General features: G+C 42.4%; 1 long non-coding RNA gene across 1 annotated transcript; it reads left to right on the top strand.

Annotated features, from left to right (window-relative positions):
- Positions 1 to 387: 387 nt before the first annotated feature.
- On the top strand, positions 388 to 92,981 carry LOC137342365 (uncharacterized). Its single transcript, XR_010967239.1, has 4 exons — positions 388 to 551; positions 49,354 to 49,475; positions 51,250 to 51,313; positions 92,899 to 92,981. It is a non-coding gene; the product is annotated as an uncharacterized lncRNA (long non-coding RNA).
- Positions 92,982 to 141,283: the final 48,302 nt, after the last annotated feature.

The raw sequence follows: 141,283 nt of genomic DNA on the forward strand, positions 1-141,283 counted from the left end.
CTTAGCTGCAAGCAGAAAAGGACGTGACTGGAAGGGAAGTATCCGTTCTGGGCTGATGCTTCTTGACGAAAGCTGCTGGTACAGATTGTGACCTGCAATGTCGGGGGGAGGAGGGAAACAGGAGGGTGCGATATTCTCTTGACCCTATTTTTTATTTGTGATCTGCGAATAAATATTGGTAAAGCACAGGCAATTCACTTCGTATCATGGTGAAGGGTGTAATTGCATTTTTTTTTGTTTCGAGCAGATGGATGCAGGATTTGTTAAAACGTGAGCTGCTAGAGAACAAATCACCACCAGATGCAGCGCAGAACATGCCTCACTGACCTTGTGTGCATGACACAGAAATGAAAGCATATGTTTCTGAGCTCGGTCGTGCATTTTTTTTTTGCTCAAGTTGCCCAGCAGCTGGGTCAACAATCACAACACAGTCAGTGTTCCGCTCCAGGTTATCGTCTCTAACGTGCTCCAGTTAAAAAATGGAAAGTAAAGAAAACTAATCAAGACGTGAAGAAATGCTGCAGGAAGTGTGTGGACACTTTTGATTTTCTGTGAGCGACCCTTAATGACATTTCAGTAGACTCTTTACACTTTGCTTATCAATGGCAGATTATCATCTTTTTCTCGTATCTTATGTGATTACTAACAGAGGTGCAGTTATGTATTTTACGTTGATTTACCTTAATTCTGGTCATTAATTCGATTGTCTACATTCATGAAAAAGAATACATATTGATATTTGTCAGCAGCAACAAAATTTATATACTTATACAGAGCAGTTATTCGACTTTGGTTTCACGTTCATAGTTATGTCACGTAAATTCAGGTGCTAAGCCACCTAAGGCGTGCTTAGGCCAGAAGCGAGAGACCAGAAGATAGTCTCACAGTACTTTGGACCAGCTGAAGTATAACAGTAGCCAGGTAACATTAAAGTATAATTAGCATTTGGAGGCCAGTGAGCAGAGATCTGTACATTTGTGCGAGCGCAGTTACAACAGGGCAGAGGAATCCTGTTGAGTGAGGGTCATAGTCTTCACTTTCCTTAAGAGAAATAATGGGTTAAATTCGATAACCCCCGAATCCGGGCGCGGGGGTCGCGGTGCGCAATTAACCCCCGCCCGGTCGTTCTGATGCATGCAGCATGTTAGATTTGTGCTGCCTGGTCATTTACCCGATTCTGGCACGAGCAGCCAGGCCTAGCTGCGCTGTTGCATGACTTCTCACCAGCAGGGAGGCTCAATAGCGCGTGAATGCCTCGCACCTCTTAAAGGCAGCCTGTACCTCTTAAAGGCAGCCTGCACCTCTTATGTGCAAAATATAAGATACAGGTCGGCGTAGTGTCTGAACGGAGATCAGACATCGCACATGTAAAACACAGATGTAGGTCCTATCCCTATGTTTACAAACTGAATTTAAAAAAACATTGAATAAAGGTTGTGCATTACTAAATCCCACATCCTCCAATCTGCGTGCCAGACCTCACCAATCTGCCGATCCGAGTTTGCACCAGGCCTGCGAGAGACCGTGCACCAAGGTTCTCTGATGATGCAGTAGAGGCCTTGGTGCAAGAGGTGGATAGAAGGAGGGGCATCCTATATCCGCAGGGGTGCAAGAGGCCCTCCAGACATATGCTTAAGAGGCAGTGGGAGGCAGCAGGGGACAAAGTCAGTGCCAGGCGCATAGCACCATGAACATGGATGCAGTGTTCAATGCTTTGACACAAGTGGTCAAGGTGAGTGAGGTCAACTGTCAAGTGACATCTCCTACCAACTGCACCACGAGCCGCATCCACTGCTCCACGCAATACACCCCCCATCACCCACGTACCAATAAACTCTTTCAATCAGTACTCAACTCTTCCAATCAGATGCTTCCTCTCACCCTCACACGTTGCAAGCCGCACACCCATAACTCACAGGTTACACATACTGGCAGCTATTCAACTATAACAGGCACATCACCCAAACATCCCGCATGACACTCACCGACACACATTGCACTTTCTCGCAGGGGAAGGTGGCGCATATCAGGAGGCAGCAAGTGGCATTTAGCCCCTTGAGCCTGTTCCACCATTCAATGAGATCATGGTTAATCTGTGACCCAACTCCATATACCTGCCTTAGCCCCATATCCCTTAATATCCTTGGTTAGCAAAAATCTATCAATCTCAGATTTAAAATTAACAATTGAGCTAGCATTAACTGCCTTTGCAGAACAGCGTTCCAAACTTCTCCCACCCTTTGCATGTAGAAGCGTTTCCTAACTTCACTCCTGTAAGTCCTGGCTCTAATTTTTAGGCTATGTCCCCTGGTGCTAATATTCAAGTCAAGGAGACCTCCATAAACAGGTACAAATGCATCAGCAACCAGAAGCAATAATCCAGCAACTAACTTGTAAATCCTGCATGGTCCCTTTAAATAGCGCTGGTGGGGGGGTACAACACGTTCAGCTGTTCATGGTTAAGACAGTGCGTTAGCTGAATCGTTGAGTGCCAAAATGGTATCTATTCTGTTAAATCAGCGTTGCACACTGATCTAACGCATATTCTTTTTACTTTACATGGTGCCGGGGTTTGATATCTGCGCGTGTGCAAACGCCTTTACCAAGATGGCATCTGGCACATGTCACGCAAGAAGCATGCGCGTGCATTCCGGACGCCATTTTGGGAACTTAGGAGGCCGCATGCGCTACGTGACCGAATTTATTACCCATTGCGTCAATTACTGATGTCTTCATTCCTCAAAGGTTCTTAGCACCTAAAATCAGTTTGAATATCACTGTTCCCTCAGTAAGGACTCGTGTCACTGCTCCCCCAGTCGGGACTCGTGTCACTGCTCCCCCAGTGGAGATTCGTGTCACTGTTCCCTCAGTAGGGACTCGTGTCACTGTTCCCTCAGTAGGGACTCGTGTCACTGTTCCCTCAGTGGAGACTCGTGTCACTGCTCCCCAGTAGAGACTCGTGTCACTGCTCCATCAGTAGGGACTTGTGTCACTGCTCCTCCAGTGGAGACTCGAGTCACTGCACCCCCAGTGGAGACTCGTGTCACTGCTCCCCCAGTGGAGACTCGAGTCACTGCACCCCCAGTGGAGACTCGTGTCACTGCTCCCTCAGTAGGGACTAGTGTCACTGCTCCTCAGTAGGGACTCGTGTCACTTCTCCCCCAGTAGGGACTCGTGTCACTGCTCCCCCAGTGGAGACTCATGTCACTGCACCCCCAGTAGGGACTCGTGTCACTGCACCCCCCAGTAGGGACTCGTGTCACTGCTCCCCCAGTAGGGACTCGTGTCACTGCTCCCCCAGTAGGGACTCGTGTCACTGCTCCCTCAGTAGGGACTCGTGTCACTGCACCCCCAGTAGGGACTCGTGTCACTGCACACTCAGTAGAGGCTCGTGTCACTGCACCCCCAGTAGTGACTCGTGTCACTGCTCCTCCAGTGGAGACTCGAGTCACTGCACCCCCAGTGGAGACTCGTGTCACTGCTCCCCCAGTGGAGACTCGAGTCACTGCACCCCCAGTGGAGACTCGTGTCACTGCTCCCTCAGTAGGGACTAGTGTCACTGCTCCCCCAGTAGGGACTCGTGTCACTGCTCCCCCAGTGGAGACTCGTGTCACTGCTCCCCCAGTAGAGACTCGTGTCACTGCTCCCCCAGTGGAGACTCGAGTCACTGCACCCCCAGTGGAGACTCGTGTCACTGCTCCCTCAGTAGGGACTAGTGTCACTGCTCCTCAGTAGGGACTCGTGTCACTGCTCCCCCAGTAGGGACTCGTGTCACTGCTCCCCCAGTGGAGACTCGTGTCACTGCACCCCCAGTAGGGACTCGTGTCACTGCTCCCCCAGTAGGGACTCGTGTCACTGCTCCCCCAGTAGTGACTCGTGTCACTGCTCCCCCAGTGGAGACTCGTGTCACTGCTCCCCCAGTAGAGAATCGTGTCACTGCACCCCCAGTAGGGACTCGTGTCACTGCTCCCTCAGTGGAGACTCGTGTCACTGCTCCCTCAGTGGAGACTCGTGTCACTGCTCCCCCAGTAGGGACTCGTGTCACTATTCCCCCAGTAGAGACTCGTGTCACTGCTCCCTCAGTAGGGACTCGTGTCACTGTTCCCTCGGTGGAGACTCGTGTCACTGTTCCCTCAGTAGGGACTCGTGTCACTGCTCCTCCAGTGGAGACTCGTGTCACTGCACCCCCAGTGGAGACTCGTGTCACTGCTCCCCCAGTGGAGACTCGTGTCACTGTTCCCCCAGTAGGGACTCGTGTCACTGTTCCCTCAGTGGAGACTCGTGTCACTGTTCCCCCAGTAGGGACTCGTGTCACTGTTCCCTCGGCGGAGACTCGTGACACTGCTCCCTCGACAGGGAGTTGTGCCACTGCTCCTTTAGTGGAGACTCAGTTATATCTAGATTTGCATAAACTCATGTATTTGTCTGCTAAGAACATAAAAAAATAGGAGCAGGAGTAGGCCATATGGCCCCTCGAGCCTGCTCCGACATTCAATAAGATCATGGCTGATCTTCAACCTCAACTCCACTTTCCCGCCCAATCCCCATATCCCTTGATTCCCCGAGAGTCCAAAAATCTATCTATCTCAACCTTGAATATACTCAACGACTCAGCATCCACAGTCCTTTCGAGTAGAGAATTCCAAAGATTCACAACCCTCTGAGTGAAGAAATTCCTCCTCATCTCAGTCTTAAATGTCCGACCCCTTATCCTGTGACTATGCCCCCTAGTTCTACACTCTCCAGCCAGGGGAAACAACCTCTCAACATCTACCCTGTCAAGCCCCCTCAGAATCTTATATGTTTCAATGAGATCTCCTCTCATTCTTCTAAACTCCAGAGAATATAGGCCCATTCTACTCTACGAAGATTACAGTAGCTTCTAATTTCAAGTTTGTATTCTGATGCTAAACGGCAAATAATATCTGGTGATTTTAAAATACAACTTACTTTGAATATATCTTACTCTGGTAACAACTTTAATTAGGAGCTGGCTGCGTCTAGAATAAACTTGTAAAAGATCCTTAGCCTTTTAAAAACTGCCAGACACACACCCTGTTTCTGTGCAACACCAATTATTGGGTAACTGACTTGACTTAGAAGCAAATAGAAATAAAGTATCACACTGCAATGTATGAGATGATCTCCACAGTTCTGAATTCTTCATGAGGCCACAATGTGACAGTGGTATGCCCAGCATCTTGGAATATTAGATACCTGTTTAATTTGTCAAAGTTTTTTTTGGATTGCTGTTAGCTTTCTCTTTCGCCCACGTCTCCCGAGAACAACCAAGAACTTTTTTTTTGGAACGAGACAACGCAAAAGGATAGAGGGAACTTGCTCACAAAAAGTATGCTGCAGCTTATCTTTAAGATCAGTTCTGTCATTAACATATCGTTAGAACAAACATCTTATGGCTGAAATGATCAAGATGAGGTGGAAGTCAATAGAAACATGTTAAAAAGGTCTGGTTGAATTGCTGACAACGGAATGGAGACTCATGCACAGTATATCTGCCAACCAACGAACCTGGAGATTCCATTTAATCTAATTGAGTGTGAAGGGTAGCACAACAAACAAAGTCTCGTATTGACTGCTAATTGGCGCCATTTTGACTGTTGTCAATTTTCTTGGTCGAAATCATACTAATGCATTTTATTTCTTCAAGTACTGACAAAGAAGTCGTAGAGTGGATAATTTGATTTGAGTTTGCCTATTTTCAAGGTGGCCATATATATTGCATGGTTTGCCACGAAGACAGTCATTCTAAATTTCAGTCCAAAGGAATTTTAAATTGTCAATAATTTGAAGTATACTGTATAGAATGATTGCCATCTGGCAGATCCCCAGCCATGCTGCCGTCTATACTCACGCTGAGCTCGGCAACCAGTGGATTTCTGGCCAGATGTGCTTGGGGTGCCTGCACAAACCTCTATGCCATGGGTGGCTGATTTGTAATGATGTGAGAGTGTGGACAGGTTAGTTGCTTCTCATGTAGCATTAAAAGGAGTTCAAAGTAAGTTTATAATATTCCAATGAGGTCCAAAGGAAGGCCTGGCCACTTTTAAAATGTAATGTTGCCCTGGGCTGGAGTCATGCTGCAACTGGTGGGAAGCCCAATGAGAATAAATCTATCGACTGGAGGTGATGTCTCAACTCTTGCACTGAGTCTGATTCAATCTGACTCCTGAGTTATTCTAGCACTTGTGTATTGATGAGCACTCAAAATCTCCATACACTGACATGAATTTCATGGTATAACTGTGGCCTTAGCTTTTGCTAACTGTAGGACCATTGACAATGCAATTTATAATTGCATTGCTCTCAATTATATTTGAGAATAAAAAAGAAAGACTTGCACATATATAACGGCTTTTGCAACTTCAGAACGTCCCAAAGTGCTTTACAACCAATGAAGTACTTTTGAAGTGTAGTCACTTATGTAATGTAGAAAACATGACAGCCAATTTGTGCACAGCAAGATCACACAAACAGCAATGTGATAATGACCAGATAATCTGTTTTTTAGTTATGTTGGTTGAGGGATAAATATTGGCCAGGACACCGGGGAGAATTCGCCTGCTCTTCTTCAAAAATTATTCCATGGGATCTTTTACGTCCACCTGAGAGGGCAGGGGGGCCTCTATTTCTATTTAAGGTCTTACCCGAAAGATGGCACCTCTCCCTTAGTACTGTGCTGTCAGCCTAGATTTTGTGCTCTGGAGTGGGACTTGAGCCCACAACCTTCTGACTTAGAGGCCAGAGTGCTAACGCTGATTCACTGCTGACACCGTTTAGGAGAAGCTATGCTCCACCGTCCACAGACCATTTGTTAAATTTTGATAATTGTGCTATTTCCTGTTTCAACGTATTTTCATTGTATTACACACTAACATATTAATGTTAATTTTTAAAAAGTGCAAAGTAATTTGGATTACTGATTTCAGCCTTTAAAGATAAGATAAAGCTTTTAAAGATTTAAACGATCAGTTAAATACAAAACTATTAACTTCATTGGGGATTAGATCTGAACAATTGAATCAAACGTGTGCCCAGGACGAGATCATGCTCAAAACGACTGCATTATTGGCAGGACAATTTATTCATTTTTTTGACTTAGATGTTAATTACTTTCATTCTTTTTACAGAATCCTAACAAAATGAAAATATATTGCTGAATAAGCATTTATTTAAAAAAAAATTACCCATCTTATTATGAAATACCAAGAAAATATTATAAACCAAGTAATTGAATATTGAACGATATTAGAAAAATGACAGAATCCTGCTAGTTTGGATGTATTTGAAGATACAGTTCACTCCATTTTATGAAAGATTTAATCCAGTTCAAAACTGTTGCCTTGTGTTAAATGAATTCTGTATTTTCACTTCGACATTTTCCTCAGTTGGTCAGGCACACAGGGAGATTTTCTCTGAGCAACATAAGTGTAACAAAATCACCGTGTTGTATTCTTTAGACAGATTTACAATTTCACTACAGATAGCGCACCAAGGAAATATTTGCCCATAATCTGTCGAATAATTTTTAGAATTTGAATTTAGAGAAAAATGAAGTCCATTATGTAGATATCATCTTCAAATATTGGAAACTTTACAATGCTTGTTCACCTGTTTGATTTTCTGTCATCTTAAGTATGTTTATTCCAGTGTATAACTGTTTTAAATGAACTGAACTGGCTCCAATTTTAACTTCAATTGACTAGAATCATTAGTAAACAGATCTGTATAATAAACCTCCAAATAAAGCGAGTGTCTGATATAATTTAGTCTCGTTTTTTTCTCACATGGAGGCTTTCTTTCGTTATTGTGATAGTTCTATGTGTATCATTAATTCCAGTATACCAGCATCAAACTTAATGAAGATGGAAGGATGAAATTCCCCCTTTAATGAAAAATGGGAAGATGCCCATTTCTCTTCTTAATTAATGAGTTACTAATAAAACCGCACATTTCAAAGACACGTGTTCCTGTGAGTTCATCATTGGCTCGTTAATTAAAAGAATCTTCCACATTCAAAAATAAAAATGTTAAATACACCACACAGTGTCTCACTGTCCTGTACAAATCCAAAAAGGCACAGGTCTGTTTCCTAGTCTGTCATAAATTAACTGATCTCAGATCGGGCAACTGTGAGGTTGTTATAATTGGCTTCACTCATGTCAGTTTAGGAAAGAAAAAGAACTAAAGTTTCTACTCCTGATCACTATACAGTAACCCCTACTGTATGCGTATGGACCATGTCCAGGACACGGTCAATCTTGATTGTGATGGCCTCGCCCTCCCCATAGCCAGAAAGTTTACCAACACATTGCCCTGGTTCATGCATGAAGAATGGGTATGTGGTTGGTTGCCACCCATAGAATTTTTAAAAATTCATTCTTGGGATATGGGCATCGCTTGCAGTGCTGATATTTATTGCTGATCCCTAGTTGCCCTTGAGAAGGTGGTGGTGGTGGGCCTTCTTCTTGAACCACTGCAGTCCATGTGATGAAGGTTGCTTTTAGGTAGGGTGTCCTACGATTTTGACCTAGTGACAATGAAGGAACAGCGATATATGTCCAAGTCGGGATGGTATGTGACTTGGAGGGAAACTTGGAGGTAATGGTGTTTTCATGCAGCTACTGCTCTTGTCCTTCTAGATTATGGAGGTCATGGGTTTATGAGGTGCTGCTGAAGAAGCCTTGGCAACTTGCTGCAGTACATCCTGTAGATAGTACACACTGCAGCCAGTGGTGAAGAGAGTATTGTATACCATGTGATTCAGTAAAGGAAGGGAAGAGCATTAAATAGTGAACCATAGATACACGAAAGTGATTTTTAGGCTATAATGTAGATCAGGGGTTAATGTTTCCATCCAAACCCTAAAATTAAATTACTGGTCTTGAAATCATTTGCTGGTATCTATATTTTTAATCCTACATAGTGATTCTGTTATACCAGCAATAGCTATCAGTGCAGACAGAGTGACTGTCTGCAGCATAACCTTGATGTAATAATCTGTCAGTTTGAGTGTATAATTTAGAGGCAAACCCTTAACACCAGTAAGTGCTGAATCAATGTTGCAATTATGCAATCAGCTAGGTCCAGACTGCGCAAGTCAGTCAACCTATAAGATGGAGTCTGTAAGCTTGTTCGCATCGCTGAACACTGCTGTATGCAAAGTTTTAAATCTTAATAAATTCATCCCTTTATCATTTAACCTTAAATTATATGAACCCCGGAATAAGTTGAACATAAGAACAGATTTGATGTGTGCGGCATCATTTTCCAAACTTCATGCTCTAGGGAGATGGAGGCGTGACAATCGAGAGTGCAAACTCGGGTGCACGCTGTGCAACTTTCCAACCATTAATTTAAATGGTCAGAAATTTGTGGGCGGTTTGTACCTGAATTTTCGACATGGCCTCTCGGAGCATAAGGTTCCCCATCAGAAATATGAAGGTGGAAAATTACACAAGAGAATAAACAACTGATGTCATCGTTGCAGGTTTATTGCAAAACAATCTGCTGCTAATTATCAGCAAATTCTTCATCTGGTGTGTGTGTGTTATTGGGGTTTGCACAATGCTAAGAATTTTAGTTTCTAAAAAGATGTATGTATGAAGCCAGTAGCTTGAGCTTTAGAGTATCCATTTTATACAAATATGTTAGTGCCATTTAAAAGAAATGTTATCTAATTGCCTGAAATATGTTTTTTGACTGTTGGTATGATTTGGAGAAGGATGACCTAGCCTATTATAGTTGAGTGTGCAGTGATATATAGGACTCCAACTGATTTATAGCTAAACCTGCTCAATACATTTGAGAACCTGCCAAGCCAGATCCAGGCCTGGAGTCTGTCAATCATTTGTTGCACATTGTTCAAAAACTGGGATGATGTTGCTAATAATTCAGTTGGTTAGCTAATTAAAATATCAACTGTTGCACTAATGATCTTTAGTAGTATGTGTTACAGCCATGTTGTACAAAGCAATTTAGTTTATTTTTGTATTGGGTGGCAGCAGGCAGAGCGGGTACATATTTACGCAACAAAAAAAGGGCTCCCGGCTACTCCCGACCACTGTGCTCCATTTAATGAGAGGAGAGAAGAAATGGCCTTGTAACTTCGCAGTGCTTTGATTGATTGTCTTTTTCTCTGCATTACATCAGGTAAAACTATGATCTTAACATATATCAGTGGTAAAAGTCATAATTTGCACCAAATCTTTATTAGCCGCTCATCGATCAACCAATGGGCCTTACTTTATCTTTTTAAAGACAGCAATAAATTCAATTCACATCATATATAATTTTGGACCTGTGCTGGTTTGTTGGTGGTAATTTGACTGTAAATGTGCCTAGTTGCTGCAATGCATTGATGTGTAATTTGGTAAAGTTGAAAATGAGATTCAACGAACTTAAGGACCCTGAAATTAGGCCTTTAACCTTTATAAATGAGGTCAGTGGAGAGCACTGAGGGAAAGGCAGCAGTGGTTACTTCTAGGAACTGCGTTTGATTCCTGTAGTTCATTTTACCACATGGGTAAGGAAGCGTTTTCCATGGCTTAGATTTAACTATGAATGGGGGTTAGGGTATTATCATTGCCAGTTGATCTATGTATGTCTGTTTGCATTTTTGGTGGTGATTACAGATAAGAGTACTTAAATGTGCACCTGGCAGAATGGTGTTGTGGCCATTTTACCATTTTCACTGTGCACCACACACCAGTGGTAGTTTAAACCATCAGTTTGATGATGGGCCAGTTCAGATGCTAATGAGCTGGTGTCATGGTAGATGAGACTCGCCCCGCAGTTTTCCTTGACAATTTGTAGCATTGGTCTATATGGAGATTCTCAGACCAAAATTTATGATGGAGAGGCAGAAACTCTGCTAAAGTGATAAGTGGTGGAGGGAAATATATTTTTGTGGTCCCATTGAACACCATTTGAACGCACAACTGGAGTCCATCTCTTTGGGGGGGGGGGGGGGCGGTGGGAAGGAACTTAAAGGAGGAGTAAGACTGTTCTGTAAGTAGCCCTCCATCCACTGCCATATGAAGAATAAAAAATTGGGTGATAGTTAATTTAGCTGATACTATTGAGACATTGTAGTACTAATTCCCTACCACTGATATCACAGGTTGGGGGAAATCTTGTCAAGATTGTAAGTTTTTAAAAAAAAAACGAGAACAAACCCAAAGTTCTATAGTTTTGAAGTTGCAGTTCTTTGAGTGGGACAGACTTCAATGGCCATTCTTAGTGTTCCGTCATTATAAAATCCCCATATTTACTGATGCCAGAAGTTGTCAAGGAAAATCAACTGGCTGATAATTAAACTGATGGTTTAAATTACCAATGGAGTGTGGTACGCAGTGAAAGTGGAAAGTCCGGTAAATATATCACGTACAAAATCACTGCTAAATTGCAGAGTGGAGAAAAAAAAACACTGTACAGCTGGAGGTAATGCTGCAAAGTTCTTAACAGAAGGATCATTTTGTATTGGCAAAGAGCAGGACAATCCATTGTTTTTTGCAACTCTTGGCAAGGATGAGGACAAAGAGAAGCTGGTCTTATCTCAGCTACTACCACAACATTTTCTTCTTGAGCCCCAGCAGCTGTTATTATGATACGGGGTCTTTTCTGAAGCAGGCCAGGACTCCAGCTTTTTTTGTATGTTAAAAGCTTAATAAGGAAACTCCTGCTTTTGCAGTCTTGGTGAAGCAAACCCCCAACGATACAACGCATGGCTGCTCCACCATTTCTGTTTCTGGCTTTGTGCTTACAGTCATGGAGGTACACGGAGTCAGCGTTCAGTGAACTCAAAAGCACCAGTTCATTGTAATATAGCTCGTGATGGTTTATAGTTAATTGTTTCAAAGGACTTTGTGATATAGTTCAATGTTTCTCTCCCATCTGTAAACAAAAGTGGGAAGCTGAATCAGACTGGTAGAAATACAAAATAGACAATTGATTATCTTAAAACACCTTTGGCCACCTTAGCGGTTTAGATAAATTATTGTGTGATGTGCTTTGAAAAGTTTTGATGTGACATTAACACACATATTATTAGTGATGATTTTGGCTGAGTGGGCTGTGGGGCTTTGTGTATGTTGAGTGTTTGAGAGATCGGGAAGAATGTGTGAGCATGTAAGATTATATTTCCGTAGTGATTAGCAACAAAATAAGGGCACTTTCGGTTTTCAGTCTGTCCGATGAGGTTACTTGCCGCATATGCATGGCGCCCACTGATGAGGTCACTTCCTCTTGCTGCTCTTCCTGCTGGATGAAGTTCTTGCTGTATCTGTTAAATTCATGAAAGTCGTGCTATGCCAGTTGTTTTTCTCCTGAGTCCTGTATCAGTAAATTCCATGAAGATCTTTCTGTGCCATGTGTTTGTTTCGGGGCTCCTGTATCAGCGGAATCCATGTAATTCACGCTGTGTCAGTTGTCTGTTTTGTGAATCCTGCAACAATACAATATTTGAATTTCAGCCTGTTTTGCATTTCAGCTTGTTGCTGGTGCAGTGACGGTCGAGTCTGCAGATCGGTGGCGTGAATGTTCAGCTGAAGCTCGACACTGAGTCTAGGCACAGGTGCATCCCAGGTGATCTTCTTTTCCCTTCCTTTCATTTCTGGCCTACCTTTAAAGTGCTGTCCTGAAGATATGGGGTCTCTTGGTCACCCGAGAGAGCTTCCGGGACTGCCCAGGCGGAAGACACATCCCTCCTCAATATCCATGAAAGTGTTAGTGGATGGCACCTCTCTCTTCCACTTATCTGCTACTTTACCCTACTGGTCCTCTCGCATGCCTGTCCGATACCTGCTATAAGGTCAAACTGCAGCACACACTGGCAATTGCCTGTTAGCAATGTGTAGAATAAACAGGGCTTGAGCTGGGTGTGGGCTGTGATCCTGATTACCGGGGGGGGGGGGGGGATTTAGAGTCTGTGCTGGCAATACATGCTTCGAGTCGAGGGCAGGGAAGGCAAGAGAACTCTGAGGAGAAACAGCTGTGGCGCCTCACGTGTGCGAGCAGCCCTTGTGCATAGGGTCATTTATTTGAGAGGGGCCCATGAGTCAATTGCTGGGTTGGCCTAGCAATGGTGAATAGGCTGGCAGTGTGCAGGTGTGGCTTGATGGCATTCTTGCTGATTCCTACTGATGATTGGGAGAAGGCTAACAGGGCAGTACGTGGCCGGGTTAGAGTTATCCATTTTTTTCTGGGTCACCCTCCACATTAACAGTTAAATGCCATTGTCGTAGCTGCAGTGGAGCAGCTTAGCTGAGGGAGTGGCAAGCTCTGGTGCACGGGTCTTCTGCACCTCAACTGGGATGTTCTCACGGCCCACGGCCTTTGCTGCGCCCAGTGCACTGCATCTCAACATCATGTGGAATGAACCGAATGGGCTATATTGACAATCTGTGTTAACTCGGCTCTTTTGGTCGCAATTTCACCTTTGAGTCAGAAGGTTAGGGTAAATTCAACCTTCCCGTGTTTTCAGCGGTAAACCTCATTCAAAGGGTCATGGGTTGGAAAATTGGGGTCCGTAGTGTTGCAGCCCTGTGTTCACTTTGAGTGTGGTTTCCCCGCTGAACGTGCAACATTGCTGAATTTACCCTGTTGTGAGTTCAAGCCCCGTACTTGGGTTTGAGCTCATGATCTTGGCTGAAACTCCAGTGCAGTTTTGAGCGAGCGGTGCATCAGCGGAGCTGCTGCCCTTTGAATGAGACATTAACCTGAAGCCCACAGTTACGTGTGCTCCAAGTGGACATTAAAGATCACATGGCAGTATCTGAAGAAGAGCAGAGACTTCTGGCCAAAGTTCTTCCCTCAGCTAATATCACCAAAAAATACATTAACTCATCATTAATCTTATTATTGCTCGTGGGATGTTTGTGGTGTAGAATGGCTGCTGCATTTGTTTGTAATAAGTGACTGCATTTCAAAAACTTCATTATGTGCAATGCTTTGAGATGTTTCTACATGTTAAGATGCAATGGGTAGATTTTAACTTGCAGTGGGGGCAGAAAACAAGCGGGAGCAGATTTTCCTTTCATTGATCTGCAAAGGCTCGTTTTCCACCCCTGCCAGAATTTAAAATCTACCCCCATATAAATAAGTCTGAACACAGCTAATAAAATATTGTACTAATTTCATTAATTGATACTAATTGAGCCAGGGATATAAAAGAGAAGAAACTCTAGTGGTTTTAGTTGCTGAAGGGTAATGTAATAAATGACATATATAGAATTTGTGAATGACCATGTATGATATTCCCAAATTGCAGTAGTTTTGTTTGTATTGCTCAGTACACACGGAATATTGCCTGACAAGCACATCAATCACCATTCTCACACTAATGACTTAGGAAAGATTATAGTTTACATTAACAAAATAATTTTAATTTGAATTCGGTTACAGGAGTAGTGATTAAAGGGAATGACGTACAAATTTGAGAAATTTGAGACTTATTAAGAAAACTGCAGAAGTTCTGATCGAGATACCTATTGAGATGGTTTGGATCTGTGGGGACGTGCTTTGGTTGTGTGAGCTTCCAGATTGCCTGGTAAAGAAGAAGAAAGAAAGACCTGCATTTCTATAGTGCTTTTCATAACCTCAGGACGTCCCAAAGCGCTTCACAGCCAATGAAGTACTTTTGAAGTGTAGTCTCTCTTGTAATGTAGGAAACGCGGCAGCCAATTTACGCACAGCATGACCAGATAATCTGTTTTTGTAATATTGGTTGATGGATAAATATTGGCCAGGACTCTGGGGAGAACTCCCCTGCTCTTCTTCAAAATAGTGCCATGGGATCTTTTACGTCCACCTGAGAGAGCTGACGTTGCCTCGGTTTAACGTCTCGTCTGAAGGACAGCACCTCCAACTGTCAGCCGAGATTTTGTGCTCAAGTCTCTGGAGTGGGACTTGAGCCCACGACCTTCTGACTCAGAGGTGAGAGTAGTACTCACAGAGCCACGGCTGACATCTCAGTTAATAAGGATTGACCATATATGACCTAATGCTATATACTGACTATACCTCATTTGCAGTTGGCAGGAATGCATTTTACTATATTGATCATTATTTAGTAGAAATAAATAAAGCGATGCATATTGTCAAGTAACTGCTGGTTTAACTCCATGTGTATGATACATTCTTATCTGGTCCATATTCATTCAAGTTGAATCTTACTTGGCATTCAAGAAAAACCTGGAAAAATGGGGTGCATTTGGTAGTCCAATGCCCCATTCTAATTGGAAACATTTGCCTGAGGAAGGAGGAAATCTCCGAAAGCTTGTGAATTTAAAATAAAATTGCTGGACTATAACTTGGTGTTGTAAAATTGTTTACAATTGTCAACCCCAGTCCATCACCGGCATCTCCACATCATTATAATTATCTTGTTCTACCCTTTGTACAGTGGGAAAATGGTTTTACCTGGCATAACTAACACCAACTAACACTGAGCCATCCATGGGAAAATTCAGGCTTTATCTGAGTGAGAGTGCGTTATGAATGTTACATCCTCGGATTTAAGTCAGTTGCCGAGTGTTTTTTGTATACTTTTTCTGGCGATTCCTGTGGCACTATCCCATTGCTCTCACTGGAAGAACCTGCTACTCATCCAGAAGTTTCTAACTTCAAGAGGGGGAAAATAATTAACTTGGGTACATTACTGTCAAAGTATATGGGATCTGATCCAAACTTTCCACTAGTGGGTTGAGGTAAAAGACAGAAAATTTCAAACCAAAGTTTACAACTTGTGAATATACTCAAGGGGCATTTAAAAAGTGATTAGAAACCACTAGCTTTTTCTTTTTAAACTCTCATGACATGAACTGTACGTACAACAAAAAGCCACAAATAATTCAGGGAATTTCAGTGAAGTATTCTAATAGCAGTAATAGATATTGTATTTTTTTAAGCCTTATCAGGACAACAGAATGTTGTTACACAAGTTTATTTTTTATTTTCCAGTTGTTCGTTATAAGTTATTACAAATTTCAGGTCTACACTAGATATTCTGTTGGGCTCAGTGTCACATGTCTCTCTTGTAAGTGGACCCTATGTGCTTTATGGCCAGGAGCTCATTTTTACTGCCTAATATCTAATCATATGATAGCAAGTCCCAAGAGTTATACATATGAACATACAAAAATGAGGGGCCGGAATAAAACAGTTGGCCCATCGAGCCTGTCCCGCACAGTCATGATGCCTTAAGCATTATGATTCACAAGACCAGGTGACGAAGGAGGTAAGCTCTGAAAGCTTGTGATTTTCAAATAAAACTGTTGGACTATAACCTGGTGTTGTAAGATTCCTTACATTTGTCCACCCCAGTCCATCACCGGCATCTCCACATCATGATTTATATCACATAGTATTCCACCTACCTTTTGTGATATCTCCCTTAGCAGGAATTGGTTCAGCTCTCTTTTGAAGGCATGCAGCGAATCTGCACTCACTGCCTGAACCGGTAACTCATTCCATGAGACCACTATCCCCTGGGAAAAGAAGAACCTGCTGGCATCTAACCTAGTTCATTCCTTGCATAACTTGTATGTAGGACGCCTGGTCTTCTCTAGCCTATCTAATTGAAATAATCTATCAATATGACCACAGTCTAGTCCCTTCATTATTTTAAACACCTCTATCAGATCCCCTGGAGTATCTAAATAAGCGGACCTAGCTTTTTAAGCCTATCTGGGTAACTAAGATATTTTAAGCTGGGTATCATTCGTGTGGCCCTCCTGTAAACCTACTGCAAAGTCTGTACATCACCTACCATGTGAAGCAGAGAATTGGGCAGAGGATTCTAAGTGAGACCTAACCAAAATCTTAGGTAAGGACAAAATAATGTGTTTTGTTTTATATTAAATCATCGTGACAATGCAACCTAATATGAGGAAGATGAATGTAGTGAGATTTTTATCATATGATATTGTAGAGTTGTCACACCACAAAATGGATAATTTTATTTTCTATCATATTTTGTTCTGCGAGAGAACAATGATTTAAACCTGTCCTGGACTAATGAAACTTAAACAGACTTTTCAAAAGGGGAAAATTTGGAACAGTCTACCCACTATCGTTCATATATTGTTCCATAGATGTTACTTCCATCTAACCTAGAGGCAGGCAAATGTCCAAGAAACATTGATACTGAAATTATGTCCTGGGATACTAATATATGAACCCATAACACATTTAGTTGAAGCCTCTGCCTCCACTATTCTGACAGAGATGTTAGCCTATTTATTTTTAACTGATTAATGCCTCTGCCAAAAAAAAGGAAGGAATTTCCGACAAACCTGTTAAGAGCTCGTATGGTAGTTTTCCACCACGTAATTCCAAGGCCAAGATATCGAACACTAATGTAATATCCATAATTGGCAGATTGTTTGGAAATAGATATTTGTTAGGTTAGAGGTAGCTTGTTAGTTAAAAGTTCATTTCATGTTATGTGAGTGTCTAATCAGTCACAAATGCTGTCTCAGCCTTCAGTATTTTGTTTGAGAACTGCAAAGCAATGGGTTCCCCTCCCCCCAAACAAAATCCGAATTAGTTTTATTTAGTATGTTTTGTTTCAGCCTTTGTTAAAACTAGAATCACCACTTCACCTTATTCTATGCACAAACCCCTGCAATGTTCCTTTAATGAACCGTTTGAATAAAGTTGAGTTCCTGTGACCTTGAAGAGGTTCTCGCTTGAATCATTCTTCCCTCCTTCAACTCCATCCTCGCTGGAGAGTTAATTGTAGGGCAGCTCTGAAATAAGAAATGACAAAGAGTTAAATAATCAATGCCAGTTGTGTGCAGATTCACTTCTCTGTGTGGTAAATGATTGACAGACAGCTTCTTCTGCCTTCTAAAGCTGGCTGTTTCTTTGATCTTTGTCTGAAAACAGACAGAGATTCAGTATTTCTGCAGGTTTGTTTGAACCATTGATCTAATGTTCATATGCTGGATAGCAATGACCATCAATCACTGTACAGCTTATCTTGCTGGGCTTGGCAGCTTTGCTTATTAATAGCCTAATTGAAGGTTAATGCCTTACGCGAAGGCCAGCTGGAAATGAACTTGTACCGGTAAACCAACTTTGGCAGAGAGAAAAGGTCCATGTTTTCAAATGTGTCTGTATTAGGCAACAAAATTAAAACCAAATTATCACAAAAAGTTCTAGTTTCTTTTAAATAAGTGCCTGTTTACCTAAAAGTTGATAATGACATTATTTAACAATAAGGTGGCTAGCTCTAGCTCCATATAACAAGTATGATGATTTAGCATTTAAATGTTGGTTTGACACCTTTTCTCTTAATTTCCTTCGTTTAAAAATCTAGATTGCCTGCATTTAATAAAGGCTGTGCTGGTGACTCTCTTCTCTCTCCCCACCCCCTCACTTCACCCCCTTATTGGAGCAACAGTAGAATCAATAACACCAAAGTGGCATTCTGTAAACTTGAGATGCAAACCTATTTCATGCAAACCCTAATCAAAAACAAATCAAGATTTAGTAACATCACTGAAGTTATTCCAGGTGTTGGGGTAAACTCAAACAGGCGAACTCCGGTGATCTTGATGGAGTCAGTCACCAGCTCCTAGCAGATGCCAACCTGATTCATCTGAGGGTAACAGAAAGGAAGGGGAGGGAAAGTAATATTGGATTAGCACTTGGATAGGAAAAGCACTGGCCTCAAAAGCCAACATGATGCATATTGCCACTAATCTGTGCCAAGCTTCAGTCAATAACTGCCATGCCAAGATGCCAAATTTCCTAAAGGCAGAATTAAACAATTGCTCTTGAGAGGAGTGAAGGTCTTGAGTGGCCTACAAGTCATTGTTAAATGGATTGTAGCCCTCCCAGTTTCTTTCTTCTCCCTATCACCCCCATTCCCTGTGGTCTTGATTGGTGTGTGATTTTTAATTGCTTTCTTGTTACAGGGTTTTGTTGTCACATGGGGGTAATTTTTACTTTCACCGCCTGGGTGGTAAACCAGCAGAGCGTATTGTCTGCCTTAGGATCTGCCTGGTTTTCATCTCATTGAAATCAATGGAAACGAAAATTGGGCAGTTTCGATCGTGGGCCGCCAATCTTACGCTGAGGTAGCAAGTTGAAAATCTACCCCATAATTTTTCATTTGGCAAAAGCCCACCTCTCATTTACAGATAGAGGAAATGGGACTCTGGGGATGTATCACTGTGCACTATACAAGGGATGACAGTTCCAACGAAATGTTACTCTGTCCTAACATAAATGATTGCAGCCTAAAACAGAATTGAAAGTCAGGTGCAATTTTGCTAAATACTCCATTTCATATCTAGCTATTATTCACAGTTAATTTAGATCAAAAATCATTATCCTTCCACATTACATGCAGTCGATTCTTCCCAAAGGTGGGCTACTTGCATTTGATGAGAAAGGACTAATCCATACGATAAGGGGGAGGAGAGGGCGAGATAGTCCTTGTGCAGTGAAAGTTTTAAGTGGGGATTTTCTGTGAGCACAGGATTTCCTGTAGTATCGGGAGTCTTGATACATTGACGGCCTTCTCTAATCAAAAAAAAGTGAAGATGTCCATATATGGGACAGCCTTTCCTGAAAGGGAAGTCGAATGGTTCCAGCTGAGAAAGAAGCTTCTCTAAAGCTATTAATGTAGCTTTACTGAAGACTGAGCACTATCGGATGTGCCATCTTTTGGTTGAGATGTTAAACCGAGGCCTGGTTTGCTCTTTGAGGTGGAAGTAAAAGATTTCATTGCATTATTCAAAGAACAGCAGTATAGTTCTCCCAGTGTACTGGCCAACATATTTTTCAATCAACACCAACTAGAAAACAGATTATTTGGCTATTTATCTCATTGCTGTTTGTGGGACCTTGATGTGTGCAAATTGGCTGTCACACTTCCCTACATTACAACAGTAACTACACTTCAAAAAAAAAACTTTATTGGCTGTGAGGCACTTTGGGACATCCTGAGGTTGTGAAGGTGCTATATAAATGCAAGTTCTTTCTTTACTAAGCCACACAGACCAAAAAGTTCCAATTTTCAATCCAAATCTGTGCTGAATGAACTGATTCCATATGTGCATTTACCCACTGGGTTGTTACAATTGGCCTTAGTGCCTTTGGACTAAGGTAGGAAAAATTAGCTGGGGTTTCTGCTCCTGATTGTTTTCAAGTGACTCCTGCTAAAAGTGTAAATCTTGGGCGAGAATAGGATCAGGATCAGCTATGATGCTGTCCACCGACCAGTTCCTTGCTCACGCATAAAGCATAGCCACTTGATGAAGTACTGAAGGGCTGCCATTGCCTGTGGAACCAATACCCCAGCGAGAATCAGGCCTTCAGGAGAGCAGGGGAGGATAGGGCAGCAAACTGTCAGGATGAATTGTAAACTGTCTCCATCATTTTTAAAGAATGGATATGTGTTGAGCTTATCTCTGAAGTATCGTAAAGGAATTAGTTTTAGCTTTTACAATTTTATCAATGCTACTAAGGTGAGTGGTCCTCTGAACTTTCCTTCTTGTTCCTTCCAAGATTCAATCATACTGCCTTACATGCTCTTCCGCCTCCTTACATCAGTACTATGTGGGAATCGAGGTCCATTGCACAGCCTCTTGTTGAACTCATTCTTTCCCAGGACCTCGCAACTGTGGAACTCCTTACCTTCCTCTCAAATTTCAAGTGCATCAACATTTATATCACTGTCTAGCAGTGTTATGTTAGTAGTGTGAAAAGCCCTGGTGTCCCTCTGATTTCATGGTTAAATGGGATGGATTATCCTATTCTATGTGTAGTATTACGCCAATCTGATTTATATGAGGATATCAGAAAATTATGTAGTATTATGTAATGTGAGGAAAGTGCATTATTACACCACGAGAGGTGACTAAACTTCATCTTTTCAGGCATTATCACAGGTTTCCTCTGCATTATACTGGCTGTATTTACAATACCAAGGATGGTGATTGAAAAGAAGATTATGGTATCTGTCTTTCATTGAATCCTGATGGGAAGAGATGATAGATCTTTGATCTCCAGTGTTATTAGTTTGTCCAGTGGGAGGAGGACCCTGATCTTTAAAAATTCATCACTTTCTTAAAGCCATTCTTAAATCCCCATTTGAGTACTTCATCTACATTTCTTGTCAATGTTGTCCTCACATTGTTTATAGCACACTATTGTTTCCCAGGTAGGTCTTGGCTGGTTGGCAGCTCCTCTTGTTGGCTACATTCCCACTGCTGAGAGGAGACAAGGGCCTCTATTAGCCCAGTTTGCATGCACATCTTTAGTGTCATAGTTGAGTGGATGTATACTCACTGGAACTGTCGTTACAAAGCTACGGATTGATCAAAGACGTCTGGTTGTGGGTACATAACTAAAAAGAGGGTGACCAGGTTCTTGTAGTTGTTTTTAAGCATTTGCCTTGGCAGGCTGATTCTCTTCAAATTGCTCCTCTGATCTCTGATTTGGTGGGATTGTGAGTGGAGTGCAATGAGAGCAGGAAGGAGATTTGTCCATGCCCCTTGGTAATCTAGAAAACTTTGTGCATGCACCTGGTCATATTCTGACTCTCAAAGCTGAACCATACCATACAAAAAAAATGGGTTTTAGGTTGGTTGATTAAGCCTGAGGTTAGCTGGAAATCTCGTGTCAGTGGTACATGTGTTGATGCCTGTGGGTTAGATTGCAGATAAATATGTTACATAATTCTACCAATATTGTGCTAACAAGATGTAGGACATAATTTTACAGTAATGCATTTTCCTGATTTACTGACCCTTTATGCCACATGACATGGTGCCTCATGAGGTAACAAACTTTGCCGTAGCCGCTCTTGTGTTATAAGCAACCCCAAAACACTGTGGGTAAATCTGCTCTATGCATTTGACTTAACATTTGTACTAATTGAATGCTAGGGCATAATAATTTTGTACATGAGCATCAGTGGAACAGTTTCATATTTTTACCTATGCCTCTCAAATTGCTCCTGGGCATTAATTGGTATGATGCACATTAAAGGACCAACCTTAAGTTAACCTTTTTTATTGGCTTGTTAAGCAGTGATTAATGGAGAACATGCAAGCTTTCTTGTACTTGCCTTCAAGTGATTATCTTGTTAATGATGCCCACATAAAAAAGCCATGATTTGTTCTCTGGGCTGCTGCCTGCTACACATACATGCTGGAGCGTTTCAATGATTTAGAAGAGGAAACAAATGGTGGGAGTGTCTTTTCTCATCGGTGTCAAAGAGACAAAGGCGATAGCTGAAGTAAGGCCAGGCTGAAGCAGAGCATGGATGCATCAGTGTGTATCATTTTAACTGAATCTGTTGTTGAAGGAAGAGGGTTAAAAATGTCCGAGGCCATAAGGAAGAGAACCACTTTTACCTCCTGCAGCATGTCTATTGCAGGCAACAGAACTACTTCCACCTCATGAGAAACACTATATGGGGAGGTTACACCTCACCAAAGAAGCAATACATGAATTGTAGTTTGTAAGGAGGCAAGTGACTGATACATTTGTTCATCCTCACAAAGTATCCTCTGTTTCACAATTGGTCTCGTGAGGTTGCTATCATGCTACAACACAGCAGGGCCTGTGGTGATACCCATCAGTCTTTCTTCAGCTACTACCTTTGTCCCTTAGATACCTATAAGAACAGATGACAATAATTCGCATTTATATAGCACCTTTAACATAGAAGAACACGTCAAGGTGCTTTTATAGAGGTATAAGAAAAAATGGAAAGAAGGAATAATTAGGGAGGAGTGACTAAAAGCTCTATCAAAGCTTTAATGAGAGTTTTAAAGGAGGACAAAGAGGTGGAGGGGTTTAGCAAAGGAATTTCAAAACATGAGGCTGAAAGCACAGCTGCCAACGGTGGGATGAAGGGACGGGTGAAATGAACAAGAGGAGAGTTTGGTGGGTTATAGGGTTGGAGAAGGTGCAAGGGATTTAAACAAAAGGATGAGAATTTTAATTTTGAGATGTTGGGGTATTAGGAGCCAACATAGGTCAGTGAGGACATGGGTGTTGGGCGACCGGGCTTGATTCAGGATAGGATATGGGGATCACAATTTTGTATGAGCTGAAGTTTGGAGTGGAGGTTGGGAGGCTTGTCTGGAGAACATTGAAGTAATTGAGTCTGGTGACAATGAGAGTCTCAGCAACAGATGGGCTGTGGTACGGTTGGAGGCAGGCGATGTTATATAGATGGAAGCAGGCGGTCTTGATAATGGAGAAGATATGGAGTTGGAAGCTCAGCTCAGGATTGAACAGGAAACAGAGGTTGCAAATATTCTGGTTCAGCCCGAAACAGCGGCAGGGGAGAGGGACAGACTTTCCCTGTGTTTTCACCTCTGAATCAGTAAAACCCTCTGGAACATGTGTATATCTGGGCTGCTGCCTGATCCAAGTTGTCACAATGATGATAAATCTTATGACGAGGGACTGGATTGCTGCTCCTGAGGTTCAGGCAAATGTATGTTTTTTTTACAAAAAGAAAAGAAGAAATATAAATGCATGTGTATAGATAAGTGCAATATTGCTGCACATGTAAAATATTTTGTGGTGCACAAGTCACTACACCTGCTGATTGTTATTGTACAAACAAAGAGTACTCTTCCTGATTAAAGTCACCCATGCTGTGTACAGTATCCCACCTTATGATCTCCATCCTTGAAAGCAGTAAGATGTTTGACTTGTGTCACTTCCCATTTGGCCTTGGTGGTTAAAAACAGCATTGATAACAACAATAGACAGAATGTTGTGGATTTAAGTCTCACTCCAGAGATTTGAACATATAATCTAGGCTGATATTTCAGCTCAGTCTGCCCTCTCAGGTGGACATAAAAGATCCCATTGCTCTATTTCAAAGAAGAGCAGGGGAGTTCTCCCCAGTGTTCTGGCTAATATTTATCCCTCAACCAAAATGATAAAAAAAACAGATTATCTGTTCATTATCTCATTGCTGTTTGTGGGACATAGGAACATAGGAACAGGAGTAGGCCATTTAGTCCCTTGAGTTTGTTCCACCATTCAATGAGATCATGGTTGATCTGTGACCTAACTCCATATACCCCCTTCGCCCTTAATACCTTTGGTTAACAAAAATCTATCAATCTCAGATTTAAAATTAACAATTGAGCTAGCATCAACTGCCTTTTACAAAAGAGAGTTCTAAACTTCTATCACCCTTTGTGTGTAGAAATGTTTCCTAACTTCACTCCTGAAAGTCCTGGCTCTGATTTTTAGGTTATGTCCCCTAGTCCTAGACTCCCCAACCAGCGGAAGGTTTTTCTCTATTTACCCTATCAGTTCCCCTTAATATCTTGCAAACTTCGATCAAATCACCCCTTAATCTCCTAAATTCCAGGGAATACAACCCTAGTTTGTGTAATCTCTCCTTGTAATTTAACCCTTGGAGTCCAGGTATCATTCTAGTAAATCTACGCTGCACTCTCTCCAAGGCCAATACATCCTTCCTGAGGTGCGGTGCCCAGAACTAAACAGTTAGGGCATCTGTAATGCTCTCACCAACTTACTTTAAAACCCTAGGATGGAAACTATTCAGTCCTGGGGATTTGTCACTCTTTAGTGCCATTATTTTCTTCATTACTGTTAATTTGCTTACACTAATTATGATGAGTCCCCATCCCTGATTCAAAATTAGTTTCCTTGGCATGTCTGACATGCTCTTCCTTTACTGTAAATACTGACACAAAGTAATTATTTAACAATATCACCATTATCAGTTTTTAAGGAGCCCACATTGCTGTGTGTAAATTTTCGGCCACATTTCCCTACATTACAACAGTGACGATACTTCAAAAGTACTTAATTGGCTGCAAAGCACTTTGGGATGTCCTGAAGTCATGAAAGGTGCTATATAAATGCAATTTTGTTCTTTCTTTTGTTTCTTTCTCTCTTTCTCTCCTGCCAGTTTCTCGCTGGGCAGGTAAGGTTAAAATTAGCCCCCTTATTTCATGTAAACAGGTTGATGACTGTTTCCATAAGGCGATCCCCGATGAATAGAAACCTGTGTCTTTACTTTCTGCCTATTTGAGTAAGTATTGCCTAGGTCTAGCAATTAGCAGGAATCACAGTAAATTTCTTTTTGGAGTATATATAGGGTGCTCATTGTGTCTTCTATTCATCCAACTGTGGATAATAGCACACTGTTGGACCACTTTATACAGGCTAAACTACCGCTATGGATTTATTTACAATTAAATTGACATATGGAAGCAAAAAAGCACAGGTAAAAGTACTAAACAACACAATACTTCTGAGTGAACTGGAATCAATTCACTAAAAGTGGCATTTATACAGTTTTTTTTTACTATAACAGTTCCTTTGGGCTAATCACCTGAGCCTACTCTCTCCATGGTACACAGTCTGCAGTCCTAAGGTAAATCTTTCAGGGTAAGATATTACATGTTCAATATATGAGCTTCTCATACTCATACTCATATGTCCCCAGCAGATTGGTGACAATGGAAAAATTATGTCTTAATCTTTTTCCTCTTTGAAGACAATACTTCAATTAATCATGATCAAAGGAACAATGCCATTACGATTACAAGATGATCACATGCAAAGTCAAACGTACATCATCTGAGACTTGAGCACTTGCTATCACCCTTACAATATGCAATTCAATTTGACCTAGGTCATAGCGCCTTCACCTTAACTGATTCCTGATCAAATGGAATTACCCTTTTATCGCAGTCTGCCCATCTCCTGTCTTCCATTTTGTATCTAATGAAGGGAGTAGCCTCCATTTTAACACCATATCTGCTTGAAACTCCATAAAAGTGCAGACCTAAATTTCTATTTTTGGCACAGGAAATACTTTCCAGTTGTTGATGGGGGTGGTGGGGAGAGCACTCAGATTAAAGATTGTTCTGTTTCATCTGAAAAGAGAGGCTCTGATGTACATTAACCATCTGCACTAGTTACTAATGTAATCTTTACTGAGTATAAAGGTACTATGTATAATTAGTTCAAGTGCAGTGAATGAGGTGTTTACGGCTAATGTGTAATATTTGGACAAACCTCTTCAGCTAATGAAAGACTCTGCTTTTAGATGGCAATAAATTCCAGAAAGACAAATTAGTAACCTGAACTCAATTAATTTTCATGAATCACTAATTGCCTAATTACATTATTTACTTATTTAACTTTGCTTTGAATTATTTATGCATTGAAGAGCCTTATCCCTTATCAGTGAATATCTTTATTAGGATCATTAATGAACATTGCAAATCTTACAAATAAATGCCAAAAGCAGATGACGGAAGCCATGTTAGAATGTGCTTGATACGTGGCTATTTGAGCACAAAAGAACGAACTATGGTATTAATGGGTTTCCAAACCTGGTGAGCAGGATGGCACGAGATTGAAAAGTGACATTGGTGATGGGCGCTGTGCCATGCTGAGTGGTTTTTGCTCCTCTTTGGCCTTCTCTTTATATAGTCACTATAGTCTAGAAATTACTGTTGATGACACCAACGGAAAAACACCCGCATGACATTTCTTTGCCTGCAGGTGTTAACCTATTTATTTTAAATGGATCATCATTTGCTAAGATAACTGCTAGAACAATGTTATACAAGTGCATTAAGCATTGGTCTGCTGGTATTGCCAACAGTAATTTTGAGGCTTATATGCTATAGTAACATGACTAAATTTTCATCACTACTATTAGTATCAGTATCGTACTGAGAAAATTCTGCTTTGTTTAAAATTTATAAATGGATTCAAGAGATAACAGAGCTGATTTTAATCCCAGGCAGATATTGGGCTGCACATTGCATGTCCTTAGTCTGAGGCCTGAGCCATATTCAGGGCCTGGCCTAATAAACATTTGATTGGCGAGCTGCAAGCACTAAACCAGTGTTCACAGGTAGCTTGGGATGGGCGGAGATACTGAGCGCCTTATCTCAGCTCAGTGTCTCCCCTGAGACTCCAGCCATGGAAAAGATAACCATGTCAGAGCTGCCAGATACAAGGATGTTGAATTCAAAAATGGCATTGGTAATGGTTGCCGTACCACATTGAGGTATCTGGCCTCACGAGATACGTACCAGATAAAAGTATTATTTCTCTAATAGCTGCTAGTCCGTCTTAAAGTGAAGCATTACTCAGCGAAGTGTTTTCAATCTAAAGTACTCTTGCACTTCCAAATGTAGTTTTGAAGAAGTTTGAGTCTCCTCCTACCTGTGATGAAATTGCTAATACTATTCACTCACCAGCAGCTTACTGGAGACCCGCAATGTTTGGTTTCTGAGTTGGGAGTGAGTTGCTTACAACAATAGCAACTTGCATTTATATAGCGCCTCTAAAGTAATAAAGTGTCTCAAGGCACTTCACAGGAGCGTTATCAGACAAAATTTGACACCGAGCCACATAAAGAGATATTAGGATAAGTCACCAAAAGCTTGGTCAAAGAGGTAGGTTTTAAGGGGCAACTTAAAGGAGGAGGTAGAGAGGTGGAAAGGTTTAGGGAGGGAATCCCAGAGCTTGAGGCTGAGGCAGCTGACAGCACGGCCGCCAATAGTGGGGCGAAGGAAATTGGGGATGCGCAAGAGGCCAGAATTGGAGGAGCATAGAGATCTCGGGGGTTGTAGGGCTAGAGATGGTTACAGAGAGGCCATTTGAACGCACGGATGAGAATTTTTAATTTGAGGTGTTACTGGACCGAATAACCAATTTTATTCAACCAATCCTTCAATTGAGCAGCTTCTGTTGCGGTAATGTGGACCAACACCCACTCCAGTCCCTGAATGCTGATTGTGGAGCTGCAAACCAAATCTAAAACTTTGCACTGGCTGGGACTCAAGACAGCCGGGCCCACTGAATTTTAAAATTGCTGATGGCACTATTGTTAATACTGCCTCATACTGATTACGGCTGAAGAAGTATTACCAGAAAGCTCAGTATTTCAGTGTCCCACAGCTGCTCCAAATTGTATCTTTTTCCACTGAAGAAGTGTATAGAGGTGACAAAGGTCATAATCCTCACACCATTCGTTTTTAACTCGCTGCGAAAACCTAGTGCATATGTTGTACCACCATACAGGTTTTTAAAGGCCTGGAAACTCTGGTGTATAACTTATTTAACAATGCAAGTAATCTTTTTCCAGTCAATACTTGCTTCAGTGAGTGCCAGAGGTATTTAAGTCCGTGCCAACTAATGAGGCAGAACCTCATGACATCGTGGTATAATTTGCGATCACACCTGAGATTCTCTACGTGATGAATTTGTGACCTTGGCTGGAGTCTCGGAGGAGGTATCGAGCCAAGTTAAGGTACTTTCAAGGAGGGCGAGAATGAAAATCAGTGAGCCAGTTGGTCAGAATGCTGATTGTTCATCCTGTAATGACCAACTGAACAGTGATAGAGATCTGGAACATTTGCCTGCTGTCTCCGTTAAAACTGGCGCATGATGTGGAGGCATTAATGGGAAGATAAAGTAACAAATAGGTTGCGGAGGATAATTTTTTTACTGGGGAGAAAAGGGAATAGATAGTGGTATCATTGATGTGTAAACTATCCGTTACTCCAATCAGTCTCTATTGTATAAGTGCAAATAACTAACTGTTTTCAGAAGTGCCTGTTTTGTTCCTGTATCTGGGAACAATTTCATTATGGGGTGACTTGTGAGGCAGGGCAGCTTTGATAGTTTGTTTAGCAGACATTATAGCATGTTTATTCATTAGGTTCTCCTTTTTCTATATTCATGAATAATCCAGTGAGTCATCTTAGAATTACAAAATGTGTGAAAAAAAAATGAAAAATCAATGCTGGAATATAAATGCAGTACTTTCAATCTGTATTAAAAGCTTATTTCAGAACATTAGAGTGACATCTTTATGGGTTAGGGGAAGATGAAGATTAACTGCATGTGTGACTTCTTTGATAACCCCAGAAGTAAACTCGATATCATTTGCTCAACTCACTTTGTAGATATAAGTTTAAAATTTCAAAAACATACTCAGGACGTTACAATATTTCAGTGCAATATTAAATTTACAGTCACTGTGAATCCGATTCCTTGGGATAAGCACAAATGAAACATGATGCACAAATTAGTTTGGATGGTCTTGTTTCCTGTAGTAAGTACGTGGTAATTGGAAGATGTACCTGATTCACGTACTCGGGTTTTTAAATGTGCATAAAGCATTAACACAAAGATGGATTCCAACTAAGTGTGTGAGCTGCAGCCGTCGGCTACATGCCTTCTTCAAGAAGAATCTGTGGCGGGGGGGATAACACTTTGAACCGCCAATTGTATTGTGCAATGGGATGGTTTGTTGAGCAGTGGAAGGTGTTAGAATCTGTAACTAACCATATGGTAAAGGTCCTGATCCCAAAAGGGAAGTCAGGGGAGGTGGTGAGCAGAGTGCAGGCACCTTCTCACAGTGAGGGAAGGGAAATTAGTAGCAAAATCACCTCAGCTTGCTTGGGTATTCTTCCAGAGGTCGATTTAGGGGCAGCACTGGGTAAATTCTGGAAACCAGATGATTTCTTAAATGACTGTTAATTGTGTATGTCATGGAACAGCTCAACAGAGAGGAGAAAATAACATAAATGATGAAAGAAAAGAAAAAAAGACTTGTATTTCTTTCTTTACAAAAGATGAGGAAAATATTAATGAATTGTAACCATGTCAGTCAAGTAATAAGTACCAACGAGCTGTCATTCTTTATCCTTCAACTTCCACTTGACGGGAGTGCGGGTCACAGATAAATCACTTGAACTATTGGGCAGATTCTGCGATCCGTGCTCCCGTCAAGCGAGGCTCCATGCCGGGAGACCAAACATTTCAAAATTTACAGTCTTTTTTAGATGAACCATATGAGGTTCTGCCTTCTCACCGGGGTAGTCTTGGGCTTGAGCTCAAAGCTAGCTGTCACTCCCCTTCAGCCTATCAGCTGCCATTGATAGGGAATTTCAGCAGCTCTTAAGTCTGGCTGCTGGATGGGGACCTCGTGATAATGGGATTCCTGATCTCTTGGGGAGGGAAAACTGCCACTGCCTATTTTGCTACAAGTGCATCTCCTGTCAACTGGTCACAGAACAACATTGAATGATGGCTGTGCAGACCACTGCCTAGAATTTCTAAAGGGAGCTGTGTTGTGGGCAAGAGGCTCCTGGGGGAGGGAAGAGAAAGACTAAAAATAAAGTTTCTTTAAAAATGCATGTTATGTTATATATGAGAGAAATAGTTTAGCAATAGTCATTTTCCTGCTTTCTTTGTGTTTTTTCTCTCATACGTGTGTGTATGTATGTATGGATAGATGCGTCTAAAATTATATGATTCAGGCTTGACACAAAGCAAATATCTAATCTGCCACTCAAAGCGTTGAAATAATTACTTAAATTCAATTGGCAGATAATTCAAAGGGAGAATGTGAAAACAAATACGGAATGATTTTATTATTTTCTTTCCACATTCGTCCAAATGAAGAGCATTTTGTCTGTGTTGTTTCAGAGTAGATTTATCTCTGATGTGACTTTGTAAATGTTTCATTTCAACAATGTTGACTATGAATGACTGTATTGTGTACCTAACAAAATGCCCAGGAGTAGTGGATTTTGAATAGAGGCAACAGTGATGTCTATTCAGCTGCTTGCCCTCCTGCCCTTCACCTTCTGTGAGAGTTTTATGCTATTTCCTTTTTGCATTCATCCACAAGAGATCAGCAGATCCGTGAATAGTAAAGATGTTTAGCCGTAAAGATAAAGACCTAATATGCTCTTGACTAGGCTTTGTGGATTTTACTGGGGGATTTGTCTGAAACAAACGGAACAAAAATGATGCCTATAAAAGCTAAGCCTTTTTGAAATGCGCGATGAAGCTGGGAGTAAAATGATTTACCACCAACCTTAGAATTTAATTTGGAACATTTGACTGTCTGAAAGCCTGTGAACGTCTCCCTTTTGATTCCCTGTAATTTGCTTAATGCTGATTACTTCCTATGGAAAAATGCCAAAAGAAATAAGAAGTCAATGTTTTGAAAATAAAACACGGAAAATCTGTGGCACTTTAATTAATTAGTGCTGCCATATATGTATTTCCTTGTTGCGAAATATTTTATTTTTTTCTCTGATTTTGCAGTTCACAATGATTTTTTTTAATGGCATCTTTTCATTGATTTTCCTGTTGAGACTTAAAAAGCACTTGGTTGTGGGAGCTGAAAGAGGACAAAATGCTAACTGCTGTAAAGAATAAATATTTGATGAATAATGTAATTGCTACCGAGGATTTCAGTGAGTTATTTATTATAAATGCATGCACTGTTGAGGTTTTTGCGGGCAGGGGGTTTGATTTCGCTATCTTCTTTGGTTGTGTTCTTGCTGAAGGTGACTCTTCTCACTAAACCAGAGGAAAGTAATGCGATCTCTTTGCTGCTGTTTCAATAGTCCTAAGCAGAGCTTTCAGTAACCTTACTAATCTCTCCCAACATCCATTCAGCTGTTCTATTTAGACCACAAAATCGCAATGTTTGAATAAAACTGGTGTTCATTGTAGGCCCATCATCCCAACCATCAGAAGGCTGTATCAATGGTTAACTAAATTCACCTCTCCTGTTGCACCATTTTGAAAATCCTGTTGCATGGTTTACATAAGAATGAATTTCATTTCTGGTTCTAGAAGGTATTACTACTTTGAGCTGTCTGCCACGTGTATGAAGTGTTTCACCAGTTTGTAGATGCATCCACAGAAGAGGACTTCCACCTGAGCAACTATTTAAATATACAATTTGGCCACTGTCATTGAATTCTTCTAGTACCTCTCGTGAAGTGAATCGATGCAAAAAGCAAGACTGATGCCTCCCACCTGGGTCACAACAGTAACCTCCTCCAGCCCTATAACCCTCCGAGATCTCTGTGCTTCTCCAATTCTGGCCTCTCGCTCGTTCTGATTTCCTTCGCTCCGCCATTGGCGGCTGTGCCTTCAGCTGCCTAGGCCCTAAGCCCTGGAATTCCCTCCCTAAACCTCTCCACTTCTCTACCTCTCTCAACTCCTTCAAGTCGTTCCTTAAAACCGATCACTTTGACCAAGCTTTTGGTCACCTGTCCCAATAGCTCTTTATGTGGCTCAGTGTCAAATTTTGTCTGATAACGCTCCTGTGAAGCAACGTGGGATATTTTACTTCATTAAAGGCGCTATATAAATGCAAGTTGTTGTTGTTGATAGAGTAAATTATAACAGTGAATTACTTTTCACTGGTTTATGAATGCTGCTTGAAACTGTGTATAATGAATAAATAACCAAATTATGCTTTACTTACAATACAATAGGATGCACCATTTGATGTTTCACTTTAGAAGTTCCCACCTTTGTATGAGCAATTCATGATTGAGATTTAGCCAGGTACCACATTTACTGGTTGGTGTTTGTTTGACTGTTCGGGGATATGTATTACTTGCACAATGGATTAACCAGTGTATACATAGGACAGCAAATTCAATCAAATATTAACATGGCTTGGAGACAGACAGACAAACATACACATCACTCCATTAATGAGACAGATCTATATTTCCCAGTAAATCACAGTGGAAAGATCATTAAGTCTGTTTTGTTCAAGGCAACGTTTTAGAAATTCTCTCTCCAACCAAGAATTGGCTACATAAATAAGTTTTCTTGTAAAGGTTACAGTGTGTAGAATGTGAATCATCACTTGATTTCATTTGCCATTTAAACATGATAGATTGTAACAGTAATTTTTCAGAATTACACCAGCAAAACTGTTCCTGTCTGTCGCCTCTTCCTGTCATGTGATGTGACAACTACTGGAATCGGAGGAACAGTGTACACTAGCAACATCATAATCACTCTGAGCATAACAATCACTTAAACACTGCACATTATCTACAGTGACTGTTATCTGAGAAAATACAGGCTTCCGAGGGTTTCACATGCCCACACATTGCTCCAGTTTCTCTTGCCTTGTTGATCTTCAGTCGTGAACCAGACATATAAATTGCTCTAACCACACACGTGCACATGCACATGTATGTACACATAGACACACATATAGACACGGAAAGGCTTATATACACACACACAATATTTGCTGCCCCCTTCTTAAACGTATCAAATTCATAAAATATACATTTTGCATTACAACAGTGTCTACACTTCAAAAAATACTTCATTTGCTGTAAGGGGCTTTGGGAAGTCCTGAGGCTGTGAAAGATGCTATATAAATGCATGTCTTTTTTCTTTCTAGAAATATAATGGTTTTAGGATATATAAATTCAGTTCATTTCTTAATCTTTGATGCTTATTTTTCAGTTTGTCGTGTGAGCATTCATAATGTCCATAGGGATAGTTAGCTCCTAATAGTATTCCATGTTAAGTCTAATAGAAAATGAGATAGCATGGTGATGCAGCAAGTTGCTATGCCAATTTATGCAATGGAATATTTGGATGCAGATCACATCTGCAAGTTCTCTGTTTTGGTTGAGCTACTGAGGAAGGGGAGTGAAGTAGAGGGTCAAGTAATCAGTGGAAGCAAGCTAGTTCCTCAAGAAGGGAGGGTGGGTTACTTTGGGTACTCTTATATCCCTTCTAAAAGCTGCTTACTAAGGAGTGTTGGCACAGATTTACGAGATCAGCTGCTTCTCAACTGCAGAGTGGTTCATATTGTCTTCAGACCTAAAGAAGGAATGATGATTTAAATTTAACTCCTAAACAGAGGGCTAGAACAGTGTCCGTTGCTCTGCTGCGCTGGCTTCTCCTTGCTCTATTAGTTATACATCAAGCATCTGCTGGCAGAAAATGTGTTTTGTAAACCTTTACATTAAAAATGCACCAGACGCTGAATGACAGGAAACTGGGAGGGCAATATGAACTGTTTATTGTCTGGTGCCTTAAAGACCCAACGCAAGCATTTAATCGTTTTCAGATGGAATTATTGTGGACAATTAACAATTGTAACTGAGAATATGGCTATTACCCTGTGTGCTTCAAAAGAAAACATTTTAATATGTGATACTGAATGAAAGAGTTTTAACATGGTGCAGGGGGAAAGGTCCATTAGAGTAGGTAGGAGAGTTTCATGTCTTTAGATGTTGGTTGATGCAATTTCCTGCAATCTTAAGGGTATTTCTGAAGGCTTTCCTGATTTGTTAACAGGAACAAATGGAATTAAAACAAGCAGCAGACAAATTGTTGCTTTATTGACAAAAACTGGCAGTGAAAATTGTGTACGTAACAGAGTGCCTAGTCTTAATTATGGATGAAGAATACTTGCTTACTGTTACTACTTAAGTTCTGGCCAAGCCACCAAATTATACTTCAAGGGCTGGAATTCAAATGATGTAAAATTTTTGTGGCCTGGCTGATTAAACTTGGAGCGATGCCCTGGGTGAATAATGGGGGTGCTACATAGTCGAATGACAAAGAGCAAAGAGGTACTTAAATCTTCATGCAGATCCAAGTCATTTTCTACAAAATCAGAAGAAATGCTCTTATTTTAATTAAAGGTAAAGAATGTACCGCAAATAATTTTTTGCATAATTTAATACTTGTTAGTCACTATTTAAATGCATTTGATATTATGTTTGATCCACTTTCTACGTGAATTGTTCAGTGTTTCTGACTGCTGTTCGGGTGCGGAGGAGGGAGGGTTCGAAGCAGGGGGGAGGGAGAAATATTTCTAAAAGGGAGGGAGAAGGCTCACGTGGAGCATAAACGACAGCATGGACTAGTTGGGCCGAATGGTCTGTTTCTGTTCTGTAGACTCGATGTAACTCGATATAAAGTGGTGCTGTTGTTTGATACATTGTTTTCTCAAGTGTGGAACTAAGCCATTCATAATAGGAAGGTCCCAGCTTTGCACCCCAGTCTATGCTGAATTATTTGTTCTCAACCAGGATGACAGCAGAGGTGTTTTAATTGCCCATTTCACCCCTGAGCTAGGAAGGAGATAAACCAGTGGAGGGGTTCTGCTCATGATCTCTATCCAGTGACCCTGGAAAGTGACTGTGCAACTTAGAAAAGTGCAGTGTTATGCATGTGGGCAGATCAAGTGCTGAATATACTTGCACCCTACAGAAGTAAAGCCAGAGGTGAAAGCAAGAGATCTGGGTGTTTTAATGCATCACTCTCTAAAGGTTCATGACCACTGCCATGAAACTATGGCTAAAGCAAACAAGGTTCTAGGTTGTCTGCACAGGACAATTCACTACAAAATAAAGCATACCATTTTGTCCTTGTACAAGACCTTGGTTAGGCCTCAGTTAGAATACGGAATCCAATTTTGGTCTCCTCACATGGTGGGGATATTGAGGATCTGGAAAGGGTGCAGAGGAGGGCCACAAGATTCCCAGTTTAAAACACCTTAGTTACCCAGATAGGCTCAAAAAGCTGGCTCTGTATACTTTAGAAAAGCATAAATTCAGGGGAGATTTGATAGAGGTCTAGAAACTAATGAAGCGTCTAGATTGTGTTTATGTCGACCAATATATCAACTGAATCCATTGGGGAGGACCAGGGATCACACTTGCACGTTATGTAAGGATGGAACTAGGTTGGATGTTAGGCCGTTCCTCTTTTCCCAGAAAATCGTGGACCTTTGGAACAGGTTCCCAGTATACGTGCAGTGAACGCAGATTCATTGTATTCCTTCAAGAGAGATCTGGACCTCATCCAAGATGTATGTACCCTGTAATATAAATCAGGGTCTATGTGATCTGTCTTGTAGTTTCAATCACCTAAAGGGGTCAGAGAGGTATTTTCTAGATTTTTTTCCCCTAATTGGCCTGGGGTTTTATCTGTTTTTTTCACCTCTCCCAGGGGATTACATGGCTCCGGGCAGGTGGGAAGTGTTTGTATTGTGATGCCTCAGGCATCGCGCCTACATGGGACAGGGTGGATGGACCAGTAGATCTTTTCCTGTCCTTCATTTTCGTAAGTTTGTATGGGTATTGAGTGAGGACAGGACTTGGCTTGACTGTGATGCCGCTGTGATAAATTATCCTGCCCAGAGAACCACAGCTCAGCATTTTTGAAGTACAAACACCATATCGAGGGCCAGGCTGGATGTATATAACTTAGATTGGATGGAATTGGATGCCCAGAGCTCACAGCTGTCGATAGGGGTCCAGAAATTAGGACAATGATAATGCCTATAAATTATGAGGATTAGCCATGTAGATACATGTTCACTCTGCATTAAATACTATTGTGTGTGGCTGTGATACATGGATAAGAATAACAATTAAAATCCAGAATAGGCAACATTGGCGGTATACCAAAACTTATTCCATCTTAATATTAATCAGGAGGACAAGTTAAGAAGAAAGTGGACATTTCTCTGAGAAAGAGACATCAAGGTGACTTCTTTGAAATTTAAGTGATTATAAAGAGAATTGACGAAGCTGTTCCAGGCAAATTATTTATACAGAAATAGGTTTAAATACAAACTAAAAGTTGGACAGTTGGGAATAAGAAGGTAATTCAGGAGTTTCACTCAAAAGGCAATAGATATAGAATGTGTGATGAGGAAGGCCATTGAAGTAAATGGGTTCAAAGGGCAATTGGATGTATTTCTAGAGGGAGATGAGAACGAGGGGTATGGAGACAAGCTAGGTAAGGGAGCTTTTTGGGTCTGTGATCTTTTCCTGTTCCTTAAAATTCTTATGTCTGCAATTGACTCCCTGTGATTCAGTAGCTTTAGGGTCTGATTTCCAAAAAGCCTTGCATGTGTCTAACTTCAATATATTTTCTAGATTTTGAAAGCTGTTTTTTTCTACACATGAGATGAAAATGATGTATTCCAATGAAATTATAACTTACCAACTGCAAATATATCAAAAGTACAAGACAGCCTCAGGCCACCGTCATGGAAGTACCTCTGTACTACCAGGGAGGCCTCTTGGGTGATGTGGTGGCCCAGGTAGACACGTCAGCCACATGTATGATGGAGTGAAGCTGTCATGTGGGATTGTCCCTGAATTAGGCCACAGTTGAGTCAGAGGGCTTAAAATGGAGCCATCTATTGCAGCTTCTGCATTAAAAATCGGCCTCTGACAGAAAAGCTGCTGACGGGCTTATTTCTGATATATTTGTGAATCTCAAAAGGCTTTTGGATATTGCAATTTTTTTATGTTGTACTTTTAAAAGAATATGGCAGTGTCAATTTTATAATTGAATGTGCAGCATGTGCCTTTTACTTACTTAAATGATGTGTGAAATGTTATTGATATGCACAGCTTAAAAGAATGGACATGTAGGTTAACGTGGTCTGAAGCCCACTATCTTTTGAACCAAAGTATTGGAAAGGGTTCATTGACGACTCATCCAAGTGAAGGGTATACCTGGTGGGAGTTACTAATGTTCATGATACCGATTTACATGAAATTGATATTCTATTCTTCTTCAGTATTGACACAGTTGTACTTACGTTTGTTTGAAACCTGTGCCATGGGCGGACTGCCCTACTTAAAGAGGCAGTCCTCCAATGACTGATCCTGCAGCAAAATACCACACAGCACCATGGAGCAGCCCAGGGGAAAGGCTGCCCCCAGGTTTAATGATGCCTCACTCCAGGTCTTACTGGATGGGGTGAGGAGGAGGAGAGAGATCTTCTACCCGGCGGATGGGAGGATGTGACCTGCCTCTGCCACCAAGAAGGCCTGGCTTGAGGTGGCAGAGGAGGTCAGCAGCAGCAGCAACGTCTCCCGCACCTGGATCCAGTGCAGGAAGCGCTTCAATGTCCTAACAAGGTCAGCCAAAGTGAGTACGCTTACTCATTCTCCTACACTCCGTCTTCCACATCACTACCCCCATCCCCCAACTCCTTCTGCACTGCCAACACTACTCTATCACATCACTCCTCACACCCACTCAAAGCTCATCCTCAACTTACCTGCATTTACTCACCTCCCCAGTACTGATCCCAATGTCATGGCTCTGACTCATACTCACCCTCTGATGCATCTCTTTCACGGTCAGCCTCACTCAAACCAATGCATTCAGCGATCGGCCACGTCACCATCCCTCACTCACGCCTCTCCACTTTCTCCTCTTACAGGAGAAGAGAGGCCAGAATGCACGGGAGAGGGCGAAGACTGGAGGGGGGCCGTAACATCAGCACTCACAATAGCAAATGATGTTAACACGTCTGGCCATCTTCAGCACCTCAACATCTGTCATCATGCTTAACATTGCCTTCTGTTCTCTTACAGAGCCTTCAGCAACTGCTGCAATGGCGGAGGGCAAATCCTCAGAGGACCTGCCGGCCTCTGAGGGGGCACTGTCATATCTGAGTGAGCCATCCACCAGCACAGATACACACACCTCAGTGAGTCCCCGTCCTCACTTAGTTGGGGTTGCACATGGTGAGTCACCACATACATGTGAGCACGAGCAGACACTGGTGGCAGAGGCAGTTGTGGAGAGTCCGCCTCGGTGGGAGCATTCCTCTCCAGGCTCTGCTCAGCTGGACACAGATGCTGAACCCTGGGGGTCATCCATGAAAAGGAGAATGATCGAGGGGCAGCAGCACATTTGTGAGGTGCTGGAACAGGTGCCACGCGCGTTCTCCACAATTGCGCAGAGTACGGAGGAGTCCAACTCCTGCATGAGTGGAATAGCGGCACAGGTACAGGAGGGGATTTCCGAGATACTGTCACAGGGACATGAGGGCATCTCTGAGATAGTGTCGCAGGTAAGTGCAGGAATGTCTGCGATGGTGGGAAGGCTAGCCTCCATCGAGCTTCAAGCACTGCTCAACAATGAGTCCATTGAGGCCCTGACAATAGCCCTTCGGGTGAGCAACATTCTGCTGCCTTAAACAGGCTGGCAGATACACTAGCACTGGCCTTACAAGGCTTCACACATTTCCTCCAAACTGTCGTCCAGCAGGGTGGTAGGAGTGATGTGGGCCTGGCCCAGGAGAGGGATGATGGCGAAAGGGGACATGGAAGTGGGGACGCCACTCAAAATGCTTACACATCTCGCCCGTTGCCCCCCTCTCAGCCAGTACCCACAATGCTGCCTCCTCTCCAGGTGATCGAGTCTGCTCCTGCACAGGTGCAGGTAGAGCAGTCTTTGGATGGGCCCTCACGGGCACCGAAAACCAGAGGGCATTGGCCTAAAGCATCTAATCGGTCAGGGCATGAACAAAAGCAACCTGCCACTAGCTCTGCTGCAGCCACAGGGGAAGCACCACGTATGAGTAATAGGAAGCGTATGGCAAAGGTTTTGTGAGCACAAAGGGGATGCACAAGAGTGTTTGACAGTTTATCATGTTTTTTATTTATATTTTGATTTTGGTTCAACTCACATTAAATATTATATTGTCACCACTATTGCCACATCTTGGCCATTCTTGATTGGCTTGTGCAATAAGTCCCTTTCATGAGGTTCTCCATGAACACGCACACTTGATGCCACCCATTGTGTCACTCTACAGTGGGTGTATGTGTAGTTGCACAACTATTTTGTGCAGGTGCCTGTGGCGCAGCACTGTGTTGTGGAGCTCCACGTGGCGGAGGTGGACGGCGTGCCTGGTGAGGCTGGTGATGTTGCTCATCCTCTGATGAAGTGATGAATGCAGCCATGGTGCCCCCCCATCCTGACGGTATGAGTTTGAGGGGGTCCGCAAAGTAGGTAAATGTGTTTGCACAGCAGAGTTTAGGGTATAAATGAATAATTTTGAGTGGAAAGACAAAGGTGTTACAGCCAAAACTTTGTCTGAAGTGACAGAGTGCCCTGCTGCAATAAATGAGGTTTTCCCCCCAACTGTCAAAAAATCCTTTGCATCTCCCACTGGCTGCTGACTGAAACACGTCTGCTCCAACAGGGAGTGTTTCCCACAGCACGGGAAACACGCTGAGAATACTTGAAAATTGCACCCCTGCCAAAATCTCCAGTCAATGAGGTCTGTCAAGGACCTCAACGAGGTAAGTAAGTATTTAAATTGTCATCCCGCCGGCTTTAATTGCCGGTGGGAGTCCCACATTTGGGCACCCGAACGCGTCATTGGGGAACCCGGAAGTGGGCGGGTTGGAGACGGGCTCCAAATCCGCTCCGGCATCCCCCCATTTTAGGAGCCCCTCTGCCCCCAACACACCCACTCGGCCATCCTAAAATCGGCCCTTTAGTTCTGGGGCAAATGGTGAATCTACTTGAAACTTTTTCTCACTGATCGATGTTAAATGAGTTCATGTGAACCCGGAACAGGATTCAGTAGTCATTAGACCACAGCACAAAACAGCTCCTGAGTTCTCACTAATTAGCACTTCATTCACACGACTAATCCAGAGGTTGGACAGTATCTCTCAAATGGCTCAACTATCAAAATTTAAAGTCTATAAAATAAAAACAGAAAGACAGTGGTCAGTTGAGGTAACTCATCATGGATGAGAGAGCATTATAAATTAATTTTTTTTCTCTCTAAATTTTGTGAACTTTGCTGATGGTGGGAAATGGAACTTTTTCCATTTTGAACACTCTGGGGTAAATTTTAAATGCGAGACGGGAAGGGAGCAGGGGGGTGGGGGAAGATCTCTGGATGCGAAACCCGGAAGGTAAGTGGGCATCGCGACCTTAATGAAGCCCATCAATTGCACTTTCCGGTTTCATGCCCAGCAACCAGCCTGAATGACAGGCTGTCGGGCAGGAAGGCCTGCTTCAGCAGGCTGCACGCCAGGGATCGGAGGGAGGAAGGGAGGGATCATGGCCTGGGGAGAAGATTGGGAGCCAAGGAAGAGATGGGGTGGGGGGAGGGGTGGGCGGGTGGCCAAGGAATATATTTGGGGGGGGGCAAGGAAAAGATCGGGGGGGGGGAAGAATATATTGGGGGGGCGGCTGAGGAATATATCGGGGGGGCGAAGAATATATTGGGGGGGCCAGAGGAAGAGATCGGGGGGAGCCGGGAAGAGGACCTGGGGGCCGAGGAACAGATTGGAAGGGGGAGTGAAGAAGAAGATCGGGGGAGCCAGGAAGAGGATCGTAGGGACCAAGGAAGAGATTGGGGAGTGGGGGGTTGCTGAGGAAGAGATTGGGGGGGCCAGGAAGAAGATTGGGTGGCCGGGAAGAAGATCGTGGGGCCAGGGAGTATATCGGGGGTCCGGGAAGAAGATCGGAGGTTGCTTGTGGTCGGGTGAAGCATTGGAGGTAGGTGGGGGAGGGTAAGTCAATCGCGGGGGTCCTGATGGCCAGGTGAGCTTGTTGGGCCTGGATGAAGCACTTCTGCTCCTCCAGGCTCACAAGCAATTCAATAAAGACATTCACCTCATGGATCCGGCCCTTCCCGCCTGCTTTCACCTAACATGAATGGGAAGTGATGGGAAGCCCAAACAGGTAAATTTGTTTTAAGTGTCCAATGCACAAAATATCAAGTACCTCAAGTATCTCAATAAGGTACGTTGCCCTTTTAAGTATTGGGCCGCTGGCTTTAAGTGGGGGCGTGGCTTTCTGGTGTCTGCTTCCACACCCATACAAACCTGCCTGGGTTATACCTAGAAGTAGGGGTCTTGAAGCTGAGATGCCGTTCTGCTGTGAAAACGGAAGATTTTCCTCCCCACCTGCCCCCATCCCATGGGGATTAAAATTTACCTCTCTGTGTCAATCAATTCCATGTCAGGAATAACCTGGTTAGATTGGAGTGAAGCTCACTCTTTTCTGCCCCAATAGTGCCAACCTTAGAAGAACACGCCCTACTGAGCGAGTACGACAGTTTTTGGTTTCCTACATCAACCATCCCATGGTCTCTCTAAGTAAGACTGTAATTTGTGCCAAATTGGTGGCAGATTGTGCTGTGGGCCCATGCCCACTAGTAACAGGATTGAGACTTTCTGAACTTGAGTGGGAAATTGGTTTAGTTATAAAATGAAATGGGATTGGGTAAAGCTGCTTCTATGAATATTAACACTATCTCCAGTTCATGCTCAATATCCAGTGGGAGAAGTGAGCAAGAGTTATCCAGAATACTATCCTACTCCATGCCTTTGTGCAATTTGTAAACAATTTTACAACACCAAGTTATAGTCCAACGATTTTTATTTGAAATCTACAAGCTTTTGGAGGCTTCCTCCTTCCTCAGGTAAACCTGAGGAAGGAGGAAGCCTCCGAAAGCTTGTGCATTTCAAATAAAAATCGTTGGACTATAACTTGGTGTTGTAAAATTGTTTACAATTGTCAACCCCAGTCCATCACCGGCATCTCCACATTTGTGCAATTTGACTGATACTTTTCAATCCTATGAGGGAGTCTTGAATGCACTGAACACCAGCAGAACTCATACTTACTCCTGTTATAAACTGTAAAAGACAATCCATTTCAAAGTGTTGGGGGCAAATTTACCTGGTTGAAATGTCCATATTCAGGCTTCGTGCATTGATCGATGCTAATTTTTTTCTTGTAGCTCGCAACTGAAATATTCAATAGCCATAAAATTTCTCTTCACTCAATTCCTCTTTTATATCTTTAAATCAATATTTTAATGGAGGAAAGTCTAGGAAAGAATAGTTTTTGTTTTAAGTACACTCCCGTGTGTGTGTGTGTGTATTTTTTTTAACATAAACATTTTGGAAGTTGTTTGAGTAGAAAATACTATCCCTAGACTTCCTTGCCCTTTTTAATTTATGATTTCACCACTGAGGTGATTAAAAAGCTCAGTTTAAAAGTATGCTTTAAGGATGAATGTAGTGAAGCAAACTAAAGATGAACTTTAATAATTGACTGTGATATTTTACGTTGTAGTAAATGGAAATGGTTTTGCACGTGGAGCATGTTCGTAAAGGTCAGTTTTATATAACCGAAACTTCCAGATCAAAGCTTTATTCCATGTCTTTGACCCTCTTTTCCTTCCAGGTTCATCCAGGCTTTCAGTTATTTTACATGGGGATTGATTAGTTTATTTTTTTGGAGCAGGGAAGTGAGGTTAAGAACTAACTTCCTAAAGCAGGCAGCTTTAAAAAAATGTCATTAGTACTACATCTGTAGTTCTGTTTATACACAGTCATGCTTTATTGAGCTTAAAAAGTAATTAACAAAGCTGAGAGGTGGCCATTGCTATTTATCAGATTGCAACCGAAAAGAGTTTGTTACAGCATCATTTTATTCTTGCTTGAAACTGTACAAATGTTCCTCAGCAGCTGATCAGGGTGCCTAGATCTGAAGATAACATGCAAGAAATAGGAACTATTTCATTGGAAAGCAATCTGATCCACACACGATTGTTCCATGTACAGGAACCCCACCCACCAGATTACACTATACCGCAGGCTACACTGTCATTATTGTCAGGGCGCAAGAAGAGCAGGAATAGTTGGAGATCATTTTCATTGCGATGTCATCATGCACATGCCATGTCACGGTTCTGTGATGTGAGCTGCTATTTTGTTACAACTTACGTCATCATCGTGATCGATAAAACAGATTCGCAGAATTTTTTTGAATAACAACCGTGCTCCTTTAGGAGCAAGCTGTGCTTACAAAGAAAGAACTTGCATTTATATAGCGCCTTTCACGGCCTCAGATTGTCCCAAAACGCTTTACAGCCAATGAAATCGTTTTTTGAAGTACAGTCACTGTTGTAATGTAGGAAATGCGGCAACCAATTTGCGCACAGCAAGATCCCACAAACAGCAATGTGATAATGACCAGATCATTTGTTTTTAGGTGTTGGTTGAGTATGAACAAATTACCTTCTTCCGCAGCAGTATATGAAGCTGGTCGAAGGTGTTATTCTCGCCTTTAGATCACAGGTTATTATCAAGGTTACTGGTTTATGGAAAATGGATTGAATTGCAGAATGTGCTCCCCAAAAAACAACAGTAAAAATCCTGCAATCCCACTTAATAAAAATAAAATCTGACTTATTCAATCACCATAATTCAGTGGCCCTGATCATACATGGTTGGAATCACGCAATATGATCCCTGAAATGCTGGTTAAAAATTCCAGAATTCATGTAATAACAAGATTGACTTCTTTGGTCAGTGTAAACCAATGGCCCTGCTCATTATTCTCAAAATGAAATGGCTAAGAGCAATGTAACACCATGAACAATGTTTTCTGGAAAATATGTATTGCTGACAAAAGCAATCCCTGTTAAATACAAGCTTTTTTTACTGGAGGGTGAGTTATACAAATTAGCATGTGATTATGAGCTTCCCCAGCTCAATCCTTCCAAAAGATGGGAATGTTACAACTAACAGAATCATAAAAAGAATTCACCGAAAACAAAAGGCTGTGTTTTTAGAGGGGAGAGATACAAAAGGGTCTGGAGGGGCAATTTTTTCACTCAAAGGGTGGTGAGTGTCTGGAACGAGCTGCCAGAGGCAGTAGTAGAGGCGGGTACGATTTTGTCTTTTAAAAAGCATTTGGACAGTTACATGGGTAAGATGGGTATAGAGGGATATGGGCCAAGTGCAGGCAATTGGGACTAGCTTATTGGTATAAACTGGGCGACATGGACATGTTGGGCCGAAGGGCCTGTTTCCATGTTGTAAACTTCTATGATTCTATCTATAATTCTTACCAACCCTGAACACACACAATTTCACTGAAGTTACAGAGACTAAAATGGCTTCACCCCAGACCGAAACATTGTAATTTTTTGTTAATCATTTTTTTCACAATCTATAATGCTGAAAACTTTACTGTTCCAAAGATAAAGAGCTGCCCTGGCTAACATAATGGCAGAGGAGGCTTAATTGGCTGAATGATTGGCCTCATTACCATAGGCTGAATATCTGGCTCCATTGCTATATTGATGGGCTGAATGGTTGGCTCTGTTACCATAGGCTGAATGGCTGACTCCATTATGATAATTGCAATTTGATTTTGATTTCTTTTCTCTCACTCTCGGGATGTGGGCATTGCTGGCAAAGCTGGCATTTATTGCCATTCCTAGTTGCCCTTGAGAAGGTAATGGTGAGCCGTCTTCTTGAACCGTTGCAGTCCATGTGGTGAAGGTACTCCCACATTTCTGTTAGGTAGAGAGTGCCAGGATTTTCACCCAATGTTGAAGAAGGAATGGTGATATATGTCCAAGCCAGGATGGTGTGTGGCTTGAAGGGAAACTTGGAGGTGGTGGTGTTCCCATGCGCCTGCTGCCCTTGTCCTTCTAGGCGGTGAAGGTCACGGATTTGGGAGGTGTTGCCGAAGAGGCCTTGGTGAATTGCTGCAATGGATCCTGTAGATAGAACATGTTGCAACCATGGTATGCCGGTGGTGGATGTTTAAGCTAGTGGATGAGATGCTGATTAAGCAAATTGCTTTGTCCTGGATGGTGTCAAGCTTAAGTGTTGTTGCAATTGCACCCATCCAGGCAAGTGCAGAATATTCCAATACACTCCTGACTTGTGCCTTATAGGTGGGGGAGAGGCTGTGGGGAGTCAGGAGGTGAGCCACTCGCCACACAATCCCCCAGCTTCTGACCTGCTCTAGTAGCCATGGCATTTATGTGGCTGATCCAGTTGATTTTCTGGTCAATGGTGACCCCCACGATGTTGATGGTGGGGCACTCAGCAATAGTAATGCCATTGAATGTCAAGGGAAGGTGGTAAGGCTCTCTCTTGTTGGAGATGGTCATTCCCTGGCACTTGTGTGGCGTGAATGTTATTTGCCACTTATTAGCCCAAGCCTGATTCATAAAATATGGGAAATAATGGGAAAATTTCAGTCACCTCACTGATGAGCATACACAGCTCCTTAAGGGCAGAGCAGTGACCATCTTTCAGCTTCTCTGTTAAGGTATCATTCTGAGGAAATCCCCGAAAGACATGTCACACATTGATTGTTTCCACACAACATTCAAATGTAATTAAAATGACAAATTTTATGCAAGGAAAAACGCTGCTTTCTTTTTCTTTCTTTTTTTTTAAAAAAAAGGTTCCAGTTGAAAGGACACAATGAACCCAAAACATTGCCTGCTGCTAAGAGTGAAACATAACATGCAAAACCTGAGCTTGTGTGTTAACTAAATGGGAAACAGATGGTTTTTTGATCAGCCCTTTTAAAAGTCTGATGCTGCAGCTAAGGATAGAATTTCACAATGTTTAAGGCTTGTTCTGGCCTTGGGTTAAGCGTGTTCAGGTTATTACTGACAGTACCAGTATGGATACCTCAGGAAGGGCAGTTAAATATCTAAGTTACAATATTTTTCACCTTGCACTGTTAATTTGGTTGACTTGAACACAGGCACCTGTCTTATTAAGCAATTTACTGAAAAAGCAACTTAAGGAGCCACAATTACCTACTGTACCATAGCTCATGCCTTTAGATTTCCTAGATAATGTGGTTTGTCTGCATTACAGTACTTTGAAACTATATATGGTAATTCTACCACCAAACTATTTTAAATGAGCTGTTAAAGTTCCTAACCACCTCCATCAGGCACACAGTGCAATGTACTCATCCAAAATTATCTCTCCAGCATTTTCATTGCAACACAGTAAGAGCCAATGAGCATGACACATTAGACCCAAAGCACTGCCTGCTGCTAAGATTGAAACATAACATGAAAAACCCAAGTACAGCATGTCACTCGGGCTACTTTATCCGAGGACCATATCTTCTCCATCACAAAGACCAATTACTTCCACCCCCCCCCCACCCCCCCCCCGATACGTAGCCTGCCTCCATCCCTGCCTCAGCGATTGTGCTGCTGAATCTCTCATCCATGCCAATATCATCTCCAGACTCAATTATTCCAGTGCTCTCCTGTCCTGGCCGGCCTTCCGTCTTCCACGCTCTGAGAATTTCAGCTCTCCCAAAATTCTTCTATCCGTATCCTAACCTGCCCGCGAATTTCCTGCAATTGTACTGCTTCAAAATGGGTGTAAAATTACGCTCAGAGTTTTAGATGCAGCAGGAAACAAAGTCAATTTTCTGGTGTTTTATTGGAATTTCTTTTTAAACGAATTTGTTTATTTCTCCTCACTGAGACCTGTAGTGTATTTTCTGTTACTTTGAATGCAGTTCACAATAGCATGTTCTTAAACATGCTGGGGGTTAATTGCGATTCACCTGCGCCCAGTCGATGCGATGCAGGCAGCACGTAACATTCGTGCTGCCTGATGATTTCAGTGATTGCTGTGTGCAGCCTGCGCTTTTGAGTGGCTGCACACATATCCCGATATGGCCCCGATATCAGGAGTGGCTAGCACCACTTAAAGGCAGGATGCACTTCTTAAAGGGGAGGTACACTGTGGCTGCAGGAAGTGGTGGAAGTCAATGGGGAAGTGAATCTGTGTTGCAATACAGTGAAGCACGGTGATGATGGAACTCTGGAATTTTTAATGAGCAACAACTTAGCTTCTCAAAGTTTGCAGGACTCTTATATTTTAAAATATTGAATAAAGATTGCTCAAAACTACATCCCACAACCCCTCAATCTGCACACCAGACCCCACCAACCAGCCGATCTAAGTTTGTACCGGGCCTGTGAGAGAGTGTGCACCAAGGTTCTCTGATGATGTGCTCGGGGCCTTGGTGCAAGAGGTGGACAGAAAGAGGGGCATCCTCAGGGGAGCAAGAGGACCTCCACACATATGCTCCCGAGGCAGTAGGGGATAAGGTCAATGCCAGGCACATAGCACCACGAGCATGGATGCAGTGCAGGAAGAAGTGCAATGATTTGACGTGAGTGGTCAAGGTGCGTGAGTTCAACTGTCAAGTGGCATCTCCTACTAACTACACCACTCGCCTCATCCACTGCTCCATGCACTACATCCCCCATCACCCACCTACCAACAAACTCTTTCAATCAGATGCTTCATCTCACCCTCACACATTACCACTGTTACAAGCTGCACACCCATAACTCACAGGTCACACACACTAGCAGCTATTCAACCATGACAGCCGCATCACCCAAACATCCTGCAGGACACTCACTGACACACTTCCCGCTTTCTTGCAGGATAAGGTGCCGCATAACAGGAGGCAGCAAGTGGCAGTGGCCCCGTGGAACGTGAACCCGCTGTCCTCTCTCAGGATGAAAGCATTCCTGTCCCACCCCTGCCACTCCGCCAGTGCTCTTGCTGTTGCCAGGCAGTTGGCCAACCCACTCCCTGTAGAGTATTGAAACTTTATTATCGGAAGATAGGAACAGGAGTAGGCCGTTTACCACTTCGAGCCTGTTCCGCCATTCATTGAGATCATGGTTGATCTGTGGCCTAACTCCACATACCCATAGCCCCATATCCCTTAATACCATTGGTTAACAAAAATCTATCAATCTCAGATTTAAAATTAACAATTGAGCTAGTATCAACTGCTGTTTGCAGAAGAGAGTTCCAAACTTCTACCACCCTCTGCGTGTAGAAGTGTTTCCGAACTTCACTCCTGAATGTCCTGGCTCTAATCTTTAGGCTATGTCTCCTGGTCCTAGTATTGAAGTACAGGAGACCTCCAAAAACAGGTATAAATGCATCAGCAGCCAAAAGCAATAATCCAGCAACCAACCTGTAACTCCTGCATAATACCTTTAAATAGCGCTGGTGGGAGGGGTCCTCCATACTGTTTATGACCTATTCAGCTGTGCGTTGGCTGGAGGGTGGAGTTCCAAAATAGCAGTGCTCCCTTTAAATCAGCGTTGCACATTGATTTACATCATAATCTCCCTACTCGACATGCTGCTGGCGTTTGTTGGGTGCGCACCCACCTTTACCAAGATGGCGCCCTGCGCGCGTCACGCTGGAAGTGTGCGCGCGCGCATTTCAGCCGCCATTACCGGGGCTTAGGTGTCCATGTAGTGCCTACAGAACGGGCGTCACGTGGTGCAATTTAGCCCCTGCTGTACCTTACGTGCATGAATGGTGGTTAAATTAGTTTACTTCTACTTAAAGAATATATGATGTAAGTTCCACGCTTTCTTTGGGCCCCAATTGTTAACGCTGATTTCCACTTGTTTACGACAATTTTTACCTTCTGGCGTATGCTAATGAAATTGGCAGGTAATTTAAGTGTAAAATGACATCGACAAAATGGACGCATGAATGGGCATAATTTCAGGCGTAACTTCCCGATTACGTATCGAACCAGGGAACTTAACATCATGAAACACTTAAGGCACTGTCTCTTGTGTGTTATTCAGCTAAGTTTTCTACTTTAATAAATAGCACAGACAACAGAACCCTGGTATGTATACTCGGTACAGACCTTGTCTCAAGCATTTATCCATCGGTACACATTCTGTGCTGTGTTTTCCTTCCATTTCCACTCTCGTCCATCAGCACCTGACGATTCTAACCTGTTGCACCTTTGCCACGCGTGAGATGAGAAGCTCTCCTCAACATGTAATTTGCATTGGAACTCCTTTCACTTCCTCATTAACTAACTATTCTTCTCTTTCTGCCATTCACTCAGATCATTGTTGGATTGGGTTAGTTGCGACCATGGCCTATGATAAATGGAGCAGATCAGGGCCACCCTTGGCTTTCTGAGCTGAAAAGGATTTCCTCCTGTGACTTCACCTCTTTTAGTTCGAGGTTTGTGACTCTTTACTGTGAGACTTAAGCTGGAGTTCCAGCCCACACTATCAGTTCCTTTTGGGCAGTTTCCTGAAGCTCCCCCATCGCTGAAGTTAGTACAAGGCTAACAGTGCAATCTGGTGGTGACAATTCCTGCTTGGCTTGCCCTAACTATACGCGTGTGTTTGCCTATCTAATTCACTAAACTTTGTCCATTAAGTATTTGTTCAGTTTCTAGGATTGATCGATTGAAATTTGAGTACATTTTGCTGCAGAGATTCCACCACATTCAAAGTAGCTGATTCAGGTTTTTGCAAAAATTGCAGTGGTGATGCTGCAAATATTGTTTAAAAAAAATGACACTCGTTCAGAAAGCTCCTCTGCTGTAATAAGTTGCGCTGTTTTGATGTCTTTAATCTGTCAAGATTCTATTTCACAAATAAAGAGGAGAAAAAAAATACTGTACTGCCTCCTTAAAATATTTAGGGTTGGACTTTCATGTGGCTCCCAGTGCTCGCTAACTGCCGCAGGTACTTGACGTCTCTTAAACTTTTTAACTAGCAGTGTTCAAGCATTTAGCAGTGGACAAAAGGAATCATACCGGTGGAAAGGAGAGGGCTCATTGGCTCTGCAGTGAAATGTGAGCTAGATGCGACATACGTTGCACTTTCCTTCTTTTTTATAAAATCTCTGCCACCCCCACAGATGCTGTATAAACCTACGGTTGGCGTCCTTCCCTGCTGAGGCTTTAACTCCAGCCATATATTGGAGGAAAAAGGCAATAAAAATATGTATTATATATATATATATATAGCTGTTGTAATAAAAGCTGTTTTTACCGGAGTACATCAATACTGATTCAAAAACCAAATAAGCACATGAGGGAAAAGGGAATAGAAGGTTATACTGATAGGGTTAGACAAAGAGGGGTAGGAGGAGGCTCGTGTGGAGCATAAACGCCGGCATAGACCAGTTGGGCCGAATGGCCTGTTTCTGTGCTGTAGACTCTATTTAATTCTATGTAAAAAAGATGGCCGACTGGTGCCAGGATGGTAATGCCACTACCCTGTCCCACCTAAAGTACTGTGTTAAGCTCACTTGAGTGTCATCCCAGCTGCCAGTTTAAATGGCGCTGAAAAAAATGGCTTTACCTGGCATGTTACTTTAACTGTCGGGTAAGGCCCTTGTAAATGTCAGTTATATCGATGCCCACTGGAAAACCTATGACTTTAATTGGCTTAGTGCAAAGACGTGCAGACCCTGCTATTATGCCGTGGCATAATTTTAAGGTCCTAAAATCTGAGTTGATTTGAGGGGTTTTTTTGAGCGTGGGAAGAAATTTTTAAATCTCAATATTTTTGCATAAAATTTAATTGGCGCAGCTCTTGAAATTAAAGTAGATCATTTGTGTCGTTTTTGAAAAAAATTGTTTGTTTTTACATACTGAAGACGTCACTTAAAGCTTGTAGATTTTGCAAGAAAGGGGGTCGGGGAGAAAATGTTAAGAAAAACAAAGAGAACAGATGAAAGAAGGAATAAAAACGTCCAGTGATTTTTCTTTTTGTTAAACTGTTTCAGAAAGACACATTGTTTGCTGATGAAGGGTTAAATCTGTTAATCCGTCGTTTCTCTTTACAAATGCTGACTGTACATTGCCAACATTTTCTGTTTTGTTTAGCATTATTCCCTTTTGAAATGTTGATTTTGTGATAAAATTCTTAATATTAAAAAGACTGTGCCATTCAACACTCTTAACCTGATTAGATTAATGTCTTCCTGCTCCTTTCTTCAGATCCCTGTTAAAAGCTATTAATTCTGGAAGTGATCAAAGACCATTCGGAAGCAGGTTCAAGATGGTAAGTGTTTGATAAGTTGTGCTGCATTCTTCATCTTATTTTTAGTTTACCTGTAGATATACAGTTACAGTGTGGTTAATGGCTTGTGTTGGGACAGATACTCAGCTGCATTCAACTAGTTACATGCAAATACTTTATTGCTCTTAAAATATCTTTTTGTTCATCATATCAGAAGAAGCTGGAAATACAAAGCAAGTCTGTCAGCATCTGAAGAGAGAACTCAAGGGCTAATAGTTCAGGTGGAGACTTTTCATCAGAATTGACTGTATCGAGATATTAAACCGTCTTTTCGCTTTACAGGTGCTGGCAGAGTTGCTGTGTATTTGCAACATTTTCTGTTTCCGATTTTAAATATTTGCGAGTTTCTTTTCTTCACAACTCCTGAAAAGCAACACAAATTGTTTCTTGCGTGTGACTCGATAAATACAAGTGCTATAAAATTTCAGTGCATCAACAACTTTCATTTATATAGCGCCTTTAACATAGTGAAAGGTCCCAAGGCGCTTCACAGGAGCGTGATCAGACAAAAATTGACGCTGAGCCAAAGAAGGAGACATTAGGATAGGTGACCATAAGCTTGGTCAAAGAGGTAGTTTTTAAGGAGCGTCTTAATGAGGAGAGGTAGAGACAGAGAGGTTTAGGGAGGGAATTCCAGAGTTTGGGGCCTAGACGTTGAAGGCACAGCTGCCAATGGTGAGGTGAAGGAAATTGGGGATGCATCATACATTTTGGTACAGCTGGCAACTGTGATTATTTTATCCCCCTCCCATTTAATCAATTCAAAGATTGCATTGAAGATTTTTAATTTACGGAAGAGAACAGTAAATGCTACAAATTCTAAATGGAAAATGTTGGAAATGCACAACAGGTCTGCCAGCATCTGAAGTGAGAGATAACACAGGCTAGAGTTTCGGGTTGAGACACTTCACCTGACATGCAGCTCTAACTGGTTAAGATGCTGACAGAGGTGTATCAATTTCCAACATTTTCTGCTTTTATTTTTAATTTACAAGTAATCGTGCCCAAAATATCATTATTATTTCAATATCACTCACTCCCCATATTTTGTGCAGCTCTATGGAGGAGGCCATTCAGCCCATTGTGCCTGTGCCGGCTCTTTGAAAGAACTATCCAATTAGTCCTATTCCCCAACTCTTTCCCCATAGCCTTGTAAATTTATTCCCTTCAAGTATTTATCCAATTCCCTTTTGAAAGTTACTATTGAATCTGCTTCCACCACCCTTTCAGACAGCGCATTCCAGATCATTATAACAGTGACTTGGCTTTATTTCGAGAATATCCAGATGATACACTTATACTTCTTGTTTTCCCATGCACCTCTTCTTGATGGTGACAACAACAACAACTTACATTTATATGGGGCGTTTAACGTAGTAAAACATCCCAAAGCACTTCACAGGAATGTTGTCAAACAAAATTTGACACCAAGCCATAGGAGATGTTAGGACAGGTGACCAAAAGCTTGGTCAAAGAGGTAGGTTTTAAGGAGTGTCTTAAAGGAGGAGAGAGAGGTAGCAAGGCAGAGATTCCAGAACTAAGAGCCTAGGCAGATGAAAGCACGGCTGCCAATGGTGGAGCGAAGAAAATCGGGGATGCGCAAGAGGCCAGATCTCAGTGTTGACATACTTGAATACAAATTTGGTAAATGTAATAATCAAAAAACTCTATTAATATTTAAATAGAATAATGATTGAACCCTCTATTAATGTTGCATCAGTTTTCATAAATCTTGATTGACATTATGAAAGATTTAAAGGTTTGTAGTTTATCAATTTTTCATAATTGTTCCTGGCAAACAAAATAATAATCCTACCCTAAATAAAATGGGATTACTGACTGAATGCGATCTTGGTAGTTCCTCCAGGGTTAGAATGGAATGATTTCTCAGCTCATGGTTTACATTCTTTTTGCTTCCGTGCTATGCATTTCAGGAGTAAATTCTGTAATGATCCTTTGAACTGAGTACTGCTCTCCAGTACTTCGGACTTCTTTCTTGTGCATTAGACCATTATTTCTAAATAAGTCAGTACATTGAACACCAACTAACAAAGTAAAGATAAAAAAAGAAAATCTAGGAATGTTGGGAACAACACAGAAAATGGAGACAACACCCAACAGTTCCATCTTGTTTGCCAATATTCTGTTTCTTTAACTTAAATCCTAAAACACTTTTGATGACTTTTTTTCAGTTCTTTCCTCAAACCTTCAATGCACTCATTTATTAGTTTCCAACTTAAAACTAGTGACTAATGGAAATCCCGGAATTTATGGCTTGTGCAGCATATTAATCAAAGTTTTTTCCAGCGAGTTTCCCTGTGCAGCCACACACATGTGAGCACGTGCTAATTAACTATATTCAAGATCTTGAACAGCAACAAAGCTCCTGGTGCAAATCTATGGCATGCTTTTGACAGAAAAATGCACCGCTTTGAAAAAGGGGTAATTGGAAGCCAGTATTATACAAGAACCTAAGAAAAGAATCACTGAATCATAGAATTGAGTAGAATGTACAGCACAGAAACAGGCCATTTGGCCCAACTGGTCTATGCCGGTATTAATGCTCCACACGAGCCTCCTCCCACCCCTCTTCATCTAACCCTATCAGCGTAATCTTCTATTCCTTTCTCCCTCATGTGTTTATCTAGCTTCCTCTTAAATACATTAATGAATTAAATGAATCCTTCAAAGCTTATCCCACTGGTACCTTAACTCTCACATGATGGTGTTTAAGCTAATTTTGAACATACTTTTGACTTTTCTACCCCATCTGGCAAATTGTCCCTAATGTTTATCATTGATAAACGTCAGGAACAATTTGGGGCAATGAGAACTAAGATAAAGTGCACTGAGGGATTTCATTCAAAATGGAGGGAAGGAGCTTGTTACTTATTTCATTAGATCTGTAGTTCAGCTTCGGTCAAAAAGTCACCTTAACCCCTGGAGTGCCAGGAGTTTTAGGGAAACTTTTGTCTACCTGGGCCAATTGGTTATATTTGCTTTCAGCTTATGCAACACTGAAACTCCACACACTGGTATTAGAATACTAAAGCTGCCCAGTAATAAGCCTAACCTACTAAATTAACAAGAATATAATCAGACAGACACCATATGGACTGCAGCGGTTCAAAATGAAGGCCCAACACCACCTTCTTGGGGCAACTAGGGATGGGCATTAAATGTCGGCCTTGCCCGCGATGCCCACATCCCAAGAAGGAGTCAAAAAAACGACTAAATTAAATCATCTAAAACACAATTTTACATAAAATCTATGTTATTTTTATCTGTGCTCTTACCTAGTGTGACTTTTTTCCTCTCTCATCTTCTCAATGCTCATTGTTCTCTATTTTTTTCTATTCTACATATTCTAATTTTTTTAAAGTTTAACAGTTGCCATTTATTTTGTTCCTCCACCTCCTTGTTCCTGCTGTCCATTTTGGATGCGAGCCCAGGCTGCCTTTCTTAAAAAAAAGATTTTGCTTGGTTTAAAACCTGATTTTAAAGGCTAATTTTCTAATTTTCCAGTCAATCAAAGGCCTAGAACCTGAAGATTAATAAGGTAACATTGTAGATGCAAGAAGGTCAACACTTGACATGCGTCGAAGACTAGAAGGTGACAAAATGACATTCACCTTCTTCTATCTTTCTCTCCCAAAGCTTGATGGCATCTAGATGAGTACATTGCCATTGCTCGCTCAGAGGGTTAAATTCAAAAAGCTACCTTAAAAATATTCTGAAATATTTCAGAATCAACTGAAGGCAAAAGTTGAAATGTGAATATTTTTTTTGGAAGTACAAGCAACTTTTTTTATCTGGATTGGTTTCCTAACTGAAAAGCTGAGCATGAATTCTCTCAACAGGGAACATTGTTTGTGGGGTGACAAAGAGTACCAGCCCATATAGGAGTTGGTGCTTGAGCCTGGGTCTTGGCTCAGAAATCTGTGAATCGTGTCCCAGTTCCTGTTAGTCCAATTAATTATTTAGATGGTTCAGGCTGAATAACATTAAAAAAATACATGCCCCAAACAGATTCTATCAGAATCGAATTTATTGACAGGTTAGTTGTCACTGCACGTTAGTTATATTATTTATATGTTTCTCTTTTATTTTGCTCCTGTTCCCCCAACCTTTTTACCTTTTAGTGATTACGTTGTGAGCAATAACTAATCTAGGCTGTAAATCATGATGTAATCTTACTGCCATGATGTGGAGATGCCGGTGATGGACTGGGGTGGACAAATGTAAGGAATCTTACAACACCAAGTTATAGTCCAACAAATTTATTTTAAAATCACAAGCTTTCGGAGATTATCCCCTTCGTCACCTGACGAAGGGGATAATCTCCGAAAGCTTGTGATTTTAAAATAAATTTGTTGGACTGTAACCTGGTGTTGTAAGATTCCTTACATTAATCTTACTGCAGTCTTGAGTACCGTTTTATTCATCTATATGTGTGTGTTATACACACACATATATATATATATATATATATATATATATATATAAATAAATAACTCAATGCAATTTTCCCCTCTAATTTATTTTGTCCACTCCCCTTCCGCCCCACTTCCATTCTGTTCCTCTGTACTGAGTACTATTCCCTGACTGAGATCCTAGCCCAGCAGATGGCTTGATGACTTGCGGCCAGGGCTTCTGTTTGTGGCATTCAGATGTGCTTAAGTGCTGTGGGCTGACCTCTGATTTTATTTCTCCCTCTGAGCAGAACCCACCTCACCTGTGTTTTTCCTCTCTGCTACAAAAGACTGCTCTGATGAAATCATGAGCTCACCCTCTGAGAATAGCTGTAAGTCCTACAACACTCCAGAGCGGAGCCTCCGTGAACTAAGGCAATGTACAGCCATCACAGGGAGGGCCTTTGTCCTGTCATCACATCGATGAGTGTCTCAATGCACAACTGCACTTTGTCACCGTTGTAGGCGAGTCCGCCACATCTTGCCGCTCTATTGCATGGTGCATCATTGCACAAATGTGCTATGCCAGAAGTCTGTCTGCAAACACACTTTCAAAAGCATGCTTCAGAACAATGACATGGTGTTGTTAAACCGGGATTTCGAATTGGAACTAGTTACCAGCTTCACAACACTCAGAGCAATTGTTCTTCCAAGTATTTATACTGGCAGTTATATAAAAGAAAGATGAACTTGCATTTATTTAGCGCCTTTCACGACCACAGGATGTCTCAAAGCGCATTACAACTGATGAAGTACTTTTGAAGTGTAGTCATTGTTGTGGTGGTGGAAATGCAGCAGTCAATTTGTTTACAGCAGGGTCCCACAAACAGCAATGACCAGATAACCTCTTTTAAGGGTTTTGATTGAGGGATAAATGTTGGCCAGGGAACAATTCCCCTGCCCTTCTTCGAAATAGTGCCATGGGATCTTTTACGTCCACCTGAGAGGGTAGATGGGGCTGTGGTTTTAGGTCTTATCTGAAAGACGGCATTTCCGACAGTGCAGCATTCCCTCAGTACTGCACTGGAATGTCATCCTAGATTATATATTCAAGTCTCTGAAGTGGGGCTTGAACCCACAACCTTCTGACTTAGAGATGAGTGTGCTACCATTGATCCACAGCTAATGCACTTACAGGAGGCTAGGTCCAGAGTAAAGATATTACAGGAGTGAGTCATAGAACTGACGAGAGGTTTTACCTCTGAGACTCAAAGTGTAATCAGAGTTCAGTCGGCATTCAGTTTTAACATAGTAATAGTTCTGTTAATTTTAAATAATGGCCAAACTCAGATTTTAAAAGTATTATTTCCTTGTCTTCCAATCAAGTCACAGATGTAAATTCATATCCAAGTTCTGGCACTCACTGCCTCAAAATGTCTTGGCTTGGAACAAGATGGCACCGTAAGTGGAATTCTTCGTCCCTAAGGAAATTTTCAAGTTGGCAGCCACATGTATCTGACGGGATGAGAGAAGCCATCACATAACCTTAGATGGGAAGTTACTGTGATCACACTTTGTGTTGATGATAGCCATTACTGAAAGTAATAAAAAAATTGATTTAAAGGTGATATTTTTGTAATCTGCTGCAGACGTAAGAGAAAGAGTATCAACATGTAAATGGCGCGAAAAATTGTACATTGCATGTGAGGATGAGAATAGCTCACTTTGGACTTTGTCCCTGTGAATTATTAAATTGTCTTTCATAGAATTTATACAGTATCACATCACTTCACATGCTCCACAACTCACACTAGCTCTTCTGTACATTCTACAAGGCTGGCAGGAAGGCTTCTGTACGTCCTTATTGAAAAGATAAAGCGGGAAAGAGGTTTGGAGAAAATGGATTTGTTGCAAAGAGTCAGATTTTTTTTTAAGTTGTTGTGGTGATGTGGTAACACATATATGTAGCAACAAAAGAAGCTAACTGGGTCCCAGTTGCCTCTGCCCTCAAATCTCTTTTGAGTCTTCCAGATTTCCGAGTTCACTGGGACTGCGGAATATAAGTACTTCGACAAAACACGGCACTAACTGTTAGCAACAGCACATATATCACACAAATCTAAATGAATCTGTGCCTATTCCTCCCCAGATGTAATGGACCCGAGATAATCAGGAGTATCTAGGTGGCCTTGTATTTGACCTACTGTAGCTTGAGGTTCATCTCTTTTTCGTTAACTACCTCAGACCAATCATAGAATTACAATGTCTTCAACAGTAAGTGCCCAACTTCTAATTTAAGTTTCAATCAATTTCTTTTATTTTTCAAGTTGTTTGGTTATTAGCTAAATTCCCCAGCTGGTAATTTGTTTAAGTGGTTCCAAAAAGCATTTGACTGGAAGCATGACTCAGTCTTTTCTGGGTCTTTTAGGTTTGTTTTAGCCTCTGAATAAAACTCAGTAGACCTTGTGCAAATGCAACATTCTGAACTAATGCTAATACTATAAATAAGCATGAATTCTATGAGCAGATTAAAGACATTTTAGGAAGATATGAAGAAATCAAAGACCCCGAATGCAGTTAACTATTAATTATTGTTCTGAGACCTAGTTGAAGGGCCATGACCGTAGTATAGGACCACCAACAAGGATGAATGAGTGAAAGGGAAGATGAAGTCAATCAGGAAATCATGATGAGGGGATGCCAAGTTTGGATTTTAGAAGCCTGAAGATTATGGGTGGAAGGAAAGACTGAGGGAGGTAGGGAGTTCCACAGTTTTGAGGAATTAATTAGAGTTGAAGGATTATAAATTTTGTGGACCCACAGCTACAGCATATTATATGTCATATTACCTGGCATTCAGTAGGAATGAAGAATAATAATGCTGCAAATTGTTTTTCTGTAATAAAGCAACGTAGTCCTCAGAAAACTTCTGAAGATGAGAATCAACAATTTAATAAGGAATTAAAACTATTTGTAATTTTAAGATACAATTTAAAGAAAGACTTGCATTTTTCAAATCATAGAAAGGTTACAGCATGGAAGGAGGCCATTCGGCCCACCGAGTCCGTGCCGGCTCTATGTAAGAGCAATCTAGTTAGTTCCACTCCCCTGGCCTATCCCCATTGCCCTGAAATATTTTTCCTTTCAAGTACTTATCCAGTTCCCTTTTGGAAGCCATGATTGAATCTGCCTCCACCAATCCCTCGGGCAGTGCATTCCAGATCCTAACCACTCGCTGTGTAAAAAAGTTTTCCTCATGTCACCTTTGGTTCTTTTGCCAATCACCTTTTATGACCTCAGGGGACACCCCAAAGCAAATTACAGCCAATTAGATAATTTTATTTGAAGTGCAGTCACTGTTGTAATGTAGGGAAATGCGGCAGCAAGGTCCTACAAGTAGCAATGAGGTAGTGAGATTGGTTGAGGGATAGTGCAACACTCTCTCAGTACTGCACTGAAGTACCAGTCTAGATTATGTGCTCAAGTCTCTGGAGTGGGACTTGAGCTGTCGACCTTCTGACTCAGAGGTGAGAGTGCTACTCCTGAGCCAAGGCTGTAATTGACTATTAATGGCTGGCCTGTTTTGCTACATGTTGTTATATTGTAGTCAATCAAAAACAGCAGTACATGTTCACATTGTTTTTATATTTATCAATGCAAAAGATTGCAAGGTGGCAGTGTCAAATGTGGTTTGAATGGCAAGGCACTAGTTCCAGTAATATTTGAATTGTTTTCCTACTCCACACTTACAATAAATCCTTTTATTTGTGGCAATATCAATAGTAGCGAGAGGTGACTTGGACAGGCAACAGTATTTTACTCACAAAGAACTGTTTACTGTATCAAGAAATCTATACAATTAATTTGAAGTGTCATGACTTGTTTGTCATTAATAATTAGTAGAAACATGTCTGTAGTTAGACCTGCCCCTGTACATTCTGTTTACCCCTTCTTTTGACATTCCCATTCTAAGTTAATTTTTGTATGAGTTTATGATAAATTCAGGTCTGCTGTAGATACCGTTTGGTTTCAGTGGTGTCGGTTACTCCTGTTAGCGGTCTTAATTTTTTGAGGAGTTGACTCACACTGCCCTGTATCTCACTGTATAATAGCACAGCTCAGGGTCCAATGATAATACTCTCCATCTGGCCTGAACTAAGTATTTGTGTCTTTTGCATATGTAATTCTTCATCAAACTCTCCGAAGGTGGACTGAGTTAATACTAGGTGAACGAAGGCTTGATAAAAATCATTAAGCTGCTTTATTTCACAGTAAGGTGAGTATGCAGATAGAGAGTTATGGTCTGATTCACTTTGTTCAATCGGTACAATTTATCTTTGCATATTGATACAAAATAAAGAACGTGCCATGCTTCTCCACAGCAGTGGGTCACCTTTCTTGATTTAAACAAGATGTTTTCGAACTGTCCTCCAGCATTTCTAACATCTTTGCCTCAACAAAGGCCCTCATAGCTTTTTCCCTTTAACAAACCCTGACTGCCCATATGCAGGTGTTTGTTCAGCTCTTTCCTGTCCCCAACTGGGACATGGTTCCTGACCTGTCCCTGTCCGGGGTTGGATCACAAGAGCTGATAATCAAACTTGCTACCATGCCTCCTACCTTTAAAACTAGCTTCATTGAAAGTTCAACAGTAAGGGACTTTCCACCCCCTTACAGTGTGGATGTTTGTTGGTTGACCCTGGGATGAGATGATGGCTCGCCCATTGTTTCCAGTTGTCCTGAGTAACAGTATGTGACTGGCTTTAGTACAAATTCTTCAAATACAAGCAGTCTGCAGCTTTCCATTTGAAACCTATGCAAATCCACTGAAGTAGAAATTTATCTTGGGCAGTATTGCATCTGCCACCCATTATACTCCACTAGTCAGCTCTATTACCCTCAATAGAACTGAATATCTAGCGAGGCTTAGAACAGGTGGCCTATGTGACACTGCCCCTTTAGTGTTACCGTCCAAGAAGGATTTCTACCCCAATTTGTTTTAAAACCCAACATTAAAAGTTACCGGGGGAGAAACTTGAATGGTGCTGGTTTCCAGTGCCAAATGGGCTGCACGATTGCATTGCACGCCCGAAGACGTCGACTCGAGGCCTGATCGCAATCGAGCCTTCATCCTCCTCTGCATGACACCGGCGAGCTGCGGACGCCAAGTGCCGATGCAGCTCGCTGGAGGGGGCCTTTGTACCTTCGGCCTGGTCCGACACCGAGCTGGCCCTGCGAGTACACCGTGGAATGTGAAGCTGGTCAATTTCCCCCGGCTGCTGGATGTTACGGATCAGATTCACCGGATACGGCAGTCACCAGGCAAGCTTTTCTTCGCAGATTTTACTCCCGGGTTCCTCGATTCCAGATGGTCCGGGAAGTTTTGAGGACCCTATCCCTGGGGGTATGGTTTGGCGACCCAGAGAAGAGGCACGCCCGGGCCGGGAGGAGCTGGGTGGAGCACTGCACTGAAATGAAACTGCAAGAAACCTTTTCTTCGCCAGCCTTCACTTGGTTAGGCTGCTGAAGACACGGAACAACTGTGCAGTGCATGCGTAGTGCAAGCTCCTCTCAGTTGATGATCAATTTCTCGGGGTCCTACAGCCAGTGTCAGGACCCCAACTTGCATATGCATGGTGCCTAACGCCTGCATCAGACAGGTGCCCTGCATGCCAGGAAGTCGACGGTGTCCAATTTAGCCCGAAATTCGTCCCTCCAACCTCAATTTTTCACCCAAAAAAATGGGCAAAACGAGGCTGAATTTCCCCCTTGCTCTTTTTTCCCCCCACAAACCCATTCTAAGAACATAAGAAATGGGAGCAGGAGTAGGCCATACGGCCCCTCGAGCCTGCTCCGCCATTCAATAAGATCATGGCTGATCTTTGACCTCAATTCCACTTTCTTGCCCGATCCCCATATCCCTTGATTTCCCTAGAGTCCAAAAATCTAATAAGATTCTGTGGAAAGTGGTCCAAATATGATAATTAAATTTTAATTTTGTACTTAAATGCTGAAGTAATTTTTAAGTTAAACAAAACTGAGTTAAATGCACTGTGTTTGTCAACTGATTGTGCCAGCACCAACAGGAAATTAAGTAACTCAACACAATGCAGATTTTACTACAGTATGAAGATAGTTGAGGGCCATAAATATTCTGAGATAATTTATTCTAATATTAAAAAGAAATACCAAATAATATGCAAGGTTTTTTACCTTGAGGTAAATACTTTAGCGAACAATGTTAAGAAGTTCACTAATATTTCTTTAGATAAATTAAAATAAAATGTAACATTCATTTCTGAGGTAAATTGAAACACAGCAGATTGATCTGACCTTCATTCTACACCCTGAATATTAGACAACAGAATATTTGGAGATTTTTTTCAGCTGTTAAAAACCTCTATGGATTTAACAGAATGGAAGGGCATTACAGTGAGGAACAAGCCTGAATATTATCAAAGAATCATGGAAATATACAACTCAGAAGCAGGCCATTCGGCCCATTATGCCTGTGCCAGCTCTTTGAAAACGTTATCCAATTAGTCCCACTCCCTTGTTCTTTCCCCGTAGCCCAGCAAATTTTTAAGTATATATCCCACTCCCCTTTTGAAAGTTTCTATTGAATCCGCTTCCACCACTCAGGCAATGCATTCCAGATCATAACAACACGCTGAGTTTAAAAAAAAACCTTCATCTCCCACCTAGCTTTTTTGCCAATCATCTTAAATCTGTGTCCTCTATAATCTATAAAATATTATAATATAAAATCTGTCATCTATCTGTTCATTTTAGAGGAGGCAGTCTGTAGGAATGAGCATTGGCATTGTCTCGATTTCAATCCAGATTTTAAGAGAAAAGAAAGACAAATTAATTCACAAGGCGATGGGAGCTTCTCTAGAGTGCTTAGGTAAAAGTGAATCATGTTCCTTCCACCCCATGCCAGCCATTGGCCTGCTATGGATATACAAGATGTGGAGATGCCGGTGATGGACTGGGGTTGACAAATGTAAGGAATCTTACAACACCAGGTTATAGTCCAACAGTTTTATTTGAAAATCGCAAGCTTTCGGAGGCTTTCTCCTTTGTCAAGATGGAAAAGGTAAGTGGGATCTCTTTGGATGAAATACCCAGCAATGTAATGTTGGAACTGAGTCGATCCTCTGTGGCAAAGTCAGTAATCCAGTATTGGAGCGAGGCTTGTGTTGGTTACTCCAGGGCACTGCTGATGACTGACCAAGGTAGACCTGTTACAAGATCCCTGGGATTCCTCCCACTTGGCTCCAGATAGACTTACTCGCCGATACCCTAATGGGCGGGGTGCTCCTAGCCTGGAGAGGATGTTTGAGAGGCTGCTTAGCACCTGACGAAGGAGAAAGCCTCCGAAAGCTTGTGATTTTCAAATAAAACAGTTGGACTATAACCTGGTGTTGTAAGATTCCTTACATGGATATACAACACATTCCCCTCCACTAGACTACAAACTATGTCAAATACATCATTCCCCTCCCCCACACATCGCCTGGAAACTAAAAGGAAAGTATCGAAAGCTCAACAACACCCTGGTAAACATAGAGGGGCAAAGTGTTTTGTTTTGATGGTCAAGATGGGGCCATGCGTGTGGTGGAGCAATGGGATCATTGCATTAATAATAGTGTCTGGGGGCAGAGGGATTGGTTGCAAATACCTAGCAAAAGGAGCAGGATTACATGCTGCAGTCCTTTACTGAAATAGCTCATTTTTTTTTTTGCACTTTGGCCTTTTCAGACGGAAAAAAAAAACGCTGATCCCTGCAGCCCTGACTTTTGAAATGTTTTTAAAAGATTGAAATCTCTGTAGTGACCACTGACAGAAACAAGTTCTACAAATAGCCCCGGAGAGTGACGAACCATTGGACAAATAGGCCCGGGGGGTTCTTTTCTGCTGTCCATGATCTGGAATAATCAATTTCTCCAAAATGTCCGTTCAGTAAAAAATTGAAAGAGAACCCGATAAATTCTGAGATTAATGACCTATTCTTTAATTAGTTAATTGTTAAAGGTTAAAGAAACTATCTGTCAGCACAATGTAGAAAATTATTTCAGTAGTTCTATTCCTCACATATTTTATGTTGTTTAAGGCTTGTGTAATGTTGTTATGATCACTTCATTTTCCCCCAAAAAAGATTACACCTAGCATTTTAAGTGATGATTCAACTTGATTTTTTAACAGAACTATTCAAAGAGCAAACACTGTGGCCAAGACTTTCTGCTCTGGAAGTGAGTCAGGGCATCATTTCCACCCACCCAAGTTCCCTGGGTCAGTCTCATTTACGTTGCTTTAGGTGGAATTCTGGCCGTGTTCCCGCCCGCACTTGGGAGTTTGCTGCAACCGGGGAGGGCGTAGGAAGTGGCAGCGGCTGTTGCAGGAGTTGAGCGCCCGCAGCTTAAAGTGGCCGCAGCTGCGACAAATAAACAACTGCTGTGACCGTGGGTTATGGGAACAGCAGGGGCAAATGCGATTAGAACTATTTGCTCGCGTGGCGGGTAAAGGCCAACGCAGGCTGGTTGGGCTGAATGGCCTGTTTCTGTGTTGTAATTCCTATGACTGACGAACTGCCAGCAGTCTGCTGATTTGAATGTCTTTTGTCAATGTTCTTTCCATCGATTCACCTTGCCAATTTGGCCATTTAAGGCAGCTGATGCGTTACATTTCCCTAGCAACGCTTGGTCACCTGTTCTGCTGTGACATTCCAAGCATCCAGCATTGTTAAGGAAAATGATGTTACGCTGTGATTATTATCTCATTTAAATATGCTGCCCAAATGTGGTTGGACAGTTCCGACATCTAGCATAAACTTGGCTTGTATTCCCTTGAGTGTAGCAGCTTGAGGGGGTGATCTGATCTAGGTGCCTAAAATGTTGAAACGATTCGATAGGGTAGATACAGAGAACCAATACCTCTTATGATGGAATCAAGAACGAGTGCACACTCTCTTCCCATAGAGACATGCCTCATACCTAGAGAACTTAACTGGCAAGTGTACTTAGGGGTATTGCTGAAATCTAACCAGCTAAAACCACACCACTTACCAGCACAGAATACTGGCAACTTTCCAACTGCCCCTCCAGGCTAGGACCACCCTGCCCATTAGGGTATCGGCTAGTAAGTCTATCTGGAGCCAAGTGGGAGGAATCCCAGGGATCTTGTAACAGGTCTACCTTGGTCAGTCATCAGCAGTGCCCTGGAGTAACCAACACAAGCCTAGCTCCAATACTGGATTACTGACTTTGCCACAGAGGATCGACTCAGTTCCAACATTACATTGCTGGGTATTTCATCCAAAGAGATCCCACTTACCTTTTCCACACAAGGAAGATAGTCACTTACTTGGTCGTTAAATAACTGCCAAATACAGGTTTGAACCCTTGATAGACAGATTTAATTTAACCCTATTTAATCTTCTGAGAATTCATTTTAGGAGCCCCCTCCCCCGCCTAAGATTTAAATGGGAGCCAATCGTTTACTGTCTCGGGGACAGTAATGTTCAATCAGCGTTTTCTTTTGCAGTAAGCAGTAAAGACATTTTGACTAAACTCAATTTCAAGAAGTGCTTCAGAAATCAGAACAATTACTTTTCTGTTGCGATTGAAAACACTCAGCAGTGTCCTTTGTTTTTCTTAAACTACATTTAAATACTTTCTTTCCAATCCTGTGCGAGTTCGTCGTAGCAACACAAGTCAAAGAAGAAAAAGCATCTGGTTCTACTGTGCACAATTGTGACAGATTAAATCTCAACACAGCAGATGTATAATCATTAATCACTCTCTGACTACCTTTAGTGAGAACAGGCTCAAATACCCTAATGCAGGGAAGGTAATTTCCACATCCTTATCCCTTAGGTCATATCATTGCTCACTGATCCATATTAAATTTGAAGCTAATCATGTACCCACTGATTAAAAATTAAGTCAACAAAGATGTCAGTCATAGTTGCCCTGAACTATGCGAGCCTGTTTCTAGCAGACCAAATGGTCAAAAGAACGCGGCTAATACTCTTAGCAATTATTTGTGGTTAAAACCTTCACAAGGGGAGAAAAGGCGAGTTATCAAAACAGAAGCTACCGAGTGCATTTCTAGACTATTTAGCCAAAGGAGAAGCACTTGCAGATCAATGCGACGGTGCCTTGATACTGTTGATAAGGAGTAGCATGTTGGTTGTAGATTTGGTAGATAAGATCAGAAGGATTAGTCTGGAACCTTTAGACTGACCCTGAAACTTATTATCAGGCAGAGGCGACTTTCAGTCTTAATTCAACACCCGGCTCATGCTCGACATATTGCCAGCCTCTGGCAGGTGCTGCTCAGATCGTTGCTTAGATTTCAACTGCTGTATTTTCTTTTAAAAGAGACGGTGACCTCAAATTTGTTGGTGAATTTGTCCTCGGTGATGTTAAAACAGCAGTATCGTTCCCTTTTGGATAATCCCATAGCAATTCCCATTGAGAGTAAAGCCATGTTCATGTGAGGAAAGTGGATTCTGTTTTTACAAACAAGATATCACAGATACAATGGCATTAGGGTGTCTTTCCATTCTCTGTGCGTACGTGTCTTTTTTAGATTATTAACTTGAAAGGTCGCAGTAACATTTACTGGTTGTTTTTGTGAAAATATATATTCTTTATTATATTGCTGTTACACATTGCTGTTGTGCTGGAAATCCTATTCACACTGGCGCTCGTTGAAAAAAAAATGGGCTTGGGCTCACATTGGAATTCTGTCTGTCCTGAGTGCTGGATCAAGAGAGCCAGTAATGTAAGTGCTCAGAGGGGGCATGCTGGTTAATATCAAGCTGTGTGGACACGTCAAGGACCCATCCTCACTATTCGTCTATTTATTTGGGACTAGAAAAAAAAAGTGCGGATTAGACTACTAAATGAACGAATTATCTTCGTACAAAATGAAATGCCTGTGCACTTTTAATATATATCAGAAAATTAACCTAGGAGTCCTGTATCTGAGGAGCCTTGAGATACAGTTGCGTTTCCCTTTTAAAAAAAAGTTGAGAATTGCAATTGAAAAATGCTACAGACACACAGGTCTGTCAGCATCTGAATAGAGAAGAGGTGAGCCAACTTTCTAGGTAGAGATCCTTTATCAGAATTTCATCTACATTTTCTCTTGTTTTTCAGATGTAGATGGGCCAGTTGTGCATCTGGCAGTTTCTGTTTTAATTTGATTTAAAGTATTTGCTGTTTCCTTTTAAACTTGTAAGGATTGATAATTTACTGATTGGGCACTCCCTGGGTTTAGATCTCCACACAGAATCACAGTCTGACACTGCACCACATGTTAATTTTCATTTAATATTTAGCCTTCGGGCAGTAGAAAATGGTTAATATTGAGGTGCAAATCAGGCATGACAGCAGCAGATTTTGCTTATGATACTGTGCTAGCACACAAGGGAAAATTTGGAGTGGGATTAATTTCCAATGTTCAAAACATATCAATAGTCAGGTCTGCCTGGTGTGCTTTTCACATATTTCAGAAGCAACCTAAACTACATTTCCTGAACAGAATAGGATTACCCATCTCTGCATTTCTACAAAATTCCTTTTACCCCGAGTGACGATATTAATTTAAGCACTGTGTAAATAAAAGATTAAGGGGTACATTTCTTGTTTCCAGTCCAGCTACTTGCCGAAAGGAAAAGAATTAGATTCCAAATCAAATAAATGAAGGCAAGAAATAAAAAGGCAGGAGAAGGGGGAAATCAAAATTGGAGGGAATGGAGGGGAATAAGGTGATGAGGAAAAGCACACCAGAATCAGTGGGGGTAGGATGCCAGCTTGCTTGTGCAATTTTCTGCTATTGGCTGTGCCACTGTGTGGAGGTGAGAAACGAGAGACTTTTATTTATATAGTACCTCATAACATGTCTTAGATCTATCTCAAAGCACTCCACTTGAATGAATTACGTTGGAGTGCAGTGACTGTTGTTATGTAGGCAAATGCAGCGATACACAGCAAGATCCTACAAAAAGCAATAAGATGAATGGATGAGCAGTCAATCTGTTTTTGAGGATGATTGTTGATGACGGACTGTTGGCCAGAACCCCAGGAGAACTCCCTGCTTTTGTTTCTTTGAATAATGCTGCGGGATCTTTAACGTCCACCTGTACCATTGGAGCAGGCACGCGAGCCTTGATTTAATATCCAACAATGCAGCAGGGCCTCAGTACTGCACTGAAATGTCAGTCTAGATTATGCATTCAGGTTCTGGAGTGGGCTCAAAGTTACAACTTTATGACCCAGAGGCGAGAGTGCTACCAACTGAGCCAAGTTGGCACATCAGAAGCAGTTGCTAGACAGGGGCCAAAGGGATAGTTACCCTGGCTGTTTGCACTCTCTTAGTTGGCTGGTTTCAGAGTGACATTGGGGTAAGCCTGGCAGTGAGCTAGATGGCTGCCTGCTGTCTCAGCTATGGGTGGGGCATGATGCAGGGAATAGCGAGGAACAAGAAAATAGTTATTCTCTGCAAAAACAACACATAAAAGATGAAAATCAGGCATGCAAAATAAGATGATAAACTAGCGCTTTCTTGAGGTCACCAAGTAACAAAATGCTGCACAATAATGCACATCTGCTCCATCACTCTGACCACCATCTCCCCATAAAAGTGGAAAACCAGAAGAACATGGGAAACAGAAAGAATTGAACTGAAGTCCCCCACCCAAAAGGCCCAAAGAGAGAGGACCCAACATCACATGGCTGCCAACTCTCCTCAGCAACTGTTCTTCCTACAGCCCAGTAGTCATAACCAAATTGTCTAAAGCTTCAAAACCCCACTGGACCCAGCCCCATGTGCACAGATCTGGTAGCGTTCCCATTACATTTTGGTACCATACAACTTTCAGCTATTTTTTTTAATGTAATTTTCTAAAGCAAAATGTTAAAAAATGAAGTTTGTGTTGTCTATATCCTTACATCTCCTTTTTACTTAACATATCACAAATGTCTGACATTAATTATTGCACGAGTAACATTTTTAACTTCAAAACACAAATAAAAATGGTAAATCAAATACATTTGAACACGCTGCTGGATGTTGCTATATTTTAGAGGAGTAAAACGGAAAAATAAATGTTTTAACCTATAAATTTGTTTTCTGAAAAATTAAGATTGAACAAACATATGTTTTCAGTAAGAATTGCACGGATAAAAAACATGTTTTTGTGCATTGATTCATTTATTCAGGATTACACTTAATTCCTATAGTGCCATTGAGAGCAATATATCCAGGAGAACCCCATATCTCAGAGAAAGACCTTTGCTAATAATTGACAATGTAAAACCAACCCCTGTGAATTTAAATCACTATATGAGCGGCATTTTCATTTCATGCTTTTTGTCCAATTCATTGTATTAAAAGATATTGAAATACAAAATTATTCCAGATTGTTGAGGTGTTTGCCTGAATTCAATTGAGACTCACCAGGCTAAGACTAGATTCAATGCATGTGATCAGCTTAATCAGTTCTCGGCGAGGCCACTAGGTGGAGCATCTCACCATGGTGAAGAACTGACACTTTCTGTTGTGATTGAAGTCCACATTCTGCAGACTCCTTCAACAATGCAGTTGGAACCCACTTTGGTGGGGCGGGGGGGAGACTGTGAGTTGCTTGATTGCGCCTGGAAAATAGACAGTGATCAACAGTTATAACAAGACAATAATATAAAAGCAAGCAGAATTGAGAATACTGGACAAAATGTTTAAACACTATCGTGCATTCTTAAAGAAGTTGATAAGGGTGCAATTTTTCAGCAGTTACTAGTTGACGAGCACACTGCAATCCCATTGATCTTCCCATAGTGTTTTCTTTCCAAATTTGGCTGACCACTCAGGCATTTCTCGATGCAGCCACACTGATATTTCATAGACTGCATCACCCCCGACCTTCAGCTGGATATAATTCCTTTTTCAGCTCAACAGTGTTGCTGGCAAATCTTGCTGCTACAGCTCCTTGTTTCGAATATAAGTAGTACTTTTCTATCTTTTTGTTATGTGGCCTACTTTGTAATACCAAGCAAAATAATTGCAGGCCAACACAGAACCTAGTGTTGTTGGCGTTAACTGTGTTTCAGTGCAACCATTTCACAACTTGTTGAATGACTCTTGTCACAGGATTTTATTTTTGTTATCATAGTATTATAGTAGGTCCATTTGGCCCATCGTGCCTGTGCCGGCTCTTTGAAAGAGCTATCCAATTAGTCCCATTCCCCTGCTCTTTCCCCATGGCCCTGTAATTTTTTTCCCTTAAAGTATTTATCTAATTCCCTTTTGAAAGTTATTATTGAATCTGCTTCCACCACCCTTTCAGGCAGTGCATTCCAGATCATTACAATTCACTGGGTTAAAAAAAATGTTTTCTCATGTCGCCTCTGGCTTTTTTGCCGATCACCTTAAATCTGTGTCCTCTGGTTACCGACCCTTCTGCCACTGGAAACACTTTCTCCTTATTTACTCTATCAAAACCGTTCATGGTCTTGAACATTTCTATCAAATCTCCCCTTAACCTTCTCTGTTCTAAGGAGGACAACCCCAGCTTATCCAGTCTCTCCACATAACTGACGTCCCTCATCCCTGGTACCATTCTAGTAAATCTCTCCTGTATCCTCTCTAAGGCTTCCTAAAGTGTGGTGCCCAGAATTGAACACAATACTCCAGCTGAGGCCTAATCAGTGTTTTATAAAGGTTTAGCATATAGATATATAGGACAAAACCAAAATGGGATCCACTCTTGTCGGGATTGTTTTAGATTTGACTCCCAGTGACTTTGTGATTAAACACGCCTTGTGGTTCTGAGCCATACAGACCAGGAAGATCCCAGGTTGAATGCCCATTTTGTCTGGGTTAAGGCAGCAGACAAGTTCTTACAATCGGCTTCAGTATCTCCAGGCTAGAGAGTGGTAAAATCAAATAAATAGTGGGGGGAGGGGGGAGGAGGAGAGTTGGGAAGTTGCAAATTCTGATTTATTCTTTTTGTGTTAACATTCGTGACTTTGGTGATAAAAATATTAAAAACTCCACTCAAATTTGCATATTTAACAATCAAATCATTCATAGCATTTTAACGCCAGGTAGTCATTTAGTGAAGCTTTCAATATCTAGAATGACCTTCATATTCCTTTTTTGGTTAAAAGAAGAAGATTAAACAGCTGCAGAACCGATGTTGCAGCCCTGATTTTAACCTAACCCGCCCGGCAGGAATGGGGCAGGATCAGTCGGAGCCCATTTTAAAACTCATCCGATTTTACACTCCATTGACTTCAATGGTGTGTAAAATCGGGCAGGGTATAAAATGGGCATCTTACTAGAACCCACCCTATACCTACCAGGAGGGCTAGGTTAAAATTGGGGCTTAATCGGTTATACAGTATCAATATTACAAGGGTCATATACAAGTGCAGACCAGGATGCAATTATTCTATTGTTACATTGGATTTCCCTTCTTACAGCTTTCGTGTGTTAAACATCAGATCACGTCTGTGATGTTTGGGACACTGAATAATATCTGTGACTGGGATAATTTACAATGGAGATGAATGCGTGACCTCGATGAACTGCTCCCCTTCCTTCCCTCCACCCCAATATACTGTCCCTGGCTTTCCAGCCAACTGCTTAGCGGTCATAACAATGGCTGCTAATGCAGCATTTAAAAGAAAGAGAAATCTGCTTCTGTCATCACCAGAGTCTCTCAGCAGGAAACTGAAGTCAGCCTTTCCTCAGAAACTTCCCTTTAAACAGTGCGGGACATTCAAACTCCACGTAAACCGTCATATCTTTCTTGCAGCACTGCAGCTGGAACAGCTTGGCAGGAGCTCTAGCTCATTGAGTGGCCATTTGTCCCACACTGTATCAAGAACACTTTGAAAAGGAAAATAAAATAATCATTAACAGACTGCGATAAATAGAATTCCACATAATTATCCATTGCACATGGAAGATCTCTAATGAAAGGGGTGCAACTACAGTACACACTTATGTCTTTGTCACTCATGGATTATGAAGTCCTCATGAAATATTTTTTGAATTCAATGCCCGTCCGTGAACGATACCTTTTATTCCTTTTGTCCGTGTCCTAGGACTCATTGTTTCAAATATAAGTAGTATTTTTTTTTCTTTTCGTTATATGACCATACAATATAATTGCAGGCAATCACAACACAGAACTTAGAGTGAATCATCCGTATTGTTGCTTTAAATCAATGTGTGTTCTAATTATTGGTTTGTATTGTAATCTATGAGAGGTAACTTGGATTTAAATTCGAAAGCTCTGAATTTATATAACTAAAGCGTTTGTGTCTGTAAGTTGTGTCTTCCTGATTGGTGTAATGGATTGTGTTTCTTCTGCTTTCTGATTGACGGTTTTCTACTTTGGAAATGGTTAATCAATCACATTGCCCACATATTTCGAGCAAAACCATGTCTTCTCCAAGATTCAGCGGCAAAGACAGTTTGGCTTATTGAATCCAGGGGCAGAGAGAGAGAGAGGTACTGAGTTGTTAGTGCCATTGGTTTGTTTTATTCTCCAGCGACAGATTAACTGTTTCTGCCAGAAGGATATTTTTGGAGATCGATTTTATTTAGATTGGAGGGGGAGAGGAGTAATGCTGGAAGTGGAGACATGTGTCAACTATGGGCACTCTCATTTAAAGAGTGAGCTTGAGGATTGTGCAGGGTAGTGAACTGATGACCAAGGTGAATATCGTGGCTGTGATCCAAGCAGGAGAGAAATAAACTGTGGGTAACATCAAAGGAGACGAGTGTATTTAAAGTAATCTTAATTAGCACAAGCATTAAGATGCTTGATCCAAGTATGTGAACCACAGTGAAAGCTTCATCCATGTTTTGTCACAGCTGCTTAATGTTGTAGTGTCCTGGGGCCAGACACTCGGGACTTTGCTAATTTTGTTGAAACATAGGTATGAATAAAAAGCACTGGAATGTAGGTAGAAAACACTCACCCATGTTTAGCACTGCGATGAGGATTCCTACCCTCCACACCAGATTAATGAACAAAAGAAAAGCATTAGGACGATGGTAACAGCAATAACATTTATACCTTGGGCCAGATTTTGCTGTAAAAATAATGGTGAGACTGACAGCGCTCACTATTATTTATGCGCAAATAGGAGAGCAATTTCCGGCGACCGCACATGCGCAGTTAAACGTGGAAATCGGGAAGTTGCTGTCTGAGGTGACCTGCTTCTCCAAAAGCTGTGCGAAAACGGCCTCTCGCCATCTGACTCATCGTCCGAATGTATTGAACGGTGTGAAGTTCCTGTACTTACCTCATAGATAAGGACTAAACTCACCAAAAAAAGTTAGGGCTTGTCCATTCCAGTGTCAGTACCCTTTTGATGGCATGGTAAGTCTTAATTACTGCCAAACAACTTCTCTGGCACTGAAAATGAACGTTTACAAGTGTGGAGTTTCATTCCATCAGCTTTTAATTATTGTTGGACATTTAAAAAAAAGTAAATACATTTAAAAAAAAAATATTTCTGTCTCTTTTATTTCTCTCTTAATCCAATCTTTCTTTCCCTCTCTTTATTTTGCTTACTGTACCTAATTTGACATTGAATTCACTATTCTAACCTACACTTCCTGGTTCAGACTGTGTGCTACTCATTAACGATTCTTCAATCTGATAAGTTAAGGAGACGCACAGTTGCTTGCCCTGTCCACACAGGTCCCAGATGCCCTGTAGGGGGTGCCATGCTGTTTGGATCTCTAACTTACAGCAACTTGCAGTGCAAAAGCTCATGGAAAGTATATGGGCAAGGGAAAGTCTAATGAGTGGCATGCCGTTAGTTCACTGCTCACAGCAAAATCTGGTCCAATGCCTTTAACGTGGAAAACAAAAAGTCCCAAGGTGCTGCACAGAGACCTAAGGAAAAAATGAAATCTAAGCCAAAGAAGGAAATATTGGGATGAGCGACCAAGAATTTGGACAATGAGGTTGGTTTTAAGGCAGGTCTTAAAGAAGGAGAGGAAGATCCCACAGAGGAGGAGAGGGCTCACTGGAAGTGCTGAGGGCAGAGGATGGTCAACTCAATGGTACTTCTCCAGGACATGGGTGAGCCACTGCTGAATTGCTACCTGCCATGAAGGTAGAGCAGGCTCAGGCTCAGCAGGGTGACTCTGAGTGACCAGCTGTGCCAAGGGGAGCTGCAATGATAGTCAACTCTCCACACTACACTACCAGTGATAGTAAAGGTCACCACTGCCCTCAACATTTATGCCACAGGGGGGATCTGACTCCGCTCCTTTACCATGTACTGCTTCCTTAAAGAGGCAGGTGAAACTCTATATTGCTGATCACTTCACTAAATAAATTTCAGCGGTGGGCAGCAGTACAGTTTTTCCAATTTGCTGGCCTCCCAAATGTAAAGAGCACCATTGACTGTAGTAACTGTTTGGAAAGGCTTATTTAAGCTTTTGTTCTGAAACAATCCACTGTGGCACAAGTAGAATGGATGGTTGATGAGATCTCTGCACAACCCCCAATACTCCAGAAGAGAACGGCGAAAAAACAGGTACAGTGGTGAACCATGGTCTTCACTGAACAGACATTTGGAGCACTAAAGCAACAACCTTAGATGCCTGGACTGGACACAAGGTTGGTGTTAAAATATACCCCAGAAACGGTCTGCAAGATTTTTAGCAGTATGCTGCACATATTACCATAGACATTGACTTTTATTGTCTTGAATGATGAGTAGCTCCAACCATGGAAGATCAGGATGAATATAGTGCATTTTCGCACAATTAAATAGTGATGAATTCCAGGATATATTAAAGACAATTCCATTTATTAGCCAGTGCACTACTTGTTGAGATTGTGTTTCACTGGTGTGTTTGCTACTTGTCTGCTGTGAGCTCTTCTGTGTATCTGAGTGCACTGTAACTTAGTGCTACCATAGTTAAGGGAATAACACTGGTGGGCTGCTGCTTAATAACTTGTGAGCTACAGGAATTGCTGAAAGCCCATGAGTCTGCAAATAACACTATTTTCTGTGAATGACTCTGATGGACCTGTTTCAATGCTGTAATCACAGTGTATTGATTGCTTTCAGAGACAGCATCTACTGTCATTTGTGCAGGGCTACATGATATCAGTGAACTGCTGTGCCATCTGGTTGCTGTTGTGCTACCTCCACACATGCTATTTCTGCGGGGTATCTCCTCACCATACACATTGATCAGTGGGTAAGGAAGAAGTCTCAGGTTCCTTACATCGAGATTGGATGTAACAGTTTTCCAAGTGAGTTGGAGCTGATCATTGCTGCATCTGAATACAGAGAAAGTCCGTGATCTCACTGTTGCCCCAGGTGCCCCTGATGCCAGCGGAATTGCCCAAATCAGGATATCTGAATCCTGGGCAGGCGACCTCCTGGTATAGAGCAGCTGGAGTGCCCGCTACCTTGGTAGGGGGAGGAAATAGAAGAAATGGCCAACCATTGGGCCTCGGGTGTTGGAAGGTTTAGCTGGAGAAACTTTGCATGTAAAAATTGTCCAATTTTCTCATGGTGGGCAATTGCTTCAGAGGCTGTTGTTGTAAGACAACAGGCCCCATCTCAAATTTGGTGGGCCCCCGATTTATGTCAACTGGGCAAGTACTATACGCCGACTCAGGCTGGGGGCACTAAAGGTGAATCTGGCAGCAATTCCATCAGATAACGACATCCCACCTGTCCCACAATCTCTCCCGGACATCGCCATCAAGCGGGGGTGGGCTTAAGAATAGGGGTTGCCAACTCTGGTGGGACATATTCCTGGAGGTTTCATCACATGACCTCCCCCCTCCAACTGCCCTGCCCCCTCAGTCAAACAGCCTTTGTTCCCCATCACCAATATTTTTTATAATTAACAAACAAAAGTGTTCGAAGAAAATGAAAGAAAAGCACCATTTTTTCAATGCCTCTATGATTTTTCTCCCAGGTGTTGGAATACGCTGGATAAACACATGACGGAGAAAGGAATAGAAGGATATGTTGTTGAGGTTAGACGAAGAAGGTGGGAGGAGGCTCATGTGGAGCATAAACACCGGCATGGACCTGTTGGGCTGAATGGCCTGGTTCTGTGCTGTACACATTCTATGTAAATCTTTGCGTTGGGACCTCAAAGTTTCTGCAGTAGAAGTGGGAGGACTTATGAAAGGTGCTTCTATTGTGCCTATGGTCTGCATAACTGAGAGCTCTATTCCAGATAGCACAACAGACTGCAGTGCAGATAATTCTTGTTCCATATCATGTGTGGGAGATGACAGTGCATATGTGGGTGTTGGACTCCCTCAGGCAATGAAGAACACCTTTCAAAGTTGTGTGCAAGGAGGCAAAAGACTCCTTAATGTATTCCTGCTGTTGTACCAGTCTCCGTTTGAAAGCATGCAACAAGGGAGGGGCACTCAGCATGCTGGGCTCTGCCCTGTACCAGCTGGCTCCTCATCAACCATCACCATTACAGTCTGTTCCTCACTAGTGCTCAGTGCCTCACCATGTGGTTCCTTCCAACTATCAATATCTATTTCTCCTGAAGTAGGTGTTTCTATGCTGGGGTTTGCTGTAAGTAGGGGTGTTGATGGGGGGTATTCGGATATGTGATGCCCTTGTGACCGTGTTCTCCTGGCTGTATGAAGCGAGTAAAAATCCCATTCATCCAGAATGGGTAGTGCATTCATAGTACATTCTCTGGCCCTGAATTTTTGGGTGGGGGTCTCCCAATCTCATGCCTGAGTGTTCCACCTGGGAGATGGGTGGAACACCTGGAGAAACGAGGTAGATGGCTGAAAACAGGCATTTCAGCCGTTTCTCTGCGGGACCTGCCGAATTCCTGCCGAAGTTGGAGCAGGAGATCGGGAGAACCCCATGGAAATTCAGGGTCTCTATTTCCACCAACACCAGGAAAAGAAAGATTAACTGCTGTTTCATTAATTTGTTGTTTGCAGAATCTCACTGAGCAAATTGACGCCTGTGTTTGCCGATATAACAGTGGGTATGCTTCAAAAGTAATTAATTTGTAAAAGGGACACCCTGACAACATGAAAGGTGCTATGTAAATACAAGTTCTTCCTTCTATTATGAGCTGCAGCATAATCATTATGTGTGGACATTTTCTTGAAACATCTCATACAAATCACAGAATATGGTACATTCCCTGAGTTCTGTGCTGTCCTTCTACCTCTATAGAGCCCATACCTTTTAAGCTCCCTTTCTGAAACAGAGCTACAGGAGAGACTTTTGTATACAGCATTATTCAGGCAGGCAGTGGACAAGGTGTGTTGTGCCAACTCGAAGGAGTTGGCATTGGGCTCATGCCATCTGCGTGGCGGGACCTAATTTAAATGAATCCGGCAAGATGCCAGTGTGAAACGTGCTCCCTATAGGCAGCTCGCCGAATTGGGGGCAAATTCAGTGGGGTGGCTGATTTTCAAGGGCCTGCAGCAGGGGAGGGCTGGAAGCATCAGGAGCGAAAGAGAGCAGCAGTTAATAGTGACAGGGATAATTTTTTGCAGCACCCATAGCAGCAAAGAGAATAAATATTGGAAGCCTTTAAGGCTCAAAACCCACAAGCAACTGCAGTAAAAAAAAGTCAGCTTTCCCTAACTTTAAAGTACACTCAAAATAGCGACTTCCCAATTTCTACCACCCATGTTAGGTGGGCAATGGCAGGAACTTGTGGTAGCAATGCGGGCAGAGGTGAAAATGGCACCGGGGTCATCACCTGACCCCGATGTCTCGAGGGGGATATCCAGCTGCCAAGATCGAGGTCCCCTTGAAAATCGGAATGGGCAGGAAATTAGTTTATTAATGCTTTTTGGTTTGGAATAGTTTTAGCTGTATTTTGATTGTTGTATTTGTTTCTCTTACTCCTTTCTTTTCCCTGCCCGCTGTCATTTTACTTGCAGGAACTGCATCTCTGAGGATAGGAATTCCTTTGGGTATCGTATTGACGGTCAGCGATTCAGATGACCAAGGGAGTACCAGAGTGAGGGATGAATGGCAGAAGCCTCGTACTCTTGGTACGCCTCAGAATGTCCAGGGGACCTGTGTGGGAATAGACTGCTGGCCAGCACTAAGGGGTGTGAAGCCTTGCATTGAGGTGCTGCTAATCTGACCACTGCTGTCCGCCCCTCCCCCTCCGCCCACCCCAGAATGTTGAATCCAGACAAGATACTGCTGCACATTGGCAGAGCTCCAGGCAGAGCATTCAAGAGAGAGACGGCATCTGGGCGTGACACTTCTGTCCTCGGGGCACTGCTGCTGATGGCCATGAAATTGCCACGTGCTTAAAGGGGCCATGACATAGATGATGGCAGTGGAATTCTCCGCACTCACCACCACACTTTGGACATCATCTCAACAAGTGTTGGTGCTCAGATAGCAGCCTTGCTCTGTAAACAGGCCCTGTGAGGTGACAATCCCTGGCGGAAGTAGCTGAGGAAGCTGTTCCTTTGACAAGGAATTTCTTGTCTTTTTGTTCCACTTGCTGCTTCACATGTTGTTCTCTCCGCAACCTGACATAATGGGGGTAATTTTAACCCTAAAGAACAGATGGGTTGGGGGCGGGTGGGAGGTCAAAATTGCAGTTTTTTGAAGTAGGACTGCAACCGGGCTCCAACGCACCCATTTCCGGGTTTAACCCAGACGGGTTTGGATGCGTGTCCCTATCCGATACTCGGAAGTCCTGTCCCCCCTTAATGCCGGCCGGCGGCTTGTTAAAGGGCAATGTACCTCATTGCGATAATTGAGACACTTAATTTTTTGTATTAAAAAGGTAAAATGAATTTAACCTTATCTGCATGGGTTTCCCACCGCTTCCGATTCTCATCAGGTGAAAGCAGGCGGGAAGGGCCGTATCCATGAGGTGAGTGCCTTTATTGCACTGCTTGTGGGCCCGGAGTTGCAGGAGTGCTTTATCCAGGCCCAATAAGCTCACCTGGCTCGATCAGATCCCCCGATCGTCCAACCCCCGCCCGCCCCCCCCCCCCTCGATGGTGGACACCTCTGCTGGTGGACACCCCCTGCCCCCATGGCCGAGACCCCTTCCCTACCTTCAGTCCTCTGGCGACCTCCGATCTTCTGGCGACCTCCGGCATCTCTCGACCTCCGATCTTCTGGTGACATGATACCCACCCGGCCCACAATCTGCCCCAACCCCCCACCCCCCACACTTCCAATGTCCTCCACGGCCTCCCCCCTCCCCCGATGTCCTCCATGGCCTCCCCCCCCCCCCCCCCCCAACCCCCGGATATCCTCCACCTCCCCCCCCACCCCCGATGGCCCATGATCTTTCCCTCCCCTCTCCCCGATTCAAACCAGGCTGGCTGCTGGACGCGAAACCTGGAAGTAAAATTTATTGCCCTCAATTAGGTCACCATTGCAGATTGTGACCCGCTAACTTTACTTGTGAGTTTCGTGTCCGATTATCTTCCCCCCCCCCACCCCCGCCCTGCCCCCTTCCTGGCTCCATGCTGAAATCAGGCCCAATAAACCACCCAGCTGGGTTGGCGCATTCATCAGATGGCGCGAGTGACACGGTGCTGGCTTGCTTGGTGGCACTTCATCTTGTGAGATTCCCATAGAAAAAGAACAGGAACATATGTTGAAATGGTAACAATAAGGAATCCTGACTAAAAGAGGTGACAGGCGAACGTACTGTGGGCCATGCAGTTGTTGTGCCGTGTATGCCCATTAGTTAGTGAGTGAGTGTGAACGGTGCGGAGAATTCCACTGCCATCATCTATGTCATGGCCCCTTTAAGCACGTGGCAATTTCATGAGCCATGAGCTTTGTGAGAGGCTTTGAGCCCTCCCTTCCCCAGTCCTTCTAAGGCCTCTCAGCTAGTGATCCCTTAAATCAAGTCCAACGACAGTAGTTCTGAGGCCCATTCTTGCTCCTGGCTGTTATGTGCGGCCTTTTCCTGCAAGCAGATTCAAAGATATTATTATTTGGAGGAGCAGAGATGGTGCTGCCCCAATGCTTGCCTACATTCACCACACCTTCCAAAATGTCTGCGCCACATTAGAAGTATATTTCAGTGCCACATACAAAGTCTGCCTTGCATGTATTATAAGCCTGGATATGAAAGAGCTGAAAGGTTGCCTGAATGTTTTGCATACAATTCAGTGAGGCTGCATTGGGTTGGCAGTAAACTCTTTGTGGTATGAATCCTATTGGCATGTACTTAAGAGTAGGCAAATTCTGGGTAGTCATACCCCAGCAATCTTCCTGACCCCTGGTTATATTTGAAATCCATGACCTGTGGATGTGGGAGATTGCATTAACTTGCTCAGATACTTTCACCCAGGAATTTCTGACGTTGCCCCGATTACAGGAATGGGAGGTCCTCCTGCAGCAACACTTCAAGAGCAGCATCCTCAAATGGGCAGCCTAAGTGTTAGCTTGGCCAAGTGGTAGTTTTCACAACTCTCGTCAGAGGGTTGTGGGTTCAAGTCCTGTTCAAGGGGCTTTGAGCACATGATCTAGGCTGACATTTCAATGCAGTAATGCTTTCAGATGCGACATTAAACTGATGTCCTGCCTAACTGTTCAGGTGGTCTTTAAAGAACCCACGGCACTTTTCATAGAAGAGCAGGGAAGTTCTCCAAACGTCCTGGCTAATATTTATGCCTCAATCAAAACCTCCCAAAACAGACAAACTGGTTATTTATCTCATTGCTGTTTGTGGTATCTAACTGCATGACTGCTACTTTTGTCCACATTACAACAGTGATTACTTTCCAAAAACAATTCTTTGGCTGTGAAGCACTTGAGGACATCCTGAGAATGTAAAAGGCACTATATAAATATAGGTTTCTTCAAAATCATGAGGGGTCTAGACAGAGTAGATAGAGAAAAACTGTTCCCATTGGCGGAAGGGTCAAGAACCGGAGGACACAGATTTAAGGTGATTGGCAAAAGAACCAAAGGCGACATGAGGAAAAGCTTTTTTAAGCAGTGAGTGGTTAGGATCTGGAATGCCCTGCCTGAGGGGGTGGTGGAGGCAGATTCAATCGTGGCTTTCAAAAGGGATTGGATAAGTGCTTGAAGGGAAAAAAAATTACAGGGCTACGGGGATAGGGCGGGGGAGTGGGACTCGCTGGATTGCTCTTGCAGAGAGCCAGCTTGGGCTTGACGGGCCGAATGACCTCCTTCTGTGATTCTTTACCACGTCAGAAATGTATTAAGTTTTTGTTTATAGCTCCCTTTTAATGCTGAGCAGCAGCCTTTTTAAATTAAGCAGCATTCAGAAATCCTACCCTTCCTGTAGGTGTGCTTTCTGAACCTGGTCTATGAGCAGAAAGAATACAAAAGAGTTTATTCAAATCAGCTGACCTTGAAATTCTAGGCGAGATCAACTCTCTTGAAAAGGCCCACAGTGCACGGTCTCAGGTCTGGTCCACGTGCAGTGCCTTCGGGGAGCCCAGTAATTCTGTTTCCAGAATTCCCCTCAGCAGCAATTGACATGTGGAATTGTAACGTCATCAGTGTACATGATACACAATGTGGAATATAGCAGATAAACTGAGAGTGGGTTAAATACTAATTGACTTGGAGTATGTTTCAAGGCTATAACAACAAAGGAGTTTGGATGTTGTCAAAACATGACAGCAAAGTTGGGGATGGGTGGGGGGTGATGGAGTGAGGTTATAATATTGCCTTATCCCTAAGACTGTGTTATAACCCTATACCTGGGATATTTGATTTGAATTTGCAAATGGTTATATAATTCATCGGCCACTTTGGCATTGATGTGAAAAGTCTTTGGCGTCACTGGGTCACCTTCATCTTTAATCTTTTTAATGTTTACTGTGAGTTGACAGGACAGTCAGCTCCTGCTAACAGCAAAACTTTAACCATTGTTCCGATGTCACTATGGGAGTGCCATACAACCACACATGTGCAGAGCTCCATTTTTCTTCGCCAGAGACTGATACGGCACCAATGATCTAAGTTGTGTCTGCCAGCCTTGCACCAACCTAAACAGACAACCGATCTCAGCCTGCTAACTATAGTAGAACAGTGTTCTCAACTTTACTGTGAGCCCCTGGAGATACCAACAGGAAAAGGAATTACATTCGGACAGCTCCCATGATTTAAATGCTTGTGCGACAGGGATAGGGGAGTTACTACAATTATGATGCCTGACCTGCCTTGTATCAGTATCCTATAACAGGAAGACTGCTTTACTGAAAATTATACTCATGAATCTGGCTACCAAATATACGTTACTATATTTATAAAGGCTTCTTATAATATAAACCAAGGCAGCAAAGCTTGAGTGGTTTATGCATTAATTAGAATCCTGAGATTGCGTTAACACACTTGGTTATTTATCGTGTTTTAAATGGATACCTTACTGTTACTGCCTTTCATTACTTTTGTGGATTTGCTCAGTGCACTGCAACTGCCTTTGAAATAGGTAGTGCTTTATTCAAATCACAGGAAAGGAAAACATTCTTGTGGAGAATTTATGGAGCAGGATCTGCCTTGTGTCAGTGTCACATGACAAAAAGAGATTACTTCTCTGAAAATAATCTCTTCATTGGTATTATATTCTTGCCGCACACTGGAAATATATTTGTGTTACAATTCCTTGATCTGATACTGACGACGGCTGACGATTTTTTTTTTGTTAACAATGGTTTTGGAAAGTTCGAGCTGGTCTGGGGGAGTGAGGAGAGGAGCCGTCGGATGCACAAGCCAGGGCGGGGGGCGTGGAAGAGCATGTGACAGCTTCTCTCTTCACTCACCCAGTCCAGCCCTGGCTTTCCAAACCAAAGCAACAGGTGCGGCTGCACATTAACCTACGAGAGCAGTCAGGGGGATGAGCGAGCAGGGTGGAGCTGTGGACTCACTGAGTAGACGTCTTGAGGGCACAAAAAAAAAATGAGTGCGGGAAGACACTCCCTTGCACGAGTGTGATGTGCAGGAAGCTGTGCGCAGGAGAACTGTGGACCAAAGCACTGTAAAGGGTGGCTGAGGGAGAGAGGGTGGGAACGAAAACATTGTGCAGGGAAGATAAGTGCATCAAAACAAAGCATTTTAAGGAGCAGCAGCAGGAGTGAGAGCAAGGGGCAGAGAGGTGCTTGAGGGTTGGGGTACACCAGTGCAGAGAAGTAACTAAGGAAGTTCAGGAATGTGTTATGGGAATGTAGTAACCAAAAGGAGTGAAGGAATAAGTTAGGAAAGGTAGGTAGGAACCAGAGAAAGTGAGACACCAATGCTGAGTGCAAGGACCAAGCTGCATATCAGTGTGAGAGATTCATTGAGTCACTGTGAGAAGCACAGGAAAGCAACAGTCTGGGACAGAGACTGAGAGCAGGATACAGTCCTGGCTTGGTACTGAGATGGCAGCTGGGGTTGAAGGAGTAAGAGATAGAGAGAGAGAGAGCAAGATCAAGACGCAGAATTAGACAGGGACACAATTGGCAAGACTGCCGGTGGGGAGCTTTGGATGCAGGAGTACGGCAGATGGAGCCCTGTTTGCAGCAGAGACACAGAGATGCTTAGTGCTATGATAGGAACTACACTGGCAGAGTTTAGAGAGGAGAAGAGCCTTGAGAATAGCCCAAAGAGGGAGATAACCCAGAGAGGCAGAGAGAGCTTTGAAAGCAACCTGGAAAGAGTAAGTCCTGGGGCAAGACCACAGAAGCTGGTCTGAACAGCCCTAAGTGACTCATTCTTGTTCAAGGAAAACTCTCAACAGAGAAACCAATCATCACATCATCAGTTGGTAGAGACAATCCAGGTACTGAAGGCTGCAAGAATAGTCCAGATCTGAAACTAAGGGACTGGAGGCTACACAAGTATGTTAACTTGTAAAATAAAGTAGAAGGATACATGATATCTTATGAAGCAAATTGTACTGTACTGTGGAGAGACCTCACACTGTAAATGTAATATGGAATAAGGAAATGAAATCCTGTTTTTAAATCATCTGTAAATAAAATTATTGTACATAAAGCAAAATACTGCAGATGTTGAAAATCTGAAATAAAAGCAGAAAAAGCAGTTAACATTCAGCAGGCCAGGCAGCATCTGTGGAGAGAGCAAGATAGGGTTAATGTCTCGGGTCTTAAGAATGCTAATAGCCAAGGGGGAAGGTTGGTGTATCATCATGACAACCTGCTGAAAAGGTTGCAGTATAAAATCAACCCAAGCAGTAAGGTTTGGTTGCACCCCTGAATAATAGGTACTGTATGCCAAACTTGATGTCAGGAGAAGCCAGATGAAATTAGAAGGTGAAAAGTAAGGGGTAGCAGTGAACAAAATTAACCCAGAGTTGAAACTTGACCTTCATAGAAGACACATAACTGTCCTTTTTTAAAAATTTATTCATGGGATGTGGGTGTCGCTGGTGAGGCCGGCATTTATTGCCCAACCCTAATTGCCCTTGAGAAGGTGGTATTGAGCCGCCTTCTTGAACCGCTGCAGTCCGTGTGGTGAAGGTTCTCCCACAGTGCTGTTTGGAAGGGAGTTCCAGGATTTTGACCCAGCGACGATGAGGGAACGGCGATATATTTCCAAGTCGGGATGGTGTGTGACTTGGAGGGGAACGTGCAGGTGGTGTTGTTCCCATGTGCCTGCTGCTCTTGTCCTTCTAGGTGGTAGAGGTTGCGGTTTTGGGAGATGTTGTCGAAGAAGCCTTGGCGAGTTGCTGCAGTGCGTCCTGTGGATGGTACACACTGCAGCCACTGTGTGCCGGTGGTGAAGGGAGTGAATGTTTAGGGTGGTGGATGGGGTGCCAATCAAGCGGGCTGCTTTGTCCTGGATGGCGTCAAGCTTCTTGAGTGTTGTTGGAGCTGCACTCATCCAGGCAAGTGGAGAGTATTCCATCACACTCCTGACTTGTGCCTTGTAGATGGTGGAAAGGCTTTGGGGAGTCAGGAAGTGAGTCACCCGTCGCAGAATACCCAGCCTCTGATTTGCTCTTGTAGCCACAGTATTTATATGACTGGTCCAGTTAAGTTTCTGGTCAATGGTGACCCCCAGGATGTTGATGGTGGGGGATTCGGCGATGGTAATGCCGTTGAATGTCAAGGGGAGGTGGTTAGACTCTCTCTAGTTGGAGATGGTCATTGCCTGGCACTTGTCTGGCACGAATGTTACTTGCCACTTATCAGCCCAAGCCTGGATGTTGTCCAGGTCTTGCTGCATGCAGGCAAGGACTGCTTCATTATCTGAGGGGTTGCAAATGGAACTGAACACTGTACAATCATTAGCGAACATCCCCATTTCTGACCTTATGATGGAGGGAAGGTCATTGATGAAGCAGCTGAAGATGGTTGGGCCTAGGACACTGTCCTGAGGAACTCCTGCAGCAATGTCCTGGGGCTGAGATGATTGGCCTCCCACAACCATTACCATCTTCCTTTGTGCGAGGTATGACTCCAGCCACTGGAGAGTTTTCCCCCGATTCCCATTGACTTCAATTTTACTAGGGCTCCTTGGTGCCACACTCGATCAAATGCTGCCTTGATGTCAAGGGCAGTCACTCTCACCTCACCTCTGGAATTCAGCTCTTTTGTCCATGTTTGGACCATGGCTGTAATGAGGTCTGGAGCCGAGTGTTCCTGGCGGAACCCAAACTGAGCATCGGTGAGCAGGTTATTGGTGAGTAAGTGCCGCTTGATAGCACTGTCGACGACACCTTCCATCACTTTGCTAATGATTGAGAGTAGGCTGATGGGGCGGTAATTGGCTGGATTGGATTTGTCCTGCTTTTTGTGGGCAATTTTCCACATTGTCGGGTAGATGCCAGTGTTGTAGACGTACTGGAACAGTTTGGCTAGAGGCGCGGCTAGTTCTGGAGCACAAGTCTCCAGCACTACAGCAAGGTTTGAATGATCAACCATGAAAGAAACTCATGTTGGAGGGTTTTACGAGGCTGTATGAATATGTTCAGATTCTGATGACATCATAACCTGCTAAAGCATGATCCTGGTCGTTTAGTATTGTATCTTTGAACACGACTGAATAGCACATTCCCAACCTATACTCCTCTCACTGAACAAGAAACAACAGGCTTTGTAATGCAGGCAGGGAATTTGAGAAGATTTTTTTCCCCATAGGTATTTCTTTTATGGAAATATTTAACATTTAATACCAGCAAAATTCTTAGTCTGTCCCTTAGTACTAAGGGTATAGTTCAGTGCTTTTACTTTTCAGCACTTTTGTCTGGTTTTGGGATGCCAAACCTTCGTCTGTGTATTCCTCTTCTATATTAATATGCTATAATGTGTCTCCACTCTCCTTTTAGTGCATTGGAGGCCATTTTGGAAAACAGTGCCCTAACCTTTTGTACAGAACCTCTTTAGGAGAAGAGATGCACAAGTATTCCTAAATTTATAGAAAACATTTCTTCAATGTGAAAAAAGATCAGGCAACCTTAAATCACAAAACCAAAGGCTAAGGCGGGGGCGGGGGGTGTGAGGAGAATTGTTTTTTTACGCAGCGAGTTGTTATGAACTGGAATGCACTGCCTGAAAGTGTGGTGGAACAGATTCTATAGTAACTTTCAAAAGGGAATTGGATATATACCCAAAAAGGAAAAATTTGCAAGGCTATGGGGAAGAGTGAGGGAGTGGGACTAATTAGATAACTCTTTCAAAGAGCCGGCACAAGCCCGATGGGCCGAATGGCCTCCTTCTGTACTGTAAGAGTCTATGATTCTCTGATTCACTGAACTAGCTCAGTTTACAAAGCCATTGTAGAAGCTGGGGGAACTGGTGGCAGATTGCAGGGGGCAGGGGGAGCAAAATGTGGGTGTCTGCTACTGTCGGTTGAATGAGGCCTGGTAACTCTTCTCTTGGAGGTGCCACACTCTGCCTGGTACCTGCTCAATGACACCATAGCAATATGAAAATGCCTTTTCAAATGCGCAAAGGTTTCACGGTACTGGTGAAAATACTGTCAGGCACTATCCAAAACAGGCAGGTGGACCAGCAGCATATAGTAATAGTTAAGGGAATTGGAAGGAAGGAACAAATGAGAAAGGGTTATTGAAGTCTAAACAAAGAATAAAGAGTTTGCTACTTCTCCCCTCCTCCTTTGTTCTGAATAATTTTCTCAGATCTCGTAGCCTCTTCTATCCTGATCAGATGACATTATTAGTAGTCATTATCTCAGATTGTAGCTGACCTCTGACCCAAAGGGGCTAGAGAACATACCTTGGAGTAACATTTTATGGGTCATTACTTGGTCCCAAGGCTTTGCTCACACAGTGGCTGCCGGTCTCGGCAGTGTCTGTGGAGAAACAGATACCTCAAGCTGCTGCAGCAGTCTATTGAAAGAGTGATTATTGTGGATCATTAGAGGCTTTCAGCATTCCTCTAACTTGGGTTTATAGGTTCCACTGCTGCAGATCTCTTGGGTTTCTCTTAGCAATGTTAATTATTAATTAAAGGCTTGTTTTCACGTGGTTACCAGAGCCAGTGCTGCAGTGTCGGGTTGCTTGTATTATGGCTCCAGCAGACCCCTTCTCGGTTGCCGTGTCACAGCGAGTTGGTGGCAACGGTTTGAGCAGAATGACCTCTCCATCACTGGGTCGCAGCACCTTGTGCAACTGAAGCACATTTCTGCCAGGGGAACTCGGATTAGTAACTCTGAAAAGCCTCTGAGACACAAGAGTTCATGACACAACAGAAGTACATGGAAGTGAGCGATCCCAGGTCGCATGCATTTATTTTAGAAAATGCACCCTCAGGGTATAGTGGATATAGATTACTTCCACACAGAAGTCTATTTCTCAATGCAAAAAGGATGAATAAAAAGTAGTAACTGGCACCAATCTGGGTAGATTCAGTTCAGTCTGACAGCTGGATGCATTATTTTCAGTCATCACTGGTGCACACCTTGTATTCTGTCACTTCCGATTTTAAAAAAAAATCACAAGCAATAAATAAGAATTGTAAAATGTTGCACATATAAAATAACAAGAGTTTCTTTTTATTCTGTGGCCTTTCCTCTTTATCTATAGTGTACGTTTTGCCCTTTCAGATACCTAGGAGTCAAAATTCGTTTTGGGTGGTTATGCTACATAGGTGCTATCGCAGGGCGTAGGACTTCAATAGAACTGAATATCATGCAGACATATACCAGGCAGCCCATGCCATACCACCTGTTTTGCACTGCTGCCCGAGACAACTTTCTACCCCCTACTCCTTGTTTTCAATGCAAGTATTTTATGAAGTCACTGTGCAGTTTATCGTGGAGTACTTGCAGAGAGATACATTGAGGTAGCCTATGTTATGCATATGGAGGGAACTGAAAGCTATTTACGGAGTTTGGAATCGGGATATTTTGGTGAAGATCCCTGCGATTTGGCTGTTTTGGGGGCATCAGCGCAGGTACCATCTGCAGAAGAATGTGCAGAGGCCAGTTCAAGTCACAACATCAAGTTTACTTCATCACGCACCTGGCCCACAAGTTCCACCCCTCCCTTAGAGGGCAGATATTGGAGGAGCAATGGCCAGAAAAGGCACACTCATGGATGTATTCTTGGGCTTTCCCTCTCGGTTAGCCTTTTTGGGCAGCAAATCGGGAGATCAGAGAGCATGACAGTTCCTGCAGATCCAGTGAGTAACCCTACTCACTGGGGAGAAAATGTCCGCACTTTCTTCTTGCAGTACACAGGGTCGCACAAGTGTTGCCGCTAGCTGGAAGTAAATACATCCCCCCCCTTCCCCCACTGTGGTAGAGCATAACCCTCCCCACTACAAATATGTGGGTAAAACACCTGTGGGACATATGTCAGTCAGAGAACCCCTCTTTGGATCTCAGGAAATAAGTGGGTTCAAGTCTCACTCCAGAGACTTGAGCACAAAATCTAGGCTGACACTCCAGTACAGTACTGAGGGAGTGCTACACTATTGGAGGTGCTGTCTTTTGGATGAGACATTAAACCGAGTCCCCGTCTGCCCTCTCAGGTGGACATTAAAGATCCCATGGCACTCTTCGAAGGAGAGCAGGGAAGTTCTCACCGGTGAACTGGCCAATATTTACCACTCAACCAACATCACTTGAAATAGATTATCTGGTCATTATCTCATTGCTGTTTGTGGGAATTTCTGTGTGCAAATTGCCTGCTGCGTTTCCTACGTTACACCAGTGACTACACTTCAAAAGTATTTCATTGGCTGTGAAGTGCTTTGTGACGTCCTGAGGTCGTGAATTGCGTTCTATAAATGCAAGTTTTTTTTTCTTTACCAGGCAATCTGGAAGCCCACACAACCAAAGCACATCCTCACAGACCCAGATCACAGCCTAAGAAAGTCAGAATGAAGCCACAAACTAACAGCCTCATTGTAGTAGTTCACAAAGGATATTGGCCGTAGGACCTAGGAGTAGAAGTCTTGGGCAGTGGGGCTAAATAGGCGATTTTGCATCGGCCGTATATTATACCGCCATGACGCCCCACCCCCCCTCCCGATAGAAGTCAGCTCTATTGAAGGCAATGGGACTGAATATCGGGCCGGGGGGAGTATAACAGACGGGGAATATAACGGGCGACCGATGCGAAATCGCCCGTTTTGCGCTGCTGCTCAACACAAACTTTCTACCCCTTACTCTTTTCTGTTATTCTATGTCCTTTTTAAAATGTTGTAATTTTTTTTTATGCTGCATTTCGTTTCCTTCTCACCCTTTGCATTCTTACTTGCTGGTTTCACTATAATGTTCCTTTCCCCTTCAAATCCCAAGGGCTGACCCAAACATCACAACCTCTGGTCATAACAAAGCAATGCAGAAAACAAACAAAGCTGAGTGGGAGCGTGACTGGCTATGCAGTAGCTAATGAGAAAGGCCCGCATCTAACCTGGGCTATCAGCAGTGCCATAGCTGTGGTGACTGCTTCTCTAGGCCTCAATCTATACATTTTTGTGTACAGTTATATTACAGGGAGCCATCTGTTCTGATGATGTCCATTTTATCTGAATACTCAAACTGTTCTTATTTTAAAAAGTGTTTATGAAAAAACCTTCTCCACAATATATCAATCACAGCTGGAGACTTCAATTAAGGGTCAGACCCTTGTTACACATCTAAAACACTCTGAATATTATAACTTAAAAATGTTGATAGCAGCAAAACAATCCAGTGGAGAGCTGGAAAACAGCTAGTATGATTTTCATAAGGACTTTTAGCAACAGGAAAAGACCATTAGGCCCTCTAACCCATCACTTTTTGATTTCAACCCTGTTTACCCAGCTTCTCAATCCCTCAATCCCTTCTCTCTCCAGAAACCAGATCTCATTTCCTACTTGAACACATTTAATAGGGAACATTTTTCGAGTCCTCAACTCTGCTCAGTACCTCTCCTGCCATTGACATGCATCGGAAAATCGCAGATACACTACCTTGGATTTTCCATCCATTGAAATCAGCTTTTTTAATCGCATTGATAACCTTGAAAACTTCAGTTACATCCCCGTTCTTTAATACTATGCAAATTGATATAGAAGAGAAGGAAATTCACAGATTTTTTTTAAACAAAGGTTTTTTGACTGTCTATCTGTCAAAATCTGATGAGATTTAGAAGGTAGTTGAGGGAACAGCCTGATATTTGTTGGAATTCTGTGTATTAAGTTAAGAAGTAGGAAGGGAAATAGTACAGTACTTGATGTGAATTACAGGCCACCAAACGGACACTAGTCAGTGATTGAGGGCTAGGGGTTTCATTTCCCCGGTAATGGACTGCTTAACATGTTTATATAAAATTTCTTTGTGTACTATCCTATAATAAAGGGTTAATGACTATTAAAATAAAGCAGAAGGGAATTTTATGCAACAATTTTAAACAGTGTGCTTCCAGAGATTAAGGGGTAGCTTTTTCTCTTCAGCATGGGGCTGTGAGAGCTTGGTGGGGTGGTTGGTAGTGGTTGTTGGAGGCCAATCATCTCAGCCCCAGGACATCACTGCAGGAATTCCTCAGGGCAGTGTCCGAGGCCCAACCATCTTCAGCTGCTTCATCAATGACCTTCCCTCCATCCAAAGGTCAGAAGTGGGGATGTTCGTTGATGATTGCACGGTGTTCAGTTCCATTTACGACCCCTCAAATAATGAAGCAGTCTGTGCCCACATGCAGCAAGAGCTGGACAATATCCAGCCTAAGGCTGATAAGTGGCAAGTAACATTTGCGCCACACAATTGCCAGGCAATGACCATCTCCAACAAGAGGGAGTCTAACCACCTCCCCTTGACATTCAATGGCATTACCATCGCTGAATGCCCCACCATCAACATCCTGGGGGTCACCAATGGCCAGAAACTTAACTGGACCAGCCACATAAGTACTGTGGCTACAAGAGCAGGTCAGAGGCTGGGTGTCCTGTGGCGGGTGACTCACCCCCTGACACCACAAAGCCTTTCCACCATCTACAAGGTACAAGTCAGGAGTGTGATAGAATACTCTCCACTTGCCTGGAAGAGTGGAGCTTCAACAACACTTAAGAAGCTTGACACCATCCAAGACAAAGCAGCCCGCTTGATTGGCACCCCATCCACCACCTTGAACATTCACCCCTCCGCTACTGACGCACCGTGGCTGCAGTGTGTACCATCTACAAAATGCACTGCAGTAACTTGCCAAGGCTTCTTCCACAGCACCTCCCAAACCCGCGACCTCTACCACCTAGAAGGGCAAGGGCAGCAGGCGCATGGGAACAACACCACCTGCACGTTCCCCTCCAAGTCACACACCATCCCGACTTGGAAATATATCACTGTTCCTTCATTGTCGCTGGGTCAAAATCCTGGAACTCCCTTCCTAACAGTACTGTGGGAGAACCTTCACCACACGGACTGCAGCGGTTCAAGAAGGTGGCTCACCACCACCTTCTCAAGGGCATTTAGGGATGGGCAACAAATGATAGCCTTGCCAGCCCACATCCCATGAATGAATAGAAAAAAGGCCCTTCTTGCAAAATCAATCATGATTTTCCATCCATTGAAAAAACAATCTGTAGTCTAAATGCCTTGGAGGCCTGCATTTACAATTCTTTTTGAAAAGTACAGTCATTGTTTGTAATCATTTTATATTTTTTAGTCATGATTTAGATTTTAAAAAATTCTAATCTGGATAACCTGAATTTATTCTTGTGTCATTACAGCATTGGCCACATGACAGAGCTGGTGTTTTATATGCTTTCTCTATTAGCAGTGGAGCTGCAAATAATTGGGATGAGTGCAACTGTATGGAAACACAATCTCCCCATTTGAACCACTGGAGTTCATTGGCAAAAATGTGCACTTAGATTTTCAGTTCAGATGCACCTGTCCCCTTCTTTAAAATCTGGCACAGCATGTTGATGACTCAAATGTGATGCATATTATGGGTTTTTGCAAGATGAATTCCCATCCTTGCCTGTGCTAATGGTGAGAGGGGGTTGCTGGTTGGAATAGGAGCAAAGTTTTCTTATGCTAGATGTGTTTTGTGGGATAATTATCTCTTTATAGAATCAAAGAATTTTACAGTCCAAAAGGAGGCCATTTTTCCCATTGTGCCTGTTCTAGTTCTCTGAAAGAACTCTTCATTTGCTGAGTTTTTCCAGCATTTTCTGTTTTTCTTCATTTAGCTCCATGCCTCTGCACTTTCCCCAAATATCCTTTTAGGTTTTTGTTTCAAATATTTATCCACTTACCTTTTTAAGAATTCTAATGATTAACATTTTTTGCCACATGCCATTTTAGCAAAATAAAATGTGTGTGTCTAAATCAATCAGATTAATAACTAATAAGGCGGAGGGGGAGATTTCCTCTGAACCTAAACCCCTTTATGAAGAACAAGTTTACAATTTTATTACACAGTGTGCAGAGAAATTCTTCCCCTGGAAAGATAGCTGTGTAAGTCATAGCCCATGAAGCATTTGAAGCTGTGAAATAATGGTTATTAATTTTACAGTGCAAGGAAATGCTTTTTAATTTGAAAATGTTAAGAAAATGAGTAACATCTTGGAAATGCTGTATAGATGAGGACATGAAAGGCAGTATATAAATGCAAATCGTTTATTTTAGATGTAACCAAGTTCATAGAACTTAAAGATTACATAAAGGTTACATATGTCAAACACATTAATATCACATGACTTTTACTATCTTATTTCCTTTTAAGGTTTCCCTGAAGCTCTTTCCAGCCTCTTATTTCAAATGCAAATACCACTCTTGTCTATTTAAAACTTTGACTGGAAACACAGATGACAAAGGAAAAGGTAATGTAAAAAAATGTTTTCAACTTACTATTAAAATAGTTCTCAGAAAGTTTCTGGTTGCCAGTGTGGGCTAATTTTTACATTGTTTGGAAATTTGAATGTTCGAACTATGTGAAGGCATTTGTGTCCACAAACTCTCAACTTGCTCAAATCAACCTGTTAACCTCAGAGTCAGATCACTGGGTACTTTCCTCTAAGATTCTCCTGTATAATCTATAATGAGCCACTTGTATGAATAAAGAGCTTTAGGGTAGTTTGTCTAACTGTTTATCCATAAAATCCTCATGTTAAGGAATTGTAAAGTTTAAAGGAACTACCAGAATCGCCAAAACGAATATCCGAAACCCTGCTTATGCTTGAAAATCGAACCTCACATTTATGTTTTAAGGGTCAGTTAATCTATCAGATTGTTATACATAAGTGAAGGACATTTGCTGTGGCCTGCTCATAACACTTGCTAGCGTTAAGACTTTGTGAAACTTTGCAAAAGGAAATATAAAATCTCACAGAAAAACAAAAAATGGAAACACTTCTCTATTCCCAATAATTATCCCCCCACAATTTCCCCAGTTGGGAGGGTGAGATGGTATTGGCCACATGCTCCTTTAAGGCTGCAGTCAATGCCAGATGATGTATGACTAAAGCAGGACCTGTATTTTTGTCACTTTTTTCCCTCACCCTGAGATAGAGGTCTATAAAATCCATGGGGACTTGGTCCCAGCAATTACACTGGAACTGAGTCCGCTGTGGAACTCTGCCACTGACCCAACCAGGTCACGGAGAGGAGCCTACAACGGTCTTGGGGCACGCCTAGACTGCACCGAACTTACGGTGGGAGTCTGCCGGAACAGCCACAAATTTCCGAATCCAGCTTGCTTTGTTATGGCACCATTCACCTAGCAGTGTGGTGTAAGTTCATCAGAGTGATGGACATCCTTAGCCTTGAGTTCATGGCCTGTTTGAGGATTAAGTTCAGAACTACCAATCCATCTGCTTAAATTTTAATAAACTAAAGTGTAAATTACGCAGTTGTTTTATGACCTTATGAATATGTTTCCTTATTAAGTTGCTGCCAATCTGGTTAACAGCTGGTAATTATTTTGGTTAACAGCAGTAAAGCTACCTCATTGCTTTTGATACAGGTTCCTTTTATTATAGCAAAAATTATGGAAACAACACACTTGATGTCTCCTGATCTGATTTAGTTCTGACTAATAATCCTTGTTAAAATGCTGGCAGACCTTCTGTGAGTACTATTGCATTCGTGGCTTCTCATGTATTCCCATCAATGTTGGTGGGAAAAAGCAGACGGGTGTGTTAAAAGTACTGTCGATGAGGTAAAAACTCCTGTCATATCTGCTGCAACATCTCACGTCCTTAAATTTCTTCTGGACCTGGTTTACAGATTAGCTTCCAGTTCTGTTCTGTGCATTTCCACAATAACGAGTCTCAAAATGAACACTCGACTCTCCAAGGAGGAAATCTATTCTTTAGAGCAGTTTCCTGGTATTATGCCTCTCTAGTGTGAGTTCTTGATTTAGGTGTCGCTGTCACTAAAAATACATCTGCCACTTTGGCAAGACCTTTATTGTCTTCCTCATTTGCAAAGAGTTTCTTTTTTTAAGGTCAGATTGGTGCCACTTACTGTTGTTTAAATTAGACTCAAAGGCTATATTAGATTTTGGCATCTTGCCTTGCCCTTTCACTGCTTGGAGTAAAAAGCAGGCCAAGTCTTAGATGTCTTGGGTGAGAAACAGGTATTGTTTTCTTTTGTCTGCAGCAAAAGACAAAATCAGCAAGGCTGCAGTTAACACTATATCCTTCCTATAATTATACTGTCAGTGAATTATTTCTTTCACAATCTTTTGATATTTATGCACACACGTATAACCTGCAAGCTAAAATTTCCTCCCTCTCCATTGCCAAAAGATTTTACAACAAATGATGCAGTACTGCTCCATTTCACTTGATCTTTTCTGGATATTTTAAAATGACTAAATATCCTTTCTGTCTTTTTAATTGTCAGTGCATGGGTTCAGTATAACTTTTGTCAGTTAAATTGCTGAAGAAGGACCTATAGCTTTAAAGTTGCTTTGTCATCAGAATTTTTTGGCTGTGAGATCTTTATTGTATCTGTCGTTTGGAGAATATTGCTTTAAGGTCACAATGGCTCCATTTACTGTTTAAATTAGAAACCCCATCTATAAGTTGAGTCACCAATTAAACTGCTTTGCATCTTTCAAACAGCTTCAAAATACAATTATGAAAATTAAAGTAGACTTTATTTTTGATACCATTTTGGATACATTTTAAGGATCTTTATGTAATTTTTTAATGTAGCCAATATTTTTATTCAAACTTAGCTTTATTTTCTTTCTGCTGTTAAATTATTGTGAAATAATTTATTTCAATATGACGATTAAAAAAAAATTAAACGATCACCAGCGTTCCTAGAGACAATTCCTTAATATTTATTTTTGAAAGACATGCTGGGAATGTTTGACGTGTAGGCTCATACTCTTTGTACCAGTTAAACAAAATAATTGTCATTTTACTTACTAACAAAGTTTTTATTATTACCTTCAGGGTTGCACAGATAAATATGTTTTGTATATTTGTAGTATTTTAGTAATACATAATTCCGATGTGGGAGTGGAAATGCTGATATGGAGCAAATGTTTTATGAATGAGATCTTTTTATATTTGGCTTTTTGTCTCCAGCCATGGCTGAATACTGTGCTTTGTGTTGCAAGTCTTGACTTTCAGCAAACCAGGTCAGGGGGTGCAGAGACATCATCAACTGTCCCTGGTTGAGGGCTATAGGGGAATGTGATGTGAACAGGGTGTCTGATCTAATCCAGTTCCTCAGCAGACAGTTAGGAGCCAGAGCCCATTTCAGAAGGAGCATTGAAGAGTAAGACTGCAGAAAGAAGCAAAAAAATAGGTCTCTGAGGATTTTATAGATTTTTTAAGTATTAGTCTCATGCTACCGAAGTACGGCAGTTTTTGTTCTGTGATAACAAGGAACAGGTTTACTTATGTTGGTCCAGAGAAAAATAACATTTTGTTTTTCAGAAAGTATCAAAATTATATTGAAATTAAAACTGGTTTCTCCTCACTGCTCAAAGGCCCAAAGCATTGACATGTGGCCATGTTGAAGTTTTTTGCTGTAAATAAAACAAGGATGAAATTAGCATGCAGTATTCAGGAAAATTACTTGTAGAAAGTATATTTAAAAGAGCATTGCCTTCGTGATAAAAAGTGGTCAATATTTTTAATTTGTTTACAAACACATATAAATCACATTGAAAAGTATCATTACATCATATGCACGTGAAATGATGCATAACCTTCATGGCTCCCTTCCTATGTATGTATTTTTTTTCGGCATATGCATTTTCATGAGGATGGGGCACCTTTAATTTACACCAAACATGACAGCATCTTTACAAAATGATCTCAGAACTGTCTCTGCTTATATTATCTGTGTCTTCTGCCATTGTCAAGGTATTATCTGATTAGTGACAATGATTATAAAGTAAATATGTACATATATATCTGACAGGGTCTGAAGACATTCAAAGACAGCTTGAACTTTGACTTTCTAAGTGTGAGGTGGAACTTAAATGTGATACTTCTCTTTTTTTCCCTCCTTTATTTTAATACAGAAAAGGCATCTACAACATATGAAAAATGAGATGTGATATACACATAGAAATCTATAGACAAAGAATACATTGATTCAGAAGAAACACCAACGGCTTTAATACAATTTTCTTGTCATTCTTGGTGGCAAGCATTAGTTAGATTTTTTTCCTCCTGTAAAGTGATATGCCAGATTATTAATACTTTAGAGTGGAGACAGGTTCCTATATGTGCAGAATAAATACTTTCTGTTTTAAAATAGACTGTTGCTATGGGCTAAGTGAAACGGTACCTTCTCCGCATAGCTCGTAGCCTTTAATTTTAAAATGCACTGAAGAAATTTTCATTGCATAAAGTTTTTATTTTGTGTTGTTGTGGCCAGTGGAATCAAGGTATGCTCTATCGTTTGATCTATAGACGCAGACCTCAACAATATACTTGTTCAGGTGAATTGACTGCCAAAGAGACCTTTGACAATGATTCCTGGATATTGTCTAACAAAAAACGTTCTGCTATTTATGAGAGCAACCAGTGTTTTAAAGTCTGAACAGGGTCCTCTCCTTTTTTTTTCTCTCAGCTTTGTCCTTTCAGATAAGCCAGTTTGTGATTAAATCCTCACCGCACCCAACTATCAGAATGTCTCAAAGTATCCTTTTCCTTATCAACACTTGCACATTGATTGGATAATTAAGGGAATATAGTACCATAATTTCGTCATTACAGATACCAGTAGACGATGAAAGCCATTGATCACCCTGCTAGTTGTCTGCGGCAGATGATGCTATCTGGATGCCTTATCTCCTCACGTTCCCAGTGCAGCTTTTTAATGGCCTATCTAGGCCTTCCTTGTTGTTTCTATAGCTAGTGGGCACAATCTGCCTTGTTCTGCTTTATTATTGTCTGAATTATATTCATTTATGGGGCTGTAAACCTCATTTTCTGTTTTACACTTAGCTACAATTCTTTTTACCCTTTGGTCATTGCTCTCTTTCTTTACGTATCATTCCTGTTCCAGTCAGAAAGAGCAACACAAAACAATTATTGTACAATTGTTTAATAAAATGATACACTGAAATTTTGAAGAGGTAAATCAATTCCATGCAGCAAATATGTTAATCATGAGTTAAATTCAGGCATGAAATAGTTGGAATATAGTTGAGTAGAAACGGCTAGGAATTTGGTCCATTTTTGACCATTTCATGTTTAACTATGCGTTATCGTACTCATGAATGATGCCATTTTGTTCGCCAGGGCCTAAATGTTTGCCACCATCACAGTGGGTTTGGTGGCGTGGAGTGATTTTAAAAATGAGCACGTGTTTTTGTTGCCTATTTTTTCAGTGGTAGTTTAATGGTCTGACGGGGCAAGTATTTGTTGTGTCTCTCATGGCCTAACTATAGTACCTTCCTGTGTTCTGGTGGTGTGTGCAGGTTGGGAGAGTGGGAATGAGGCATCTGACCCCTGTCTAGTGTGGTCCAAGCTTTTTCTGCTCACGCAATAGTTATATTTGAAGTTTGAATTTAGAATAAAAGATAACAAATTTTGGCTTTTTAGGTCAAACATTGAAATTTCTCAGAACGTTTATCTCTAATGCTAAGATACTGAGATTTTTAAAAAAAATCTGAATATTGCAATAAGCAATATAGATCTCTGCTGAAGCAGAGTTGAACTGTAAACATTGAATGAATGAAAAGAGTGTGAACATTCTAATGGTTCAACAGGCAAATGTACTGCCTATTACGTTACTGAGCTATGCAGATCAGGAAGATCCCAAGTTTATTATTTGGTGTGTATTGAGTTAGCTAATCTCAGCCAAGTTGACAATTGCCTCAGCATCTCCTCAATCGGGATTCCCGCTCCTAAACAATATTCAATGATCTTGGCTAAAAACTACATATGTGTGAACATTGGGTGGGGACGGGTCAGGCTAAGCTGTGATGACATCTGTAGTCAGATAGTCTGTCAACGTACAATCTAGGCCTCACACATGAACAATATTGACTTGGGTGTGGAAGTAGAGGCACCTGTGAAACTAGACGCAGCATGCTCACTGGTTTTGGGAAGGGAGAAAAGTGGAGCAGGAAGGAAAAGATGCCTTAGCATCTGGTTGGATTTTTTAAGAAGCCAAAAAAAAATTTGGGAGGGGAAAAGGAGAAGATAACATGAGTCTTTTTATCTTCTCAAATGCAAAGAACCTGATTTTTGTTTTACAAAAACGATTTCTTTAAAGCTTCCCATTGTTAGTTAACCTGACTTAATACACATGCAGTTCTGTAATGGTAACTTACAAAATGACTTATATCCAGCGTATGTGCAGCATGTTGTAAAGCTATCCTAATAACCAACATAATTATCATTTGATTTATTGTAGCCTGTCATATTACAAGTCGTAAGGCTTCCTAGCATTTCCTTGCTAATTTTGATTGGTGAAATTGCTTTAGACAACAGTAGTTCTAGTTCTGTGGAGCAGTGTGATAGTAGCTGTTTTTATAACACCTTTTGATGCAATTACTTATCATTAATTATTAATAAACTTGCACAGTTGCAGTGTGGTACCATTAATGGATGCCAACAGGGGCACTACTGTACATACCGTAGAATCATAGAAAGGTTATTGCACGGAAGGAGTCCATTCGGCCCATCGAGTCCGTATTGGCTCTATGCGAGCAATCCAGCTAGTCCCACTCCCCCGCCCTATCCCCGTAGCCCTGCAAATTTTTCCCTTTCAAGTACTTATCCATTTCCCTTTTGATGGCCATGATTGAATCTGCCTAAACCACCCCCTCGGGCAGTGCATTCCAGATCCTAACCACTTGCTGTGTAAAAAAGTTTTTCCTCATATCACCTTTGGTTCTTTTGCCAATCACCTTAAATCTCTGGTCCTTGACCCTTCCACCAATGGGAACAGTTTCTCTCTATCTACTCTGTCTAGACCCTTCATGACTTTGAATACCTCTATCAAATCTCCTCGCAACCGTCTCTGTTCCAAGGAGAATGACCCCAGCTTCTCCAGTCTATCCACATAACGAAAGCCCCTCATCCCTGGAATCATTCTAGTAAATCACTTCTGCACCCTCTCTAAGGCCTTCACATCTTTCCTAAAGTGCAGTGCCCAGAACTGGACACAATACTCCAGCTGTGGCCGGACCAGTGTTTTATAAAGGTTCATCATGACTTCCATACTTTTGTACTCTATGCCTCTATTTATAAAGCCCAGGATCCCATATGCTTTTTTAACTGCTTTCTCAACCTGCCCTGCCACTTTTAACGATTTGTGCACAGAGACCCCCAGTCCACCAGAACTGACTATCAGCTTTAGATCATATTGTCTCAGCCCCAGGTTGACTGCTCTATCAGAAGCTCCGAATGAACATGGCAAAATGATGAAAATACCTGTTTGCTAAAAAATAGAGCACAAGCCTTCAATTGTATGCACAGTATTTATACCATTTGGTCTCCCCAGTATCTACCACATGTTTTAGGACCTCGTCCTTCATTACCTATCACCAGACTAGAAATGGCAGGGAGAGTGTAGGGATAGGTTTGGCCAAACTACTTTGTGAAATTCCTATGATTGCAAAACCTGAATTTAAAAAAAAGTCAACCACAATTATATTAATTAGATTTACAAAACATAGGAGGACCCAATAGTCTGTAGGCACACACACACACACACACACACACACACACACACACACAGAGTTTGGAATTTATTTAATGCAAATGACATAACAACCCAACTGAACCATAGAGAGTTTAAAAATCAAAACCGTTGTGCTGGCTTTCACTTATCACTGAGTGTCAGATTGTAACCATGGCAACTTCCTTACCATGATAGACAATTAACAGTTTCAAGCATCACCAATGGAAATAATCGGCTCACCCACCAAAAAAACAAAAATGATACACTCTGCAAACTTGCACAAACGCCACTTAAATAAAACAAAACAACATCAAAGTAACCATTTCATCATAATAAGCACAGAAGTAAATTCCATCACTGCAACTTTAGCAAGCATGCAATATTCACCAATATCATCGATGGCACAGTATTCGGTGTCAGGTCATACTCTTAGAAATTGGTCGACCGGACCAGCACTCCTAACTTTATTGTGTGCTATGTTATGTGGTTGAATTATTCTGAAAATATATTGCCCTAAACTGAGTGCTGTATTTTTGCTTGCAACCTCTGCTTGCGATGAGTAGAATAAGTGACAGGAGTGTAGTTTTAGTGCAACTAAAAGCAATTTAAAAAGATGGCTACAACTGCACTGCTACAGCAATTCAGTTTCCACGATTTGGATTTGGATTCAGATATTCTGAAATTTGGATCATCAGTGTCAAATATAAGGTACTCTTTTTATATGATGGTTGTAAGCAGCAACACTTAATGCTGGAGAATTGGATGTCATGGAATTACAATGCATCCCACCCCCTCCCCAACTACTGGGGAATCCAACACCATGAATGGATGCCCTCTAGAACACTGTGAAAATAGATGCTTCAGACCCACAGCCAGACATCAACATGCACTCATAAAACAGCTAACAGTCACTTCCTTACAGCTTCCAATGCAGCAAACCCAATGAGACAGATGGAGGTGCCTTTCACCACTGGATAGACAAAATGGTATTGTCCATGTGAAGAACAGTCCATATCAGTCAAATTGCTTCACTGCACAAATGAGTATGTTCATTTTCTTAAAGAGACAGACCATTCCAAATCCAAACAGACCAGACTGAGCCCATGTTCACATTGTTTGAATATTCTAAATTTGAATTGAAAAATGCTTCTGAAGCCATCCCCATCTTCTGATAAATATGAACTGTCGGTATTGTAGTTCTGAAATGGAGTACATATTAACTCAGAATCAAGTTCTTAAAATGGCACCTCTTTCTTGCTATCATTCTGAAATTAGACAATTTGACAGAAAGGAATTCTTGTGCTTTTAATAGACTGTGTTCATAATCAGTGGGGCCGAGCTGATGCTTTCCTGGCTAGACCTTCCTGTTTGTCTGACTGCATACTTCTGCAGTGAAGCAAGATTCTTTCTGATACTTCAATGTTTATGTTTGGTCATTCACCTGAATCTACAATTGAAATTGTACGTCTTCCCAAAAGTAAACAGTAGAAGTATTAAGAATGCTTTTCATTCAAAAGCACAAAGATTTATTTAGACCTCTGGGAGAGCCTTAGGCTGTCAGATGGATTTCTAGGTAAAGATATGGGAGAGGTAATGACAGAAGAAAGAAGTAAAAGCATTAAGAAACATTCTGTGCTCGAAAGACATCTGACCTGATATTGGGTCGGGCCATTTTTAGGTGTTCCTGGTCTAATGCCTGTTTTAGACCCCCTCTGCTCAATTGGATTATGATAGTGGAGCATTCAGAATTCTTCAGCGGTCGCTGCCACCAAAAGTTAAGTTTAAAAAAAATTGTTCCTATGGAGCCAAGAGGAGCAGGAATGTTTCCCCCAATTCCACAGTACTTGCAATTGCCTTCCCCCTCACCCACCACCTCACCTGTTACCATTCCATCCCTCTTCCCAGGACCTACCTTAGGGCTGCTGCTGGCAAAGCAAGCAACACAAAATTAATTTACTTAAAATGGGGAGCTGCCTGTGGAGGTGCTGGGAGCTCATAATAATGTAAATAAGGCCCGAGGCCCAATTTTGAGCTGGTTTGGGTGCATGCTGATGACATGCCACTGTTGATGTGCCCAAAAACAGGCCATAACCAATTTATACCCCACTGTCTTTAACTTTCCCTCCTTCTGGAGCAGTGATTAGCCTCTGCTACATATCTCTTCACAATGATGCACTGAGGTTGCAATCTCAGTATCTGGGTGATCCATGGTGGAAACCTACATTCCATTACCCCATGGTGCATGTGTACTTGTAATTGGCTTGCATTTAGGAAGCCTTTTTTTTCCTTCAGTCTATCTACCTGCCATTGTAGCTGGTGATTGGAAGGGGTTATTCACACAACAATGGGGTGAGCAGCCTTTGATTTTGTGAGGCTCAAATCCCATAGTCAAATCCAACTGTTAATCATATCAGAATTCTTCACCAGCAATTATTTAATACAAGAGTAATTAATGGGAGAGGGGGGAGGGAAAGTGTTATATTTCAGCCGAGATTCACTGGCTAACTTTCAATGTCAACCATTGAAGACTTGAATTATTTAGATAGCAAAGCAGGCCAGATGTATGTTTAGATTTCCAAATGTTAGTAACACATATTACAAAATGAACTCTGGGAGTAGTTATTCTTCCCAAAGCGGTTTGTATTTTGAAATGGTGGCTTGCACTTAGCTGAGCTTTACTGTTTCAAGGAAACAGCCTTTTGAAATGGTAAGGAATCTAGAACACCAAAACAATCTGGTTTTCCAGCCGGAAGGCTGGCTAGTGTCATTATTAGACCATGAAAGCTTAGCCACCTACACAGAATTTTTATAGCTCTAACTTTTAATCATTACTTTAAGCTTCTTACCCACCCAAAGGAAATTCCTGAGGAGCTAGAGAGGAGATTCAATGAGTTATGAAAGTCAGAGGAATGTAGACAGATAGATAATTTTGTGGTGTAACACAATGATATCACACCTGTCTCAATAAGAGAGAGAATACTGTGGTCTCGACCTGATTAGATCCTTTTTGATCCTTTATCTGTTCTGTATATAGTGAGCTCACTTCATTTCTCAGATTATCGGCAATGTGAACATCTATGTTCTTGTTTGGTGCAAGAGTTAGATTCTCCATTAAGGAGGGAAAACAATTGAAGTGGATAGGAATGACTTCAGATTTATTTCTGTTTACTTTGTAACTAATAAGGGGGGAGGTATTCATTTCTTTCAGGAGTTCAGGTAGGTACATTGATAAATATATTAATTAATAAATAAATATATTAATAAGTATAATGAATATATGAAATTGTGCTCCAAACAAGGGGTGTCAGTGTCTCTCTTAGAGATGGATGGTGATGACACTGATTATTTATGTGTATATCTGCCATGATTACATATAGAGAGACCTGAGTGAGTGTTCCTGGGTCTGTCTGGCACAGGCCTTGCAAATGATTATCATGTGGACAAAATCAGAAATTGATGTATGGTTTATTTAGATGTCTTTAATAAAATTAAGTTGTGAGTTCATTTTGCTTATTAGCTTATCTTTTTAAAAAAAAAACAATATAATTCAGCCTTTTATTTAATTAGACTGTTATCAGTGTTTTATTCAGTTAAAAACATTTCAATTATAATTGGAACTTCAAACTTCTCAAAGCTTTTTATATTTTGTTCATGCAAGAATTAATAATGCCAAGGAACAAGAGAAAATTCTGGGAAAACATGGGTCCATCAGCACCTGAAAGGAGAAAAGAAAAGTATTGGTAGAGTCCTTTCTATGGTATGATTCTGACAAAGGGTCTCTACCCAAAATCTTAACCTATCCTTTTTTTCCCTCTGCAGGTACTGATGGACCCGCTGTGTATTTCAAGCATTTTTTCTTCTTATTTCAGATTTCTAGTATTTGCAGTTGTGTTTCTTTCTCTTTTGGTTTGGGTTAATGTTATGCCATTGTTCGCTTGGCTGCTCCATAGTATAATGCACCTACTTTTTTGGTCAGTTTTAAATAGCTCGTTAATCCAAGGTACATTGTTTATGAACAGGACCGGCAGTGCCTTACTGCTTTGACTATGTAGAAATGAATAGGCCTGAACCATTCATTTTGTTCAAAGAAACAATGCCTTAGTGCCATTGAACTAGATCTCTTGTGGAAGGCTAACACCACATTTTGAGAATTTTAAGGTGTGACGGCATGAGAGCTTGTCCCTCTTTTGATCAGACAATTCAGGCACTTTCTGTTCCACATCAATTACTTTACAAGCTGTTAAGTTTGTGTTAGCCATTGTCAAATGTAATACACATAGGAGTTTAATTCATTGGAGCAGTAGAGATAGCGCGTGCACTAATTGTTTGTTAGTATGTAGCAAATTTGTGAGTTTGCGTTAATGGAGCATGCACTATATTGTCATTGTTCTGCAATTTTCTCTTGGAAATAAGCAAGAGTAATGCACCGTGATGCACAGACCAATTAGAGGAAACATGCCAAATTTGCTTAGCCACAGCTTCATTACACTAATTGCCAACATTTGAAGCAAGCATTAAATCCGCAGAGGGAGCTCGAGAAGTATGAGGGGTGAGCAGAGTAGAAGTGAGCTAAAGGCATTTTCGGAGAACTTCACTGAACACTATGTCTCATGTTTATTGTACAACTGCTGTACACTTTGAAGGAGGAAGGGCAGGAGACGATGATCCTGGGCATAGCTGCAAGCCCATGCTTCTACCAACTACACTATGAGTACAGCAGACATTCCAGCTCTTGGACCTCACAGAGAAACAATGTTTGGAAAGGTTGCATTTCACCAAGGATGCCATCATGGACCTTTGCTAACTCCTGCAACCTGTCCTGGAGCAGAATGGCAGCATTTGGACAGAACTATCAGCTGAAGTAAAAGAAAACGCCATTGCACTAAATATCTTACGTAGAATTTCATAGAATTTACAACACAGAAACAGGCCATTCGACCCAACAGGTCTATGCTGGTGTTTATGCTCCACATGAGCCTCCTCCCACCATACTTCACCTCTCCCTATCAACATATCCTTCTATTCCTTTCTCACTCTAGCTTCCCCTTAAATGCATCTATGCTCAGCCATTCCATGTAGTAATGAGTTCCATATTCTCACCACTCTCTGAATAAAGAAGTTTCTCCTGAAATCCTTACTGAATTTCTTACTGGCTATCTTATATTTATGGCCCCATACTTTTAGACTCCCCACAAGTGGAAACATCTTCTCTATGTGTACCCTATCAATACCCTTCATAATTTTACAGACGTCTATCAGGTCACCTCGCAGTCTTCTCTTCTACACCACTAGGCCCTTCCTTCCAGCTGCTAGTAAGAGACTTTATTAGGGTCACACAGTGTGCAATAAGTTAGTAAAACATGCCCTGTTTGACTACGCATCAACACACATTAATATGAACACTGGCTTCCAGGACCAATGGAGAGGCAGACCCAATTTGTTTAATTGCAGATCATTCATTCGAGTGGAATGTACCATTCACGGAATACATTTTGCCATTTGTACAGCTGTAGGGGATGCATCACCTTTTATTAACAGAAAGAGCTACTGTTCGAGGAACAATCTGAATGGTGCATTACCACTGTCAGAAAACATATCTGTGTGATTGTTTTCTGTGATTCTTTGCGGCATCCTTATGGAATTGAGCAGTTCACTACTTTTTGAGGTGCAGAACAGATTACAAGATTGGCTCTTGGGACACATGGATTACCAACTCCAAATATAACTGGTGACAGCTGTGTGAACCTCCCTTTCCCTCCTTGCCCCTCATTGCAAATTGGTCAAATTTGCTGATGATACTAAAATAAAATAAAATTGCTGGACTATAACTTGGTGTTGTAAAATTGTTTACAATTGTCAACCCCAGTCCATCACCGGCATCTCCACATCATGATACCAAACTAGGAAGAGACAGATCAGAAATTCGAGAGAAAGTTGGACAAAATATGCAAGTAGGCAGAACTATGACAGATGAAATTTAATGCAGACTAGTGTACAGTATTGCACATAGGAAGGAAAAATGGCTAATACACAAAATCCATGAATGGTCTTGAAATAGCTACGGTTGAAGTAGACCGAGGAATTTTAGTGGAGTGAACATGTCCAACCAATGCAGAGCAGCATTCAACAAAGCCAATAAAATGCTGAACTACATTGCCAAAACAGTAGAATACAAGTCAGAAGAAGCCATGATCAAACTGTATTGTTCTTTGGTCAGATCACACCTTGAGTACTGTGTCCAGTTCTGGTCACTTTGACACAAGGAAGACATTCAAGCACAGGGGGCAATGCAAGGGAAGATCATGAGGCTGATCCCTCCATGTCAGAGGTCTGAGTTATGAGGAAAGACTGGAGAAACTTGGGCTTTTCAGCATTGAAAGGCTTGCAACTGAGTGGTGATCTAACAAAGAGATGCATAAGGTAGTTAAAGAAAGAGAAAGAATGATTTGCATTTATATAGCGCCTTTTATGACCTCAGGATGTCCCAAAGTGCTTTACAGTCAATTAAGTACTTTTGAAGTGTAGTCACTGTTTTAATGTAGGAAATGGAGCAGCCAATTTGCGTACAGCAAGCTCCAACAAACAGCAATGTGATAATGACCAAATCATCTTTTTTTTTAGGTGTTGGTTGAGGGATAAATATTGGCTGGGAAGAACTTCCCTGATCTTCAAAATAGTGCCGTGGGATCTTTTACATCCACCTGAGAGGGCAAACATCTCATCCCAAAATATGGAAAAGATAAATTCAGCAATTTACTTCAAACCAAACTGTAAAGTGATAAGGAGACACAGGTTCAATGAGTAAAAGGCAAATTAAGAACTGTTGTCAGGACGTTCTTCTCATAAAGCGCGATCAATACATAGAACGGACTTCTGGATTGAGTAGTGGAGGTGAAAACCTTGAAATCATTTAAGAAACAATTAAATGTTGCAATGGGGTGAACTCTTTCTTGGATAGATGTAGTAAGATGGGCCAAACAGCCCTCCTCATCCATAATTACCTTGTGAAGAGAGAGCTTACAGCAATACACGCCCATGAGGCAGATGTATTATCAAGCACACCTTTGGTCTGTTGAAACAGTGTTTCAGATGTTTTGATTGCTCTGCAGATTGAGTGGGCAGGATAATTGTGACATGCTGCATACACTAGAACATTGCCATAGAAAGAGGAACATGCATGCTTGCTGAGAGAAAACTGCAAGGAAGAAGCCCCTAGCAGAAAGATAAAGAGGAAGATGAGGACCCAGCAGCACACTGAGGAATAGGCGAAACAGTACAAGTGTGATGAACACTTGAAGGTTTGCTCTTGTGATGTGTGTACAGTGAGAAAGAATATTGCAAATGGAATTCAGTCAAAATGTGCTGGCACCTTACCACGGTTACCTCCGCTCCCCCTGCCCCATCCTCCACACATACCTACACACAAACCCAATTGCTGTTTATTTGATGTTAAAAAAAAATGTGACTCTGATATTCACAATGTCCAATGTTTACTTTTATTTTTAAGAGTTGCAGCTTTTACTTTTACAAATAAGTACCTATTGTGTGTGACATGATGTGCCACAGTGTTTCCCTCTTGGTCTATATGTGCTGTTGAATCTTTGTCCTGCACTGCATTTAGTTGATTCTGTTTTGGAAGGAGTAGGTGCAGAGGCTACATCAGAAGTTTCCAATGGACTTGTTTGCGATTCCATGGACCACTTACCTCTACATGTAGTAGGCCCTGCATGCCTGTATTGTTCGTGTTGTAGGAGATTGCATGTCTGTCATTGCTGTTCTTAGGGGTACAGTAGTAGAGTGGTTGTGGGATTGGACAAACAATCAAGAGGTGATGAGTTCAAATCTCACCAATAAATCTGATAATTTGTGGACTAGCACCAAAGAAAATGGCCATGAAATCTGCCAGATTATCATAAAAACCTCACTGGTTCACCAATGCCTCTTAAGGAAAGAGAACTAGCTACCCCTACTTGGTCTGGCCAATGCATCGCTCCAACCCACACTATGTAGTTGACTCTTAATGCTATCTGATGTGGCGTAGTGACATGAGAGCCATTTGTCTGTTCCTATGCTCCTGCACAGACATTGCTTCTGGAAATTGTATCCTGCTAACTGGCCACAGATCTGTATGAGCAGAGACTGTTGAATTTCTAAATCTTTGAATCTTTCACTTATGTTAGTGCTCAGTTTGTTTCTATGAGTGTTGAAACATCCAGGATTTAGGACCCCAGTGTATGGCCAACAATATGACAGGATACTGGAGAATGTTGGCTACCTACATGCCTGTGCTGTTGTACTTTGATTCAAGGGGCATGGGGAGCATCCTCTCCCTATAGACTCCACCTCTGCCCTTCATCATGATGTGTGATTCACTCAGAAAATAAATCTTAAAGATTAAACCAGCATAGACCAATTGGGCCGAATAGCCTGTTTCTAAGCTGTAAATTTTATGTAATTACAGAAAAAATATTTTATATTGTTTAAGGTGAACAAACAATATTCTCAAGACTGCAGTTGTTTCCATGGATTCAATGGCACTTTTTTCTCTTTTAAATCATCATATTTAAAACATAAGGTATTTTTATATAGTATAGTATTGCTTCCCGGTCCATCAACGGCTCAATTTTAAAATTCGTGTTCAAATCCCTCCTTCGCTCCTCCCTATCTCTGTAACCTCCTCCGGCCCTACAACCTTCCGAGAACTCTACTTTGGCATCTTGTGCATCCCCCACTTCTTTCCACCCACAATTGGTGGCTGTGCCTTCAGCCGTCTAGACTCTAAGCTTTGGAATTCCCTCCCATAACCTCTCTGCCTTTCTACCTCTCTCTCTTCCTTTAAGACGCTCCTTAAAATCTACCTCATTGAGCAAGCTTTTGGTGACCTGTCCTAACAGCTCCTTTTTTGACTCTGTGTCAATTTTTGTCTGATTACGTTCCTGTGAAGCACCTTGAGATGTTTTACTATGTTAAAGGCATTATATAAATGCAAGTTGCTGTTGTTAAGCAGTAAACTTTGCTATGTTTGGCCCAAAATGGAATTGTTCTGTTATTGCAGCATCAAGCATTGTTTTTTTATACTGGGAATATTGAGGTTTAAATTCGATAACCCCCGGAACTGGGCGTAGGCATCATGCTGCCCAGTTGCTCACCTGGTAGAAGTGCAGCATGAAGGCCTTGACACAACGATTCCACCACATTCGCACTTCTCACCAGCAGGGGGTGCCCAAATCTCCGGTGAATTGCTCACATCTCTTAAAGGCAGCCTGTACCTCTAATAATAAAAAATAAGATACAGGTCCGCACGGAGTCTGAACGGAGATCAGACATCGCACATGTAAAACGCAGATGGAGGTCCCGTCCCTGTGTTTACAAACTGATGAGTTATGTTAAGACATTGAATAAAGGTTGCGCACTACTAAATCGCACATCCTCCAATCTGCGTGCCAGACCTCACCAATCTGCCGATCTGACTTGCGAGAGAGCGTGTACCAAGGTTCTCTGCTGATGCACTAGAGGCCTTGGTGCAAGAGGTGGACAGAAGGAGGGGCATCCTATATCCGCAGTGAGGGTCAAGAGGCCCCCCAGACATATACTCAAGAGGCAGTAGGGGATGCAGTCAATGCCAGACACACAGCACCACAAACATGGATGTAGTGCAGGAAAAAGTTCAGTGGAAAGTGCAGGAGTGAAATTAAAAAGGAAACTAGGAAAACAAAGAAGAGGGAATGAAAAAATACTGGCAAGTAAGATTAAGGAAAACCCAAAAATGTTTTATAAATACATTATCACCAACAGGATAACTAAGGAAAGAGTAGGGCCTATTAAAGACCAAAAAGGTAACCTATGGAGACGGAAGATGTGGATATGGTTCTCAATGAATACTTTGTGTCTGTCTTCACAAAAGACGGGGCTGTGCAGAGATTGTAGTTGAGGGGGAGTGTGAAATATTGGATGGGACAAACAGAGTAAGAGAGGAAGTATTAAGGGGTTTAGCATCTTTGAAAGTAGATAAATCGCTAGACTCGGATGAAATGTATCCCAGACTGTTAAAAGAAGAAAGGGAGGAAATAACGGAGGTTCTGACCATCATTTTCCAATCCTCCCTGGCTACAGGCATGGTGCCGAAGGATTGGAGGACTGCTAACGTTGTACCATTATTTAAAAAGGGAGAAAAGGATAGACCGAGTAATTATAGGCCATCAGCCTAACCTCGGTGGTGGCCAAATTTTTGTAATCAATTCTGAGAAACAATATAAACCTTCATTTAGAAAGGCACGGATTAATCAAGGATAGTCAACATGAATTTGTTATGGGAAGGTCGTGTCTGACTAACTTGATTGAAATTTTTGGAGGTAACAAGGAGGGTCGATGAGGGTAGTGCATTTGATGAAGTCGACATGGATTTTAGCAAGGATTTTGACATGGTCCCACATGGCAGGCTGGTCAAGGGATCCAAGGGAAAGTGGCAAATTGTATCCAAAATTGGCTCGGCGGCAGCAAGCAAAGGGTAATAGTCGACAAGTGTTTTTGTAACTGGAAGGCTGTTTCCAATGGCGTTCTGCAGGGCTCAGTACTAGATCCCTTGGTTAGACTTAAATGTAGGGGACATGATTAAGGAGTTTGCAGACAATACAAAAATTGGCCATGTGGTTAACAGTGAGGAGGAAAGCTATAGACTGCAGGCAGATATCAATGGACTTGTCAGGTGGGCAGCAAAGTGGCAAATGCAATTCAATCCGGAGAAGTGTGAAGTAATGCATTTGGGGAGGTCAAACAAGGCAAGGGAATACACAATAAATGGGAGGATACTGAGAGGTGTAGAGGAAGAGAGGGACCTTGGGGTGCATATCCACCGGTGCCTGAAGGTAGCAGGACAGATAGATAAGATGGTTAAGAAGGCATACGGTATACTTTGTTAGCCAAGACATAGAATATAAGAGCAGGGAGGTTATGCTAAAACTGTGTAAAACACCAGTTAGGCCACAGCTTGAGTACTGCATACAGTTCTGGTCACCACGTTACAGGAAAGATGTGATTGCACTAGAGAGGGTGCAGAGGAGATTTACGAGGGTGTCGCCAGGACTGGAGCATTTTAGCTATGAGGAAAGATTGGATAGGTTGGGGTTTTTTCCTTTGGAACAGAGGAGGCTGAGGGATGGTTTAACTGAGGTGTATAAAATTATGAGGGGTCTAGATAGAGTAGATAGGAAGGACCTATCTCCCTTTGCAGAGACATCAAAACCAGGGGGCATAGTTTTAAAGTAATTAGTAGAAGGATTAGAGGAGAGCTGAGGAAAAATTTTTTGAACAAGAGGGTGATAAGGGCTGGAACTCATTACCAGAAAGGGTGGTAGAGGCAGAAACCCTCAACTCATTTAAATAGTACATGGATATGAAGTGCCATAACCTACAAGGCCACAGACCAAGTGCTGGAAAGTGGGATTAGGCTGGGTAGCTCTTTTTCGACCGGCACAGACACAATGGGCCGAATGGCCTCCTTCTGCGCTGTAAATTTTCTATGTCCCTTAACATCCTTGGTTCACAGAAATCTATCAATCTCAGATTTAAAATTGCAATTGAGCTAGCATCAACTGGCGTTTGCAGAAGAGCGTTCCAAACTTCTCCCACCCTTTGTGTGTAGAAGCTTTTCCTAACTTTACCTCTGCAAGTATGACTATGTCCCCTCGTCCTAGTATTCAAGTATTGGAGACCTCCGAAAACAGGTACAAATGCATCAGCAGTCAAAAGCAATAATCCATCAACTAACCTCTAAATCCTGCATGGTCCCTTTAAATAGCACTGATGGGTGGTCCTCCAGGCACACTAAGACATGTTTAGCTGGTCATGATCAAGACAGTGCATTGATTGGAGCGTTAAGTGCCTAAATGGTGTCTATCACTTTAAATCAGCATTTCACACTGATCAAAAGCATTTTCTCCTTACTTTATATGTTGCCGGCGTTCATTATCTGTGCATGTGCACGGCACAGCACGCTCGCGCGCATCCCAAACGCCATCTTGGACACTTGGGAGGACACGTAGTGCCGAGACAACGGACACTACAAGGCTCAATTTCTAGTCCATTGTGCTTTGTTGGGACAATGCACTGTAGCAGAGGATTCCAATTAGGCGCATATGTCAATGGGAAAAACTTCCATGTTGCCATAAGTGGCTGGAGTCATACCTAGCACAAAGGAAGATGGTAGTGGTTGTTGGAGGCCAATCATCTCAGCCCCAGGACATTGCTGCAGGAGTTCCTCAGGGCAGTGTCCTAGGCCCAACCATCTTCAGCTGCTTCATCAATGACCTTCCCTCCATCATAAGGTCAGAAATGGGGATGTTCCATTCGCAACCCCTCAAATAATGAAGCAGTCCGAGCCCGCATGCAGCAAGACCTGGACAACATCCAGGCTTGGGCTGATAAATGGCAAGTAACATTCGCGCCAGACAAGTGCCAGGCAATGACCATCTCCAACAAGAGAGAGTCTAACCATCTCCCCTTGACATTCAACAGCATTACTGTCGCCGAATCCCCCACCATCAACATCCTGGGGGTCACCATTGACCAGAAACTTAACTGGACCAGCCATATAAATACCATGGCTACAAGAGCAGAGGCTGGGTATTCTGCGGCGAGTGACTCACCTCCTGACTCCCCAAAGCCTTTCCACCATCTACAAGGCACAAGTCAGGAGTGTGATGGAATACTCTCCACTTGCCTGAATGAGTGCAGCTCCAACAACACTCAAGAAGCTCAACACCATCCAGGACAAAGCAGCCCGCTTGATTGGCACCCCATCCACCACCTTAAACATTCACTCCCTTCACCACCGGCGCACAGTGGCTGCAGTGTGTACCATCCACAGGATGCACTGCAGCAACTCGCCAAGGCTTCTTCGACAGCAACTCCCAAAGCTGCGACCTCTACCACCAAGAAGGACAAGAGCAACAGGTACATGGGAACAACACCACCTGCACGTTCCCCTCCAAGTCACACACCATCCCCACTTGGAAATATATCGCCGTTCCTTCATCGTCGCTGGGTCAAAATCCTGGAACTCCCTTCCTAACAGCACTGTGGGAGAACCTTCACCACACGGACTGCAGCGGTTCAAGAAGACAGCTCACCACCACCTTTTCAAGGGCAATTAGGGATGGGCAATAAATGCCGGCCTTGCCAGCGACGCCCATATCCCATGAACGAATAAAAAAAAACCCAAAGAAGCTTTCTTTGTGGTTCTGGAAGGAACAGGGACTGACCTCTTTTCCCAGTTGGGTAGGCAATGATACCTGGTTGGAAGCAGTTGGTATCTAATGAATGAATTGGGCACTAACAATGTTAAAAACAGATGCCATCATTCATTATGTCTATTGCAAGCCACAAATGGTGACTTTTTATGGACCAGAAATTTTGCCTGATGATAGGAAGATCTTCCACCACTTGCACCTCATGTGGTTGACAGAGCCAAGTTCTGCCCTTATCCCATTCTGTGTAACTTATTGTAATGATGTGGAGATGCCGGTGATGGACTGGGGTTGACAATTGTAAACAATTTTACAACACCAAGTTATAGTCCAGCAATTTTATTTTAAATTCACAAGCTTTCGGAGGCTTTCTCCTTCCTCAGGTGAACGATGTGGAAAAATTTCCACATCGTTCACCTGAGGAAGGAGAAAGCCTCCGAAAGCTTGTAAATTTAAAATAAAATTGCTGGACTATAACTTGGTGTTGTAAAATTGTTTACAACTTATTGTAGTCATTAGAAGGTCAGCCATAGACCATGTGGCTGATTGGTTGGGTTGTTACTTTGAATGAATCAGACATTATGTGATGCTGTATTGTACAGTAGATTAGTGCCTTACTTTATGCCCATTTCTACAGAGGCAATTGCTCTCTGTCTGTGAAGATGGTAATTCTGGAAAGTAGAGTAGTAGAATAGTCACCAAGATGGGTGATTAAGCTAAAAGTTGGCAACTATGATCAAAAATGCACAGGTACAGGATTACAGGTGACAGCAGAGACCCAAGACATTGCTGTACCTTTATCTACACCAAGTCAATGGGAGTAAAAGAGATACAAATACAGCCTGTATTTATTTTCACTCACAAGGGCAATTGTTTCATGAGCTGCATAAGAGACATTACGGATGGATCAGGAGAATTTTTGCTATTTCCATTGTGCGTATGCAATTATAAATATATATCTGCTCATGTGACTTTTGGAGATCAAGATCTCAGAAGCTCATGCACTTTCTCAATGGTCAGTTAATATATTAGATTAAAAAAAACTTAAATTATTTTAACTGCTGTATCACGTCTTAGAGTCCAACCAATACCATCCATTGTACAATGCTATCAGTAGCACGGCAGTAAGAGCTTTGATTGTGTTAAAAAGGGGTGTAATATAAATATACTTTAACAGTTATTGCTCCAATCTATTTTTGGAATTTATTTTGTTTTATGAAATAAGGACCTTGTATTTACATATTGTGTCACGCCAAGTATCACGCATCAGCTTATCAGTACAAATAACAGTACAAAGGCATCGGCTATCCTTAAAGCATTTACACCTTGCCTAGCTGGTGCTGGCTCTACCCTCAAAAATGATAAATCAAAAATAAACTGAACCGAACACCACCTCTTGTCTAGGCACGGCCTACTTTACAGGTGTTGCAATGTACTGCTGTTAAGCGCCTCACCTTTGCTTGTTTAGTGGTGTTAATTGCCCACTAATTTCAACACTGTTTGTCAGCAGAAGCCAACAGCTGTCTGGCCGCATCATAAAATTTGAGCAAACTTTTACTTTATCAACTCTCCGATAATTATCTTTTCTTATCTTGCTAGCAATTGAAATTGAGGGATGATATGAGCAAGGAAGGGCTGTTTAGCACTTTGGCAACGCTAGTTATTGTGGGTTGCTGGCGCCAGGGTGTCTCTTGGCTATCTGAGTGGCATGGGTTCAGGGCAGGAAAAAGACTGCACGGGCTGAGGTCATACGCAGGTAATTTCCACATGTAGTGATCTATGAATTACACCGTCAAATCACCCATTCTGAAACTAGACTATTCAAGACATTTAATTAAGTCTGACTTGTTGACATCGGAGAACATTTTAAAGCAAGATTTAAATAGTTGATTTTGTGCTAGTGTCATTTAAGTTTTTCTCCATTAGACTGAGATCTCAACCGAGTTCAGACCTAAACTGACAGATGCAATAAACTTTTATTGGTGTTTTTAGACTTTGCTTGGAAGCTGAATGATCGGGGATTCAAATAATTTACAACATGTCACTTGAAACTCAGCACTGGTAGCTTTTGGTGCTACCAGCTAAAGATTCACATCCTGCAGGTGGCATTCTGGAACTTGCTAAGTCAGTGTGGCCAATTTCTGTTCACTAATTTAAGGAGAGATACTGTTATTTTCTGTTTCACTTTTCTGCTCTTTTAGAATCATAGAGCCATAGGAGCAGGCCAGCACAGAAGGAGGCCATTTGGCCCATTACGCCTGTGCTGACTCTCTGAAAAAGCTACCTACTTAGATCCATTGCCCTGCCTTTTCCCCGTACCCTTTTTTCATGTTTATTTTTCAGATACTTATCCACTTCCCTTTTAAAAGCTATTATGGATTCTGCTTCCACCATTGTTTTTGATAGGGCATCACATGTCCCAACACCCCACTGTGTAAAAAAAAATTCTTCCCTCCCCTCTTGAAGACGTCGTTTCCTTTCCTGGGTACAGGTTAGTGACTCGAGAACCATTTGTAACCTCCAGTAACCTCATCCAATTGGTAATTCCTCATATATGAGCCCAGACAGTGAGTGCTGAGGGGCCATGTCCCAGCCTGTCCTCACCTGATCACATACATTCCCTTTCCAACAGGAATCATTGGGTCGAAAGGAGTAATAGGAATTCTAGCTGATTTTCCCATACCCTCTCCCTCATTCAAAATGCTGAGTTCAACTAGCTCGGGACCAAATGGGGATCAAATGACTTTCCTGGTTTTTGTGGCTCAGTGCGACACTGGGTGGTGCATTTTCCAAAGAGGCCATTAGGGGAGCCAAAGAGAGTTTGGGGGGAGGAAGCGAAGAATTCCAGGAGGAAGTGGAGGCAATGACAGAAAACAATCCAAAGAAATCTAAGGTCAAATTACTTTTCCAAAACAGCATTTCAGAATCATTCAAATCAGCAATTACATCATTGTCATTTTGAAAATGATAGCATTTTAGTGGAAAGCTGGGGAAAAAGTCCAGAAAATGTGTGCAGTTGATTGTATGTTTTCATATTTAATGCCTTCATGATAAGATATTTGGCAATCATTTTATTTTGAGGAAAGACAATAGCCAGAACGGAGTCACATCATGATCACCTCACACACAAGCATTGTCACAACACATTTCAACGTGACTTATGTTGTGTGTTGGGACACTTTCTTGTTTGTTTACCAAACATTCTGCTCATGAGCATGGTGCCCCTTTAATGTCTGATAATTACCTTGTTGAACGGAGCTTAAGATTGGAATGTGGGCATTCCTTAAAAACCGTAACACTGATGTTTCTTTGAAAGTAAACATTGGCTTGAGGAGAGAATTATGTCATGATATCTCTTACAGTTGAAATGGAGTCCCACATGTGTGATGTTATTTAATTCTTTATGCCCCTGGCACGACTTCGACTATTATATTTGACTTTTTCGCAACAAGAATTAAGTCGTAGCAGCGTCAGAGATATTAAAGAGCCAATGTTTGCTGGTTGGACCAAACTCATGAAAGAACAGCTATAGTCTGTGGGGGTAATTTTTATCTTACAACTGCCTCATTTACACTTAAGAACAGGTGATAGTGGGATCAAAATCATATGAGCGAATGACCCACAGACTTAGCACAAGAGGCCTGCTAGTTCCTATCTTTGATTTTGGCCACCAAAACTCCTGCCGGAAACAGACCAGGGCCTCGTTAATATATGTAAATCGGGGTCAAATGACGCAGTGAAGATCCACTTTTGTCTCGAACTGCATTGCTACCATCAGTTCCTCAACCCACCCACAAACCATGAGTGATTCAAGGTGGAAGTTAGTCATTTTCAGCAATGTTTAAAGGGATCCTCAGCTGCTCTCAGCTAAAATGCTGGAAAGTTTGGGAGATATTTTGCTTGTGTTACATTGTGTTATTTTTTTGCTACTTAGACTACATTATAATGCTTGCAGTGGCTGTACAACATTCTGAAATTGGAAGGGGCTCCTGGCAACACATTCCATTATTCTTGTGGATCCTTCTGGCAACTCATGTACACTGACGACACCCAGCTCTTGATCCCCGTACTGTCTCTGTTCTGCCAGACTGCTTGTATGATATCCAGTCATGGTTGAGCCACAGTTTCTTCCAGTTAAACATTGAGAAGACTGAAGCCATTGTCTTTAGCCTCTGCCGCAAACTCCATACGCATGCCACTGATTTACCTCCCCCTCCCCAGATATTGTGTCAGGTTGAAACAAACTGTTTATAATCAGTGTCCTATTTGACCCCCAAGCTGAGCTTCCAACCCCATGTCCTCTCCATCTAAGGACCATCTACTTTTCTGTCCATAACATCGCTCGTCCCTGTCCCTACCTTAGCCCATTTGCTGCTGAAACCCACATCGATATCTTTGTCACTGCCAGACTCGACTATTCCAATGCTCTGCTAGCCAACCTCAAGGCGATTTAGACAAGTTGAGTGAGTGGGCAAATACATGGCAGATGCAGTATAATGTGGATAAATGTGAAGTTATCCACTTCGGTGGGAAAAACAGAAAGGCAGTGTATTATTTAAATGGTGATAGATTGGGAAATGTTGATGTACAAAGGGACCTGGGTGTCCTTATACACCAGTCAGTGAAAGCAAACATGCAGGTGCAGCAAGCAGTTAGGAAGGCAAATGGTATGTTGGCCTTCATTGCAAGATGACTTGAGTACAGGAGCAAGGATGTCTTACTGCAGTTATACAGGGCCTTGGTGAGACGTGTATTGTGTGCAGTTTTGTTCTCCTTACCTAAGAAAGGATATACTTGCCATAGAGGGAGTGCAGTGAAGGTTCACCAGACTGATTCCTGGGATGGTAGGACTGTCATATGAGGAGAGATTGGGTCGACTAGGCCTGTATTCACTCGAGTTTAGAAGAATGAGAGGGGATCTCATTGAAACATATAAAATTCTGACAGGGCTAGACAGACTGGAAGCAGGGAGGATGTTTCCCCTGGCTGGGAGGTCCAGAACGACGGGTCACAGTCTCAGGATATGGGTTAGGACATTTAGGACTGAGATGAGGAGAAATTTCTTCACTCAGAGGGTGGTGAACCTGTGGAATTCTCTACCACAGAAGGCTGTGGAGGCCAAGTCACTGAATATATTTAAGAAGGAGCTAGATAGATTTCTAGACACAAAAGGCACCAAGGGATATGGGGAGAGAACGGGAATATGGAATTGAGATCGAGGATCAGCCATATTGAATGGCGGAGCAGGCTCGAAGGGCCGAATGGCCTATTCCTGCTCCTATCTTCTACGTTTCTATGTTTCTCCCCGTCCTTCACCCTCCGTAAACTTCAGCTCATCCAAAACTTTGCTACCTGTATCCTATCCCTCACTAACTCATCACCCCTGTCCTCACTGATGTACATTGGCTCCCAGTCCCTAAAACCTCAAATTTGACATTTCATTCCGGTGTTTTTAGATCCTATCATGGCCTTGCTCACTCCTAACTTTGTAACCTCCTCCAGCCCTCCAGTAAGATGTGCTAATCAGCAGTTGGGTTAAAGCACATGGCTGAGCAGTGTAGGGAAAGATTTACTTTGTATCTAAACCATATTAGATCTGACTTGGCTTTGCCTGATCCTGACGAAACTAGAAAAATATTTTATTTCCTGGCACTGATTGCAAAATGAATCAAAACAGTTGAAAATGATTTGTTTGAAGGTATGTTATGGTCTACTTTTCCTCAATGCTGTTCCTTGTTGCAGTCTCCCCACAGGCGAGGCATGAAAATGTGATGCTTTGAAACAGCAACATTGAAATTCTGCTCATTCATACCGCTCCTTTGTTGAAATCAACAATTAATTTTGTTTAACTTTACATTTGCTCTGCATTGTGGAGTGGTCAGGCATGGGGAAGTGCCTTTGGTTCTTTGCACGGCAAACTCCTGATCTCGATCAGGTTCTCTGGGGCAACAGTGATGCAAGCAGCCTTCTGGCCTGTTCCCTGAGGAGCGGTGCATTCTGCAGGGAAACTAAAGAGGGGAGAACGGAGACAGGTAAAACCTATGGGAGAAGTCTTTGAAAAGAGGTTACTGATTAGCTGCACAGTGTACTTTGTAATTACTGTTAGACGCAGTCTTGTGGTATTGCGGTATCTTTCATTGTTCCTTTTTGCTCTTATAGCGATTCCGTGCAGCTCTTTGACCTCACCAGTCAGCAGAAATCATCTCTCTCATCATAACTTGCCTTCTAGCTGCACTATCCTGTCCATCGCAGAATTAAATTTTATAGGTTAAATTAGTGAACAAAAAAAAAGTCTAATTGAATGTGCCTCTCACGGTACAACATAATCTGTCAGGATTGATTACTTTATAGAAAAGAACAGTGTTTACAATAGCCCTTGAATCATCAGTGCTATGGTACTTCATTCAAATCACAGCACTTAACATCTCCAGCCATGCCCTCTAGTGGAGGAGGTCTCATGCCCTTTGACTACTATTTATGTACAGTACCGTTTCTGAACTATATTAGACACTTTCCTTAAAGTTCTCTTTGAGAACTATGATTATTAAAAAAAACATGTTATAGATGCATGTTTAAAATGCAGTTCCCCTGAAGAGAGAGCCTTAAACAGTGTGCGCTGTATCAGATACTGTGAGGCATCAGTGTCCATGAAGTCGGGGGCAAGTGTCATCCTTTAACTGCTTTTGGCTGCGAGTCAGAAAATGCTTTAACGCAGCTTTATTTCACGAGTTCAAGATTAACAATTGAGCTGCCTTACTTATTGCCATAGGAGCCAATTCACAGTGTAATAAAAACACAGCCTGCAATGAATAGGAAGTTGTTGACAATTTGTTGTAAATTGGCGTCTGTAGGAATGTCGCTAGCTTTCAACAGGACAGGAGCTGATGGTGTGGTTGTGTACACTTAGAAGCTTTTATAGGTGTCTCATTAGATGGCCTTCCAAGGTCCACTTAGAAGTAAGAAAAAGCACAGGATGTTAATAGGGTTCCCAATGAAAACAGATCCGTGTCATTTTGTGAATTAATAGTGCCCCATTTTTCCTCCAGTTCCTTCTTTCTCTCAAAATATATGAGCAAAATAAATCCTTCAACTTTAGCTGCAGTTATGAACAACTTCAAAGAGAAACGGAGTAGGTAAATGTCTGGTTTGTTTGCTGGAAATTCCTGTTTGTGAACAAATAAATGTCAGTGGTTGGAATGTGAGTGCACTCCAACCTATAAAAGTTTTAGAGGTGCAGTCTTCATCTAGAAGTTTCTGAACTTCAAAAATTTGTATCAGATTGATCATACTGAACATTTTCCATCAGTATCCTGGATAGACTTGAACCAATGGAATTGCCATGGTAACATTTTAGGGTGCTGACTCTCATAATATAGTCCAGAGGCCATTTTCACATTTTTCCACCTCACCTGTGGTGCTCAACAGACATGATGATGTAAATGTATCTGGGCCCCATTTTGTGGCCCATTTTGTGGCCCACTTGCCTGTGGGCCTATTTTGTGGCCCACTTGGCTGGAAAAAAGTCAAGTTAATGTTCTGGGTGTATACCCTTCATTTGATATTGGTGGAGCTGGGTTTCAGCCTCTCCTCTTGCTTTCCAGACCAGAGCGAGAAAATAAGGGAACACTCGAACAAACCCATCGCTCCCACACTCCCAGTGGACAGCTACACTTGAAGGTAGCCTGGGCTGGAGAATTGGGGTTACAGTGTTGTAGCCCTCTGTGGTCTCTTCGAGTACAGCTCCCCTTTGGGTGCGCTGACATCCTTGGTTCAAGCGAAAAGTCTCCTCAGTAACTCCTCACCATAGAAACGATTGTAATCAAGTGTGAGGGAATCGCAGCCATTTTCCATCACCTCATGGTGCAGCATATTGGAATGCTTCTTGAATGGTCTTGGGATTGTGACTCTCCATATAAAGTTACTGAGCAAATGTTGACTTAGGCTGTACTGTGTTGTTAATGGAATTGTGCTCTTTTCTTATCCTGTGCATTATTTTTCTTTACCAATGGCGATGAATCTGGCCCCAGATACCAACCATTACAAATCCTTAAAAAGATTTATATCCCTTTATTGCAGGTTGTACTTTTCATATGTACGGCATGTTGCCTGTATGTCTCACCATCTATACTTTCAACTACCATGACATTTTGAAATGGGTCAAAGGGATTCCTTCAGTATTGCTAGGCAAGCATATGTAATTAGACTCAAAATTAGGAGTGAATTGATTACAGTTTTTGGGACATGGAAGGAGTCCAGACACTGTCGTCAACAGTGCTATCAAGCAGCACTTACTCACCAATAACCTGCTCACCGATGCTCAGTTTGAGTTCTGCCAGGACCACCCGGCTTCAGACCTCATTACAGCCTTGGTCCAAACACGGACAAAAGAGCTGAATTCCAGAGGTGAGGTGAGAGTGACTGCCCTTGACATCAAGGCAGCATTTGGCCGAGTGTGGCATCGAGGAGCCCTAGTAAAATTAAAGTCAATGGGAATCAGGGGGAAAACTCTCCAGTGGCTGAAGTCATACCTAGCAAAAAGGAAGATGGTAGCAGTTGTTGGAGGCCAATTATCTCAGCCCCAGGACGTTGCTGCAGGAGTTCCCCAGGGCAGTGTCCTAGGCCCAACCATCTTCAGCTGCTTCATCAATGACCTTCCCTTCATCATAAGGTCAGAAGTGGGGATGTTTGCTGCTGACTGCACAGTGTTCAGTTCTATTCACAACCCCTCAGAAAATGAAGCAGTCCATGCCTGCAAGACCTGGACAACATCTGGGCTTGGGCTGGTGAGTGGCAAGTAATATTTGTGCCAGACAAGTGCCAGGCAATGATCATCTCCAACAAGAGAGAGTCTAACCATCTCCCCTTGACATTCAATGACATTACCATCGCCGAATTCCCCATCATCAACATCCTGGGGGTCATCATTGACCAGAAACTTAACTGGACCAGCCACATGAATACAGTGGCTACAAGAGCAGGTCAGAGGCTGGGTATTCTGCGACGAGTGACTCATCTCCTGACTCCCCAAAACCTTTCCACCTTCTACAAAGCACAAGTCAGGAGTTTGATGGAATACTCTCCACTTGCCTGGATGAGTGCAGCTCCAACAACACTCAAGAAGCTTGACACCATCCAAGACAAAGCAGCCCGCTTGATTGGCACCCCATCACCACCTTAAACATTCACTCCCTCCATCACCGACGCACTGTGGCTGCAGTGTGTACCATCTACAAGACGCACTGCAGCAACTCGCCAAGACTTCTTCGACAGCACCTCCCAAACCCGCGACCTCTACCACCTAGAAGGACAAGGGCAGCAAGTGCATGGGAACACCACCACCTGCACGTTCCTCTCCAAGTCACACACCATCCTGACATGGAAATATATCGCCGTTCCTTCATCATTGCTGGATCAAAATCCTGGAACTCCCTGCCTAACAGCACTGTGGGAGAACCTTCACCACACGGATTGCAGCGGTTCAAGAAGGCGGCTCATCACCACCTTCTCAAGGGCAATTATGGATGGGCAATAAATGCTGGCCTTGCCAGCGATGCCCACATCCCATGAATGAATAAAAAAAAGTCATTAAATGTCTGCTGAATGCCACATTAAGAATACCTTAATCTAAGAATTGCAAGCATCTGACTATTACTGGAGGTACTTTGTTCTGTGTTACTGATCTCACTAGTTACAATTAGTATATTTTTAAATAAAATATTGAACAACCTAAGTTGCATGGAGTGATAGCACATGGCTCCAATTTTCCACAAGTTGCACCCTGACCTTGGTGGAGTGTTAAAGCGAGACACTTCCTCACAGACCAGTGGGACATCTAATTGGAGGATGATTCACTCCATACCATGCTCTGCTACACCACCTATCAGGCAATATGGAGGGACAGTAAGAGAGGCCTGCAAACAGGCCGCACTCTTACACTTGCTCGCAGCCATCTACAGAAAGGCACTGAGCAATGCCTGGGTGGAGGCCATAATTCTATGCACTTCTAACAGCCAAGCCCAGACACAGGATGCTCTTTCATACACCTGCCAACAGACACCTACAGGGAAGCTCTGACCAACCCCCAGTGCAGGCTACCTTATCTCATACCTAGTAGCAGCCAAAGAGATGCCTGATTGCAGACAGCCTGGTCTTCCCTTCTGCTATGAATCAATGGTTTGAAAAAACAGGAGTGAAGGAAAAAAATCTAAAATACCAACATGTCCTGCGCTTTCGTGGTAGAAATAGAATTCCCATCAGAGGGCCACTGAACATAAATATTCAATGTAAATCTTTTTGAATATTTATGCTATTTACAATGCCCTCCCTGCTGCATGATCTCCACATAATTGATTTAATGCGACTAATATTATGGGTAACAAGAGGCATAACAGAAAGAAAGCACACTGGTTTGAAGAGAGAAAAGATGAATAATACATAATTACACATAGAATGACCTCAGAACAATAGATATTCCTTCAAAAAGACTTAAAGATTTATATCCTTAGATATTGGTACTGTGTGTGGAATGTTTGTTAAAGTTCACTGAACAGTCTGCCAATACTGGCCGGGGCTCCCGCGAAGTAATGCTGGCGGAGCGGGAGCAGCTCAGAGGAATTTCTCAGCCTTGTATTTAAAGGAGAAGGAAAGAATGCTTTTTGTTTAAACTACTGCCACAAAGCCTATGTTTTAATAAAAAAGCTTAGAAAAATATTGAGGACTTTTTTTTAAAACAAAAAAGACAAATTAGCTGCCCTGTGAAAATCTAACCATTTTGGGCCACCTGCCCTCCAGAGTCATGCTGGGCACGCTCCGTAGTTTATTGGTCTTGTATTTTCTTGGTGTCAGGCAGCTCTGCTGCTGGCAAGGCTGGTGACACAACTGCTTGTGATGTCACTGGCCTATCTCTGGAGCCCAGAGTCAAAGTCAAACCCAATTTGAACAAGCGAACATGTCTTTGATCTCAGACCTCCATGTTTTTTTGGGCAGGAGAAGACTTTTGGCTACTTCAGCCGATCCTACCAAAGCTCCCATCAGTTTTCTTACTGTAATTTTGGAACTAAAAGCTCGGTATCTCATTTCTACTGCCTCCACAGGCAATCTGTTCCAAAATTCTGTCGCCCTCTTACTAAAAAAACGTTTTTCTTTTGGCATCCTTAATTTAAATTGTGTGCTCTACTCCTCTAATCTTGTGCTAAACAGAAATACTTTCCTGGATCCAAATTCTCTGTTTCACTGATAATCTTGAAGGCCTCTCTATTAAGTCCTCCCTCATCTTCCTCTTTGCCAGAGAGTATTGTCCCAATGTAGACTACCTTTCCTCATAATTCAGTCCTCTTAAATTAAGGAACCAGATTGGTAAGCCTACTCCTTTAATCTCTGTAATAATTCTTTATTGTTACATCTTTCCTGTAATAGACCAAAACTGAACATAATACTCTGGGTACAGCCTCAACAAGGCCAGATTGTTCTTCAACAATACCTCCTTAATCACAAGTCAAACCTCAGCTGTACATCCCAACATTTTATTTGTTTTCTTTACCACCGCCAAAACTGAACCAACAGATCTAATGAAGTAAAAAGAAAAAGAAAGACTTGCATTTATATAACGCCTTTCAAGACCTCAGGACATCCCAAAGCACTTTACAGCCAATGGAGTACGTTTGAAGCGTAGTCACTGTTGTAATGTAGGAAACACGGCAGCCAATTTGCGCACAGCAAGGTCCCACAAACAGCAATGTGATAAGACCAGATCACCTTTTTTTAGTGATGATGGTTGAGGGATAAATATTGGCCAGGACACCAGGAAGAAGTCCCCTGCTCTTCTTCGAAATAGTGCCATGGGATCTTTTACATCCACCTGAGAGGGCAGACGGTGCCTCAGTTTAACGCCTCATTCAAAAGACAAACTATTCCACAGATCTCTTTTCTGTTCTATTACTTCAAGTAGATAATCATTTAACATGTATTCCACATTCTCACTTCTTCCTAATCTCATGACTTTACACTTATCCGTGGTTGAAATCCATCTCTCTGATGACTGATCTAGCCTGTCCAGGTCTGTTAGATTATTGGCTAGCATCATTGGCCACTGCACCTGCATCTACAAACTTAGACAACTTGGACAATCTTCTGGTCTCTAAATCATTTCTAAAGATTATAAACAACAGAACTTGCAACACCAACCACTGTGGGCCTCTATTGGCAACTGGTATCCACTCTTAAATCTCCCCATGGAGCATCACCTTATTTGTCCACCTTTCAGATATGCATCAATCCAGTCCAGTACTTTATCCATCTATCCCATGGGCATGCATCTCGTGAATCAGTCTGTTATGTGGGTCAGTGACAAATGCCCACTGGTGGGTAAGACCCAGGGAATTTGTGGTGGGTACGGACAGACAAGACTAGAGGGTTCAGTAAATGATGGTAAACTCAACACATGAACTTCTGCAGATAATTTACAGAGTTCCTGCATAGCTGCACAGTCTGGGAGGGAGTGCCACAGACTCAAGTACTGATTGGAGCCAGAGAGTGGGATATCTACGCCCCTGAGAGTGGGATAACAACCCCCTGAGAGTGATATGTAGCATGTGGAGACTTAGAAAATGTAAAGACAAAATGCCATTTAATGATAAATGGTATTCACAAAATTTAACAGTAATTGATTTTAGATCATTTATATTTGTAATTCTTGTAAATGTAGAAACAGAAATTCAGTGAGCTGAACATGTTATTTATATGTTATTAATAAAGAGGATTAACAGTTTTTGGTGTGCACTATAATGTAATTTTGCTATGTGTAATATAAATTATATAAATCATAGCATTCTCACTAAGGTAAAGATATACCCATGCTTTCTCTGTCAAAAAATCATTTTCTCTATAAATTTATTTAATATGAAGTAAATTTTTTGAAGCTTACAAATGTTTTCATGATCACCTATTCTACTTCTCTTCTGTCTTATTTTTTATATATATATTTTTAATATTTAAATAAAATGCAGGCTCCCCTGGCTCAGTCAGTTTGTCCAGTATCTGAGCTTTGTAGACCAAGAAGGTTCCAGGTTTGTTCCCAAGTCTGTATTGAGCTGGCCGATCTCAGATGGGGTGGGGAAGGAGTGCCAGCAATTGGACTCAATGCCCCTCGGTGAGGGAGGAACTGGCTGGAACTCCTGATCCAGATTGCTATCCAGTGACTCCTCCTGGAAAGGTACTTGCATCAGGTGAGGACAGGATTAAGTCAGGCTGCGATACCCTCTGCAGCTGATGCCCATTATGGAGGTTTGTACCTGAACAACAGCTACTTGGGTGAAGTAGCAGAGAGCAACTGGCAACCACGGAACCATACTCTAGCAAAGAGTCAATCGCCATGGGACCCTCCCGATTGACCACTGTAACATTGGCGGAAACCCTGTCCATGCTGTTTGTCCGGGGTTTCTGCCAAAGTTCCTTGGAGAATTCTCAAGGAAATTCGCACCAAGTGCATCTAGGGAAGGACAGGAGGGGAGAAAATTGGTGGAGTAAATAGACAAGAGGAAAAAAAAAATGCAGATCATCTTGTATCATCTGTTCATTGCTCAAATAGATTAGTTTGTGCTAATGTTGAAGTAGTTTTGACTTTATATTGGCATCAACCTGGCAGTAAGACTTCCTCTGGTCACTATGCGTAGCGACATCTTAAAAATTTAGCTTGTTTGTTATTTTTACTGAAATCGTAAACATGTTCTTTTAAAACTTGTTTATATTGTCACTACACAGACCAGAGGAAACCTTCACTAATGCACTTATGGTGTCACCACACAGGGGAATTCTACGCCAGGCATAGCATAATTGGGATGGAAAGCCAAGTTTAAAAAGATCCTTGGCAACTTTGGAAAGCTTAGTTTTGAATTTTTTCGATGCTAGCGGAGATCTGACGGGACAATAAGCTTTCTGCTGAGCTGTGTTTTTCAGTGGGCAGAGAAATAATGTGAAGCTGGCAGTATAACTCAGGTCTGCAAGCCCCACATTAGTCAAAATGGGTAGCAGTGTTTATAGTAATATGACACCCTTGCACGAACCTTTAATTTTAAAAAAATGCTGGAATAGCAGCTTTATTGTAAGTAAAAGGGAGAGCAAAAAATGTTGATATAAAAATGCTGTTTACTTGTTAAACTGCGGGCGTTTTTCCCCCTCTAAGTTTCTTATTCAAGGTCAGTGACTGAACATAATGCTGCTTAAACATATTCTGTTTTAATTAGCTAATTATAAAACATTTCCAAAAACAAAAAAGCAATCACATGAAATAATTAAAGACGGATATCATTATATTTACTGTGTGCAAGTTTGATGTATTTTCATGTAATCTTTTAAATGAAATAATAAAAATTTATATTTACAATAACTCCTGTTGTAACCTAAGGCACAATTTAGTTTATACATCAAAAGAAGTACAGTATTTACGTGATGGCCGAGATTAGTGGAAAATACCTGACTTAACCTTATCCTCAGGCCCAAAAATGCTGATTGAAAGGAGAACCAAGGCTCTGAGCAACGGTTACACAGTAACTGTTCAAAAGCTTCTTTAGCGCACAGCTCTGGGCTAATGACTAAGAAAAACAATAGGGTTAAGCCTGAGTGAAATGCAAACATTTAGAAGTAGGTTTTGCAACTGTCAGAGAAACACATTTTGATTACTCTCTCGTTTAAAGCTGTCTGTTATTCTATATGAGCTTTTTTATGGCTTCAGAGTTAAACCTTAAGAGGAGCTTTAACCCTTAAGTGTGTCATTCCTTTGCACCTATTCAAATAAATTTCTTTATAAGGCAGAAAAGAGTGATTTTCTGTAAGTGCTGGCTATTATTAAGCAGACTTAGAGAAAGATGTAGATAACTAAATATTCTGTGCAGTAAATAGTTAAGTCTTAAACTTGTCTTGGTTGATAGCACTCTCGTCTTTGGGTTAGAACATTGTGGGTTCAAGTTGCACACCAGGATTTGAGCTCATATTCTAGGCTGCCACTCCAGTGCAATACTGAGGGAGTGTTGCATTGTGAGAGATGCAGGTATTCAGATAAGGTCTCATCTGCTCATTCAGGTGTGTGTTAAAGCTGTAATAGGAAGATGGCAGGTTTGATGTAGTAACAACTACTTGCACTTTTATAGTGTCTTTAACATATATGATCAAATGAGCTGATCAACATTCTTCATCTAAGCAAGATGGTCTTGTTTTATTGTTTCATCCTTGAAAAATCTTTATAGAAAGTATTGAACGCTGTTTGTAAACATGCAATACTAGGATGTTTTTCATGCTCCTGTGACATGTGCAATGGAAAACATCATCGCTTCATCATGGGAAAATAATGGTAGACTCTTATGGGATGTTCTCTTGGTCTCTCACCCTTCACCCTCCATAAAATCCCTGCTGCCCATATACAATCCAGGACCAAGCCCTGCGTGCCCATTAGTCTGTCCTTGCTGTCCTACGTTGGCTTTCAGTCCCCCAGTACCTCACATTTAAAATTCTTATCCTTGTGTTTAAATCCCTCCGTGGCCCTGCTCCTCTCTAGCACTGTAACCTCCTCCAAACTCTCCATTCCTCTGATGTCAGCCTCTTGTGATCCCTCTCCCTTTGCTACACCTTTGGCAGCCACGCTCTGGAAATCCCACCCTAAACCCTTCCCTTTCCACTTTCCTCTCTTGTTTTGAGACCCTCCTTAAAAACGATCTCTGACCAAGCTTATGGCCACCCCTCCTAATATTTCCTCTTTGGATCAGCGTTCATTTTATTTTTTCTATTCCTCTGTGAAGTGCTCTCCTGTGTGAAGAATTTTTTTTACATTAAAAGGCAATACATAAATACAATTGTCATCGTCATCATCGTCATTGTTGTAGTTGAGATGATGATAGATCCCCTTTAAAATGCAGCTATTGTACTTTAACCCACTATATATGACATTGTTAAGACTATTTTATTAATCTGTGACATAATCGCTCAATCTTCAAGGTATATTTAAACTTTAGCCTGAAAATTCATCCAAATAAACAGAGATATGTACATAGGGGACAGAGGATTCAAATTGTCGATTATGAGGCAAGGTCGATATATTAATCATGGGTTGATTCTCAGTGTCATGGAGAAGGTGGAAACTGTGTTCAGAAAGAAAGAACTTGCATTTATATAGCACCTTTCACAACCTCAGGACATCCCAATGTGCTTCACAGCCAATGAAGTACTCTTGAATTGTTGTCACAGTTGGAAACACAACAAACAATTTGTCACAGCAAGGTCCCACTAACAGAAATTAGATAAATAACCAGATCATCTGTTTTTAGTGGTGTTGCTTAAAGGATAATTGTTGGCCAGGATACCTGGAGAACTCACCTGCTTTTCTTTGAATAGTACCATGGAATCTTTTACATCCACCTGAGAGGGCAGACAGAGCCTCAGTTTAACATCTCATCTGAAAGATAGCACTCTCTCGGTGCTGCTCTGATGCGTCAGCCTAGATTATGTGCTCAAGGATTTGAACCCGCGACCTTCTGACTCAAAGACAAGAATCCTACCTTTGGACCAAGACTGACATTTTGGCTCGGGGGGAGAGCTGCAGGAGATAGAATACTGAAGGGGAGAGTCACACCTGGACAGTTCTTGGCTTGCTACGGGGCACTGGTGGCAACCAAGACGCAGAACAGAAGCCCGCTTTCTCAGCTGCGGGTTTCAGTTGGATGAAGACTAGGAATGAGAGCACATCAAAAAATAAAGGAAAACTTACCCAAAGAGCCCAATAAAATTAAACAAAGCACATTATTCATAAGCCAGCCATCTCCAATCCTAATATGAAGGTATAAGCAGAGAGAATCGCACACTAGGAGAGTATTGGAATATCGGGCAAAAAGGAATGCATGCTGGGAGAGTATCGGAATATCAGACAGAGAGGATCGCATGCCAGGAGAGTATCGGAATATCAGACAAAGAGGATCGCATGCCGGGAGAGTATCGGAATATCAGACAAAGAGGATCACACTCTAGGAGAGTATCGGAATATCAGACAAAGAGGATCGCATGCCGGGAGAGTATCGGAATATCAGACAAAGAGGATCGCATGCTGGGAGAGTATCGGAATATCAGACAAAGAGGATCGCATGCTGGGAGAGTATCGGAATATCAGACAAAGAGGATCGCATGCTGGGAGAGTATCGGAATATCAGACAAAGAGGATCACACTCTAGGAGAGTATCGGAATATCAGACAAAGAGGATCGCATGCCGGGAGAGTATCGGAATATCAGACAAAGAGGATCGCATGCTGGGAGAGGATTGGAATATCGGGCAAAGAGGATCGCATGCTGGGAGAGTATCGGAATATCGGGCAAAGAGGATCACACTCTAGGAGAGTATTGGAATATCGGGCAAAGAGGATCACACTCTTGGAGAGTATCGGAATATTTGGCAAAGAGGATCACACGCTCGGAGAGTATCGGAATATCGGGCGAAGAGGATCACCAGCTAGGAGAGTATCGGAATATCGGGCGAAGAGGATCACATCCTAGGAGAGTATCGGAATATCGGGCTAAGAGGATCACATGCTAGGAGAGTATCGGAATATCGAGGGAAGAGGATCACACGCTAGGAGAGTATTGGAATATCGGGCGAAGAGGATCACCCGCTAGGAGAGTATCGGAATATCGAGTGAAGAGGATCACATGCTAGGAGAGTATCGGAATATCGAGGGAAGAGGATCACATGCTAGGAGAGTATCGGAATATCGAGTGAAGAGGATCACACGCTAGGAGAGTATTGGAATATCGGGCGAAGAGGATCAGACGCTAGGAGAGTATCTGAATATCGAGTGAAGAGGATCACCCGCTAGGAGAGTATCGGAATATCGAGTGAAGAGGATCACATGCTAGGAGAGTATCGGAATATCGAGGGAAGAGGATCACATGCTAGGAGAGTATCGGAATATCGAGTGAAGAGGATCACACGCTAGGAGAGTATTGGAATATCGGGCGAAGAGGATCACACGCTAGGAGAGTATCGGAATATCGAGGGAAGAGGATCAGACGCTAGGAGAGTATCGGAATATCGAGGGAAGAGGATCAGACGCTAGGAGAGTATCGGAATATCGGGCGAAGAGGATCAGACGCTAGGAGAGTATCGGAATATTGGGCGAAGAGGATCAGACGCTAGGAGAGTATCGGAATATCGGGCAAAGAGGATCACACGCTAGGAGAGTATCGGAATATCGGGCGAAGAGGATCACATGCTAGGAGAGTATCGGAATATCGGGCGAAGAGGATCACATGCTAGGAGAGTATCGGAATATTTGGCAAAGAGGATCAGACGCTAGGAGAGTATCGGAATATCGAGTGAAGAGGATCACACGCTAGGAGAGTATCGGAATATCGGGCGAAGAGGATCACATGCTAGGAGAGTATCGGAATATTTGGCAAAGAGGATCAGACGCTAGGAGAGTATCGGAATATCGAGTGAAGAGGATCACACGCTAGGAGAGTATCGGAATATCGGGCGAAGAGGATCACACGCTAGGAGAGTATCGGAATATCGAGTGAAGAGGATCACATGCTAGGAGAGTATCGGAATATCGAGGGAAGAGGATCAGACGCTAGGAGAGTATCTGAATATCGAGTGAAGAGGATCACATGCTAGGAGAGTATCGGAATATCGGGCGAAGAGGATCACACGCTAGGAGAGTATCGGAATATCGGGCGAAGAGGATCACATGCTAGGAGAGTATTGGAATATCGAGTGAAGAGGATCACACGCTAGGAGAGTATTGGAATATCGGGCGAAGAGGATCACACGCTAGGAGAGTATTGGAATATCGAGTGAAGAGGATCACACGCTAGGAGAGTATCGGAATATCGAGGGAAGAGGATCACACGCTAGGAGAGTATCGGAATATCGAGGGAAGAGGATCACATGCTAGGAGAGTATCGGAATATCGAGGGAAGAGGATCACACGCTAGGAGAGTATCGGAATATCGAGGGAAGAGGATCACATGCTAGGAGAGTATCGGAATATCGAGTGAAGAGGATCAGACGCTAGGAGAGTATTGGAATATCGGGCGAAGAGGATCACACGCTAGGAGAGTATCGGAATATCGAGGGAAGAGGATCAGACGCTAGGAGAGTATCGGAATATCGAGGGAAGAGGATCAGACGCTAGGAGAGTATCGGAATATCGGGCGAAGAGGATCAGACGCTAGGAGAGTATCGGAATATTGGGCGAAGAGGATCACACGCTAGGAGAGTATCGGAATATCGGGCAAAGAGGATCACACGCTAGGAGAGTATCGGAATATCGGGCGAAGAGGATCACATGCTAGGAGAGTATCGGAATATCGGGCGAAGAGGATCACATGCTAGGAGAGTATCGGAATATTTGGCAAAGAGGATCAGACGCTAGGAGAGTATCGGAATATCGAGTGAAGAGGATCACACGCTAGGAGAGTATCGGAATATCGAGTGAAGAGGATCACACGCTAGGAGAGTATCTGAATATCGAGTGAAGAGGATCACATGCTAGGAGAGTATCTGAATATCGAGTGAAGAGGATCACATGCTAGGAGAGTATCGGAATATCGAGGGAAGAGGATCACACGCTAGGAGAGCATTGGAATATCGAGGGAAGAGGATCACATGCTAGGAGAGTATCGGAATATCGAGTGAAGAGGATCACACGCTAGGAGAGTATCGGAATATTGGGCGAAGAGGATCACACGCTAGGAGAGTATCGGAATATCGAGTGAAGAGGATCACACGCTAGGAGAGTATCGGAATATTGGGCGAAGAGGATCACACGCTAGGAGAGTATTGGAATATTGGGCGAAGAGGATCACACGCTAGGAGAGTATCGGAATATTGGGCGAAGAGGATCACACGCTAGGAGAGTATCGGAATATCGAGTGAAGAGGATCACACGCTAGGAGAGTATCTGAATATCGAGTGAAGAGGATCACCCGCTAGGAGAGTATCGGAATATCGAGTGAAGAGGATCACACGCTAGGAGAGTATCGGAATATCGAGTGAAGAGGATCACCCGCTAGGAGAGTATCTGAATATCGAGTGAAGAGGATCACACGCTAGGAGAGTATCTGAATATCGAGTGAAGAGGATCACACGCTAGGAGAGTATCTGAATATCGGGCGAAGAGGATCACACGCTAGGAGAGTATCGGAATATCGAGTGAAGAGGATCACATGCTAGGAGAGTATCGGAATATCGAGGGAAGAGGATCACACGCTAGGAGAGTATTGGAATATCGGGCGAAGAGGATCACACGCTAGGAGAGTATCGGAATATCGAGTGAAGAGGATCACATGCTAGGAGAGTATCTGAATATCGAGTGAAGAGGATCAGACGCTAGGAGAGTATCTGAATATCGAGTGAAGAGCATCACACGCTAGGAGAGTATCGGAATATCGAGGGAAGAGGATCACACGCTAGGAGAGTATCGGAATATCGAGTGAAGAGGATCACATGCTAGGAGAGTATCGGAATATCGAGGGAAGAGGATCACACGCTAGGAGAGTATTGGAATATCGGGCGAAGAGGATCACACGCTAGGAGAGTATCGGAATATCGAGGGAAGAGGATCAGACGCTAGGAGAGTATCTGAATATCGAGTGAAGAGGATCACATGCTAGGAGAGTATTGGAATATCGAGGGAAGAGGATCACATGCTAGGAGAGTATTGGAATATCGGGCGAAGAGGATCAGACGCTAGGAGAGTATCGGAATATCGAGTGAAGAGGATCACACGCTAGGAGAGTATCGGAATATCGGGCGAAGAGGATCAGACGCTAGGAGAGTATCGGAATATTGGGCGAAGAGGATCAGACGCTAGGAGAGTATCGGAATATCGGGCAAAGAGGATCACACGCTAGGAGAGTATCGGAATATCGGGCGAAGAGGATCACATGCTAGGAGAGTATCGGAATATCGGGCGAAGAGGATCACATGCTAGGAGAGTATCGGAATATTTGGCAAAGAGGATCAGACGCTAGGAGAGTATCGGAATATCGAGTGAAGAGGATCACACGCTAGGAGAGTATCGGAATATCGGGCGAAGAGGATCACATGCTAGGAGAGTATCGGAATATCGAGGGAAGAGGATCACACGCTAGGAGAGTATTGGAATATCGGGCGAAGAGGATCACACGCTAGGAGAGTATCGGAATATCGAGGGAAGAGGATCACACGCTAGGAGAGTATCGGAATATCGAGTGAAGAGGATCACATGCTAGGAGAGTATCGGAATATCGAGGGAAGAGGATCACATGCTAGGAGTGTATCGGAATATCGAGTGAAGAGGATCACACGCTAGGAGAGTATTGGAATATCGGGCGAAGAGGATCACACGCTAGGAGAGTATCGGAATATCGAGGGAAGAGGATCAGACGCTAGGAGAGTATCGGAATATCGAGGGAAGAGGATCAGACGCTAGGAGAGTATCGGAATATCGGGCGAAGAGGATCAGACGCTAGGAGAGTATCGGAATATTGGGCGAAGAGGATCAGACGCTAGGAGAGTATCGGAATATCGGGCAAAGAGGATCACACGCTAGGAGAGTATCGGAATATCGGGCGAAGAGGATCACATGCTAGGAGAGTATCGGAATATCGGGCGAAGAGGATCACATGCTAGGAGAGTATCGGAATATTTGGCAAAGAGGATCAGACGCTAGGAGAGTATCGGAATATCGAGTGAAGAGGATCACACGCTAGGAGAGTATCGGAATATCGGGCGAAGAGGATCACACGCTAGGAGAGTATTGGAATATCGAGTGAAGAGGATCACACGCTAGGAGAGTATCGGAATATCGAGGGAAGAGGATCACACGCTAGGAGAGTATTGGAATATCGGGCGAAGAGGATCACACGCTAGGAGAGTATTGGAATATCGGGCGAAGAGGATCACACGCTAGGAGAGTATCGGAATATCGAGTGAAGAGGATCACACGCTAGGAGAGTATCGGAATATCGAGTGAAGAGGATCACACGCTAGGAGAGTATCGGAATATCGAGGGAAGAGGATCACACGCTAGGAGAGTATCGGAATATCGAGGGAAGAGGATCACACGCTAGGAGAGTATTGGAATATCGGGCGAAGAGGATCACACGCTAGGAGAGTATTGGAATATCGGGCGAAGAGGATCACATGCTAGGAGAGTATCGGAATATCGGGCAAAGAGGATCACACGCTAGGAGAGTATCGGAATATCGGGCGAAGAGGATCACATGCTAGGAGAGTATCGGAATATTTGGCAAAGAGGATCAGACGCTAGGAGAGTATCGGAATATCGAGTGAAGAGGATCACACGCTAGGAGAGTATCGGAATATCGGGCGAAGAGGATCACACGCTAGGAGAGTATCGGAATATCGAGTGAAGAGGATCACACGCTAGGAGAGTATCGGAATATCGGGCGAAGAGGATCACACGCTAGGAGAGTATCGGAATATCGGGCGAAGAGGATCACACGCTAGGAGAGTATTGGAATATCGAGGGAAGAGGATCACACGCTAGGAGAGTATCGGAATATCGGGCAAAGAGGATCACACGCTAGGAGAGTATTGGAATATCGGGCGAAGAGGATCACACGCTAGGAGAGTATTGGAATATCGAGGGAAGAGGATCACACGCTAGGAGAGTATCGGAATATCGAGTGAAGAGGATCACACGCTAGGAGAGTATCGGAATATCGAGTGAAGAGGATCACACGCTAGGAGAGTATTGGAATATCGGGCGAAGAGGATCACATGCTAGGAGAGTATCGGAATATCGGGCAAAGAGGATCACACGCTAGGAGAGTATCGGAATATCGGGCGAAGAGGATCACATGCTAGGAGAGTATCGGAATATCGGGCGAAGAGGATCACATGCTAGGAGAGTATCGGAATATTTGGCAAAGAGGATCAGACGCTAGGAGAGTATCGGAATATCGAGTGAAGAGGATCACACGCTAGGAGAGTATCGGAATATCGGGCGAAGAGGATCACACGCTAGGAGAGTATCGGAATATCGAGTGAAGAGGATCACATGCTAGGAGAGTATCGGAATATCGAGGGAAGAGGATCAGACGCTAGGAGAGTATCGGAATATCGGGCAAAGAGGATCACACGCTAGGAGAGTATCGGAATATCGGGCGAAGAGGATCACACGCTAGGAGAGTATCGGAATATCGGGCGAAGAGGATCACACGCTAGGAGAGTATTGGAATATCGAGTGAAGAGGATCACACGCTAGGAGAGTATCGGAATATCGAGGGAAGAGGATCACACGCTAGGAGAGTATTGGAATATCGGGCGAAGAGGATCACACGCTAGGAGAGTATTGGAATATCGGGCGAAGAGGATCACACGCTAGGAGAGTATTGGAATATCGAGGGAAGAGGATCAGACGCTAGGAGAGTATCGGAATATCGAGTGAAGAGGATCACACGCTAGGAGAGTATCGGAATATCGAGTGAAGAGGATCACACGCTAGGAGAGTATTGGAATATCGGGCGAAGAGGATCACACACTAGGAGAGTATTGGAATATCGGGCGAAGAGGATCACATGCTAGGAGAGTATTGGAATATCGAGTGAAGAGGATCACACGCTAGGAGAGTATCGGAATATCGAGGGAAGAGGATCACACGCTAGGAGAGTATCGGAATATCGAGTGAAGAGGATCACATGCTAGGAGAGTATCGGAATATCGAGTGAAGAGGATCACATGCTAGGAGAGTATCGGAATATCGAGTGAAGAGGATCACACTCTAGGAGAGTATCGGAATATCGAGTGAAGAGGATCACACGCTAGGAGAGTATCGGAATATCGAGTGAAGAGGATCACACGCTAGGAGAGTATCGGAATATCGAGTGAAGAGGATCACACGCTAGGAGAGTATCGGAATATCGAGTGAAGAGGATCACACTCTAGGAGAGTATCGGAATATTGGGCACAAAGAATCGCACCCCAATCTATCGATTTGTTAATCTTTGCCAGCTTAATGTCTGCATCTGACTAACATGCTTGAAAAATCTGCCACTTTATAAGAAAAGTTTAAAAAAATAGAATTGATACATTACATTTTGTCCCATATAAAAACGTGTCTTTATATTTAGGGACTCCAAAAAAATTTAAATTTTTCAAAACTTTTCGTTTAAAAAAAGATCTAACAGCTTGCTGTGTCAACAATGAGCTTATCTATTCAAACTTGGAATGTAAGCAGCCTCTAATATAACTTCTGTCCTAAGATAAACTGCTGCCTATTCGGAATGCTGAATTTGCGATGTTAAACCATTAACCTTTTGAGGACTACAACAGTATTTTAGCATCAAATGATCAGAGATTACAGAATGGGTTTCTTCTTATTTGAACTTTTATTAATTGGAGGAAGTTTATTTAAATTCTAAGATTAACGTAGAACTAAATTATCCTTTTCTGCTTAACTGAAGAGTTATTCCATAGTTCCACTCACTTTTTCTTTCAATTCTGCTTCGTGATAGCCAATTTCCTCTGATCAGTGTCTCTAGAAAGGAAATAATGGAGGAATCTTCACAGAAGCATTCATAATGTCACAGCACAGAGTGAACCGAGGGATCCTCAGCCCTATTTCATTTTTGGGGGTTGGGGGAAATTGTACACAGCGGGCTGAAAAGCTGGCCAGATTCAAAGTTGCGAAAGAACCAACTGAGCACCAAGAGCACGTAACAGATGGAGGCTTACCTCTGCTAGTATTGAATGGTCTAAATCAGTGTCATATCGCCAGTGATCGTCAGTCAGTCCACTGAGCCAACGAATGCCAGATAAACACCTTGAACAAATCAGAAATAGCTTATGCTGATATCATACGAGCATACGAAAACTGACGGACAGGAAAAGACTTGCCGATCCGTCCAGCCTGCCCCACACAGTAGTGATGCATTGTGCATCCCCACCCCACCTGGGAACCCTGTAATCCCATGGGAGAGGCGGAAAACCAGATACAAACCCAGGCCAATTAGGGAGAAAAAGACTGGAAAATCCTCTCCGACCCCCTTAGGCGATTGAAAGTAGTCCACTCTGGCCCTGATTCACGTCACCAGGTGCGAGGTGGTCTCCGCCTCAGCCAGAAACTGAACTAGTTCTCGCTTGAAGGTACTCAGCAAAACGGCGTTCACCGCATGAACCGGCATCTATTCTCTGGGAAAAGAACCACCTCCTGATAGGTAACCAAGATCTGGCCGTTACATAACTTGAGATTGTGACCCCCCCCGGTCCTCCATAACACAAACACAATCATCGGGGTATGGCCCTGCTGTGGAATTCATCAATTTGGAAAATGTCGGCCTTCGTTGAATAAATAGCGGGTGCATTCAGATCATGTTTGTTTCATTTTTTGTTTCATTTTTTGCGAACGGGAGGTGTGTCCGAGAGGAATCTTGGTTGAAGTTGTGCATTCGAGCAGCCCGACCAGCCACAGCATGGTTTAGCGATCAGTGTCCAAGGCCAGGTCATGGGGTCAGACATCCCTGCTGTCCTCTGTGATGAAAGGGACAGGTGTGGCTGCTGTTGAAAAATGACTTTAAAAAGTGATTTGCTTTCCAGAGTGTGAAATTAGAAATATAATCCTGCAGGAGATGACCAAGAGTACTGCACATTTTTAGATTAATTGGGTTACAGATCAGTTATCAATCAACATGCAGTCGTTCAGCTTTGGCTTTCTGTTGTAGGAGGGAACATTTTAATATAGAGATACTTTGTACTCTGACAGTGTAAGTCTGGACAACATGTAGACCATTCCCATGTTTCTGCTTTCTTTCTGACAACACTACATTTAGGTACAGTATTAAAAGTCAGACAGATCACTCTCCCGTTTTATTATACAAAATATAATTGCAACTCATGCTTGCAACTGTTCACAGACTCAGCTACATGATACAAGTATCATACCAGGGATTAAGAGCCACATTTTCTTAATTATGAAACATACTTTGCACATCCATCAAATACTGAGGATGAAAAGGGTTCCAGTCCCATCTGTGCTAGAAGTTTCCTTAAAGCAACATTGCAGTTCATTCGTTGTGCATATAAATATTTTTTTTGTGCATAGCTTAACCCAATTCTCTGCTCCATGCAAAGGTATAAACATGACAGAATTACATTTGCAGCACGTATTTTCCCAACTCTCGTGCTGTTAGTCAGGAATCTGTGAATGTGCACCTCCCAGTATTCATGTTTCTGGGTCTGGCTTAGTCGGACATCAAAGAATTGAGGCCTCATCTGTGTAAGTTGAATTATTTCCAGTCAATGTTTATAAATTGTGATGCAATTTTATGTGATTTCAGTACCACCATGTTGGAAGCGGCAGAATTGGCAACCGATGGGTTAATTCTTAATCCCTAATTGTGAGTCTGCAGAGGTTACAGGGCTGTCTATTCGCTTTCACATTCACTGCTGTGCCAACATTTCAGTGATATTTCCTGTACAATAAAAAATATAATTGCTCTATGCTGTAAAGCTGCACCGAAGCCCTTTGAAGTCTCGGGCAGACAGAAATTAAAAATGACTTGCTTTCACTTGTGAATGCCAGTATCATAATCAGATACACTGCGCTGATGTGGAGTATTTCTCTTGCTAAATAATTGTCGGGGTTGAGGTGTGCAATATGCAGTTGACGCCACAGAAATATGTACCAGATCCAAGAATAAATCTGATCCAAATGTACAGTCTCACTATAAGGAAATTGCTTTCCATTTACTTTCAATACATAGAATCCCTGATCTGGCCACAATTCTACAGTGCACCATTATGATCTGTACATACATTTCCTAAGTCATGCTTCTAATACGCAGCAAGCTGAATATTTTAAGATTCATGATTTTGTTTAACCTGAAGGTGCCAGAATATTAACATTGTAATTCTTCAGTAAACCTTGGAAAAGCTATTTTTTTTATTATTGTGTGTGTCTGTCTGTCTCTGTTTGTCAAATTATACTGGGGGAAGGAATAGAGATCTGGAGGCTAAACTCTAATGAAGGTATCAACTGCCAGGCAATTCCGAGGAACAGCATATTTCTCTGGCACATACCCAGTGATGACGGCATTCTCTGGTCAAAAAACAATACGGGTCAGATACAGGACAGAGGTTCTCTGGATTACCCTGTCAAAGGGCTTGAAACTTAACTTTGCATGGGTACTGATGTGACCTATTCATTTCTTGTACCATCCATGCTACATCCTCAGAAGGTGAACCAACATTAATGTTGTTAAATTTGAGGTAACTTTTTTGTTTTGTGATTTTTTGCCCATCGGGAAATGGGTTGAGAATGCTTAAACCAGCAGCGCTCATGATATGGTCTAGGGATCACTTGCAAGTCACCTCTCCCTTCCCTCGTATTCTTGCCAGACTTGCCGCTGTTCTGTGTGATTTTCATTCTGGCTTTACTGCCTGCCTGGCTGTGGTGTTTTGCCACAGCTGGGAGCTCAGCACTGTTACTCTCCTCATCTTGCACTCCAGAGAGAGCAAGCAATGGAATGCAATTAGAAAGTGGGATCCGGCACAAACAAAACAGCTCTGTCTATAAGAAAGAAAGAAAGAAAGACATGTATTTATATAGCACCTTTCACAATCTCTGGACGTCCCAAAGCATTTTACAGCCAATGAAGTACTTTTGAAGTGTAGTCACTGTTGTAATGTAGGAAACGCATCAGCCAATTTGCGCACAGCAAGGTCCCACAAACAGCAAAGTGATAATGACCAGATAAATCTGTTTTCAGATGTT

The sequence above is a fragment of the Heptranchias perlo genome, chromosome 25 (genome assembly GCF_035084215.1).
Source record: "Heptranchias perlo isolate sHepPer1 chromosome 25, sHepPer1.hap1, whole genome shotgun sequence".
Classification (NCBI taxonomy): domain Eukaryota; kingdom Metazoa; phylum Chordata; class Chondrichthyes; order Hexanchiformes; family Hexanchidae; genus Heptranchias; species Heptranchias perlo.